The sequence below is a fragment of the Diceros bicornis genome, chromosome 25 (genome assembly GCF_020826845.1).
Source record: "Diceros bicornis minor isolate mBicDic1 chromosome 25, mDicBic1.mat.cur, whole genome shotgun sequence".
Taxonomy (NCBI): Eukaryota; Metazoa; Chordata; class Mammalia; order Perissodactyla; family Rhinocerotidae; genus Diceros; species Diceros bicornis.
This window is the reverse complement of record NC_080764.1, coordinates 20,939,255-21,083,433: the sequence shown is the minus strand read 5'-3', so window position 1 is coordinate 21,083,433 and position 144,179 is coordinate 20,939,255. Positions and strand designations below refer to the sequence as shown.

Genomic DNA, 144,179 nt, shown 5'->3' with positions numbered 1-144,179 from the left:
GCAATCAATTCAATGGTTTGGTATTGAATACCTTTTTGTATGATTTTCTTTAGTTAGTATTGATTGAGTGACTTTTCTGTATAAAGCACTGTCGTATAAATAAGCATTGTGGTAAGTAACGTTTAAACTTGAATTCTGGGCCCAAAGCAAACTTTTTAAAACAGTCTCCAGTTTAGAGAAGGCCCTTATTCTCATAACTCGCACTGTGTTATGTCTGGTCTGGCGACAGTCTAAGCTAAAACACCCATGCATGCTATCTATATATGTATACCTACATCATCATCTACATCTATATTTATTTCTATTTCTGTATATGTATGTATGACTTGCAAAAAAAAATCCAACTTGCATTCACATTCAACTTGTCTTTGGTCAGACATAACAATTGGGAAGACTGTTGTGAACTCAGAGGTAAACTAAATGATAATATGAATGTACATGTCCCAAAGCCCATGCACTTTACTCCACAGTAAAAACACAGATCTTCCCTCAGGCCTTGATCTAGACAATTATTTATAAAGCAAGATAGATTATAAGCAGGAAGGCCACACTGACAGCATGTGGAATAACAGTTTACAATGGTGAGAGGAGAGAGAGATAAAATACAGATCCAAAAACTACAATGCACAGAAGTCTGGATTTATTTTGTATAGCTACAGCCTTATAAGCATGAATTCTCCAGAGGATGTTGAGTCATCAAAAAGTTTATAATAATTTATTTCAGCAATGGTTGGAATAAATTAGAAGTTCTTAAAGGGAATAAAGTTTTGAGGAGCATATAATTAAATCCTTGATGATATAAAAGAATTTATATTATGATATGATCTGAGGCTATAAAAAGTATAAGACGTGCAAAGGAATGGAGTCAGAGAGCTGAATGGAGTTAAGGTAGAGAGTGTATCTTAAAAATGCTTCTGCTTTAAATATTCCAAGTACAGAAGAGAAAAAGACAGTTAATTGTAGGTGAGAAAGAAATAGCTATTGAATGGATTTCTGTATGGTGACAGTAATTGAAAAGAGATATTCCCAAGCAACCGATTCTTAACCCTCATGATATTAAAATTTTTGTCTAATATTTGAAAAAATTGATCTAGACATTTAAGAACAGAGAGGACTTTCTTCATTGTTTCTTATGTCCTCTGTTTGAGCTCATTAGTGCTTAGGAGCATGAACTTTAGGAACAGCCTGCTCTCGGTTGAGTGCTAGCATTATCAATGGGTTGGTTTCCACAAACCCCAGGATTCTCATCTGCAAAATGGAGCTAGAAATCCCCACCTCATGGGGTTAGTGGTGAAGATTACAGGAAATGCAGGTAAAGGGCTTTATAGTTCAGTGCCTCGCCCAAGGCTTCAGCCACTCAATAAACATTAAATGTTACAATTAGCATTATTGTTTCTTCTAGGCGAAAATCTGCAAGTGAAGAAACATTGGAAAATTCAAGCAAAGAACATTAGGTCACAGTATCCCGTAATTTGGGATTGAGGATTGAAATCAGCTTTTATTTTCATCTGTTTTTGTTTTTCTGATTTTAATAAAAAACTCGAGGAAGCTCTCAGAAATGACTGACAGCTTTTGAGGGTGTCTCTCGATGCTTTGTGTGCTCCGTCTGGGTTGCAGCCATTATTCTACCGACTTGACAGATGAGGAGGTCACTGAGGTTAAGTGTTCTTTACAACGACACCCAGGTCGCCAGCAGAGGTAAAATATGCCTCAGGTCACATAACTCATTCTCTGTTCAAGAATCTTCCCTAATCCCTGGTGCCATTTGGGAATGGTTTCAAAGGCATTCCAACTGCAGAATCATGCCAGTGCACTGGTTATCAATTATTTTGTTGATCCTTTAGCAAATCCTCAAACTGATTTTTCTGCCCTCCTGGGATGCAAATCACAAAAGCTGACCTTAACCGCTTTGGCATCCCCCCCCACTCCCAAGGCGCACAAAAGAGCAGTGCGGGGCTGGTGATTTATTGTCTTCCCATGCAGGTCATGCTCGAGCCCAGACAGATAGAGAAGATCTGTCTTTAATGAGAGAAATGTACCATTACTTGGTCATAAATTCAACTTAATGGTAATTTTAGTAGGGCAGCTTGCCCAGCGTTTGTAGAAACACAAATCAAAAATCCCAAATTCCAGGCATATCCTCCTAGAAACTCTTTTGGCAACTCCATTCCCTTTGCTTTTTAAGGAAATCAATTTCCCTGGTTATAGTCCCTAGTTGCTTAGGGTAGATTTGCACAAAGTCTAGAATCGCTGTGGCAGCAGAGAGGGGAGTGGGTGGCATGCTGCTCAAATTATTTTTGCCAAACATGAGGCCTTGACTTCAGTCGTCAAGGAGGCACGAATGAACTGACACACAGATTCGGTACACAGCCCAGCGAAAGTAGTTTGCAGTAAGAATATTGAGATGACTCTGTCTACGGAAAAGTTTTATTTTTTCAAATCCTTATGTCCTTGGCCAATTCTAAACTGAGTAGTACTGGTCATTACCATTCTCAGATCGCAGAATAAGTTTTTAATCCCTGCAGAGTTGACTTAGTTGAAGTTTGAGTTGCTGGGTTAGAAGTATATACAGAGGATATTCAGGCACAACACTACCAGACACGCTGCCACACTCCTAAAAGTAGACTTGAATATCTTCTTGTCTCGTGTCATATCCTGTGCTCAATTTCATCATAGCTACTAGCATCTCCTTTTGTACTTAATTATTCACATGTGTTGCCTCTACTAAACTGTGTACTCCCAGGTGTAGGGTGATGTCATGCCTGAGTGTGTTTCTCTAGTTTCTAGCCCAGTGCCTGACATGTGACAGATGCAGTTATTTGTTGAATGAACAGAAGTATGAATGAATGAAGTTCATGCCTTTCCAATAAGTTCTGACCTTTAAGTCAGAGAGCCTGGAAAATGGCCATTTCTTCCTATTTTGGGGATGATATATATGGTGAGACAGTGGTCTGGAAGACAGTGGAGAGAAAACAGAACTGAAGATGACTGCCTCCCTTAGGAAAGGTAACTGGAGTCTGTTAAAAATATTCCTTCATTCATTTGAACAAATATGTGTAGATTGCCAATACAGCCAAAGCATTAGTGCCAGGTACTGAAGAACGTTCAAGGTGACTAGAAATCAAAGAGCTTACAATCTATTACTCTTTAGTTCTAAGATCCAATGTATAGTATTATCGTAAATTATTTTTTTCCTAATCACATAGCTCTACTCAGAGAAAGACATGAAATTCTAGTTCTCCTTCCCTGATTTGGTTTTTTAAGTGGGTCTGCCTACACTCCTCTCCTCAGGTGTGGAGGGGAGTTCAGCCCGTGGTTTATCTGTATTGCTGTTCACACATCTAGCATATAGGAAAGTAAAGAGTAGAGCAGGAAGGGAGGCCTGGAACAGCCAGGGGACAGCAGGTTTGGCTCCTTATAGTTCTCCAGCAACAGTGATAGAGAGCCAGTACATTGTACACCTTCAACTTACACAATGTTATATGTCAATTATATCTCAATAAAGCTGGAAAAACAAAAGAATTCAACAACAATAACAACAAAAAGGCAGTGGCTCTCAAGCAGGCATCAGGATCACCTGGAGGTCTTATTAAAAGACAGATTGGTGGGCCCTACCTCCAGAGTTCCTGAGTGAGTAGGTCTAGATTAGGATTCCAGAAGTTGCATTTCCAAGTTCCTGGGCAATGCAGATGCTACTGGTCCAGGACCAGCTGATCCAAGGTAAGCCCAATACTTACCTTCTACCAAGGCTTATTCTCCCATTCTCTTGCAGAACCCCACAGAGTGATTATATTTGTATGGTTTTGTCAGCGTAGGCTTGGACTGGGGTAAAACAAAAATCAGTTTGAATTATTTCATAGCCATTTCTCAGTGACCTGGAGCAAGTTTTTTTTATGTTGGATATCTTCCTTTTGCCATTTAGCCCATGTACTTATGGGCTGCTCTCCTGCCATTGGTTGGGAATAAAAATAATAATATCAATGAAAGCAACACATAAACCTATTGCTAACAAAGGGATGCTTACATGGATTTTACTCATGCCATTGGCCTTGTGTGAATAACTATGTGAAATGATGAATGTAACGTTAGCCCTTGGATTCTTTCTTCTTTCCCTCATCTGCTCTAAGAAAATAATTGTAGCTTTGGTCTAAATGGGGAAATATCAGCCAGGTCCTTCTGTCTTCTAGATAGCTCCTGTAGTCCAGCCAAACTCTCTGGCTCTCTGATTAGACAGCTTTTATAAAGAGAAAAAATATTTCCCCAAGAATCACTTTTAATTATTTTCTGCTCTCATGAGAAAAGGCTTATCTAAAAGTGCAAACTTCATTCAGGATTCTTCTCTACTCTTCATCATCACTCGTCCTTCCCTGACCCCACTCACCCCTCAGACAGCCAGGGATTTAAAAATATGTTGGAAGATTTTAATGGTGTCTGCAGAGTAGAATTATATTCTTCTATGTAACATTTGGACACCAAGCAGAAAGATAGCATAGTCTATCTAGGTCTTTGTAATTAGTTTCGTGATATTGTTTTAATTGTGGCACAGCTTAATCACTGGCTGTGCCCAGATAATGTCACATAGTTAAAATAATTATGGGGATTTGATAAGATAATGCTTTGAATTCATATGATGCTTCTTTTCCAACGGGCTCCACACTTTAAAAGGAGAGAGAGCAAAGAAGGACAGGCAATCGATGCTAGCATTGGTCATTTTCTCTACCTTGTCAGGGCTGGACAGGGTAATATATACATATATTCCTTTATTTCAAGTCATCTTCCACCTGCCCAAGGAAGCAGTATAAAAATAAAAATCCAGTTCTCAAAGATTCTGAAGATAGTGTGAAATGATACATATCCTGTTTGCCAGTTAATAGTTAATACAGGCTACTCAGCTAGTAACCTAAGAAGCCTGTGTGGATGCATTAGTTCTAAATCCAATGGTTTGTTTACATACCTGATGGCTGCTGTCTCCATTAGCGGTTCTTTACCTTCAGAAGAGTGCAATGTGATCATAAATCCTTCTTAGAACTACCATAAAATTTGTATGGTTTATTGAATATTCATTCATTCATTCATTCACAGTAGTATGCCTACTACGTGCCAAGTGCTGTTCTAAGCTCTAACAGTAAACAAGTTAAGCAAAATTCCTACCCTCATGGCACTGACATTCCAGATGTAGAGGAACTGACAATAAACAAACAATAAAATAATGATTTCAGATATGAGTGGTCCTATGAATAAAATAAAGCAGGGTTGAGGAATAGAGAGTGACGAGAAGGGGAAATTTTAGATAGATCAGGACATATCTTTTAAGAAGATCACATTTGAACAGAGTCCTGACGATGAGAAGGATTAGATGTGTGAAGATTTAGTGGGAGGGAATTCTGGGCAGAAGGAAGAGAAGGTGTAAGGGGCTGAGTCTGTGATGAGCTCAGTGGTTCTGGGAACAGCAGGCAGGGCCTAGAGGCTGGAGCAGAGAGTAATGACAGAGCTGAGGTGAGGCAGAGGCCAGATCAGAGCACTGCCCCCTGGTAATAAGATTGGATTTTAAGGTGACAGTGGGTCTTAGAGGGTTTACATTGCATGATTCACATTTTGAAAGATCACTCTGGTTGAAGAGATTAGATTTATGGGTGAAAATTGAGATGGGAGAGACTAAGGGATGCAAGCCTTTTTTTTTTTTTTTTGACATGTTGAGTTTGAGAGAGGTATTACACATCCAAGTGAGGATTCTAATAGACAGTTGAGAATACAAATCTAGAGCTCAGGGGATAGGTTCAAGTTGGAGATATATATGTGGGAGTGCTTACTGCATACACATAGTATTTATTGCCCAAGCTGGATCTAGGGTGAGTGGGGAGATGAGGTGATGCAAAGGAAGTATACCTTATTGCCCTACCCTAAAAGAGATTTAAAAATTGTTATCTTTTTTGCAGTGAGTTTAATGAATAATAGAAGGGTAACAGAGTGTGACTTGAATACAATTTTTTTGTTCATTTGTTTAATAGCAGCCAGACCAAAATTTAGATATTCAAATAAGTCTTATCTTTCAAAGGAGCCATTCAGCAGAGCTAATCAATTGGCCCAACAGTACTGCCATTGCTTAGAATTTTCTTGGGATGATTGGGACTCCCTTTTAGATTTGCTAATGCCACACAAGATAGTCAGCCTAACTTTTTCATAAAATTATATCTCATTTTTGATTAAAAAATAGAACTGGCTTGAAAATTCATCTGCTATTAGACTTGTAACAATTTTTTTTTTTAAATAAAACCAAATACTTCACCAGAGGGAGATGACTTGATACCACTGATGATTTCAAATGACTTTGTCATTTGCTTTGGCACTTCTCAGAACAGTGTCTGGATATGTTTTGAGCAGTAAGAGGATGATTGGAATGAGTACACAGCCTCTCATGTGATAACTTCGAAGGAAATGCTGTTTATTTGGATTTGAAGTTCTAGTTTTATTGATTCATTCACTTATTCATTCATGAAAAAAATATTTATTATCTGCCATGTGCCAGGTGGTTTTCTAGGCAGTGAAAAGGCAGTTACAAGCAATAAAAAGAATAAGACAAGGCGAGTTTTTAGAACTTCATCTTTGGCCTAAAAGATGAGTATATCTTAGCTTCCAAAAACCCCATTTTTGCAAATGCTCAATTAATCAATTTATTGAAACAAAAACATTCAAATGAAGAAATAAAATTTAACTTTAACTTTGCCTTCCCCATCTGTTTTCCTCTTCCCATGATATTTCCAGAAACCTAACTCTGAACCTCTGATTTTTAAGTCTAAAGGAGTCTGTTCCTGTATGCTATAAAATCCCCCTCAGACAGGCATCACCCTTTTATTTTTCTTTCTCCCCCATTTGGTTACTAGGAAGTGTTGACACATCTCTGGGATAGCATTTTAATATATTAATTAATTCATAGTAAGGTGTAAATGATTTGATGCTCATTTACTATGGCCTGAATTTTTATTTTAACAACAGAACGAGACTTAGATCAAAGAAACACATCTGTAATGATGGAAATTAAAGCATTTGCAAGTAGTAAAATGATATATTTCTTGGCTGGGAGCCTTCTCCATGTCTCAGAAATCACAGCCTATACAGCTTACTTAAATCGCCAATCATAATCTCTAGAACAAGAAACTTTCAGTTTCCCCCTAATGCCACTATTTCTTTTTCTTTTTAAGACATATTCTACAGCCCTCCTGTACCATGTAACATATTAGCAAGTGATCCTCATCGTTTTGCTAGAGCAATGCGCCAAATTTTGCCTTGGCTTTTGTTTAGCTAGAAGGTGCCTCCCCACTGAACTGGGGCTCTCCACTGCTGTAGTTCCTTCAGCCTTGTGCAACATATTATTACAATCAGCTTCACTTGTTTCCAGTTCTTTCAGCATCTGTAGTGGCAGCTGGCGCATCTCCCACTTCATCAGGAAGTGCATTCAAGGGTATCCGGCTAGAAAGTTCCCCCAGCAAGCATTTCTTCATATTGCAAAATTAAGAAGCAAGGTTTCAGTTGGAGGTATTCATATCTGGGGTCAAGTAAGGTAGAGTAAAGTTGGGGAGATCTTCCATCATCATGGGTGAGACCACTAAAAAAAATACACTCTCTTTTCTAGTAGACTGGCATTCCTTTGGCCCTGGTTTTAATCAGAAAAGAGATGAGCAGAATTATGCGATTGGCACTGCCCTTGTTTGTTTTCTAAATTCTCAAAGAGAATTGCTCTCATACCATGGGTTTCCCTCAAGATCTACAATTCTGATTACCATGGTTCACTTTTGGGTGGAGTTTTCTGCATTTTGCCTTTGGACACCAATATCTATCTTTCCAGCAGTTAATAGGAAAATTCCATTGTGCCAATTGTGGTTTTGCTCTTATTTCCTGAGAAAACAACATCCATTATCCTCCACCTGCCTTTATGTCCAGTATTCGGTGCTACTGTGTAATTGCATGTCAAAGAGGGTGGTGATGATGATTAGCACGTGTCAGAAATGTTTGAAAACTGTTCTGGGTAATTAGAAAGAGCTAAGGTTTAGGAGATTTAGCTCATGTGAAAATAACTGAGAGAACTAACTTCCTTTAACATTTTCTCCCTGGGGAAGAGCTTTGAGACAACATCTCTCAAGGTCATTCATTTGTGTCTTTTGAATTTTTTATTATGCTGTGTGTCTGGTAATCAGCATTAGAGCCAGAAGTGTTGCTAGCCTTCAACAGTCTTTGGCAGATATTGAGATAGATGTGTCTCTTAAAGAAAGATTAATTGGAGCCTGTTATGTTTAAGGAAGCTAACAATTACTGAGTGCCCACTTTGTGCCAGGCAATATGTTAGGAATTTCTGCATGTATTGTCTCATGTCATAAAGTTTCATTTCTTCTGTTTATTAGTTGGAATATAGATTTTATTTAGTTTTATTCAAATCTTATTTTTATTAATTTGGTCTAAAATATTACCTATGTAGTTTTGTACTCGAGGGAAAGTATATTCAGTGTTCTAAAAGAGCAACAGTGGGGGCCAGCCCCAGTGGCCTAGTGGTTGAGTTCAGTGCACTCTGCTTCAGCAGCCTGGGTTTGGTTCCCCGGTGCTGACCTGTACCACTCATTTGTTGGTGGCCTTGGCTCACATACAAAAAGAGGAAGATTGACAACGGATGTTAGCTTAGGGCAAATCTTCCTCAGCAAAAAATAAAAAAATAAAAAAATAAATAAAAGAGCAACAGTGGGAGTAAATAATTTGGAATTAGACTTGTTCACAAAGTATACAAATAAATTTGAATTTTAAATTCAAAGTACTCAAACAAATTTAAATTACAGAACCAGAGTGAAGTGAACTCACAGGGCAGTGTCATGAATTTGGTACTGTGGTAGTCATTGGGACTATTCATCAACATTTTTAGGCTTCCACCTTTGGCAACACTCTTGTGCCATATAACATATTAGCAAGCACTACTCATAGTTAGACTGTATTTCCCCAAATCCTTGAAATTAGGTGTGGCCGTATAACTTGCTTTGGCCAATGAAATGTGCACACAATTGATGAGTATCACCTTTAGGTAGAAGCCTTAGGGCCAGTGTGCAAGTTGCCATCTTACCATCTTCCAGCTGTAGTCACAAACAACATTCCAGAGGGGGAGGTTCTGCCAGACTGAGTCCTGAGTGAGGATAATGTGAAGCCAAATTCACTACTGACCCAATATAGCATGAGTGAGAAATAAACTTTTGTTGTTATAACACATTGAGATTTGGGGGTTGTTTGTTACTGTAGCACAACCTGGATTATTCTAACTAATGTAGGCACCATCCATCTAGAAAGCAGAAACCCAAAAAGTCCTTTCTAAATGTATCTGCTTTCATTATCTGAGTAGTTTTACCAGAGGTTTGAATTGACCAAACCCTTGTAATGGTTAGATAGCATAGAGGTTAAGAGATCTATGCAGTCAAGCTGCCTCCATTCGAGTACTGGCCCTGCTGCTTTCTACCTGTAAAAACTTGAATGAGTTACTCATGTCTCTGAGTCTCAATTTCCTCATTTGGAATATGATAGTGATAGTAGCACCTACCTTACAGGGCTATTGTGTTGTGAAATAAAATAATGTATGAAAAACACTTAGCGTGGAGGATATCATTTTGTAAGGTTTTGGGGAGAGAGGAAAATGGAGAGTTACTAATCAATGGCCATAGAGTTTCAGTCAAGCAAGAAGAATAAGCTCTAGAATCTGCTGTTCTCCATTGTACCTATAGTCAACAATAATATATTGCAGACTTAAACATTTGTTAAGAGGGTGGATCTCAAGTTAAGTGTTCTTTTTACAGTAATAATTTAAAAATAAACATTAGCTATCATTCTATTATCTAGTACCACTTGAGACTCACTTTATGGAGCCTATCCTTTTAAGGTCTGATGGTTTGGATTACTGATCATTAAAGTTCCTTCTAGCTCTAAAACTCTATGCTTCCATGAGATATCTTGCTTTCTGGTCCCTAACTTTCCTCAGAGTAGCTTTCATTGTGGTTTGAGTTTGTGGTGCATGTAGGAACTGATGCTAGCAGAGTTTGTCTGACATAGCAAGAAATCCATCTACAAAAAAACAATTTATCCTGCCTCAACTTTCTCCTGCTTGTCCTTCTCCATCATTCCTTGAAGTTGTTCCAGAATTCTATTTGACTTTGTAGTTGCTTGCTTCTTTCTCATTCTGAAATATATTTTTCTTTTTGGCTTTTAACACAGGACAACATAAATTTTCCTTTTAATAGACTTGCCCATGTCTATATTAAATAAGATCTGGAATATGTCAGGGAAATTTCCCCAAGAGATTATGGAGGTTTTTGATGGTAAATGTGTTAAGATCTTCTAGAGACAATGAAGAGGGGAGAGGAGAAAACCTTTTTGTTAGACACATATTGACTTTAACATTATACCAAAACATTTCATATACACATATTTGCAGGAGTATTTCTGATTTGCTGTGTATATTTGCCGGTGCTTTCTCTAGGAAAGAATGCATTGTCCCCTGAAAAAGTAGTCGTCATTGGCTAAAAATTTTTTGTTAAGTGCAGTCTTAAGTATTTTATTAGTGTGGTTGGGATCAATGACTATTGCTTTGAAATGCAGATGTGGATTGTGAAGCCATGGACAGGATTGTGCAAGGAAAATGGCATTGTCTAGGATGGAGGAAAAGGCCAGGACCTGTGTCAGATGTGAGCAGGTAATGCCAAGGTTATTTGTAGAAAAAGTGATGATGGGGGAGGATGGTTGAGTTCCTGGGACAATAGCCTGAGAGATCAGGGAACTGGAAAGAGTAGGGGGCAGGAAAAGCCAGCCTGGGGGTGGTGGAGGGGAGAAAAACTGAGGCAGGAAGAGGGAGGCGATCAGAGAGGATACAGAATAAAGGCGGGGCTGCAGACAAAGCCCTCAGGACCAAAAGCCAGAGAGAATCCCAGTTTGTTTAGTCCAGAGACAGGAAAAAGGACATCCTCTAAAAGGACCTAGGTTATGGGCTGGAGGGAGAAGATAGATAACAGGAAAGAGCCCGGCTTCTCTAGGGACCCAGAGAGCGAGGCCTGCCCCTCCTTCCCCCTCCCTTTATCCCTGCCTTAAACCTTCTCATAAGACAATAGCTTATCTTGGGGCTGGAAGGTGGAAATGGGACACACTGTCTGAAAGGAGAGAGAATCTGAGTGCGTAAGCCGGGAGACTGCCACGGAAGGCCTGGCAGGAAGGCCAGCATATTAATGGGGCCTGCTTGTCAGGAAGGGTTTGTCTCATACTTTAAAAGCATTCTTTTATCGAATAAGTGAGTGTGTAGAGTGGAAAGCATTGAACTTAAGCTGAGCTTAGCAGCAGTGTGTCATTCAACTTCAACTCTAGAAGATAAGACCCTAAAATTCCCTCGCAGGTGGTCAAGTGCCTTGACCGGAGTTGGTGCCCAATGGATACTGTGTGAGGGAGACGACTCTGGAAGCTGAGTCTGATGTGAGTGGGGGTGGAGAGAAGGGGCGGGAGAGGTATGCTGAGCTGGAAAACAAGAGCAAATGGGGGCAGTTTCTTCTTTTCTTTCCCCTAACCCTCAGATTAGGTGAGTAAGGGGAACTCTGATTGATAAATCCATCCCACTAAGTATGTTGCTTTCACATGTTGCGTAATTCTCTGTACCGTTTCCATTGTTTGGGCTACACTAGGGGGTCACTGATAATCCAAAGCAGTTACAGGAAGAGTTTGGAAAACAACCAATGCTGGAGAAGGCTCCAGAATCCTCTGTCAATTCAGTGTCATGAATCCCTACCTATTTATCCCTTGCAATCTGTGTGAATCCCAGTTGAATCAGATCTGATTTAGTCTGAAGGGACTTGGATCTCCCAGTTTGGGTAACTAGACCCCAAGAATCCCTTGACTTGCCTCTTTTCTTCTGAGGAGGGCTTCTCACACGTTTGCTGGGATGATGGCCGTGGGTGCTATTACCTCAAACTCTGGTTCTCCACTCATTAGTTACACGTCCAGAGGAAACGGCCTTACTTATCTGAGCTTCAGTTTCCTTGTCTGTAAAACAGAGTGCCACCACTAGCTCTTAGGGGGTCGTATGAGCTGAGGACCTGGTTCATTTGAAAAGTGCCAAGGCTGGGTCTGGGATACAGAAGTCCTCCAATAATCGTTACCCTTCTTCTCTCAGAATGCCCGGTATCTAGTATGTCTTCTTTGCCCCAGTAATCTTGGGGGGTCTTGCCCCAGAAAAAAGCACGCCAGCTTTGCATGAAAATCTTGAAGACTGCTCCAGAGAGACGAGCTTTCCCCTAAACAGCCAAACGAGCAGGAGCGATGGACATGCCACTGTCGCTTTCATCCCCCAGCCACAGACCTTTTCTTGGAGCTCTGGCTGCCTGAAGGGTTAAACCACTAACCCTTCCATGAGTCCAAGAGAGGACCGGGTATGAGAATTGGTGAAGATGGGTACCAGTACACATACTTTTTTATGTGAATTGTATTTTACTGAGGTCAACTTAAAGAAAACAGGTCTCAGCAAAGGCTAGGAATGATATCAAATGGGACATTTGCTGAGTGTGGCTTCCCAGGAACCCACAAATCCTAATAGGCGACACATTTAGGTGCCTCTCTGACCCTCAACCAGATCACCCCAGAACCCAGAGTGGGGTCACTTCATGGTTGCACCAGCATTGCATTACTCTTTTAGCCACAGGTTATTAAATAATCACCAGGCATCACACAAATGTGACTGTAATGATGACTCATCTTCCAGCCATAAAGCCTGGGAGAGACTGAGCACCTCGAGTCTGTCTGTGACCTCTCCAGGCCTGCAGTGTTGGTGCTGAAGGCTCCTTGATTCAGAGGGTCGAGCTCAACAGTTTGCTCTGTGTGGACTTCCGTACTTTCCGGCAGACTCCTTGAAGAGCTCATGTTATTTGCAGTGCAGAGAACTACATTTCCCAGGTTCCCTTGCCAACTGGTTTTTCAAGTAGGTTTGGCCAGTGGGAGGTCCTGGTGGAAGAGTGGAGGGCAAGATGAACCAGAGTATTTCTCCTTTTTGTTTCATATAAGACCTTCAGCACTAGCTGCTTTGTTTGTTTGCTTATGCAAGTTCAGCTCCTGTTGGTCAGCCCCATCCTCTGCGTTCTCAGCTCCTGTGCAGTGGCCTCTGCCGCAGTTCTAACTCTCACTAAATGGCTTCAGTTTCTGCCTCTGGTGATGCCACATCCTCCCCATGTCCCTTCAGACCTAGGGGTGGTGGTGGCTTTCTGTTCTTGCGAATGTCTGAGTTGCCTCACCATCTTTTGTTTGTCTTTTTAGCTCTTTCATCGCCTGTGTAACCAATTCCCTGTATTAACTTGTTTCTGTTTGAAATGCTTCAGGTGGCTTCTGTTTTCCTCGCTAGACTCTCGCTGCTCTACCTCCCTCAGTCACTGCTATTTTACCTTCATGTTGGACCTAAGTCTCCTCTGTGAGGTTTGCAGTCTCCCAGGCTATGCACTGGGAAACTAGGCAATGCTTCCTTCAGCTAGCTCTTAGGTTTCCCTGAACATATGCTGGGTTTCACTTATCTATTTGGGCTTTTGACCTTATGAAGGAGAAAGGGTGCTTGTCATTTCTTAGTGACCTGCTTTATATAAACACCGGTCAAGCTTCTTGAGATCGTCCTTGTCCTCCCACCTGTTGGTTAAACTAATTTCTTTTGGAGTCAAAAAACTGCTCTCAGTTCCTCGTCTCTTTTCTGCTTTTCTTTGGTTTATATTATAAACTCTGTGTTATTCCTCTAGACTTTGCTGCTAAAGATAAGCCTTTAAATAAAACAAATAAACACAAACCCGAAAACAAGCTAGGGATGCAGAGCATCAAGGACCACACAGATCCATTAAAGGATCATAAGCTACATCTGATTTCTAGGGACAGCAATGGCTGCAGGGCTGTCAGCAATGTCTGGTGATGGGGGTGTGGGTCATCCAGTGTTAGTCTTGGTGGCAGTGGTGTCTTTGCCAACCAAGTTCTGTAGAATGATTTTGAATGTGATCCTTGAATGTGTAGCATATGAGTCTGGTTCACTGGCTTTCCTAGAGATTTTGTGAGCTACCCAATACCATTTTTTGGGTAAGTTATTAAAAATTTGCTTTTGATGCTTATAACTAAATAATATACATAGAAATTGGAACCATGAACAGTGTCTTCTGATCCACAAAACCATACATTTAGGTGTGCCTAGGTACACTGTATTCTGATGTACTCTCAGAATGGGTCCACAATATCTGAGTTCTATGTAAATATTCACCAAAAGGGCCTGCAATAATCAGATGATCAGTCTGATTTGCCCTTTGGATGACAGTAGGTCTTTGTCCTCAGCTGTGCCAATGGTGCTCAGAGGGCTATTAGTTAAGTGGCCATGGTGTAGAAACCGACATACTGGCTCAATTATGTGAACTTCCTTCACCAAGGCTTTCCTAACATCACCAACTTGCCAACTCTAGTGACCAACCCTGATCTTTCCAATTGATACCACTCCAAGGGGAACAGTCATTCAAGCGGCAGGTTCATTACATTTGTCTCCTTCCTTTGTGGAGGGAGAAGCAATATGTCCTTGCTAAAATAGACACTATTTGGATCTGGATTTACTTCTCCTCTCTCTATGCTTCTGCCAAGGCCATCATCTGTAGATATTCTGAATGCCTTGTTCACTATCACAGTGTCCCACTCAATGTTGCTTCTCACCAAGAAACTCACATTTTAGAAGAGGAAGCTAATGGGCTGATGCCCATGGAAATTCATGGTCTTATCATAATCTCTTTGTCCTGGAAGGAGCTGGCTTTATAAAACAGTGGAATGACTAAAGTAAGCATCAGTTATGGTGCCAAATTGAAGTCAACATCTTGAAAGGTTGGAGTGCCATCTTAGAGGTGAGACTTACATATACGTCTGTTTGATATATGGTGCAGGCCCTTGCAGAAAGCGTGGACCCAGGGGCCAAGGTGAGGAAATGAGAGTGCCATTTCTCAAAATTACATTTAGTATTATACCCATGACTCTGGGCAATACTTGTATAGGAGCTTTAGTACTTAGAGGAGAAATACTTCCACCAGAGGAAACAACAGAGACTGTTGCTCTGCCATTCCAGGCTCCTTTTATCACTGGGCCAGAAAAATATAGGCCACAGTATTGGCTGGGGTGACTGATCCTGGTTATCAAAGATTTCAGATACACATTCTAATATACAGTGGGGTCAGAGAGGAATATGAATGAAATCCAGAGGAACCTCCTAGCACTTCCCTGTTCAGTCATAAGTTAAGGGAAGGCTATAGCAATTCTCTGCAAGCAAGAAGCAGTGAAAGCCGAGAGTCCTCAGGAATAAAGTTTTGGGTCACTCCACAGTAGGAATACTGGCCATTTGAAGAGAAAGTAAAGGGAACACAGAATGAGTACTGGATGATGGAAATAACAAATATTCGCTATGGTCTCCTTACCAGGGAAGTCATGGTTTGAGAGTAGACATGAAAAGAGCAGGGAATATCTGTATTTACAAGAACATAAAGGAAACCCTCCAAAGATTTTCTTCTGCAACCAGAATAAAATCCAAAGTTTATTCTGGTTTACAAAAACCTGTGTGAGTTGGCCACTGCCTACCTTTCTCACCTCATTTCATTCCACTCACCCCATTGCCCGCCATGTTTAAGCCTACAGGTGAAGTTCCTTCTAGCCTCAAGGATTTATGCTAGCTGGTCCCCCAACCTCGAATGCTTTCCCCCTAGATGTCCATGTGGTTTCATCCTTCACTTCCTTTGGATCTCCACTCAAACATCCCTTATCAGTGAAACTTTCCTTGCCCACCCTATATAAACAGTACTACCCCATTCTCTCTCTCCCCCACCTTAACCATGCTTTAGTTTCCATCATAGAACTAATAACTATATTGCGTATTAGATTTTAGACATATATGTGTTTATTGTCTGTCCTTCTCCAATGGAATATAATCTCCATGAGGACAGAGACTTTTTGTTTGTTTACTACTGTATCCATAGAACCTAGAATAGCAGAGGTGCTTGAATATTTGTTGAATAAGTAATTCAATTAATGAATTAATGACAGAGATAATATTTATTAACAGATCATGGAAAGCCTTGGAAATGAGATGAGATGTTTGGACCTCTCAAAGTTCAGATGGCTTAATAAGGCATAAAATAGAAGATGTTTTAAAGAGTTTTTGAAATTTCTCAGGGACCTTTGCTATCTTCCAAGTTTTTTAACAGTTCAGAGCTGGACCAGTGGCTTATTCTGCTCTGAGAATGCTTTATGTTGATCCCTGTTCTTCAGTAACTACTTCCAAACCTCCCGTCTGAGTATCCTCATTTCCTTTTTCAGCAAACTACTGACTTCTGTTTGTTTTTTTTTTTTTTTAATATTTTCTTCTCCAAGTGGTATATCTTGATTATCTAGTAGCTACTCCATAAAGATGGCGGGAAAGGACCTTATATCTTTGTGATCACCTGACATCCTGAGTAATGTGCCATTTGCTTCTGTGTATCAGTTTTTGAAGCTCTTCTGAAGCTTTTGCTTGGTACTTTCACCATCAGAATATATATACCGCTACTCAGATAGCGGGCTCTAGTGAAACAGATACAGTATCGGGTTAACTCTTTACTGTCTGTTAGGCAGTTGCATTGGCCTTCGCTCTTCCCAGCCTTACTGGTTTTCCCTTTGAGCTCATTTAACATATATAGTTTCTACCTCACAGTTAAGCCTTTAATTATAGACTGTTAGACATTCTATTCTAGCAGGGTTTAAAATTCTTTTCTGCCTCCACAGGGTTATCACTTCAAACATTCCCATCACCAACATACTTCTCCTGTCAATGATCATCAGTATTGGAGAATTTGACGTGCTCCCCTGCAGTCTATTTGAAAACCTCTGCCTATTTCATTTGTCTGGGTTATCTTCCTCAACTAGCTTGTAACTTCTGGGAACGTTGATTGTATCGGTCTTCTAAAATATTCCCCTAAATGGTGGGTTAACATTTCAGATAGTACCGGGCACATAGTAAGTACTCTTTTCAACAGAAAGCAATTGACTGATAGATTTTTTGATTGATTCCTATTGGAGGGTTTTACTGAAATTTAGGCGAGGCATGATGCCTATGTATTTGAATATCTTTACCTCTATTCCAAACGTTCAGTAAATCTGTACTAGTTCTAATCTGTTCTTGGATTGATCCTATGACTATGCAATGTGGGTGAGGGTCCTACAGCTCCACGGAAAATCCAGTTTTGATTCTGCAAGCATTAACTCCATTTCAAGTATAGCAAAGACCAGGCATCCTATCACCCTCAGGCCTCTCCCAGCCCAACGTCTGGGGAAGGGGAAGTGCCACTGGAGACTGAGTTCAATAATGTGGACAATCAATCAATCAATCAATCATACCTATGTAATGAAGCCCCAGTAAAAACTCTGGACACTGAATCTGAGTTTCTCAAGTTGGCAATGCTCTGTTCATATTGTCACACAGTGATGCTGGGATGGTAATGCATCCTGAGGGCAACAGAAGCTTTGCATTTAGATCCATCCTGAACTCTGTCCTATGAGAGTTTTCCTTTTGTTGGTTCTAATCCCTTCCCTATAATAAATTATGACCGTGTATATAACAGATTTCAACGAGTTCTATAAATCTTTCTAATGAATGATCAAACCTATGTTGGTTTTGGAATCCCCCGAACTTGCAGTTAGTGTCAGAAGTGAGAGTAGTCTGGGAGACTGTGTCCTGAAACTTTGCAGTTGGCTAACTCCGATGATGACACCCCCACATTCCCCTCCTTTCCCAGAATTTGAAACATGAAACATTGTTGTAGTTTGGGAGAGACAGGGCTGACCTTTGCTTGTGTTCTGATTTATTTTTCCACCCACTCTGTCAGTGCTAGCGTAATTTCTACAGCCTTTCTCAGCTTCTGGTTCCTCTCTCCACAATGTTGGTCACCTTATACTCAGCCTTGCCCAGCTTCAGGTTTCATGGAGGTAGGATAGATAGAAAGAGCTGCCTCTCAGCTGGTGCAGCTCACTATTCGGGTTCTCTAAAAGTCAGACCTGGCCTCCTGGGACCCAGAGATGACCCTTGGTCACTGTTTCCCAGACTTCAAACTTCCCTCACTCCCTATCAGATATGGACTTAGTGCCACCAGGGAAGGTCATTAGGCGCCTGGGGATGCTGGCTTTCCTTTGCATAGACAATTTTTTCTACGCATTCTCAACACTTCCTGAAGCTGCTTAGCCAGGTATGTCATAAACCTGGGGCTCTAGTTAAGCTTTCAGATTCTCAGCATGTCTTTTGAAGATTTTGATTGTAAGTCTAGGCTTTGGTTTGGGAGTCCCTCTTATTTTCTATTTATTTATTTGTGAGGAAGATCAGCCCTGAGCTAACATCCATTGCCAATCCTCCCCTTTTTGCTGGGGAAGATTGGCCCTGGGCTAACATCCGTGCCCATCTTCCTCTACTTTATATGGGACGCCGCCACAGTGCAGCTTGATAAGCGGTGCATCAGTCTGTGCCCAGGACCCAAAACTACAAACCCTGGGCCACCGAAGCAGAGGTTCCAAACTTAACAGCTATGCCACCGGGCCAGCCCTGAGTCCCTGTTATTTTAATTTAAATAATAAATGCACCAGTTATTCTTATGATCACCAACCATATCCATGAGCCTGGACTTCTGCTTCATATCTATTTCTAGCTTTCAATTACCATCCTATGTATTTTCCTTGTCCCTGCTGGTGTCAGGAAACAAACCTGAACTGTTTTGTATGCCCTCTGTGTTGGAGGAGTCATGCCCCAGCCCTAGTCCTGGGGCTGGCAGTTCTCCTACTTCACTTTGTTATGGCTAACCTTCCTCTCTGGCACTAGGATCTTTCCTGTGCCCTACCCCAGTGTCTGTAGTCTTGCCACACACAGATGGATGGATATCGAATGTGATAACCAACTCCACAAACAACTTCGTTTAATTCAATACACATTTACTGACTTATGTCCCAGGCACTGTGCTAGGTGCTGGCAAGATGAAAACAGGAAAATACTCATAGTTTAAAGGGTGTGACAGACACATAAAGTAATAACCATAATACCGAGTGATAAATGGTATAGTAGAGCATGTACAAAGTGCTATGGAAACTCAGTTGGGGGAGTGATTAATCCTCTTGGGAAGGGTCAGGAAAAGTCACAGAGAAAAGTTTATGTTTGGAAGGTGACTGAAAGTTCTCTCAGAGGTCAGGGGGAGGGGAGGGTATTCCAGGCAGAGAGCAAAGCCAAATCAAAGCCAAGGAGAGTGAGAGTGCTTGCTGCACTCCGGCAACTTGGACTGAGCAATCTGGTGAACTAAGAGCAGTGTTTTTTTCAGCTGTGGTCCTCAGGCCACCTGCACCATAATTCCCTCGGGAGATTATTGAAAATACACATCTCAAGGCCCCCACCTCATACTTACTGATTTAGAATCTCAGGGGTGGGACCTAAGCAATCTTTATTCTTAACAGTCTCCTAGGTGATTCTTAAACCAATTAGAGTAGTGGTTCTCTACCTTGGTACACTATAATCACAGGGGGCTTTACAAAATATTGATGCCTAAGTCTCACTCTCAGAGATTCTCGTTTGATGGGTCTGGGTTGTGGTCTGGGCATCTGGATTTTTAAAGCTCCCCCGGTGATTCTAATGTGAAGAACCACTGCACCGAACTTGAGAACCACAGAACCGGAGCATCAGATTCAAGAAGGTGAAGCAGACACATGGAGAGCTGCCACAAATTAGGATGGAGCTGGAAGAAGTTCATGAAGCGTTTTCCGTACCAGGCTGGGGAGTTTGGCTTTGATTTTATAGGTGATGGAGAGAGAATGGAGGAGGTGGCTCCTACAAGCTCACATTTCTGTTTAGGTCTCATTAAATGGTGGTGTTAGGAAACAAGACCTAATCTGGTTTGTACATCCTTTGTGTTGGGGGAGTAGATGCTTTCCTGGGAGCTTGTCTGGATGAAGTGGCTCAGCTGTGCCCTCAGAATTACTGTTCTTTCCTGGTAACTGGGCACTGAGTATTCCTGTTACTTTCTTCAGAGATGCTTTGGGTACTTGTCCTATGCCCACTGTTGAAAAATCCCCATCTGTACCCCAGGTGAATTCTAAGCCATGCTAAACTTCAAGGAGGCAAGATGGCAGGGAGATTGATGGTGGGGGTTACACATTGACATAGTCTCCGTTAGGCTCAGGGGTTAGCAGTATAAACTTCAGCCAAGTCCCTGAGGTTCATGAATAGGAGGAAATGTGTTGTGTGGATTACAGTGCCTTTGGAGCATAGAGGAGAAGTTTGGGATGGACCACAACGGCATAGAAGAGGGAGAGGTGAAAGGTGAAGGGAAAGTACAGGAAAACAGTGAGCCACCTCCTCCCTCACCCCCCACAGGCTGAGGTCCTGGGACCTTATTGGGCCAACTTGGTCAAAATAGAACCAGATATTTTGTGGGTACAGGCATGAAAGGAAAGGAAAAGTCAGAAGTCCAGTGCAGGAGGCCCTACCTAGCACCTAGGTATGCAGACCTCAGTGAAGTTTCTCCCTCTTACAGTCTCCTCAATTTTCTCCCCTTTCCCTTTCTCCATCCTTTTTCCTCTTCTTTAACCCTCTGCATCCTCGCTACCCATAATGCTCCCAGGAACAACCAGCAAACCCCACCAGACTCAGAAGTTCTTTAATGAGCCCACGAGTCACAGCCTTTGTTGAATCTTAGAGCTGAGAAACTGTGGGTGATTCTTTGGTTAAACCCCTTCAATTTGAAAATGAAGAAATAGAGGCTCAGAGAGGAGAAGTGACTGCCCAGAGAGGAAAGGGTCACAGCGTTAGTGGTCAAATTAAGACAGACCCATGTCTTCTGACTTTCTGAACCTGTGTCTACTGTCCTAAGCTTGTGAATTCTTACATTTTGTGTGCGTAAATTTTACATTCATCATGCTTGGTTCCTACAAACACTTTGTAAGAAGTCTATAGCAATTTGTTCCTCACGTTTGCTAAGTCAACTGAAGAAGAAAAGTACTTTGCTTAAAAATACAAGCTTCACCAGAAAGGAAGTACAAATTTACAAAACAAGGAATTTCAGGTTCATGTAATTTTAGGCCATATGATCAGAATTTTCATATGGTAGATTCTAGAATTATAGCTTGCCATTCTCATGATTTAGAGTCTCAGAACCACTACCCTGAGGCAGGGAGAGACTTTGATGGTTCTGTGGTTGAGTGCAGGAATGGACATTCTGTGGTTACATTACTTTGGGGCTTTGACTTTGTCTTGCTTTCTTTTTAAGTCTTCTGACCTTGTCTGCTGGTGCTCTCACACTAGGATGTGGGAAATGAGCTCATCACTTCTCTCACAAAGCAACACGATGGTGCCTTTGGCCGTGGTTTATGAAACCTGGGAACTCAACGTAGTGTCTGACTCAGTGCCTGGCACATAGCAGGCACTCAAGGGTTATTCGTTGAAGTGAGTTGAGATGAAGTCTGCAGAGCTACACCGAATTACTATTGAGGCAACCTTGGGCTAGTCATTTCCATTCTCCAAGCTCACTCTTTTTTCCTGCAAAATAACAGACAAGAACCAGACAACCTCTGATGTTCCTTCCCACTCAGAGATTACATATATTTTGGCATCTCTTTTTCAAAAAATCCCAGAAATTTGGACCTAGGATTGACTTTGAAGGTCAATCAGCCCAACCCACAGCTTGTTCAAGGAAGAGCCAGACTATTCAAAGAAGTAGAGATTTGGCAACTTTGTGGTTTGTGTAATAGTGAAAGTCAGCCAAAGAATAATTCAGATTAAAAATCATTTGAGGGCCAGAATTATTCTCTTTTGCTCAATATCCATCAGGTTAATAAGAAATACTTAAGTCTCTGTTTTAGTTGTCTTTATTTTCTACTGATGTATAACATTCAGAAAAAGGCACAAATCTTAAATGTATAGCTTGATGAATTTTTACATATGTATCCATTCAGGCAAATATCTCCCATATCAAGATATAGAACATTTCAACACCAGGAGAAAGCTCCCTCACACCATCTTCTAGTCACTATCCTCTCCCAAGAAATAGTATCTAATTTCTACCACCATAGGTTGGTTTTGCCTAGTTTTGAACTTTATATGAATGGAATCACACAGTATATAACCTATTATGTCTGACTTTTTCATTCAACATTATGTTTGAGATTTATCCGTGATGTTTCATATGTCAGTAGGTTGTTTTTATTTTTACTTGCTATATGTGAATTGTATGGCTATATCACATTGTCTGACTACCACAACTTAAGAATTCACCAGTGCAGAATATTAGCTATGTCCTAGGAGAAAAAGTCAGAAGACTTGGGTTCTAATCTTAATTTTACCACGAAGTAGTTATGTGAATTTCTCTCTGGGCCTGTTTTCTCCATTTGTGAATGAAGAGATTGGGCTAAAGAATCACTAGCAATTTTTCTAACTCTAAAGTTCAACAAATAGTATATGAATCACAGACTCAATAAGCAATTAGAAGATAGTCACAATCATATATCCAACAAAGAACTCATATCAAAAATGGATACAGAAGCCAAAATATAATGATGTACACCTGAAATTTACACAAAGTTATAAACCAACGTGACCTCAATTAAAAAAACAAGTATGGGGGGCTGCCTGGTGGCGCAAGCGGTTAAGTGCGCGTGCTCCAGTGCTGTGGCCCAGGGTTCGCTGGTTCGGACCCCGGGCGCACGCCGACACACCGCTTGTCAAGCCATGCTGTGGCGGCGTCCCATATAAAGCAGAGGAAGATGGGCGTGGATGTTAGCCCAGGGGCAGTCTTCCTCAGCAAAAAGAGGAGGATTGGCAGATGTTAGCACAGGGCTGATCTTCCTCTCTCTCACACACACACACACACACACACACACACACACACACAAAGTATAAGCCAGCCCTCACCGTCTAGTGGTTAAGATTCAGCTCTCTCACTGTCGCGGCCCAGGTTCATTTCCTGGTCAGGGAACCACACCACCCATCTGTCAGTTGTCATGGTGTGGCGGCGGCTGCATGTTGCTGTGATGCTGAAAGCAATGACACCAGCATTTCAAATACCAGCAAGGTCACCCATGGTGGAAAGGTTTCATTGGAGCTTCCAGACTAAGACTAGGATGAAGCACCTGGCCACCCACTTCTGAAAAATTGGCCATGAAGACCCTATGAATAGCAGCAGAGCATTGTCTGATGTAGCCCCAGAAGGTGAGAGGATGGTGCAAAAAGACAGGGCAGGGTTCTGCTCTGCTGTCCACAGGGTCATTAGGAGTTGGAATCCACTCTATGGCACTAACAACAGAGCTAAAACAAGCTATGAACTGTCCAAGCTTTCCTTATTCCTGTGCTGCACTCCCTAGTTGAGACTATCTGTCAGCCCCACCCCTTCTCCAAGTTAAAAAAAAAAAAAAAGAAAGAAATGTATCAGGGACTCCTATAAAGCAATAACAAAAAAGATAGACAATCCAACTAAAAACAGAAAATATGCTTTGTGTGTGTGTGTGTTTGTTACTGTTGTTATAATGGAGAAGAAATTTGTTGAGTGGGAAATCTTGGGGTGCTATGACCATGTAATGAATATATTTAAACACTCAGAAACGTTTGGTCGTCTACATGCTGCAGAAGCTGATTTTTAAAAAAGTATCCTTTTGTATTGTTTTCTGTAAGGGAGTCACCATGTTTAATTTTAACGAATGCATGGAATGCACATAAAAGGGCTTCAAAAACTGTAAAGGTCTCTGCAAATGAAAGGCATTATTATTATTCCAGATACTATATGAATGCAGCTGACATCAACCACCATTCATCCCAGTTGCAGGTGTAACAACCAACACGGGTATTTTCCTCTGTTCCCTTGCCATGGCCGTGGGAGAGTGTCTGAATCCAACACACAAATAACAGCTGTGATTTTAATTGAGAGTTTTTAGTGGATAAGCAAGGTGTACACTGAACGCATAGCAACAGATAGATTTTCACTTGGGCAGCCACATTATTATTTCCTCAGACTTTGAAAAGGGAAAGTTTTAACAGACCTCTTGGAAGTGACCCTTGTTTTCCCCCCACCTGTTCGCAGTTACTGTCACAGAATGCGTCATGTCTCTCCCCTGCGCACAGTGGGAAAACAACTTTGCCATCCAGAGCAGAGAGTGTTTTGCTGTGTCAGGGCTACAAGAGTCTGCATATGGTTCATCGTCCATTTCCCAACTAGGCTCCCTCCCTAGGCACTGGAGTTTCCTGTCCAGACAGCCTGCCTGGGATCCTTATCATTTCAGCAGAAATAAGTCAGCAGGAGAGGCCACTGCAAATCAGAATTTTGCCAGAATGCTTGTGGTCTCTGCCTTGCCCTTTTTAAAGATTTTGCAACTCTGGTCTCGCCTTAGTAGGGTGAGAAATTGTTGCAACAATGTAATCAACCCAGATTGGTCAACCAAAGGGAATTTGCTTGTTCACTCACATTTGCTGCCCGTATCTTCTTGGACTAGGATACCCCATGGCTCTGCCCCTTGACTGGGGTGACTAACTATTGGATATTTCTTTTCAAGTATTGTGCATGGACATGTTTCAGACTTGGTATTTACCCATTAATGTTTCCCCTATGATAGCAGCTCTGTAGTAATACACATACACACACACAACTCATCTCAACACTAAAGGTGTAGAGTGACAAGGGTTTCAGAATCCAAAAAACCTAGGTTTGAACGCTGGATTTATTACTACACCTGGATGACAAGCCTCAGCTGCCTTATCTGTAAAATGGGGATAAAAATATCTTCCTTGCTGTCAGGATTCTCGTGAGGTCAAGAGAGGCAATGCATGTACACCTTCCCGGGGAGGTCTAGCCCACAATAATTGCCTCATAAACAGTGAGTGAAATGATTGTTCCATAGATTGTGCAACTGGGATAGATCACCCAGTTCAGGGAAGCAACCAACCCAAGTTTTGCAGTAAGTTAATGGCAGACTTAGAACCAAAGCTAAGGCCCAGAGCTCTTTTCCACTCTGGAGCAAAGGGGGCCATGTCCAAGAATCGCTTCCACAGGTTTGGGGAGGAGGCAAAACAAAACAAAACAAAACAAAATGCAACAAAACACTTTAATGAGGTGTATTATTAAGGTTTGCTGATTTCTGCAACTGAGTGGGCTGTCGTGGACTGGCATGAAAGGGAGGTTTAGGTTTTTGTTTTTGGAATATTAATCTCTCTTTATCTTTCAGCATTTCTTCCCTGTTCAGCCAGAGGCATCTATGTTGCTTTGAGGAGTGTTAGGATTGTTAGATCAAGAAAGCAAAAAGGGGGGCCGGCCCGGTGGCGCAAGCGGTTAAGTGCGCGCGCTCCGCTGCGGCGGCCCGGGGTTCGCTGGTTCGGATCCCGGGCGCGCACCGACGCACTGCTTGGTAAGCCATGCTGTGGCGGCGTCCCATATAAAGGGGAGGAAGATAGGCACCGATGTTAGCCCAGGGCCGTCTTCCTCAGCAAAAAAAAGAGGAGGATTGGTGGATGTTAGCTCAGGGCTGATCTCCTCACAAAAAAAAAAAATAAAAAATAAAAATAAGAAAGCAAAAAGGAAGAAACTAATAAAATAGCTTCTTGCAGCCCACAACTGAAGCATGGATTCAAATGCCAAAGCTTTTTGATTTGTAAGGGCTGGGTTTTGTTGAGAGAGAAAAGAGCCCTTGAGAATCCAAACGGAAGGCCCTTAAGGAAGCATGCTGTGGAATCTGTGACATAGAATTAGGTGAAAAGGAGAATAGGGAAAGAACGAGGTTACTGCACCCCCTCTCTAGGCAAGCAGGTGGTGCTCGCCTGATTAGAAGAAGGAGAGGAGAAATAGTGGGATGAGGGTTGGGATGAGGAGGCCAGACCTGAGGGGACCACAGGGAGGGGAGCTGGTGAGCAGAGAGGGACCGTGTACCCTACAGACTATGCATTGCCATTCAGAGGAGGGACGTGTTAGCTGTTTCTCTCAGCCTTTTCTGTTGAGGACCTTCTGTAAACAGCTGCCTGCATGTCACCCATGGATTGTCAGCAGAAGTAATACCCCACAATGTCCCAAGATTTTATTGAGCTTCATAGAAGCTACCTGTTTGGATATTTCTCTTTTTAACGGCCAAGGACACTAATGAATGCCATGAAATACAGGCGCAGTCCCCAGAATGTAGATGGAGATGTGGAGGAGAAGCCCCCAGCACTCATACTGACCACACCAACCATCTTCATTACTTAGGTTTAATTTCAATTTTAGGAGTTAATAGAGCATAGTGATTAAGAGTGTGGTCTCTGGAGCCAGGCTGACTGCCTTACACTCTGGTTCTCTGCCCTTATTAGCTGGGAAGTTTTGAGGAAGTTTATGAAACTCTTGGCTTCCTTGTCTGTCAGATAATGTATCACAATATCTGCCGCATAGGTTTGCAGTGATTAAATGAATTAATACACATGAAGGACTTAGAACAATGCCTGGTACCTAGTATAGCTCAACTAACTGTAACTGGGTAGTTACAGTTGTTCTTACTGTTCGTGTTCAGCGACACTAGGGCAAATTAGTGTGTGTGTGCGCGCGCTCGTGTGTGTGGTACGGAGCTGACAAACTCTGACAGTTTTTTTACACTGACCAAGAGAAGTTACGTTTTTGCTTTCTCAAATTTCTGGGGTTGTTCATTTGATTTTCTATTCATTGATTTGTACATGCTTTCAAGAAATATTTATTGAGCTCCTTCTATGTGCCTGCCAGGCACTGTGCAAAGTGCTGAGGATAAAGTGACATATAAGACAGACATATCCCTGCCCTCATGTGGTTTGCAACCCCAACTAGTCTCTTCCAATAATGTCTTTCCCTTTATCTGATCTGGAGACCTGTGCCAATCTTCTGAGCATATTTCCTAGTCCTGGCAATCTGGGGTCTTGCAGCAGGCCATAAAATGCATGGTCTATGGGTTTAATAATGTCAGGGGAAATTTTCAGTTAATCCCTTGGACTGTGGGTACAATCAGAATTCAAAGGCCAGACCAAAATGGCACGAAGAGAAACAGAGAACTGGTAATTATCTGGTGAATTTGGGTCATGTGGAAAGCCAAACCAAATTATTTTAGCCAAGGAAAAAATGATTTTTTTTTCTCTTCACATGAATTAGTAGTTTTTATAAGATTTTGCTGGGGTCTCCCTTCTCTTTTTGCTTTGTTCCACCAGGTATTTCCTAGAAACCAGTACATTGTGGGAAGGATACAAAGACAAGGACTTTGAGGAAAACGACCATGGTCCATTCAAGGGATATTGTGTGGGGAGCCCTCGTCTTATTTCTAATGCGTATATGGAAGATCAAAGCAGGGTTCTGAGTCATACTAAATTGGCAGTGCTGTCATAAATCCAATCAACTCTTAGGTGCTCTAATTTTGAAATAAACCTGACAGCTTCTCTTCATTTGTGAAATAAATATTTTGAGTTACATGCTTTCTTATGTCTTTTTTAGTTCTAAATTATGTTACAAATTTGTATTTCTAAGGCAAAAGCAAATGAAGGGAACATGCTTTCATTTTTATATTTTGAGTCATTTATTATCCTTTTAATAGAAGATTTCAATGTATTCCCCATCCAGGAAATGGTAATGGAAATTGCCTACTTCAACATGTAATCTCTAAAATCTCGTTAAATAGTGTAAAGAGAATTTCTCACTTTGTCACCTAGCTGACATTTTACAACCCTGAGACCCAAAGTGAAGTGACACCTTCCCCAACGTGGATGAAATGTCCACATATTTTACTGTTCTCACCAAGAAAACCCTTCAGCCAAAATTTTAGCTGGTCCAAGTCAATTTTTAAGCAAAGTGCATAACCAGAAATTGGCACAAACATTTGTGTATCATCCTTTCCATATTCAAAAGCTGTCTGAGACTCATTTGATTAAGCATAAAAATAACTCTGTGAATGTCATTAGAAAGGCTGATGAACATTCCATGTCTGGTCCTTTGAATTTGTATTCTGGAGATGCATTATTAAGTCACTGCTAAATAGTTTCTCTTGTAAGAACCTGATCATGCTCTCTAGAGTCTGAAGGAATTATTTTCATACTGAGTTTAGAAGGTTTAATTTTTCTATTTCCATTCAACAGAAAGGAAACAGCTGGTAAATTAGGGAAGGCCGATACAGTTTATTTGGCTACGTAATCCTCACTGGCTTCTTTGGTGAATAGAACATCTTTATTTCAACTAGGTCCCCCTCCCTGCCAAATCTCCTCATTAAACTGAGTTGTGATTAGAAAAGAATAAATGACATTTTATTTCATATGTAGCTCCTTCTAAGCTTCCATACTCCTCTTTAAGTTTTCCTCTTACACAACTTTTCCTTAGCCTTATGCATTCCTTCTCTCTGGCGGCTTGTCAACACAGGATGTGCAAAGTTCTTGTCCAGTTTTATAGACTACTACTGAATGCAGTGTCCCCTCACCTCCTCCTTGGGCCCAACTGTTAATCTATTCATTCCACACACATTAATTCTTACACACAAAATGGCTTTTTGTACCTTAGACTCAAGCAATCATCTCTGAGGATAATGTATTGGTTCAGAAATGGAAATCTTACTTCACTTCCTCAGATTTGTTTCTCTGTTGAGTGGGGTGGGGGTGGGGGTGGAGGGCTGCTTCTTTCCAAGGTCAGGAAAGACCAAAATACACCTTGCACATGGTAGAGTGTGTTCCAAATGTGGACTGATGTTGACTGAAAAAGTATCACTTGAGGAACTTGTTAAAAATGGAGAATTTAGGGTCCCAATTTCCAGAAGTTCTCAACCAGTTTGGGTAGAACTCTTAGGATTCTTATGTGCAGCTAGCTTTGGCCCCACTGATGTGCAGGACTAGAGTGATAGAGGTGGTTATAGAACAAAAGGACACATTGAAGAAGGATCTAGAAGGCAGAATGGGAGGGCTTGATGGCTATAGTGGCTACAGGAATGAAAGAGAGAGAAGAGGCAAAGATAATCCATTTATACATATTGTTTCTCAGTTCAATTATAAAAACAAAAAGAATACTGCTCATTTAAGTGATGAAGCTTTAATTGATGGGGAAGCTTCCAGAACAGTTTTAATGAAGCAACATCAAATAATATTCCTCAAATAATTTTTTGATCTTAAAAAGTAAATGCCAGATAGAATGCACACCTTTTCATTGACTGTAAAGAGTTTACTGAAGGTTAAAAGTAAAAATGCTGTTTTTAGCAAAGACCTTTCTCTCTAGTACATTCAACCTACAGCCACAGAGACAAATGGTCATGTTGGCATCACTATATATTTCTAATCCTCAACCTCAAATAGACATTCTCTGTTAATACATTTCTCTACTAAGATTGTGCTTCTACCCATGACAATGAATATATTTTATACCTTTTACTCCTACCTCGAACTTCTACCTCCCCTATCCCCCACATTGCCCTCATTTTTAATGATGGCCTTGAATCCTACTTCATAGAGAATGTAGACATCATCAGATATGCACACCCTCATTTTTTTGTTATCAAGTTTATAAACCTACCTGCAGCTGCACCTCTCTTTTTCTTCTTCCCTCCTGTTATCATTAAGAAAGTACTCTTTCTCCTATCAAAGACCAATTTTTCTGCAAGGGTCTGGATCTTATCCCTTCTCATTTTCTCAAGGACTTTGTTCTTCAAGTTTTCCCCTTTCTCTCTTTTTCATCTTTAGTCTTTACCTTTTTACTGGATCATTTCTATTAGCATACATACCCAGTATCTTCCATTAAAAATAACTCTTGGGCTCACATCCCCCTGTGTCTCTGACCACTTTTTGGTCCAAAGTTTTTTACATCTTTTTCTTCATTTCCTCACCTCTTATTCATTATTCACTTCAGCTTCAGTGTGGTGTTTGCTCTCTCTAATCCACCAAAACCATTCAAGAAGAGCCACCAATGTCTGCTGTGTTGCAAAAGTAACTTACTAAACATTTTATCACCTTTCAATGTAGTAGAATATTGACCATCTCCTTGTAACACTTTGTCGTCCTGACTCAGTGGCATTGCAATGTTCTGGTTCTCTTCTTACCTTTATGACTACAACTTCTCAGAACCCCCTTCCTTTCCCCAAACTCTGAGTAATGGAGTTCCTCTGAGTTTAGTCCTGGGCCTTCCACTCTTCTCTCTCTACACTCTCTCCTTAGGTGTTCTCATCCATTCCCTTGCTCTAAATTATCTTCTTTTCTTCCTCCCTCTCTCCTCCCTCCTTCCCTTTCTTCTATCATCTATCTATCTATCTATCTATCTATCTATCTATCTATCATCTATCTATCTATCTATCTATCTATCTATCTATCTATCTATCTAGCTGTGGCCTGAATGTTTGTGTCTGCCCAAAATTCATATGTTGAAATCCTAATGCCCAATGAGATGGTGTTAAAAGGTGGGGCCTTTGGGAGGTGCTTAGGTCATGAAGAAGGAACCCTTATGGATGGGATTTGTGTTCTTATAAAAAGAGACTCCACAGAGCTCCCTACTCCCTTCTGCCATGTGGGAATACAACAAGAAGTCTGCAACCTGGAAGAGACCCCTCACCTGACCATGCTGGCACACTGATCTCAAACTTCTAGCCTCCAGAACTGTGAGAAATAAATTTCAGTTGTTTATAAGCCACCTGGTCTGTGGTATTTTGTTATAGCAGCTTAATAGACTAAGATTATCTATCTATCTATCTATCTATCTATCTATCTATCTATCAATTCCATAGAAAATGTATTGTTTGGTTTGCTATTGCATGCATCATATGTTACTATAGATATCATTCTAAATATTGCTTTTTTCATTTAACAATATGCCTTGGGAATCTAATCATACAGTTCATAGAGTTCTACCTCATTCTTTTTAGCTGCTTCATAGTGTTCATTACCGTGAATGCATTCACAGTTATTTAACCATTCCCCCTACTCTGGACATTGATGTTATTTACAGGATTTTGCTCTAACAAACAATACTGCAATGAATATCCTTGTTCTTTCCTCCATGTACACACCTGTGAGAGCTTCTCTGGGGTAGAAGTAGAACTGATGGATCATAGGATATGGGCATTTTAAATTTTAATAATTACTGCCCACTTGCCCTCCAATGAACCAGAGTATTCATCCCCAAACAAGATATGAGAATATCTGTTTTTCCACACTCTAGCCAATACTTGATATTACCAAACTTTAAAATTTTGCCAATATTCTGAGTAAAAAAATTCTATTTCGTTGTGGCTTAACTTTTAATTTTTCTGATTACAAATGGGAGTGAGCCCTTTTTACCATATTACTATCAGCTATTTGTATGTTTACTTCCACAATTTCTGTCTTCATATCTTTGCCCATTTTTCTACTGAGTTATTTGTATTTTTATATTGATTTATATGAATTATGTATGGATTCTGGATACTTTTTTCTATTATGTATATTAAAGCTACTTTACCTTTCTAAGCTCGGTTTACTCAATAGTTAATTATGACTACCTAATAGAGTCTTTTTGAAGAGTAATTGAGATAAAATGTTTAAAGCCCTTCATGCGATGCCTGGTACATAGAAATCCCTCAAGAAATGGTTGCTGATGCTATTGTTTATATTTTTATTATCTTGTTTTATAATCTTTGACCCATCACACTATCCTACCAAATTTTCCTCAGGCTCCAACTCAAGTGTTCATTCGTTTATTCATGCATTCTGTGAATCTTTATTGACGGTCTATTATGTATCATAGACTGTTGTAGGTGCTGAGGACGCATCAGTGAGGTCGACTGACAGTAAGGAAACCAGTACATAAGTACATGTATAATACAGAGCCAGTGGGAAGTGCTATAGGGAAAAGCGAGGGGATTGAAAGGCCAGGACAAGGTATTCTATTTTAGGTAGGGTGGCCGGAGTGACCTCTCTTCCTTTTCAGCAGAAACCTGTATGAAGTGAAGAAGATCCACGGGAATGGCTGGGGGAAAAGCCTTCCGGGCAGAAAATAGCAAGTGCGTAGGTTATGAGGCGGGAGTGTACTTTTGCCTTTAAGGAACAGTGAGAGGCCAGAGAGATTGCAGCAAAGTGAGTAGGCTTAAGAGGGGTAGGTCTGACAGTAGCTAGAGACAAGTTCACATCCAGCCTGGAAGGCCCTGGGCAGGACTTCAGATATTATTTGGAGTGTGACGAGAAACCACGGGAGGGAAGATTGTGAGCACAGAGTGCCTTGATCTGATTTTCAGTCAAATGAACAACTCTGGTTGCTATATTAAGAATAGACTATGGAAGACGAAAGGGCAATTTATTAGTATATTAGGGCTGCCGTAGAAAATTACCACAGATTAGGTGGCTTTAAACAACAGAAATTTTATTCTCTCAGAGTTCTGGAGGCCAGAAGTCCAAAATCAAGGTTCTGGCAGGGCCTTGCTCCCTCTGATGACTCTAGGGAAGAATCTTTCCTTGATTCATCCAGCTCTAGTGTCTCCTGGCATTCCCTGGTTTGTGGCAGCAAAACTCCAATCTCTGCCTCCATCTTCTCAGGGCCTTCTCTCATCTGTATCTGTGTCTCTGTGTCCAAATCTCCCTCTCCTTTCTCTTATAAAGACACCAGTCATTGAATTTAGGGCCCACCCTAGATCCAGAATGATATCATTGTGAATTGTTAACTAATCACATCTGCAAAGACTCTATTTCCAAATAAGGTTACATTCATAGGTACTAGGGGGTTGGGAATTGAACACATCTTTTTGAGAGACACAGTTCAACCCACTATAGTAGTAAGGAACCAAGTCAGAATTTTAAGTGAGCAATGACAGGGTTTATGATGAGGATGTGTGTATGAAGAGAGTGGGAAGTTGGACTTGGGATATATTTGTAAAAGAGAGCTGATGGATTCAGTTTGGAGTGTGAGAGAAAGAGAGACATCAAGAATGACTCAGGATTTTATCTGAGCCACTGGGTGAATAGTGATGCCATTTACTGATCTATGAGAGATTAGCAAGTTTTGGGGGATAGGATTATGAAGACTGTCTCCATTCACTTTGATAATATAGGATAGGAATTAAGAGCAATCTGGGGTCAGATAGACCTGGGTTCACAGCTAGTGTTGTGCCTTGGGGCATGTTACTTAATCTCCCTGGACCTTGGGCTCACCATCGGCAAAATGAGCATACTAACAATATCTCCCTCTTAAGATTGTTGGGATGATTAAATGTGATTATACACGTGAGGTGCTTAATAGTCAGTGGCAAACAGGCAGTACTTCCTCTTTAAATTTTATCTATTCATCTCATGATGTTGAAAGAATCCTACAAGTATACCCAATGTCCCTTCGATTGTATCATTCTTTGATTCTGGTATCAGTGTGGTGGATTTGGAAGACTGATATAGCAGCAGCATATATGTTAGACTGGAATGGGGAGAGATGGAGGTAGAGATCTTTCTAAATTGTCCTTTGAGAGATGTCAATGACAGTAGTATGAGAATAGAAGGGAGGGAAAAAATAGAGGCGGTGCTACAGAGGAAACTGCACAAGACTTGGCAAAAGATGAACCATGAAAAAAGATAAAGATGTCTGACTTCCTAACTCTGGAAAGTAGGGACAGAGTCATTGACAGAAGTAGGAAAGCGGTAATATAGAGTAGGCTTGAGAAGAAAAGGGATACACTCAGTTTAGATTCACCAAGTTCAAGTACTGGCAGTACTAGAAGTTAGGCATCAAGTAGAATCATACCAGGTATGCAGTAAGTGCTCAATATCTGTTGAATGGTTGGTAGGTCTTCCAGGTCAGCACTGTCCAATAGAAATATAATGAGAACCACAAAAGTAAGCCATGTGTAATTAAAAATTTTTTTTAGTAATCACGTTAAAAAAGTGAAAAGAAATGGATTAAATTTTTAATAATATATTTTACTTAATTCCAAAATATTATCATTCCAACATGTAGTCAATATAAAAATATTAATTGTTATATTCTTTTTTTTTATGCTAAGTCTTTGAAATTCAGTCTTTGAATCTAAAAGATAGATTAGTAGAGAATTCGGTTCCTAATGAATGGTTGCTAAAGTGGGGTCCAGGAGTTCAAAAGAGAGAAAGATCCATAGGGTATGAAGTAGCCTCAAAAGACAGAATCAGAACCCGAGCTATATCTTAAATGGTGGGTAGCCTTTGGATATTTGGAAAGGAAGGGCTTATGTAGAGGTAGAGATGCATATGAGTAGTTTAGTTGTAGTAGATATTGGGAACATGTAAGACAGTAGATTGGAGTAATAGACACTGAGTAGCCACTGAAGTTTTTGAAAAGGTGTGTTAAGCAGAATTTTAGCAATGGTATATAAAATGGATTGGAGGGGGGAAAGCTGGTAGGCAGTTATTGTAACAGTCCAGAAGATGATGAGGTTTGGACTGTGGTGATGCTTTTGGGCATAGGCAGGAGGAGAGATATGAGAGATGCTTGAATAAAGGCCTCAATGGACTTTGTTTTGGACTAAATATGCATTGGATGGTCAAATGTGTTGCTAAGGACAAGTTCAAGTTTCTGAACTTGGTTGACTGAGTGATGGTGCCATAGACTGAAAGTTCCAAATGGTAAATTCCTTTCGGGGGTGGGGGCTGAGAGAGGAAAATGGGTTGAAGTCAAAGTGATGGAAGATATCCAAGTGGAAATTTCCAGTAAGTCTTCGAATGACTAAGGGATTCAGAGAATGTAGGCTCCTTCCAAATCTTCTGTTCTTTTTGCCTATATAGAAAGTGTTTACTTTATGTGTTTCCCTGCGGCTCTGTTGATTACATTCTTATGTGTGGTTTGAAGCTCCTCTGGCTTCAAACCTGTATTTGTTTTGGGCATGGTTGGAGTAGAGTGCTAACGAGCCCAAGGTCATGGGTTTGATCCCCAGAAGGGCCAGTTAGTTTCATGGAAAAGAAAATTGTGTTCCGTGGTTCACAGACTTCACCCTTAATCCTGTCTACTTGTCTCCAAACTACGTAACGTTGGTCCCAAGGGGTCCCAGTGAGAAAGTGTGAGTGGTTGTGTGCAATCCATTAAAACTACTGGAAGAGTGGCTCCGAGTAGGTTTATCTGGGTTGCTTCTTCAAGAAGCTTTGTCTACCTTCCTCCCTCAGCTTGTAAGACAGAGATCAGATTTTCAGAGACAATATCCTGATCAAAAGCACGTGGAACCATCATGTTTATGACCACTCACATCTGTTTTCCCACATTCATTTACTTCTCGAGTAGAAAGCAGTATGATGATCCAGGAGTGTGTGTTTCTTTCGTGCAAGTGTCTACTTGTAAATGTTGGCGTATTATCAGTTTGACTTTGAGAATTGGCTTACTAATATTATACAACTAAACCCTGGAGAGCATGAATGTGTCCCAAAGACTCTCTAAGCAAGCCTTTCACTGACAGATTTTCCTTATCTTATCAGGCTGCTTTAGCTTGCTGCATACTTTTACTGGGAAATACAAGTCTATACTCAGAATTCTTGCGAAATGGTCATACAAGGATTCAACATAGAATGTGCTAGTTTCAAAGAGTGACGGTGTCCATAGACCAGCCCTTAGACAAACCCTCAGAAGGCATTTTCCACACAAGTACAGGGTAGCCAGCATTTGCTGGGATAGCATCTGAAGTCTGTTTCTGTGGATCCTGCATTTTCAAAATCAGCCCTAGAGGTTCTCAAATTGCTTTTCCAGTTGACTGATACACTCCTGGTTCCTTCAGGAGCAACCCCAAAGAGGATTTGGAATAATGTTACACACATATTGAAAGATTCAAAGTAAATCCTCGCGGCTTAAGAAGGACTTGAAAATAGGTTCACTTTTCTTTCAGGGCCTTGGTGTTTGCCACATTATGGATATTTCTATTATTTGACATTGTGGAAAATTTAAAAGGCCGAGGAGTAAGAGACCATATCATCAAATATCATTTAATAGATTGCTATTAAACAATAGATTGCTATTAACAGCGAGGACTTAGAAGAATATGGTGTGGAACAAATATGACAAAAAGTAAGAGGCAGAATAAGTAAAGTGATGTGCTGATGAATCCAGCAAAACTGGTTGAAAAACTATTGGTGTTTAGGTTGTGCATAATGACAAACAACTGACCTATTTGCATTGTTTCCTTGAATTGATTATATTGACAAGAGTAATTATTTTGGTATTATAAGAGGATAGCCTGAAGATATCATATAAGTAGTTAAAAATCATTATGTATATGGAAAATTTGTAGCTTTGCTGGCTGAACTGGGCTGGGGTAAAGATAGAGAAAAGATCATAGTGACACAGCAAGAAAATGCTAGACTTGAAATTTTACATTTGCCTCTGTGGTGCAAGGATTTTTAGATTCTAACAGTAATTTTCACCTGATTTTGCTAAGTCAGAGTCAAATTAGGGGAAAAGGTGGTCACTTGGTCAGTGTCAGAAAAGTTTAGGCCGTGAATCAGAGTGTACCTAGAAAAGGGTGTGACAAAACCAACGGAGATATCTACCTTGGATATCTTAGAATCCTTAATTAATACTATCATTCCTAATAATAACAAGGGAAATAGTGATAATAAAAGTAATCATACAAATGTCAGGAACCACACAAAACAAGAGCTGATGAGCAGACCAGTGCCAGTGTTTTCATCTAGCCATAGAGAAATTGAAAAGATGAAAAGAACAAATTAAGACAATGTGATGAGTTTTCCATAAAGCTTGATTTATTAAATTTAAGAAACTGCCCTTTATTCTGATATTATATCCATGTTTTTAAAGTGAATTCCTTTATAATGACATAATGATGATGGTTGAAGTTTTTTCTTAAATATCATTATTTTAGCCAAATAAAGATTTTGTCATCTTATGTCACTTTCTACTTTTATTTTTGGAAATTTTACTATTTTGAGAAATATAGCAGTTTAGGAACTTGCATGATAATGTTTAATTCTCAAATACTGATAGGAGGCAGATATTATTATTATTAGTATTTTCTAAAAGAGGAAACTGAGCCTTGCAGTAGTTATTTAATTAATTTATTTATTTTGATTTTTTTGTGTGTGTGAGGAAGATCAGCCCTGAGCTAACATCTGTGCCCATCTTCCTCCACTTCATGTGGGATGCCGCCACAGCATGGCCTGACAAGTGGTGCGTTGGTGCGCGCCCGGGATCCACATCCGGGTCACCAGCAGTGGAACACGCACACTTAACCACTATGCCACAGGGCCGGCCCCCAGAAGCTATTTTAATTTGTCCAAAGCACCCAGCTAAAGGTGTCAGGGCCACAACACAATGCCACATCTGCCTGATTTCAGTGTTCGTGCTTCTTACCACTACGTTATTCCTATGGGTATTAGTTAGAGTCCAGTGAGGGAAGCGGAAACCATTTTATGTATTTTAAACAGAGGGGGTTTAATACTGGTAATGGAAGGGATGAATAGCCAAGTAAGAGAGGGGAGTCAACCCAGAGATTCACAGCATCAGAAAGTCACTACCATCCCTAGGACCAGAGAGACACAGAGAGGGGGTGGTGTTCCCATTTGGGAAAAACCATCTGGATGGATCTAGGTCCACTGAGGGGACAGGATACTACTCAGGGTTGGGGGGCAGGAACCACAGCAATTACTGCTGAAGATGCTACTTGAAGCAAAGAGAGAAAAAGGGGAAAATATCCTGGCTTCTTCTTTTCTCCTGCCCTCCATCTTTTGTTAGTGCCTCCTACTAGCCAAATCTACCCAGAAAGCAGAGAACATAAGTCCTGGGAAATGTAGTTCCTTGTGAAACAGAGCAGATGAAGGGAATGTTGGGTAATGAATATGAGAGCAAACAGGTAAACAACCAGCACATTCTAGTATAAATATGTATTAAATTATTTCACTGTACTTTTTGCTATGGTGGTGAGGTCTAGAGATACTGGAAGGGACTTTTCAATATTAAGAGTCTGAGAATGTATTGGGCTCGAGGAGGAGGATGGAAATATCTCCATTTCCAAATGACCTTTAAAGAAGAGAGAGGCAGAAAAAACAAGGAGAGAATTTTCGTCTTGGCTTAAACCTATCTTTGAGTATTTTAGGTTCTATAAGGGTGGCTGAATTACAAACTCTAGGCCATATAAGATGAGGGAGAAGAATCCTGGGTATAGTTTCTGCCTCTCTTACTATTGTCTCCTTCCCTCTCTAGAGGAGCAATCACTTTCTCTCTCTCTCTCTCTCTTTCTCTCTCTCTCTCTCTCTCTCTCCTCTTTTAGAGATTTGAGATTGGGAAGAAGAGTTCTATGTTTGTGGGGTGGAATAATGGATTCAGCCACAGCACTTGTAAAGGGAAGTTGCCATGAATAAAGATTATGATGCCCACCCAAATTTCCATTTGGAGAGACAGACTCTCCCCACTGTTCCCTCTGGAGGGATATCTCTGTTTCCTCCAGAGGAGGTTGGGGGCTAAGCAGGAGCCACTAAGTTAAATAAGCAAAGTAGAGTTAGGAAATTATAGGACAGTTACTCAATCTTTAACTTTCCTGATAGTAACCATTATAAAGAGAAACCTCCCTTCTAGGCCTATATTTCCTGCCTTACTTGAAATCCAAGGTCAAATTTTACTTCTAATGTACTGCTGCAATTGTCTCAAATCCAATTTACATCTGTTTCTGTTTCTAGTGATTGCTTTATTCTTTTCAAAATCATCTCATCCCGTCACAGAATGAAGGAAAGAACATTTAGAAACCAGATGTTTTATTAACCATAACCGTTATCTTTTATTGGATCCCGAAGTGGTTTAATCTCCATCCATAAACAGGTGAGGAAGACACCAGATTTCAGCTCAGCTTTACGCTTGAAAGACGCCTCAGTGAGAAGAGGGCAGAGGCTCTGCCATCCATCTGCCATTATGACCCAGAGAGGATCACAATCGGTGTGTATAGCCCAGTGGTTCAGCCCTATTAGACCCAAAGCTCCCCTTTTTATAACAAGTAACTTATGATATACCCTTTAGTGTCCCAAAGTGAAATTCACAGATGATACTTACATATACAATTTTAACAAAAATCAATACGTTGCCTGAGCTGTAATATAAAGGAAAGCTAAAATGAAAACAGTTTATAATAAAATAACATGCATTACAAGATAGAAATGCTCAGGCACAACTCTATTAGAAAGCATCATGAAGTGGTCAGATGTTTACACCTCTGTGGAGAATCATGAATGTGATAGTGGCAAGCAGACTGATACAGGTGGAGAATGGAGAGAGTCTAATCGCACAATTAGCGTTGTCATTGGTGATGTTTTTTCTGAAAGAGTGGACAACACTTGGTAAAGTGCCAGATAAAATACCACCTTCCCCTTGATTTACATGGTGATTGCATTCCTGGAGAATTCAGCTTATATTAAAATCATGCAAAAATACTTTGAGTTTATAAATAAATTGAAGTTATGTTCTAGGCTTAGGTGATTATAATTAGGTTTATCATCTACGTGAAATGTCTGGAGCCTAACCCCCGCCCAATAAATGCCAACAACACCTTCCTCAATCATCTTGAGTGACAACCCCAAAAGTCCCTGCATGTTTCCAAAATGCCATCTAGGGCTACCACTGTACCCATTGGGAATCCCTAGAGTGAGATGACTAAGGCTTTTTTGAAGGGCAGGGATATAGGAACATGGGTCTCATGAAACTCACTCTGTGAGTCCATATTTTTGTCTCTGGAAACCCTGTCTCAACCATGTCCCTTGAGACCACACTGACTTTGATGAACTGTCAAGAGAATAATCGGTATATTGTAGCCAGAGCTCTTGGCAAGATTCTTGACGATCAGCTTCTAGCTTTACTTATGTGGAAATGGTTTATTTCTGGACTGTATAAGGGCCCAAGACACACTCTTCCTCCCTGAGGTGCCCTGCGATTGGTTTACCACTGGACGTTACATACATGATGTGAAGGATCATCAAGAACTGACTTTGCAATGTGAGTAAGGTGGAAAGCCCAGTTAGATACACTGGTTATCGAGCAGAAATGCTTATTTATCTTAATAATATCATATTCAAAAATAGTTTATCACTCAGAGGTACAATTAACTATATTTCTGCCTATAGCATATAAAACCAAATTTGAATAAGAATGTATCAGGCAGTATATGGAATTGTCCTCGTGTCTGGATTGGGGCATGAATGGTGAAGCAGAAAAAACACGGGTTTTGATGTCCTCACCCAGATTGAAGCTGCTCTGCCTATCTGTGACCTTCAATAAGTTAAATAATGTTTTTGAAACTCCATTTCGTTATCTGTAAAATAGGGTTCAAAATAGTGCTTGACTCCTAGGATTTTTATAAGGATTAATGAGATACCATAGGTAAACCACTTGGTGTAGTGACTGACCCATACTAAGTGCTTGGCAAATATTACCCATCATTGTTGTTGGGATGGTGGTTATTATTCATACAGATCTTACAGGAAGGAAAAAAATGTCATTTTCAAAAAGAGGCTGTAATTTGACCTAGATGACCTTGAAGGAAGACAGAATTCCTGTTAGGAACAGGACTGCTCTTTTGTTTAGGAAAAAACACTTTTTGGGCATATTCAGTAATAAAAGGTGAGCGAGACCTGCCCCCAGCCCCACGAGGAGTGAGGCTGTGATGGTAGAAGCTTGCTCTGCCTAAGAATGTAATAGAATTTTCTTGCAAGTTCTTTCCAAGGGAGAGGATGAAGGGTTGGATAGGAAGTAATTCCTGGGAGAATTTGCAGAAGAGAGGAAGGGATCTTACTAAGATGACAGGAGGCACATGAGCAGCGAGAAATTCCTTAATGGATTTTAGTAACAGCAATGTTTGACGTTGGCAGCCATTTTCTGCCCTATGCTTTATTGCCTTCCACTTCATCATCCACAAAACCTTTAGTGAAAGGCTGTATGCAGATTGGCCTGGTGTAACGAAGGGAGAAAAGTATTGTCCAGGGTAGAGGGTGGAGAGAAGCAATGCAGTTAGAAGCTCATGGCCACAGCAGACAAGATGCTGAGCACAAACAGTACAAGGAGGCCTGGCGAATGTTAGTCCTAGGGGGAGTCACCAAAACTTTGAGGGACTGAAGTTGGGAGTAACGTTGAGCTGCACGTGAGAAAATAATAAAGGAAACTTCAGTATTGTTATTAGTTCCTTAAAATCAAGTACAAAACCCATGAGCCTTTCTTACAGTTAGGTAACTTTCCAAAAAGCTCACGGAGGATTTAAGAAAGGGAAAATAGAATGAAATGCTTTTAAACAAGAGGAAAATTACTAATCTTTTTACCTTGTGCTTCTACAAATGCTGCTGTGAGTTTGATATTCACACTATCTATTCAGTAAAGAATTAGAAAGATTTATTGAAACAAAAACCGAATGCTGAGAGGTCACATTCTTATAAAATCTCTTGATATAGGAGTGTATTAAATGCCACTTGTATATTATGCACCCTATATGATAGAAAATCTTTTCCCAACTCTTTGTGTCATGGATTATAACTCACTGTTGGGTTACAGTGAGTGGGGTCAGTTACTTAAACCTGCTTTACTGTTAATGCATATATTGTACAGTTCATGTATCTCTTACATAGTTTGTACAAGTTCTTTGAAACACATTTATTTTTAAATATAATCTGTAAATTCTATATCTCCATTCTGGTGTATGATTAGTTTTATTTTTCTGGGTAAGTTTTCATGTTTATTTGTCGCAATGACCTTAATTAATAAAAATGCTACATAACAATAGAATTCTTAAGGAATGACACATTACACCAACATTGTCCAAAAGAACTAATTAATCAAACATGATTAATTTTAATGTAATTACTAAAGAAAGATATATCATTTTATTATGACGCTCTAGCCATACATTTTCAAAATATGCTTATTAAACAGTAAATGTAAGATAATGATTCAGTTAGTTACATTTTTAGAAGTCATTAAGATTGATATTCTTCTGCCATAAATGAATTGAATAATAATTTCAAATACAATCAGAGTTAATTTAATAAAAAGTATGCTTTTGAACTAAGACAGATATAACGAATGACAAAATCATTATTTTCTGGTTTCAAAGTAGCAGGGAAAATTAATTCAGTGTCTGTAAGTTTATTTATCACACTTGGCCTACAAGTGTAATAAAAGCATATGAAGCAAAACACATGATGTAATCCCAGTTCTCATAGCTCATTAACTCTCTCAGCAAAAAGAGATCCGACACGGTATTTGGGGCCTTTATGTAAACTGAATACAAGCTGCATGATGTTTGAAAGTTTTTGATATTTTGAATAGATATTTTAATGATACACAGACACAGATAAGAGATGTGAGTAGACGGCTTGAGGTTTCAGAGTCCCTCCTGCAGTGTGTTTAGCAGCAGGTACAAGATAAATATCCAAACAAAATCAGATTAAGGGATTAATAGAAGTGACTTTGCTATGGATGGGTGAGTGGGGCCAATGGGTGGCTTGGAAGGGATTTTGAGTTCTGTTTTCATTTTTCCTACTTTTACATCAGCGCATTTTGGGCAAAAGAAAATGAGTAATGTTTACTTTTAAGATACAGCAGGCCTGGGCAATTAAAAAACCGGCAGACTCTAAGGATTTTGAAAGGTCATTTTGAAGGTGACAGGTGATTCAGCAGGGGTTAAGTAGGAGAAATTGTCTCCATCTTAGCTCATATTTCAATTGAGCTGTAACATTTGGACTTTTGTGTTGTCTTTTATTAAATTAAAAAAAATGTTTTTTAAATTTTTCTTAAAAGATCTTTTTAATGACATCTGAAGAATGGGAAGAAAAAGGGACCATGTTTAAGATCAATAATGTGTAATCATAAATTAAGACAGAACATGTGAATTGTTTTTAAAAAAGTCCCTTTAATTCGAGGGTTTCAGCTTGATCAGCCATCTATAAGATTTTGAGGCAGATAATGAATGAATAAGGACTGAGAGGAATAAAGACAGTTTCAAAAATTCCCTGGGCCTCTGTATCATCTATGTAAGGTTTCCTAAAAAATATATCATTCCAGATAGAACTTGGTTATTTAAATTGATATCTTTATCCTGTACCATACGCACTTAAAGCTTCAGTCTTCTCATCTCCTTTTTTTTTTTTTTAAATAGAAATCACACAAAAAAGATATCTGTGTATCAGGTTCTAATACCTAACAGGAAAGTCTTAGAATATTAAAATAGCGATAAGCAAATATGTACTATAGGATTAAACTCTAGCATTGAAAACAAACAAACCAAAAATGAAGATTCAACAAAATTTTCCTCTTGTTTTTGCCCCCTCAGATTCTGGACTTTATGATTATTGCAGGAGAGGGACATAAAGAATCACGAGTCTTCTATTTTAAAATAAATGATGCCATAATGACGCATCGATCAGATTTATCTTTTGAAAACATTGATGGGAAAGCCCAGGTGATTTGAGTGGGAATGCTCTTTCTTATGAAAAGAGTCAAACAGGATCTGTCTCTAATAAATTAGTACAATCTTTTAAGATTAAAAATAGCAAAAACATTTTAAATAGTCTGATTATAGCTTCAACAAGTCAAACATACATTTCTATCTAGCCTATAGTTTTAAAGAGTCTATGTGGGTTTAACTTATCATCCCTCATTCCAATATAAAAAAAAGAAGAAAGAACCAAGTCATTTTTGAACATTACGATATTCATAAAGACTGTATAAAGTAAAAAACAAAAAAAAAAACAAAGACAAAAACAAAAAAAATCTTCACAGATTGTTAGCCATCTCTTTCAACGATTTCTCATAAATTCTTCTCTTTCCTTCTCAGTAGATAACCCCCATCTCATAAGGAAATACCTTCCAACACTTCCCAATGAGATCAGTGATTGCTTTTTATGAGAGCTGCTGCTCTTTGAGATGTTTAGATGAAGGGAGAATATCTTCTATATATCAGTAAATGCCAAAGAATTACTCAACGGGGATGTGGCAGAAGCTATTTTTAGCAGGTGAGTCTATGCATTTTTTCTCTGTTTTTATTTTCTCCACTTGCTGAATATGTGTTTTAGAGCAGAGAGCACAAAAAATCAATAAGTAACAATCATCTTTTTAGTTCTGCCGTTTGCCTATAAGGTCTTTTTTTTTTTCCATTTATATGTCATATTCTTGATCAAAGTGTTCAGATAGGATAATATATTGCTAATTTTGCTGAGTTTGAGAGCCAACAAAATAATGGAGCCTCCTAACATACAAAAACTTTTCATCTTCTGCCCCTGCACCCCCAAACTCACAATTTGGTGAACAGTACACTAGTTGTGAGTGATAAAATGTTGAAAGGTGGTGGTGTCTAGACCTAATGCTATTTTATTAAGCCATCTATTGATAGAATTGTTGTTTTCACTTTAAAAAAATATGTCTATGCTTTCTTTTTTTTTCTTTTTTTCTTTTTTTTAGTCAAGTACTTTCTTAAAGAAACAATAGCACCACATTGGCATAGCTGGCCAAACAATAAATGGGAAAGCAAAATGTGCGACATCTTCCATTTTAAGCTTTTTCCCAAGTGCATAAACTAGTAACAGAAACTCTGGAGCCACAGTGCATGAGATGGTTTCATCTACACAAACATTGACATTCCAAGGAGGGGAAGGATTCTCAAGGGAGGCCAGGCTTCTTTTTTTTTTAAATAAAATTTTCCAAGGAAGTGATTTCTTCTCAGTGTTCCATTGGACTTTTAGGATGAGTGTGTGTGTGTGCGTGTGTGTGTATGTGTGTGTAGTGTGGGTGGCGGGAGAGATTTCTTTATCTCTAGATGAGTAGCTTCTGATGTAAAGATGCATTAACTTTTTTAGTGGAGCCTCCTCGTCTTAAAATTGTCAAATAATATTATTACACTATTTGGGGAAATGGGAACAGAAATTTGACCTAGGTGTTCAGTACTGTCAATTAAATTGGAAATACACCTATAAGTTGAAAGCTCATTCTTACCAATATTTATAGCTATTTCATAAACATCTTGAAATTGTCTCATTTTAAAATTCTAAAGCAAAGCTTATAAAGTTTTGAGTTGTGAAGTTTTAGGTGCTCCCTGCGACCAATCCTGGGCCATTCTGCTGTAGTATATAGTGATCAACTGACTTTTGGAATTTATATCAATTTGTCTTCTAGTTTTAATTCATTTGAAAATAAGACAGTGGGTTAGTATAATTAGTTAATTTTTAATTAGTTGATTTATGATCCAGTTGGAGAGGATTATGTGTTGTAAAAAGTTAAGAAAGATAATGTGGCTTTGCATATTGAAGCTTTCCTCACTGGGGCATTTTTGGCTGTGAATAGAATTATTAAGTGAATCAAATAAGTCATAGACACTTAGAATTGACTTACCCATCTATGTCTGGAAACCCACATGTCTGCAGAAGATTGCATGTAAAGTGTTGCTGGGAGTCAGTAATTTAAAAATGTACACACTAGGAACAAGAAATAAAAATGAAAAGTGCCATTTTGGGAAGCGGGGTCCAGCATCTCATTCCATAGAACCCATTTGTCTGGAAAACAGATGAAGGACAAAAATGACTTGTAATTTCTTTTACATCCGTCCATAGTGATCAGAACATTGGTCAGAATGCCAGAGGTGCTCACTTTAAATAACGCTGTGGGCTGAGGATTCAAATACTTGTTGGCTGTGCAGGGGCGCTTGCTAAATAGGCCTTCTTTTTGCATGAGTTCGGAGATCCAGGAAGTCTTTTCTTTTTCTGGCCTCTGAACCTTGAGGTGAACCAGTGGGATGAAAACTCAAGATGTTATTTTTGTTTTCCATATACATATTCCAAGAATAAAAGGGATACAATTTGCATGAAATAATCAAACCTGGATACTTTTCACCAAAAGTGCTAAGGCTGACAAAAGATTTGAATGATGGATGATTCACTGTTCTAATAAGAAAATCTTGATACATAGACAGGAAACATTTTCCAGGCCACCATGGGCCTGTCCTCAGCATTGGATTTTCTTGACACGAGTTTTCAGTTGAATGGACAAGACACCTCCACAGAGGGCTAGGGGCTACTCTTCTAAGCAGACACGAGGGAAAATTTCTAGTTGTGAAGGAAATTTTTGCCTCTCAACTAGCAACTAAGCATATTTTAACAAAAACATTTATATATGTACGTACAGCCAAGGATAACAGCAAGATTTAGTAAAGCAAGTAACTTTGTGACATTTTATTAGTTATTATTTCAATATTTGAAATCTTGGGCCATTTTTTCAGATTGCCTAAAGAGAAGGAATAACTGTGTTTTACAAAATAAATAGGGTATCATTTATAATATTAGAAGTATTACTATATTACTAGTAACTGCCTAGGAGAGTCAGTGAGTGCTAACACAGAGAATAATCATCCTTTCACTGGTAGAAATATTTTTTGTTTTTCTCCATTTTTTTCCCTTTCTCTCTTTTCACTTTGTGTTCATAAATCCAAATGCGGAATTCAAAATCAAATTGTAAATCAAATGTTTCTAACTTATTTTGAAAAGTGTTTTAAAAGAGATGGCGCTGTTAGCTTTTAACAATGAGTTAGTTGGATTGTTTCATTGACAAGAATTGGCATGTCAGGAGCATTGGGCTAATCAATTTTCTAGCTATTCTGTGAATGTGTTGTTTATAGAATTCCTTGCATCTCAGCAACTCAAGGGCTCTGACCTTAAGCCCTCATAGCAACCCAGGATAAAAATCTGGAGCTTATCTTTTTAATCCTCATACCACCCCTGTGAGGTAGGTAGATGGTGTATTGCCCTCATTTTGCAGATGAGGAAACTGAGGCACAGAGAGGTGAAGTGACTTGCCCAAGGTCACACAGTGGTGAGTCCGTGGCAGAGTCGGCAGATGTTTGTTTCTTCAGCGAGAAGAAGCTCGCTGCTTTTTCCACTCCTCTCTGGACTCGCCAATCAAATTGACATCAGTGGACTTTGTGTCTTAAGTTGCTCTTGGAAGGCGTAATTTGGGGAACTTTGCCTTCTTTCCCAAATGGATGGATTTTTCGTACCCTTTCCCTCTGCGTCATCTTTGGCTCCAGGCGTCCTCCTTTGTTTTGCTTTCACACTTTACCGTTTTGGCCAGACTCTTTCATATAACAAACTACAAAATAGCACCATTGTACTAAAAAACAGAGTTTTACATACTATTTGATATATCCTGCATTATTGATATGCTGAATTTACATAGTGCTCTATATGGAAAAAATAAAAAGAGAAAAGTTGCTAATCAGGTTGCACACTAACTCATCATTTGAAGGAACCGTTCAGAGTTTGAGACTTTCTATGCTTGAAACATATGCCTAAAAATGATTGGCCTCAAAGTTGCAACTACTTGCATTTTTTTTTTAGCAAGATGTGGAAATATAAAGCTTTGTGTCTAAAATAAATGCATCCAACTTATATTTGGTACAAATGCCACAGATGGAATCTTGTGGGTTAAAAATTGGTGTGCTACTTGTCTGCTTGCTGCTGCTATTGAGGAGGCCAAATTCGGCAAATATAAAGATGATGAAGGGGGGGCGAGGATAGACAAACAAGGTTATCAGACACTGGAAAACAAACCGCCTGTGTTGTGTAGAAAGAAGTGCAAATAAAAAAATTAATAAACCACTTAGACAAGGCTGCTGAATGAATGGCTCCAGCAGCCAAGATTCAGAGACAAATTTAGTGCAACTGGATCTATACAACACCCATGCATGTGTGGCTCTTGAGAGGCAGGGACTAAGATATATATATAGATATATATATATTTTCTCTATAGAACATTACCGATAGAGGATCAACAGCAATCTACCAACTCCAGGACCATTTTTGCAAGGTGCAAAGCTTTTAACAATCACTCCTAAAGACAATGTTGGAATGTTTACTTGCGTATTTCATTGGGGGGAATGCCCATCTTTTGAAATGTTATCAAACTTATTTTTTTGGTAGGTCTTCTGGTGTTTAACAGGTAACTCGTGCAGAGCAAAGGATCCTGCCAGCGGCATGTCATTCTTCACTCTTGAGGAAAGTCTTCCTACATTCTGTAGTTCTTGTTTCCTGCACTTCCCCTACTTGCGTTCTTCAAATGTACTTCCTAAAAATAAGGGAGAAAAAGTGACATTAACTTGATGAAGTTTTAGGTACCCTACCCATCTATTTCTAGCATTGGTCTTCAACCTTTTTCATCTAATGTCTCACCAGTCAATCTACTAGAGAGCTTGGGGCTGGTTTTTCTGAGAAAGACATATATAAGTGGACCATGACCACTTTGGTTTTTAGTTTAGCCAAACCTCACTCAGGCTACTTCTATGTGGCACAGGGACCACAGATTGCTTTATAACCACACAAAAATGAGTTTCTATTCGTCTGCCCCTATCGCAGATTGGTTGACAGGAAGGAGACATTGAAAAATCCAGTCTTCTGGCCTGTAGTATCTTTTCCTAGTGAGAAAAAACAATCACATTCTGGGATCATCCTCTGTTATTTTATTGCATTTTGTTCTGTTTTAATTTTTGTATAAAGGAGATATTTACTTTTTAATTTTTTTTCTTTTTCTCCTTTGGAGAGAGGCAGAATTTTAGAAGTAGAAGATTGGGAAGTTTTGTAATTGATTTATAATCTATAAAATCACAGACATACTGAGCTGGGCTCAAATTCTAGCTCTTCTATTTTCTAGCGATGTGAACTTGTGCAAGCAACAATCTCTTGTGTCTCAATTTCATCCATTAACCAGGATAATAATAGTTTCTACCTTGTAGGATTAAGGATGAAAGAATTAGTACATAAAAGCACTTATAATAGTTCTGGCACATGGTAAGCACTACATAGTATTAGCTATTGTCATTATTATTTACTCACTCTTCCTCTTCTTCTTCTTCTTATTTCCTCTTTATTGGAAAGTAACCATCTGTAGACTAAAAATCCTGAGTTCCTTGCTTTGGTGCTACCATTAACTCATCAACAAGCAATGCTGTGTTCCAAAGAATATTGAGTTTTGCTTGGAATAGAAGCCCTATGACAGCAGAGACTTGTCTGTCTGTTCAGTGGTATAGCTCATGTCTAGAACAGTGCCCAGGGTATTGCAGGTGCTCAACAAATAGCTGTAGAATGAATTGAATGAATGAATGAATGAGTATAATAGACCCTCTGATGATGTGCAGAATCCAGTCATTATACTTTTCCTAGAGTTATTATTTTATCCTTGAATATGTTTAAATAGCAAAGTTTATTTAGACAAACAAGAAGATGTGAAATGAAATCCAGGAGGAAGTGGCATTTGCATGTATAAACATAAGCTGCTGCTTCTCATGGTTTCACCTCCAGCCAGGAGGCCCTTATAGGAGGTTGTAATGGATAATTATTGGTACAGAATGAGGTTCAATGATCCACAGTGTCCCTTTTCCCCAGAACATGTTTCCATCAACACCAAAAACAAGAGTTGTCACCGTGGTGGCTAGAATCTCTGAATTCTTTCTTCTGACAAAGATAATGACCATTCACCCAATCATTGTTAAGAGCTTAGAGATCATTGTAAGGGACCTTGGAGATCACTCAGACCTGACCTCTGGAGAGAGTGAGAAGCTAGGGCAGAATCATCTACCAATCCCTGGAAATAATAGCCATTGGGTAAGGCCAATAAGGATTTGGTAATTTTTCTTACACATGTTTTTCAGCTCTACCTGGAACATTAGAGTTTGTCACCACGTTCTTCATAAAAGCTAGTTAGGACTTTGTAAATTGATGGTCAATATCCTGTACTAATTGAATAGAAGGAAGATGGCACCATTGTATAAAAATGTTTATTGAAATATCTAGCTCCATGGCCACTGAAAAAAAGCTTGTGGGAAGAAATTGGGCATTTGTATAGGAGAGCTTGAAATGCCCTCTGTTTAAAATCCTGGCCCTTTTTTCCCCCATATATCATACAACTTTTACCAAGTCCACTTAACGTGCATTTGCTGCTGTAAAGGCATCTACTATTAAGCTACCAGTAAATTTGTATTCCTAATATTACATTTTATTCTGCTTTTTTAAAAAAAATTTATTATTTTATTGAGGTCACATTGGTTTATAACATTGTGTAAATTTCAGGTGCATATCATTATATTTCGGCTTCTGTATAGACTGCATTGTGTTCACCACAAGAAGTCTAGCTTCCATCTGTCTCCATACACATGTGCCCCTTTACTCCTTTCACCCTCCCTCCACCCACTTCCCCTCTGGTAACCACCAATCTGTTCTCTCTATCTATGTGTTTGTTTGTTTGTTTATCTTCCACATATGAGCGAAATCATATGGTTTTTATCTTTCTGTCTGACTTTATTTCGCTTGGCATAATACCCTCAAGGTCTATCCATTCTGCTTTCTTAAAGGAGTTCTCCAGAAAAAGGGAAGAAAGACATATGAGGCTACAGAGTAGGATCACTATTGTCTCAAATGCTCCTTGAAACATTTCTGTTCACTTCTCAGTAGACCCTGCTGATGGCATGTGGCTCATCAAAACCCCAAAATAGCTATTATTAAGGATACCACCTCTCTACCAAACTACTAACCAAATTAATAACAGGTGTAAAAATATGCTAATTTGAGTTTTACCTTGTTTTCTGTTTGAGGCCTATCAGCTTAGAAGAAGATTTTTAAGAATCTGGATAATGCCCAAACTTGGAAAATGCTCAAGAATGAAATGGTAACAAATTAAAAGAAAGTCACATGAAGGGTTTAATCTCCAGTCTTCCTCTCAAACCATATTAATCCCAGATTTCCAGAAGAAAAAATTCAGGTATATTCTATGCTTTACTCTTCAAATTCATGTAGCAAAAAGGACTGAGGTTAGAAGGGCCAATCATATAGATCTTATCCTTTGTTCCCAACAGAGAGATTCTTTTTCTTTTCTCTCAGAGCAGAAGAGTAAAGTGAGAAGTCTGAGCAGAGGAGGTCCTCTGGCCTATTTCTTCTGGGTCTGTCTCGGCATTGCAGCAAAGCCATGGGCAGAAACTCACTTGAGTAAAGCCGACACTGCTCCAAGTAGCATGGTTCCCATGAACACACGCTTACCGTGGAGGCCATTCAAAACCAGCTGGGATGTTGTCTGGTTTGCATTTGGCTCTCTTCCCAGGCTCGCACATGTGACTTCTTTGTTGCAGACAACGACAGTGACAAAACAAAAGCACTCAGGGATTTGGTCTCAGTTGCATCTGTTGCTTTGCTCATTGTCTTAATTTAATTACGCTGGCCACCCTTGACAATGGGCAGCAAGTGGAGGCATGTCAGAAGCAGTTGTTGGAGCTGGCACTCACCTTCAATGCACTTCTCGAAGCTTATGAAACTGTCCCACATTCAGCCAAGCAGAAACTTTTCACTTCAACAGCTCATCCAAGACAAACAAACCAGCTGAAACTGTTTCTAGTATGCAACTAGTTGGATTTTTGAAAGGAAAACAGTAGTGAGTAAATACTGTTTCCTATTGACACCAGGGAAGGTAAGATTATTTAAAAAAAAAATGTTGGTTCTCCCCTGGCTCACTGGGGTTGGTGAGGAAATTTTTTCTCTCTGAAGGAAGGGTCAACCAACTCATCAGGGAATAGGTTTGAGAAGGGTTTAATTTGTGATATACATTATTACACATTGTGTACCATACAAAGACATTTACTGTTGTTGTTAATACCATCAAGTTGATTCCAACTCTTAGTGACCCTGTGTCCAGCAGAGCGGAACCCTGACAGGTATTTTTGCTCTGTCCTCTCACCTTCTGGCGCTATATCGGACATACTTTGCTGCTACTCATGGGGTTTTCATGGCCAATTTTTTCAGAAGTGGGTGGCTATGTCCTTCTTCCTAGTCTGTCTTAGTCTGAAACCCATCTACCATGAGTGACCCTGCTGGTATTTGAAATACTGGTGGCCTAGTTTTCAGCATCACAGCAACATGCAGCCACCACAATATGACAAGTGACAGATGGGTGGTCTGTCCAGAAACGAACCCCAGGCCATGGTGGTGAGAACACTGAATCTTAACCACTAGACCACCAGTGCAGTCTATACAGATATTTGGGAAGCTGGAAAATGCCCTGAAAGGGTCATCCACATTCTCGCATTATCTCTTGCCTCTTGTCCTAGCTCCTAGATTGCCAAAGGAAAGCTATCCACAAACTTTTTGACTAAAAAGATCACTGAGTGCTAATAACAATGGCAATAATAATAATCTTGATTGACAGTTGCAGACACTTTACAGTTTACACAGTAATTTCAAGTGAGGTGATGTTACTTGCATGTCTCATTTATAATCTGCAGCTCGCTAAGATTTAGTGACTTGCTTGAGGCCACGTAGGAACAAATTGATAGACCTAGGACTAACAATAAAACAATTTATTATTTTGATAAAATAACAATTCCATCACTTGGACATTTATTATGTGCTGGGCACTGTATTATGTATGTTAATTGCACATTGTTTCTTATTTGTTTCTCATAGTTCTCTGGGGGATGGATACTAGCGTGTTGCCCATTTTACCTTTAAGGAATCGGAAGCTTCGAAAAGCTAAACAACTTGCCTAATTTCTTATGGTGAAGATGTGACTGTGGTTGGGATTTGTACCAGTTCCTTCCGATCCTGGAGTTTGTCAGTTAGCCATTCTGCCATACTGCCTCTCCAAGAGGTAGAACAATATCTGGTGCCTCAAGGTCCAAATGTCTTTCCAATAACAACAGTTGATAATGTCATGAGCTGCCCGTGATCCCACATGGTGGTAGATGCTGTTTAGAGGGTAAGGCAAGACTCTAGACTAGGAGAGTGGATGTCCTCCCTTACCACAAGTGTGAGCTGGGCCACAATTGTACAGTTATTGACAGGGGTCTAGTAGTGCAGTATTCAGTTAGCAAAAGCTAACCCTGTGGATATTATAAGCCCTTCTTTTCTCCCTGCCTATCTTTATGAGATTTTTCCCTGAGAGAAAGAATCTAAAAGAAGGATGGTAATAGGCTCTTTAAATTTCAGAGAGGAAGCAGTGATGTTTTCAATAGACTATGTTTCCATCTCCACCCACTCCAAACAAGTTAAGTATTGTATGACATAAAGTCTAAGAAAAGCCTGGCACCCTATAAAAAATGCTGGGAAAATACTGTCCAGCATGGAATATTAGCAGCCTATTGTACAGCATAAAGTTCTAACTCAGCATTGACCTTCTCCTAAAAAGGGCAAAATGGGGGGAAAAAAAGAGCAGCAGATGATTGGAAAGATGGCCCAGACATCAGCTCTTTACCTGTTGAAGAGGACATGCTCTAGCTATTTTGCTGGCTTGGCCTAGAGATGTGAAATCGTGAAGGACAATTTAGATGTCTCAGTATCAGCTTTGATATTTCTTTACTTTGGGGAACCACAAGTTCAAATTCCAGGGGAGTTAGGTCAGCCTTTCATCTCTGGGACCCAAGCAGAGTGAGTGTCATGTGATCTACTCAACGCTTTGGGACGTGACATTTAAAACCAAAGGACAATGTGCACATTTCAAGAGACTTGTTCTCCTGGTGGAGTGGCTGCCTCTTAAATAGAAAGTGAGAGACATGTAGACTGGACACAATGTTGGTCTGCCCAGCCTCTTGTTGTTTTTTTCTTCTGGAAACTACCTCATCCCATCTTTTATGTAGTTATGGTAGAAAGGCCATTTTTTCCAGTGTGACCCCCGCCTCTGGCCATAGTGGGTTGGACCAGGGCAGGCCCCTCCCCCAAGACCAAGACTAAGTGTGGTGGGGATGCCAAGGCAGACTAACTCCTAGGAAATGTAAGACTTCTTTATTGGCCAGCTTTGGCTCAAGGACTCCTTGGAGGCTTTACTGAACTTTCCTTGGACTGCACGGCAGTCCAAGATGCTTCCACCCAACCTTCTCTCCTTCTCCCCTTCACTTGGGGTCAGACTTGCATTGCGTTCTGATGGTGTGTCCAGGCTTCCCTGATCCTCTCCTATTTCCTTTCACACAGGTATTTCCCCTAATAAAATCCTTGCTCATTTAACCTGGGCTCATCTCTATTTCTTGGAGGATCTGGGTTTACAAGCCTGGCTTGGCTCTCAGCTCCCCACACAGGAACTGTGACCTTTGACAATCACTACATTGTTCTCTCCTTCTTAGTTTCCTCTTCTGTAAAATTAAAGGCTGGGATAAAGCACCCACCTCATGATGTTGTTATGATTGCATTGGACCACCCTCATACATTTACCTGGCCTAGTTGTGTCCAAGAGAGCCTACTGTTTCAAGGGCCCTTGGTTTAGATCCATTTTGTGAATTTGATTGTTAGTGATGTCATTCTGTTCCGGCTTCTTTGCTGTCAGAGTCCACTATGGGTCTACCTTTGTTAGAGCATTGATGTGCTGTAGTGTAAATTATGTACGTGTTTGTTTCCCCACCCTAAGGGAAACTCCTTGAGGGCAGGTAGCGTGCTTCCTTTCCCTCTCTATCCTTCCCAGATGTATGGTGCTTTGAGCAAAGTAGCAAACCAGGAAATGCTTGTTAAATTGATTAAATTTCCTGCAGGTGTGGTGGAATAGAATTCAAGTCAACAGCAAGCCTTGCATGGCTACCTAACTCCTCCTGTGCTCTGTACAAGGGCAAATAGCACAGAGCCCTCTCCTGTCACAGAACTTACAGTTGGTGGGTTGTGGTACAGTAAATATCAATGAAGAAATGCGGGCGAGAGAGAGCCATTGTGTGGTTAGCACACTGGAGTCCATCTTGAGTTTGGATTCTGGCATGGCCACTTGTTGAAGCAAGACCTTGGCAAGATATTTAGCCTTACTTAGCCCAAGTTTTCTAATCTGTACAATGGGGATAGTTATAATATTTAACCTACAGGCCAATGGTGAAGATTAAATGAGCTGATTCACTATAGCCCTTAGCACAGGGTATGTGCCTAATAAATATTGGCTATTATTATGGCCGTTTTTTTTTGTAGTTACTGTTGTTAAAGCACATCCTATGCTAGGGTGCTGCTTTTTCTGGCTGGAGACAGAGTAGCTCCCTGCTGGGTACCCAGTGTTCCCTTGACTGCTGGGATAGCAGATGTATAGCTCTTTCCAGTGATTGGTCCAGTGCTAGGAATCCCAGGAACCAGGAAATTTGTATTTGTCTCATCACTATTCCACGATTATCCTGACTTAGCAACTTTCTTACTCTTCAAAGGACACCACCTGACTCTATTTCAAATATTTCTGCCTGTGATGTAAGAAATCACTACCAAAATGGTTTAAAAACCTGAAAAAAAAGAAAAGAAAAGAAAAAATGCTGAAGGATATTTTCCCTCACTGGCAAGAGGTATTTATGTTGCCTTTAATAGTCTTGAAGGATGTTGTAAAACACTTCATGGTTCAGGGCTGCTTAGACTGTTGATTTTATAGGCAGCTTGTTTAGTTAGCTGTTTGTGTTTGTGTTACATTTTTAAATAAAAAAAAGTTTAAGCACATTATCTTTCCCAGAAGGAGTTTATTTTGGAATTGCTGAAAAGTTCAAATGTTGTGGCATTGAAAAAAGTGAAACACCAGATTCTGGCAATTTCACTGATGTGCGCTAAAGATTCAACACATTTTTACCTAAAAACTGGATTTATTTTTTCTGTTAAGCCTCCAAAATGCCATTGCTTGGCCTAGAGTCCTTAAACTAATGTGTGCAGCCATTTATATTACAATGTTCTGGGGTGGTGTGTGGTCCAGGGTTTTTACCTTTTGGTATCATTTCAGCGCAATAGTAATGAGTTCATAGGATTGGTAGGAAAGGGTGTTGCCCTCCTTCACTCATTCTTTGTGTGTGTGACAAATCTGGGCAGAACATTCAAATGCTGTGTTCTAAATTTTCCTCCTCACTGAATTGAGAGAAATTTTGGAAGTTTGGAAGGCTCTTCTGAACTTTTGGGATGAACAAAATAACACTATGACAAGTTGAAGTGATTTGCATCTGTTTGAGGCTGATGGGAGCCTTCAGCATGTAAAAGTAAACATACAGGGTGCCAGCCAGTGCTTTTCCAAGGCAGAAAATGGTGCAAGAACAATTCATGCATGTATATAGTTTTAAAAAATCAGAATTGTTGCGTTGTGCCCAAAGCACTTCTACCTCCATCTTAGTGTTCTTTTGAAGAAGGAAACAAATATCATTATTTACAGAGACAAACCAGAGCATCCAATGGCCTAAGTCAACCAATACTGACAATGTAAAAATAATAATGCTATGTATTTATTGATTCACTTATACTTTTCATATTTTCTAGTCCTGCAATGCCTCATAAACTATTCAAGCATGCCACACTCACACCATGACATAAATATTGCATGTTTCCAAGTCTACGAGTGTCAACTGATTAGGAATCCTTACCCAATCCTCAACCTGCCATGGTCTTGCTCCTAATCATTTGGAATTTTGTCTTGCCATAATTGTTATCTACAGCTGTGAAAATAGCACATCATATTTTCACAGATGGCAGGGCTGCTTGGTCTTTGATTACTTGACCTCTTGGAGTTGGCCAGACAGAAAGCCCCATGCGAATGTTTATATATTTTAGACAGAATTTTATAAAAACTTTTGGCTTATGAATCCCAGCTTGGAAGCCTACGCCATTTGGCCAGTTTGGGTTTGATGTAAAATTTCTTGATCTCTCATTGGGAACTTTTGGGCTATTTTACCAGCTATTTTGCCATCATGCTCAGCCTTTCACAGGTCTTGCTGTTAAAATCCCACCTTTCTATGGAAATTATGGCCAGGTAGAGGAGCCAAGGAGGACAGTATAAACCATTGCCACCTTTCTTCCAGAGTGACAATGACCTGTGCCTGCTCAAATAAATGTGTGTTCCTTTATCTGATCCATTGGGAAGAAAAGGGTATGTCAGAATGAGTAGAGGAAGTTAGAGGTTTATGGTTAAGGAAGGGGGAAGTGGTAGAAAAGGCATTTGATAGTTTTTGCCAATAACCCCTCTCTAATAGAAGTAGGAACAAGGGACAAACACTGGAAGGAAGACTGGCTAAATGCACTGACCATTGATCGTGCTGGATCAAGAATTAGACCTGGAAGTTTCTGAAGTTGCAAATTGATTCTATGTGAAAAGTTACTGGGTTCTTTTGGACCCCAATTGAGTTTGGAAGATTTGAAGTGGTTGAAGTCCCAAGATCCTTAGAAGATAAGATAGAAAGAAAACCAACTTCTTTCTGCCCCTTCAGTAATGTCCCTTTTATTTCTTGAATAATATTTAATTTAGGACTAGAATCTAGGCCTTTGAGAAGACAAAGGAATCATGCAGTTTCTCCTGAATGGTGATTAGTTTTTACAGAAGTATTTCCCTTCACTAAAAAAAAGCCAGGAAACTGTTTACCTATAATCTTGGAAAATGATCCACTCCAAATCCCTAGTGGGTGCAACAATGCTAGAACACAAAACTACACAAACACATGCATACACACACCCGCACACACGCAGCAAAAGTAAAGAAGAGCAAATAATCCCCTTACCCCCAAAACTATTTGCTGTAATTAATTACAGATTGTAAATTACCACCAAGGGCATTTAGAATTAAAATTAATTGGATGCAATTTTACCATTCTTATATCTATAAAACTTCTACTTTTTCAAAAGAGTTAGTTTCCTGACCAATGGGTCTTAAAACTATAACCACATCAGTTAATAAAATAAAGATGGGAATTTCCCAAAATGTTTTCTAGTTCTTGTTATTTATCTGGCAATAGCCCATGGGAGCTATAATTGAGTTCCTAGTATGGTGAGAATGTTTTTAGCTGCTCTCTAGAAATAGCAGACATGGATTCATAGACCCCATTCCATGTCTCTCATAATTTCCCTGCTGTTCTCAATTTCCATTTCCCGGTTCTTGAGTTTAAATATAAGTCTACATTTCTAAATCATCTCTTTTGGTTGCTGGATAAAAATGAGGGAGGACTAAAGGCATTAAAGGAGTCCCATTAAAGAAGAATTCCAAATATGTGGGCATTAGGGAAAGGTGCTCAAACTTCACTTAGGCCCTTGACGATGGAGAAGATGATTTTGACCTTGTAGGTCTGGAAGTTTAGTGGCCACTGAAGAACTTTTGCTAACTGTACCTGCTCCTTCTTTAAAAGTGAACTTTCCTTCTTGGGTCAATAAATATTGTCACTCATTTTCAAAGGAATCAGTAGCTGGGCTTTTATTCATTGAAGTAAGCATACAACCTGAGGAATTCTATAGTAGATATTCCAAACCTCGTAAAAGGGAATTCTGCTTCATCTAAAACTATTTATGTTTTCATTGCTACCAAAGGCTTCCATTTTAACTTCAGACTATCAATTTTGCCCTTGGATTAAAAGTGAGCATCTTGTTATCTAATAAATATTGCAAAAAGAGCTATTCCTTTCACATAGGAATTAAAGAGAAGAGACCTCATCTTCCCAATGGACTTGGGAAATTGCAAAATTTATTACTGAAGAAAACCGTTGGTGGTTGGGAGGTGGGAGGTGGTCATGGAATGGAGGGGAGAGAACGGGAGAGGCTCTTGGGGATCTCATTTCTTTGCCTCCTTTCCCACCCTTACATCCTAACAGTATGCACATTAGAAGCTGTATGAGGTTTTGTTTGTTTTCAAGAGATGTTTGAAAGAAGATCAAATGCTTGTGAAAGGCACTAGATAGGCAGCCCTAGAAACTGAAATATCCCGGAAGCTGTGTGAGCCCGGAAATATCCCACATTTTTATTTATTTTGGCAATTTTACTTAAAACTAGTAAGAGCTGGAGTTTATGCTATAATTAAATTTTCCTCAGCCACCATGAAATGAAAACACATATTACATTTGATTTTAACTGGTTGAAAAAAAATGGTGGTTTTCTGAAAGTTCATTCTGTGACTTTGAAATAAAAGTTAATGGTTCCTCTCATGGGAAAGCTGAACATCCATATAAGTTGGAATTATTCATAGAACTGGGGTTCTCTGGATTGGAAGAGGTCTTAGGTCATCAAGTTCTCTTCTTTCATCATATGCTTGAAACCCACTGCTACCTCACTGAAAAGTGTTGATGATTGGGCTTGAAGTTTTTGGTGATACAAGACCCACTTCCACTTAAGGAGAACTATTTTTTTCAGATGGCTCTAATTTTCAGAACTAAGCAAAATAATAGTAACTAAAGCTTTAATAGTGTTATGTTCCAGGCACCATTTTAAGCACTATAATATATATTTGTGCACACACATGCTGACACACACACACACACACACACACACACATGTAATCTCAATAAATCCTCACAACTGTATGAGGTAGATTCAATTATTACCCCCATTTGACAGATGAGGAAACTGATGCACAGGTAAGTTACATGATTTGCCCAAGGCCACATAGCTAGTAAGTGAGAGAGCCAGGATTTGAACCCAGGCAGTCTGATTTAGATTCTGTATTCTTAACTGCTATGTTTTATTGCATCTCCAATCTTTATGATTCTCCTTCATGCCTAGTATGGAGGTTTGCACATTGTAGATGCCCAATAAAAAATATTTTTCAACAATTTTATTTTAGGATCATGGTTTCTTACATATTCCCATTAGTTTCATACCCAATCATCAATTTTCCCTAAGAAAAACAGGTGAAACAGATTTTTAAATGATGATTAATACTCTGCCTACTTCAAGAAAGCATTGAGGGGACTAATAGGTACATAACTTTCACTATAAAGTACTCAGCCAGTTGCCACTTTTAGCAGTAGGTCTTTGAATGATTTCAATTTAGGTCAGAGAAGGAAATTCCAAACATGCAAGACTTGCATAAGCACAATTCCTTTTTTTGCTCTGTTCCTGCCTCATTATCCTATGCAAGAATGAGAGGAATCATTTCATCTCAGTAGTGCTACTTATTTTTATTTTCTGTCTGTCTACCACTATTCATCTTCCTATATCACTCATTTGTCCATCCATCCATCCATCCATCCATCCAACATATGCCATGTATCACTAGGTGCTTAGTATTGACACCAGAAAGGAGATGGAAAGATGATAATAGAATCTTGCTGTTTACTTAGCTCAATTATTCTGAAATCACATGTAGACATTCAAGGTGATTGCTTTAGAGTTGATAAAAGACACTTCTCTTTGGAATGTGTTTTAATCCATAGACTGGGAGTTAAACATTCTTTAACTAGAAAGTTCTATTGCTTTTTTTTTTTTTTTTTTTTAGTCTTTGCCTTACTTCTTTTTGAATGAAATTCATCACTGGGTATAATTATAGTTTATCCAAAGCCTTGAGTTATTATTGACATTTACTCAGTCATCAATGAAAGAGGGAAGAGATAATCCTCCAAGGAACCTTTCCATAGGACATGAACTGTTAATTCTTCTGCTGAACTGTGGTCCCTTGAAGAGCCATCTTTGTTTGTGGGCTACCCTCAGGTGGTGGTTGCAGAGGCTTTTGGCCTGTGCCTGAGGATGGTCCCAAAGCATGGATGCTTAGGAGGAGAACTCAGCATCCCCTGAATAAGGTGACTGGCCAGATGGGCTCAGGCCCCAGCCTGGCTTTTGTCTGTTCTGATAAGCCAGGATCCACTTTGCACCCATAGCAGCAGTGGCTTGGCTTCCATCTGGGGCTTTAACATGCTTCTGCTTGGGCTTTTTCTCCTGGATTGAGCCTTGGGAATATCCGTATATTATATATCCTGGGTTTTCAGTGAACCATGGAAAAAGGATGATCCTGAAGTAGAAAGCAAGACAGAGGCACGAAGGACCAGGCAGAAAGGAGGTTCCTTTATACCATGATGCTTTCAAAGTAGGCAACTGGATGAAATGCTTCACTTCTTGGTTTAGTCATCTTTTTACCCCAAGTGTCATCATTTGCTTGGCTGAGCACTTCTGTCTTGCACTCTTTCTCAGCTCTTATAATTCACACTGTGAATGATCTTGAGACTCTTTGCTTTATTATCTATGAAGACCCTAACCCTACTGTTTAAATCAAGGCAGCTGAAGGAAAAGATCTCTAAGATCTAAATTCTGTGATTCTACTTAGCTTTTCTTTACCCTCAAGGAAATCCAGTGCCCTTGTTCTCATTCACTCCCTTCCTTCTGGTGGAAAAATATTAAATTAGTAGGAGACTTCATGTGGCCATTTCTGCCCCATCTTTTCCATTTGGAATTCTTATTAGTCCATGTTGATTATGTGCTGTGCTGGCCAGAAGGAGGGCAGCTTAGAACTCAAGCACAAATTTACCCATTTCTAGATCTTGGTATCCTTATCTTTAAAATGAAGGGATTGAACTAAATGATTTCTGAGGTCTTTTACAGCTCTAACATAACACAGTCCTAATATTTCCGTGGAGCAAAAACTCATAGGATTTCAGATCTAAAAATCTAGATTTATGTGTGTATGTATGTATGAAAGAGAGAGACAGAGAAAGACAGAGAGACAGAGAAAGAAAGAGTTTTATAGGAGATGGAATCAGAAGGCAGTAGTCAGACATCAGATGTCTTCTGTTATGGGCTGAATTGTGTATCCCCCCAAATTCATATGTTGAAGTCCTGACCCCCACTACCTCAAAATGTGACTGTATTTGGAGACAGGGTCTTTACACAGGTAATTAAATGAGGTCATTATGGCGGGTCTTAATCCAATAACCAGTGTCCTTATAAGAAGAGGAAATCCGGGTACAGAAATATGTACAGAGTGAAGACTGTGTGAAGACACAGGGAAAGAAGGCCAATTACAAGTCAAGGAGAGAGGCCTGGAACAGATCCTTCCCTCACAATTCTCAGAATGAATTGACCCTAACAGCACCTTGATCTTGGACTTCCAGCCTCCAGAAGTATGTGAAAATAAATTTCTGTTGTTTAAGCCACCTAGTCTGTGGTACTTTGTATTGGCAGCCCGAGCAAACTAATACATCTTTTATATCTGATTCCAAAGAGCAAAAAAAAAAAAAAGTTCAATGACCTCCTCTCATAGGTTACCTCCCAGGCCTTTAGGCAAATACTGGATGGCCTTTGGCCTGAACCCGGACTTGACTAAGAAATGCAGCCTCCAGTGACACTGCAGGAAAGGAAATCTGGGAACTTCTATGACACAATTCAGTCTTGCTGAGAATTTTGGGCTAATATTTAACTCTGGACATATATTGACATGGGCAATTCTTCTATAATAGACGCATACAAAATTTTAAAATGCATATAAAAGCCTTGATTTTTATCTTAATTCTTTTACTTTAATTGTTTTTTGGGGGAGGGGAATGTTGTGTCTTGTTTGCCTCTTTCATAATTTTTATTCTTTTTTCATTCTTGTCATTGTCTTTCTTTGGACTTTCTTGGCCATTACATTTTTCTTTTCCACTTTCTCCATGCTTATTAGCCACATCCTACAACAAGATTACTGCTCCTCCTCCTTCCGTCACATGCATTATCTAGCTCCATCCAGCCTACTGTTCTTCATTTCCTCTATAGCATTTCCCACTTCCCTTTACGGCTGTCTGCTTCTCTCTCATCGTCCATGCCTCTGTCTGATTAGTCCTTCTCTCCTCCATTTTCCTTTGTTTTTGCCTCTGTGTTCAGTTTCTAGCTCCACTCTCCCTTCTCTGCTCTTTCTTCTTTTCTTTCATCCGCTGACTTGCTTCTGTCCCCTCCTTCTGTTTCCCTCCTGGGTGTTTCTTTGGCCCACCTTTCCTTCTCCTCTGAGACTTCGTTTTCTTGTTGGTAGATGGGGGCTGATACTGTAAACATCACAAAAACAATTGCATTGAGAACAGGTGGTTCCCTTGGTGTCCCGGAAGACAGAGCCTTTGAGTTGCCCAGAATGCCTGGACTCCATACGATGCAGGAGACAGCATTGGTGCTGGAGAGGTGTCTAGACCTCGGTTACAAGACCCAACATTCCAGAACTTTGGGACTCATCTCTGATCCCCCAACATTCCAGAACTTTGGGACTCATCTCTGACCCCCGCCCCAACTAGAAATCGAGAGGCACTGGGTCACCTGGGAAGAGAAAGAATTAACCTACCCTCGCCCCCTCAAGCACACTTTCCAGCCACCTTCACCTAAAAGTTACCTCTGTTGTGCTTACTCCCTGACTCACTCACTGGCTACCTGTCCTCTGTGCACCAGGTTGTGCTCAGTCCCTTTTCATCTCTCAGGGTGGCTCCCTGGGGTCACATCTCTGCCAAGCCCCCTGGTCCTCCTCCAGTCTCAGCTGCAGTCTAGGACCAGGAAGCAGCAAGGATGTCATTGTGGACTTCTTGGTCTTTGTCTTGTGCTGTCTGCACAATGCTAGTTTTGGCTCCAAAGATTAAAACCACAGGTTGGTTTTTCTTTGTCAACAGAGTCCCCAAGGAGACCTAAATGAGAGCTTTTCCTTTCCTCACTCATCCTTCCTCGCTTTCCTTTTCCTCCTTCACCTACTCTTTAGTTCTCATTCTTTCTAATTAATGACTAAAATTTTGGTTAATTACTTGTATTCATTTCTTCACTCATTCATTCACTCATTCAACAAAAGTTTATCAAGTGACTAATATGCATGAGATGGTTTGCATACTTTTGATAGTGTAGATAGTACCTGTAACGTTTGTTTAGTCTAGCTCTTAGTAAAAGACACCCGCAGATTTTGATCATTAGAAACTTAGGTGTTCTTAGAGCCAAACAGAAATTTCTATTTTTAATGTTTTCTTTAATTATGTTTGCCACTGAATGTGAATTTCAAAAAGTTCTCATTTTAGAATACTTTTTCTTTGCATCTTTGCAGAATACTAGGACTTGAAAGGTTACATGCTTTGTTATTAATTACAGTTATGACAGACATTAACACTTGTCCAACAGTTACTTTGTGCAGGCACGTGAAAAGCATTGTATGTGCATTAACTTACATAATTCTTATAACAACCTGATGAGGAGATATTCTCGTTATCCCAATTTTACTGATGAAACTAAGGCTTTGATAGATTACGTTATTTGGCCAAGAGCTCTCAGCTGCTGGTTGGAGAGGGTATAACTTCAGTTTTGTCTGATACCAAAGCCCATGTTTAGTGACTGTTCTCCACCATCTTCTGGTTATCAGATCGTCCAGAGCAGTGGAAAGGAGAATTTGCAATGTGGCGTGACCAAGAGGGTGGACATCGAAGTTGAGAATGGAGCTGTTTTGATTTATAAGGCAGGAGACTACGGGGCATAATTTCTGTTTGGCCCATCCACACATAAGATACAGATCACTTGAGGATGGCCAGATCCCATTGGGGCTGGCTTACCTTCTGAGCCTTGGGCATGTCAGTGTGGCGCTGGGCACGGACGGAGCGGGCCGACTTGGCAGGCTTGAGGGGTGCGCAGTACATCTCCAGCCTCCTCAGATCACAGCTCCGGAAGCAGCACTCGTCCACGATGCCTGTCTGAGGTGCCCTCCGACTGCTGGAGCCGTACCCTGTGGGCTTGTCTGTACAAATCAAAAGCAGAGTGGCCTGGCTTTAGAGTGGAATCTGTTATCTTTGCAGTTCCACCCAGACTCTGAAGGCTCTCCTCTCCCCACACCTAGTCAATCTGCACATTTCAACCTCTTCTTGAAGCTTCTCCAACAATTCATGACCCCACAGATCCTTCTGGATTCCAGTATGTCTCCTGGAGTCTGTACCACACTCATTAGGACTAACTCATACACCATGCACTTTATTTGTGTTAATTCTCCTCAAGTTCTCAGCAACCTGTAGTCAAGGATCTTGTATACGCCCAATCCTAGCTTTTCCTCATATTGACTTAGTTGGGAAGTCAACTTAGCTGCTAGGAATATTAATTAAAAGATCATGTTTTAAGTTGTCTTAATCTTGTTAGCAAATCGGCGTAGTTTTTATGCACAGGACAGCTCAAATGTTTGCTCTTTTTGCTTAGCTGCTTCCATTATAACTTCTTATAATTCCATTATAATTTCTCAGAAAGATCCTTAATCCTGTGAACTCCCCTTTGTAAGAGGGAAAGGGCCAACCTGTCCAGGTAAAACTGTGTTCAGTCTACTGCTATGTGAGGGGGTCACAGCTGAAACCAGCTGTGATTTCGAATCTTAGGAAGGGGCTTTTCAGACTTAGTGTTCACTTTCTCCTGAGATAGGGAATGTGTCACTCTGCCAGAGTACGGCTTTTTACAGATTATTACATAAAGTTGTATATGTCTCATTGTTAAAAAAAAAATTGAGCATCAAAGAGGTTTTAGTCTGGAAAGGGATTCTCATTTTACTGATGTGAAAATTGAGACTCAGTGGTGAGAATGACTTGCTCAAGGTCATTTATACAGTAAGTAGAGAGCCAGGATTCAAACTCAGATCTACACCCTGCAAAGCTCAAGTGACTCATAGAGCTCAGGAGACCAGTTGTAAGACTCTGGACACATCATGTAAGCTTCCTTGGCCTCAGTTTACCCATTTGTAAGCTGGGCTTAAAAATATCTTCCTTGTAAGGATTGCTTGAGGAATACATGAGATACTGTATGAAAAGTGCTTAGCACATTACTGACATGTAGTAGGTCTTGAGTAAATATGGGTTTGCTTCTTCTGAGCACCCCTTTCCAGGATCTGATACAGTTTGCGAAGAAACAGCGGTCCACTACTGTCTGCACCCAGAAACCTTGGAACTTGGAATTGATGACAAAACCAGTGTGATAGGGCTCCCTCTCCTATCACCGTAGAGAGACCAGAGCAACCTTCTGTTTTCTTATAGAATAACTACTAGACTGAGACCAAATGAACTAAATGTCCATCTCTCATGTGATTCTGATTGCCCAGAGGGAACACCATAAATCAAATTTCTTTTGATATTTACAAATCAATTAGACCTCTTTCCTTTGCAAGTAAGTTTTGGTATGGTTTTATTTTGTTTTGTTTTGATTTGGACACAATTTTCTTGGCTCTAGAATTAAAAAAAGAGGGCAAAACAAGCTTACATGAACTTGTTAGAAGAACTTAAAATGTATCTGAATTCTTTGTAAACTTTTTGTTCCAGTAGAGCTTTTGTTAAATCTTGCTTATACACCAATATGTAAAACAGACAAAGCCAAACTGCTGTGGCTCAGGCAAAGGCAGGGGGACTGGATCTCGGCTTTCTCTCCTCTCCCTTACTTCCCTTGTGAGGTGGGGGGCTGAGTCTTCTGTACTGATGTCCAGCCTTCATGGAAGAAAATTTGTGAACCATTCATCCAGAAGAATCTAATTAATCTGACATATATTCAATCTTAATTCCTGACACAGAAGACAGCATTATATTTTAAATAAAAAGTCTTATGTTCACATGATAATGACACCATATTTCAGGATAGAGTTTTGAAAATCAAAATCCCCAAGTATATTTTGAACTCTTTAGTCAGGGAAGATTAGACCCACGGTCATGGACCTGCTACCAAACTAGTTTGGCCACCTCGCTTTTCATAGGGCCAACCATTCATGGCACCCTCTAAGAACCCAACGTTTTCCTGATGCTTGGCACAAGAGCCTGGGGAAGCTTCCTCCCCAGAAGGCAGGTTTATTGTTCTTAGGGCCACTGAGGGTAGTAACTCAGTGAGGATTCATTTGTGGTCTCTCTGGGCAGGGTCTGCTACTTTTGGTTGGGGGCAAACCCTGTGGGCTCCTCATGGTTGAGGGGTTTGGGAAAGACCAACAACCAACCCCAATGGAGCCTCAGCAGTGCTTTCACTTGCCATTGGAGGATCGACTAACGCAGGGGCCTGGCAAGCAGAGACTCGGCTGGTCCCTTGGGCAATGTAAACAATTTTTTTTGATTTTTTCTTTTCATAATCTTTTCCTGGGACTATAAATTAGAGGAAAGACACAAATCGGATTACATGGTTCTTTGTAATCCACAAAGGACTTCTACATACTTTTTGCTAAGTGGCTATTTCAAGAGGCTGAAGGGGTCAGCCAGTGGAGAGTAGCTGAGACACTTTGGTTTTTCTCCTGGTGTGAGGAGGAAGGAGAAAGTGACTCGGCCTACTTTGAGGTGACTTACCCTGTCGTCCACCACAGGTAACGAATGCTCTTTGTTGAGACTATACATTTCTTAATGGGACATAATTGGGATATGTTTGTTGACTATTGAATAGTACTTTGATATTTGGAGGTAGAGTGGTTGGAGTAGTTCCAGAGACCTTCAAACTTGGCTAACTCAGTTTCAAAATTCATGCTTATGGGTTGGAGATGGAGAAGGAAAGGCTTTGTGATTCCGGGACCTATTTAGTGTTTCCATTTCAAGCATCTCTAAAATAATCTTCCTTCTGATTCTGACCAATAGGTGTTGGAACAACTTGCCTGCTATGGAAAGAAGACACCAACTTTTATCTTGGGATGGCAGAAAATGTTGTATGTATTGCGTAGTCCCTTCTTGGCGACTATCAACAGCCATGAAACTCACCACAGGTCTATTTCCTCTTGTGAGAAAGAAAGTAATCATCAGCACAGCAACAAATAATAGCACACACCAGGCATCTGGTTTGTCACCATTCTTAGATGAAATCAGAGTTTGATAGGCTCAGGCTATAAAATAGCTGTGCTTTTTTAGTCCATAGATCAACGAATTTAGGAACAGAGAAATTTAGGACTTTTCTGTAATGTTCCATAAAGAAAGTTTACCTTGTGTCTAATCTTTTTTTTTTAATGCTGTGACATAGTGGTATACAGACTTGGAATTTCCCCTAAATGTAACTACTAGTTATCTCTGGCTACCACAATCCTATAGAGATGCTTTTCTTTGTCTGTTTGTAATATCTCCAATGAAATAATTGTACTTCATTGGGAATATATGAATATAACAAGTGTCTACCTATTGCCTTTTTTTTTTTTCTGTGAGGAAGATCAGCCCCGAGCTAACATCCATGCCAATCCTCCTCTTTTTGCTGAGGAAGACTGGCCCTGAGCTAACATCCGTGCCCATCTTCCTCCACTTTATATGGGATGCCGCCACAGCATGGCCTGACAAGTGGTGTGTCAGTGCGTGCCCGGGATCCGAACCTGGGCTGCCAGCAGCGGAGTGCGCACACTTAACCACTAGGCCGTAGGGCCCGCCCCTTCCTATTGCCTTTTAAAGTTTAGTTCTTCCTTTGTAGTGTCCTATAGGCTTAATTTCTGGTTCTACATCAAGATATTTAACAAAAAAATCATTTCTCACCAATCGAGATGCCACAGTGGAGGGTCAAAGTTTTGCCCTTTTTCTTCAAATACCTCACATTATTTCTTTTTCCAGAGCTAAAATAAAGACACTTGTTGCTACACACTAAAACTAGAAGCCTGACACAATGTGGCTTACTAGAAAGGCAGTAAAATAATTTGCTCCAGTATCAACTGTGAGAAAAATAGGGATTTTTTAATGACATTTAAATTGCAGCTAATGTCATTATGACTAATTTTTAAATGAGATAGAATGAATTGTTCCATCTACACCTTTAAAAACTTCTTATTAGGCATTATGTAATTCTGCTCCAGCAGGTAGAATCCGAATTGGTAGGCAAAAAGGAAACAAATATTGGCTTAATGTAAGAAAAAAATTTCTAACAATTTGAACTCAAAAGTGTTAAAAATGGGACAGACTTCTTTTAAAGATAATGAACTTCTCTTTGTGGGAAGCAGTTAAGTAAAGATTGTATGAACATCTGTCAGAGATCCTAGGATTATATTCCTATATTGAACACAGTATATGACCGCTATGGTCCTTTCTATTCTAAAGATTCTGTAACAAGTGAAGAAATGGAGGAGAAAACCCATCTAGGCCAAATATTCAGTATGATGGGAAGACACTTAACATTGTCTCCAAGGAAGAGGTTCAAATTGTTTCTAACTTAGAAGGTGAAAATTTGTTTTTGATCTATCATTTGAGTTCTCCCAGATGCTCAGAAATTTTTCCTTACTTAATACTACAACAAAATACGGGTGACTAGGATAGTCCCTTCTACAACTAGGTACAGTCCCAAAGTTCTACTGTACTGGCATTATGAAGTGTCCATGTACTCACTCAACTGTTAGAGTGGGCAGGCATGTATAAAATTTCACAAATTTTCCTTGCTGATAAAGTCTTGACATTGAAAATTTATATATTTATTTTATCAGTAATTTTCTCCAGAGCATGCAGACCGAAGATTGCTTAGCAGATAAGTTGGCCACCAACTAACCAGGACCTTGACTCCTCTATGAGTAGATATAATGTGTACTCACAGCACACTGCTGTATCTTGAAAGTTGGCCAACAGACAGAATTCCAATGGTTAAACAACTGGCTTCTATAATAATAGCACTTCCCTTTAAATAATGCATGGTCAGTGGAGTAATTCAATAATCTTCAGGGCAAACTTGCTAGTTACAAGGGTTTTGGGCAGAATTGTGGCATCATCAAAACCACACCAATTAGCTGAGTCTCACATTTTGTCATGGATGCAAGTGACTCGCTTCCCTCCATCTCTGAAGGAGTAGGTGTAATGCTGAGATTTAACTAGGGTCATTACCTCTCAAGCAAAGAGCTCTGGTTGTTCATCACTGGTAAAATGGTACTACCTCTACTGGTGGTGCATAAGCTTGAGTTTCTTACAGGTTTCTGGGAACACAGTTGGGACACTGGACTCAACTTTAATTTCCTTTGAAACTTCCCCTCTTGCTTATTGAGAAAGCTTTACTTTAAATTATTTTAACTCTATCATTGGAAAGAAGAGACATTGATTTGAAGAATCAGTACTTAAATAATAAAAAATGCAAACATTTTTCAAGTAGGGAAATATCCAGTTCTGAAGACATACACTTGTTACTCTTTGGGTTCTGAGGAATAAAACTATTTTCTAGAAATTGCTAACAGGAGGAGGTTCTAAAGTCCACCATGTTTTGAAAGCAGGAAAAAGGAAGTAAGACAATTCAAGTTGGATTTTGAGGGCTGTTTCTAGAAAATTTACAATTATGTGTCTGACAGAAAACACAAATGGGATTATTAACTAATAAAAACTAATTTGCATTTAAGTTTGATTAACTGATAATTGATTATACAATCAAATATTACAGTTAAAATCTATAGAAACCAGAAAATTAGGTTTTTACACCAATTATTTATCCAAAACCTCCAGACATGTTGACAATTTAGAATAACTCAGGGTGGTTAATTTCTTAGGGCAACATTGCTCCATGGGCCACTGTATCTAATAAAAATTTATTCAGTTGACATAATTTTGCATGGGACACTAGTAGGAAAGTTGTGTAAAATATGAGTAATCTTCAAGTTGTCTCCATTTTAGCATTTTAATTGCTATTTTCATTTGTGGAATAGTGAGAATCACTTCTCAGCCTTTCCTACACATTTTATGGCTTTATATGGAAAACTGGACTCCTTTTGTGAATTCATAATATAAGGAAAATTGTGATAAGACATTATCCAGACCCAAAATGTAATACATTGATACTATTGAATGGTTATTTCCTGAATTTGTAGGATTTGCATTTAACTTAAAGCCTTTTAATGAGTCAAGAAAAACACACCTTTAAAAAAATTCCATGAAAATCACACTTGAATTAAAACAATTATTGAGATATATATAGTCATGTACTTAGTAAAGATATGAAAAGAAGCTTTCACTACTGTAAAGTAGCCACATCATTATATACTTAGAATAACATGGGTATGTACACACACATACTCAAACATATAATGGAGAATTGAGTGATTTACCATAAGTATCAAAGCTATTGTCAAACATTTTGAAATTAGGATTGTTTTTGAAGGTTTTCTAAAATATTTACCATTGCCTGCCTTATATGTTGCTAGTGGACTCAGTATATTTCTGCTTTTTGTAGAAGGATCTTTCCAAGTAGGATTGACCTCTGGCATCTGTAAAAGTGGACCCTGAGAAAATGTCCTCTTTTCTATGAACTGCATGTCCTAAACTTTTCCTGAAAACCTATCAAATTTAGGCATTGATTTCACTTTGGCCTGTGTTAATTTTTAATTGCCAGTGTTTGCTGGTCCCACTACTTCTCAATTGGACGAGGTCATCTTTTCTAGGAATCATAGCCCAATTTGACCGGCCACCACCCCCACTACTCAGCAACTCTTTCTCAGCTACTAAATCTCCACAACCCCAAAGACCAAAGTCTTCCCGTTACCCAATCAAGTCAATGTTTGTGTATCTTTGGTTCTAAAAGGAATGAAGCAGAGCTCTATGGAGCTGCCCCTTTCTTCAAATCCTCCTTTCTTTTGGAAGCCTCAACTCAAGGGCAGGTGTGAAAATAGTGCTATTCAGCCTGCCTCTGTCTCCAAGGCCAGGGAGTGAGGGCACAAGGCCTAGGGCAAGAAAACTAGAGATTCAGAGCAGAAACATTACTGTTTTAGGACTCTTTGGAGATATGGGCAGACAGTGGGAAGCAACGTGATGTATTACTTTAGCCTGATACAATGCCCTGGAGGACGAGCGTCTTGCCAGGACAGCACAATTTACTAGCTTAGGTCTGATTCCAGGGCTTGGGGGAGATAGATGTAGCCAAAAAAATTATACTTTGGCAACAGAAATGCTTTGCTGGACAGAAATGTTGTCCTAAGGAAATGGTTTGGTTTATCAACGTCTAAGGTAAAAGATAATCAAATGCCAAAAGGTCATTTTTATGTTTGAATTATTTCAGTTGGGCCTGCTATATAAGTTAGCTACCATTTTCTGGTTATATAGTTTCAATTATTTAGAACATATTACAGGATTTGAGTATGATCTGCCTGTGACATCTGTCATACCAATGAAGGAGGCAATATATAGAGTGGTTAAAAGCACAGGTTTTAGAGTCAGACAGACCTGCAATCACTGTTCACCTTGGGCAAGGCACCAAATCTTCTAAGACTCAGATCCTCTCATGTAAAATGGACATATATAAAAGAGTACCTCCCAGGACTGTTATGAAGATTAAGTGAGAATGTACATAAAGTGTTTAGCACAATGTCTGGTGTGCAATAAACTCTAAATAAAAGTTAGCTATTATAATTATTATTATTTGGAGTTGAGTTGGCTAACATAGCTGGGCAGGTATCCTCTTCCTCTCTTCCTCTTAAAAATGCATCCTTTCCAACATTTGATTAAAAAAGATGGCCTTTCTAGATAAAGGAGGACTGTTCTCTATTAAAATAAATGAAGAACTGTTCCTTTGAAAGGATATCCAAACTTTATGTTTTATAGACTGTCCAGAATAGTTTTAATCTAGAATAGACTCTCTATGAAAATGGATCCTCCAATCAAGTAAAACAAGGCAAAGTCATTTGGGCTTATCTTGACCTCTTTTTACCTTTGATTTCTCACACATAACTCACTAGCTAAAATAATTGGTTTTTCAGAGTTAGTATCCATCCACTTATTTCACAACAATAATGCAAGGCATGGGATGGGTATGGGCAAAATACATGGTCAGAAGTGGTTTCCCAATCACTTTCAACCAGCATATGTATTTCCTCTCTCTCCACTTCATGCCTCGCTTCTTTCTTTTCTCTTCTTCCTCTACATCTTCCCCTCTCCTGCTAGTGACAGCCATTGACAATCTTTTTACTCACTGATGAACTCTAGGGCAAAGCTCAGGCTATACAGAGTTCATGGTAGCCTAGGAATTAGAGTTTAGTTCCTTCCCTGAAATGACTGAAAGCTAGGGTTCGCTCTCCTGCCAACCACACTTTGGGAATAAGCAGCCATCAAGTATACAGTGTCACCAGGCCTGCTTAATCACTACTCCATCTTGGACCCAAGCCTGAGTGAGATGAAAACAGACAACGAGAGAAAAAATAAGAAGGGTGTTGATGTTGAGGAATAGTGTATGTGGACCTTAGTTATCTCATTTTTTTGAGAAAGACTGTGATGGAAATTGTAAGGTGAGTCTGGCTCCAACCTGGAGATTGTAGCCATGCCACCAGCATTATCTCCTATACTTACACTGTTATTGTTAGTTTACTCTTTCAGATGTGGGAAGAGAGGCCTTGTAGGCAAAACATAAGGCTCTCATGAATAGAGAGTAACGCCCCTTTTTCTGGTGACACAAGAAGATGGATCAGCTAAGGGGTATTAAAACACATCCTCTTTATTTTTAATTTCACTCTAAAGTCTATGATTTCTCTTTTCTTTGCAACTTGGCACCTGCCCTGCCTTCTCAGGGGCCCTGCTCCCTGTCAGTCTCCTCACTCGGGCCTCTGTGTTTTGCTCAGGGCACATCTGGAGATTTTCCCAGGGATGGGTGTGACATGGTCAGGATGGCAGGTGAAAGGGTGATGGCTGCCAGGGCAGTGTGCCATGTCTGAAGGGAGAGTGTCGGGAGGTGGAGGCCCCATAAGGAGAGGCATCTGGGCCTGCATCAGGGAGTGAACAGCAGCAGAGACAGCCCTTGGCACTGTCGCAGAGAAGGAACGGCTAGAGACAGTGACAGATTGAACACAGGGAGAGAAGGAGGGAGGGAGAAGGTGGTTAGGACGTTACATGATATAAATAACTGCACGGTGTGCACTTCACTGTCAGTTGGATTGTGTGTGATGTCCCTTTCACGTCGGTGTATCAACAGTGTTGTTCTTGAATTGAAAGTTCCCGAGAAGTGTTTCTATGGCACCTAGCACAGTGCCATATGCAGAGAGGGAATAAAAAGAAGGCAATATGAAATAATAAGAAAACAACATTGGATTCCAGCCCCAGATCCTTTGTGTGAACTCACAAGTCACCAGAATTCTCTGAGGCTACATGAGAACATGTAGACAACCAAAGTACTAGACAGTATCAAGCACTGCTTCTAACAATATGACTCTAAGGATTAACAGGATGGTTATGCTACCCACCTTTTAATAACAATGTATATATGACATATCAGTGCTTCTCTCTAATAATAGGGAAATATAGCAGTGAAGAGAAGCTTGATGAGAGAACCAGGAGTTTCCTCTTTGTCAGGTTTAATTTTAGATGAAAACAACATTTATAGGCTGAGTTTAAGGAAAGCAGGGATCAGTGTTGAGGAGGAACATGGGGAAAATGGAGAAAAATTTTGGAGGGAAAATGTCCAATATGGAGGTGTGTTTCAGTACGGGGCGGGGACAAGACCATCTATGGGGACTGCAGAAGCCAGCTCAAGGCAGAATACAGGTGTGAATTAAACGGATTAGAATACAGGTGTGAATTGATAACCAGGGTCCTGAAGGCTTTGAGGAATGAGGAAGAGGGATGACCCTCTAACTTGTGTGGGTAGTTAGAAATGAGAATAGTGTGAGAAGAGTCTTTCTAGGAATCCCTGGGCATGGCCTTTAACCATTACTCCTCGCAAAGCTGCATCTTCAAAGAGCGCATAAGTGACAAGCCCTAGGACGGTTGTTAATATGGTTGACCAGAGTGCTGAACTTCCTAGCGCTCAATGTGGTCAATATTTTATTTCACTAGTTTCGTTGGTGTCTGTCAATGGTATATGAATCCTCTATGCAATATTCAGTTCCTCCCACGAAGGACAGATGCATAGTTTCCCTGGAAAATTCCAGCTACAACTACATGTTATTTCATCTCTAATGAGACAAATGGGCTTCCAGACAGGTCATCACCTGTGACATCTGCTCAGAAGACAAAATTAGAAGATGACCATTATAAACATGGTCCAATGCCACCCCCTTTTGTGGTAAAATAAACTAATGTTAAGATTATTAAAAGTTTAAAATCTGTAGAAGGAGTTCTCAAGCAAGTTGTAGTATTATTCATCAAAATATCAAGCAGGTATGCAAAGTGGGGCTGAATATCTCATTTAGAGAGTGATTTTATTATTTCAGGAACTTTCAGCTAAAATCTGAACTCGTCAGACCATCCTTTATTTCTTTTCTTTCTACGGAATTTTGCTGCTATAATTTTTCTCCCTTTTCCCTTAATATTTGATTGCATACACATGACCAAGAGACTTTAAGTGCTTTCCTCAAATTATTGTATTTTAGAATTTCCTATATCTTTGGACATTATAGAAAACTCAAGGTCAACTGAAGAAGTTTCTTAGTAATCTTCTGGCAATCACTGATCCTACTAGCTTTTAGCCACTCCACTCCTCCTAACCTCCCTCCCCACCTCCCTCATCCCGGCCAAATATTATTTTTCTGAATTAAAGAAGTGAACTATGAATAAGGGGAGAAAGAAGTGTGGTTAAGTTGTAGCTTGTCTCCAAGTTAAATCCTGTTTTCATCTTTGTTTCATCTGGGACTGATATGTCTACATCTCCAAACCTCATTAAATGCTTTTTAGCAAATATTATTATCAATTGAGAAAAGTCTTTGATTCTCTTATTTATTTTACTAAATTCAGCAAAGAAAAATATTTTCAGCCTGTGATATTGGCTGAAGAAATTGAACTCTTATTTTTTTCTCACATACTCAAACATGCTGTGAATGACCACATCACTCTGCTCTGGCACCCCACTCTGAGGCAATGACCTCTTGGCCTTCAAGCCAGTCACTCACTTCCATGAATTTCCTTTCTGAGAACTAGAGACAGTTGCCCCAGAAGTCATTTTCCAGTTTATCACAAAAGCTAACCATGGTTGCAGGATTAGTTGGCCTCATTAGGTGCAAGCAGTGTGAGGCCTAATGTGTCCTACAGCTGGGGACACTGGGCTGGGACAACTGCTTGTGGGACATTTTATTTCCCTCAACACTTGCCTTCTGTCTGTTCTCTTTGGCTCAGATCTGGGTTTGGGAAGGCTGCATGGAAGCATTGCTTCTGCTAATACTTAGGCGCAATTAGCTCTGTCCTAACTAGCAGGAAGTGAGGGCCCAAGTTCAAGGGCTAAATGCTCTCTTCTGATGCATAGTCTTTTTGCAGGGCAGTCTCCATTTTCTCTTCCCAGCCTTCCAGCAAGTACCTACTTCCTTGTAACCTCACATCAAGACTCTCACACCTGTGAGAAAGGAGAATATCAAATCCATTGATCTCTTGATGGGTATGGTCTTCACTTTGTCAGTTAGATGCATATTTGTGTAAAAACTGCATACCTAAACCTTTAGGTTGATGAGAAGAAACGACCCTCAAGATCTTGTAGCAGCTTCCATATAACAGGGATGGGAGGAGAGAAGTGAAGCTTTTTGACTCTGAGTAGTAGGCGTTCTGGTAAGAGAATGTGGAGAGAGCTACACACATCCTCATTTCTGAACTGTGAGTTCAAGTCATTGCTGACGACTTTCAGAGAAAAGAATGATAGGAAAAAGGGGCTGTTGGTTTAAGAACATTTTAATCTACTTCTATAGACTTTCTAATTTATTTATTTTGCTTCTTAAGCAACTTCTTGTACTCTACTTCCTTCTCCTCCTTTGCTTTTGGTTCAAGACAATACGCTGGTAAAGGTCATTTGTGAAGTCCTAGTCTTCTCATATCTTCTCATGATCCAACGCTCCCACAGTGCACTGAGATCTGCCCTCGGCAGGCATTTCCCGCAGTCGGATTATGAACCGTCATAAATTCCTTGCATTCTTCAGAACATCTGTGCCTTCTTTTGCCACATTTTTTTTCCTGGTACTCAACAGGCCACAAATAACCCTGGACTTCTCCTTCCAGGCTGTTGATGTCCTAACACTCTTCTTTCAAACCAAATTCCTCTTTTGTCCTTGGCTGTGGCTTTTGGCTTCCCAGCCTTCTCATCTCCTCCATCTGAGTTAGTCATCTGTGGCATCACCAACAGTATCTCTCTATCCTAGCCTTCTATCTGGCCTGAAATAATGCATTTCTTCAAATGTCAGAGTTACTATGCAGAACATGCTTAGTTAATATCCCAAACACAATTTAAACACAGTAGTGCAGACAATACCTCCATGCAGCAAGAACACTTGAGTATCTAGAGGATATGATTAGCTAGTGAGAGAGAAGGAGCTGTAGTAAGACCCAAAGATATAATCAAATGAGGTTGGAAAGTTTTCCATTAAACACAAGTTTTCCTGAGATTGAAAGGGGGCATTTCATTCTTCTGTTCATTTTATATTTAGACTTATTTCTTTGACATTTGGAACAATGTGGACTTTTGCAGTAATATACTACCAATAGATTCCCTTTGGTGAGTGCTTTTATTAAGCTACTATAGTAAATATTACTTTTCATGTCTTATCTCATTTACATCCTACAGCAACTACATGGAGTAGGCATTATTACTATATCCATTCTACATATGAGGAAACTGAGGTTTAGCAAGGTTAAGTAACTTGACCCAAACTATACAGTTAGTAAGTTGCAAAGCCAGTTCACCTCAACAGGGGACACCTTGAAAGTGGAAGAATTCCCAGGTGAGGAAAAACTCGGAAGTTGACACTGTTGCTTGGATTCCTAAAGGCATGTAGTGTTAAAATCCGTGAAGAATATGGGGGAGGTCATCTAAGTCATCCCACTAACCCCAGGGTTTGAGCAGATGCAGGAGACAGAGCGTTAAACTAGGTATTTCAGAGAGTGCCAGAATGAACGGCATGCGTAGCTTTTGCCCTTGGGAGAGAAGTCTGTGCAATCCTGCCATTTCGGGCATGTCTGGGTATTGGATGCTCACATCTCACCCAGTACACTGTGATTCTTTCTAGTTTCAGAAGGGGTAGTCAGATCTGTCATGCAGCCAGACCATCTTGTTTCCAAACCCCTTGGAATTGCACGAAGTTGTAACAACTTTAGTAGAAATCGAAATAAAGGAATTATACCCATAATCTTGGTATCACAGCAAATCATATTATCTTCATTTTTCTCATTTTTTCTAGTTCTCATCCAGATGCACACATCATTTTGACATAGCTATGGTCACAGCCTAAATTTAATGTAGTATTATGTTTTTTTCTACTTAACATTATACTGCAAGCATTTTCCATATTGCTACAATATCCTCATAATGATAATTTTAAAGCTGCAGAATATCTTATTGAGTAGTTTTTCCATCATTTTTTTTCCTGTTACTACACATATAGGCTATTTCCAGTTTTATCATTATTTTAACTAATGCAGCAGTAAGTGTCTTTGTGCACATAACTTTCTACTCCTTTGAGATCATTTATAAGAACAAATTCCAACGAATGGAATTACTGAGTCAAAGAAGATTATCAGACAAACCTATTTTGATGGAAGTCCACAATTTTGCATAAGGACCAGAAGAGAAGACCAAAAGACTGAAGCAGAGAATTATATCCAGATTTTCTCCCGGGATTAGAAAAGAGACAGCCAAGGTAGAGCACAAACAGGAATTTTACCTGCATCCCATGAATTAGAATAAAAGAACTGATTTCTGTTTTCAATTACTAGTGCAGTTTCCTCTGAAGGAAACATGGGGTGTAACCAAGACTTGGGCTTGGCATCCGAAGGTTTGCTAAAGAGAAGAAAAAGCAGGGGAAATGAAATTGATGACAAGAGACCCTGGTTCTCAACTTTCAAAATCACCAAGTAGCTATGAGATTTCTTTTTGAGGGGGCTGGGGGGGGGGGGTGGCATGGGGGGAGGGGCTCAAGGGGCCAAGACTTCCCCACACCCCACTGTATGGAGTGGGAGAATTTGTGTTCTAAATGACAAAGGCTCTGCTCCCATGCTTCTTCTGAACCCAGGTCCTCTCTGGATACCAGGCTCCTGCCCAATCTGCTGTCTCTCAGCCTTCTTCCAGGGAGGATATCCCTGACAATCTGCCTCTCCATCCAAGCCCAAATTTGGCCAACTACATCTGTTGTCCTTCCACCACATTATTCTTCCCCTGCTTATAATCATTCCATCGCAAATGTTTATTGAGCACCTACCACGTTCAGGACACTGCTCTTAGTACTGAGGATAAGAAGAGAACAAAATAGACAAAAATGCAATAACAGGTCACTATCTCCTTTATAACCCTGATTACCATGACAACCTTCAGGGAAACTGTAATGCCGGGAAGCTGAACTCAACAGTTCAATGACAATTTTCCAGAACAATTGGAGTCTGAGTCTAGCAAGAGATGTTTCCTTCAGGCCCCCATGAGACTTCTTGTCTGAGGATTTCATTCCCACTAACCTTTCTGAAGGTGTGAAACGATTACTTTGTGCATCATAAACTAGACTTAACTACATATTAGCCTTTATTTTCTGTCTTATGACGATTGGCCCATTTCCCCAACTTGATTTGAAGCATCTTAAGGGCAGAAAGTGTGTCTCATATTTCTGTGTTTAGAAGCACAGCACTGGACACTTATCAGGCACTTCATAAATGCCCATTGATTAGTGAATTGATAAGTTGGGTGCACAAACAGTACACAGAGAGGCGCAATATGAAGAATTTTTTTTACATTGGAAAGAAGAAACCCAACACCAGGGCATATCTGTGTCTCTATTTCCTCTCTTGTTAAAGGGGGATGACAATAGTATTTACCTCTATCAGGTTGTGGTGAGTTAAGGAACATGGAGAGCTTGGAACAGTGAGGGGCACAGAGCAAGCACTCATGAAATGTCACCTCACATCACCATCCTCAGCATCACCATTAATGAATTAATTGTGAGGCCGTGCGGTGAAGTGGTTAGAGCACAGTCTCCAGAGCCAGTTTGCCTGAGTTCAGATGCTGACTCCACCATTTCTAACTATGTGGCTGTGGGTAAGTTACTTAACCTCTCAGTTTTCATCCATAAAGGGAAATGCAAATACCACTTCACAGGGTACTTGTGATGAAGGAATGAGCAAACACTTACCAAATGTGAGTTACAGTTATTCAGCAAAGAGTCAGTGACTGGCCATTATGTGCCTGGACTCAGGGTTCAGGATACAGATGAGGACAAAGGAGACACCGTCCCTGCCCCACTGTCTGCCCCCACCCCCCAGGGTTCTGCAGTTCATAATGCACTTCGGCATGATTGATTCATACAGCTAACTCCAGAGCTAACTGCAGGGAGCGCCTGGCAGTTCACAAATCACTTTCACACACATTCTGTCCTTCACCTTCAGCCATTTCAACAACCCTATGAGGCAGATGGAATCAGTCCCATTTTATAGATGAGAAAACAGAGTTTAAGTGACTTATGAATCTGGAAGTTTCTTTGATTTCAAGTGGTAAAACTTCACCACTTACATACCTGTCCCCCTGATCCCCATGAAAGGATGGATTTCAGGTTCATAATCTGTGGGGCTTCCAGAAGCAGCCAGCGCCCAACATGATGAACACGCCATGGAGTGGGTGGTTACACAATGATACATATCACCTAGAGGACTGGTTAAAACAACATTGCTGGGCCCCACCTCAGAGTCTCTGTTTCAATAGGTCTGAGGTGGTGCTTGGGAATTTGCATTTCCAACTAGTTCTCAGATGATGCCCATGCCTCTGTGTGCTATATAGACTTCCAACGTGTGTACATAATATACGGCGAAGTAGAGAGTGCTAGCGAGGAGGAAAGGGCCGGTGAAGACTGAAGTCCTGGGAAAGACCTTTTCCACTTGAAAAACTCCAGAAAGTCTTCAAATCTCTTTTGATAATTGCCTCATAAAGGTATCCATATGTTAGTCTAGTAGCAGAACCCGTTTTATTGTAAAAAGGGGAAAAAAAAATCATAACCCTTCAAAGTAAGAAACTAAACTGAAACGAAAAACACATGTTGACCTTTTTCCCTTCCCTGCGTTTTTTATTTGCAAGATCTGTGTCATTCTGACGTCCAGCTAGCACCTGAAGACAACAAGCCAGGTCGCAGGGAAGGAAATTAGAGCCTTAACAAGTTCCCCAGCCAAAAGAAAAGCTAGAAACACAGGGACATCCTCTGATACTGAGAGGTGCCTTTTCTAAGTACCAGGTTCAATTTATTTTTAGGCTTTCAAAATGGTCAGGTGGGTATTCAAGCCAATCTGCTCAATTGTAAAACTCAGTTCAGAAGACAGACTTTCCAAGGACCCAAATCTACCTTTTCTATGCCTTCACCCTTTATGACCTCCCAGGGCAATGCAGAGAAGCCAAATGGGTGGGGTAGGTTTTTGGCACACCTTCGGGACTACATCATCAAAACATCCTTTCACAGATCATTCAAAACTCATGACAAAGGAGAGCAAAAGGGAAATACACTGCTGATGATTGCCTATAGAACTGAGGTGGTTATATAAACCAGAGGACATTCACTTCTGCAAAAAGAAAAATCATAATTTATTTGTCAGTCAGGCTACATATAATCATCAAAATTTCTCAAGCAAGTGTCGGGATCAATCCTGTTGAGGAAACAGGGTTAATTAATCTAACTGCTTCCACCCAGAAGTGGCAAGAAGAAGGCAAACGTTGCTCTATTTCTTTTCCGAGCCCTTCTCATGAGACTGCGTGAGGCTCCCATAGCTTTAAATCAAATGGTGCCCTGCAGGCAGGAAATCCATATTGGGAGCACAGAGAGGAAAGCAGGGACCACTGCTGGCTTGGCAATTATAACCTTCCTCCAGGTCCCTGTTTCCCTTTCCCTTTAAAGAAGAAGTTGGGTTTTTAATGATTCCCTTTCTAGTCACTTCCTTCCCGTTGCCTCGCTAGGTCATTTCAGCTCACGCCTTCTTCACAGATCTATTTCTGGAAAAGATCAGAGGGAAAATGACCTCACTCACTAATTGGGAAGCCAACTGGGTATACCCAGGGTTGGCTGGTACTTCTGTGTTGAGGGGTCTCCCCACCCTCCCTAGCTGTTTCTCAGGCAGCAGCCACCACAGGACCCTGTGGGGAGCCTGCAGCAGGCACAGGGATTTGTATCAGCACTCCTTGTGTACTGGGCACTTCACCAAGGCTGAAGGAAGCTTGGGAGGAGGTAGAACACTTGGTCTGGTCACAAGAAACCCATAGGCTAATCAAAAACATGGACCCAGAGGTCATCATGACCTGACAGCAGAAACTTATTAGAGCTTTAGCACAGGACAGGTCCTCAGAAATCCTCCAGTCCATGGATGAATTTTGGTAGGAACCCTGTGAACCCTCTGTACAATGTGCAATTATGTATGTTTGTGGATTTTCCTGGAAAGAGGAAATTCAGACACTCAAAAGATTCTCAAAAGGCTCCATGATCTGAGGAAACCAGAAAAGTACAGGTCTAGGCTCGCAGACAAGCTCGTCTTTTTTCTATTACACCTTTCAGAAACATCCAGGGATGGCCTGCACATTGGCTGCTTGTGACTTGGAATCATATCCCAAATCCAATGTCAAAAGACATCAAAAGGCCCAAAATATCTCTTCAGCCCAGCACTCATCATCGAGTGTTCTTCAAGAGGATCCATTCAAAAAGCTTGGGAATCAGCTGTAAACATTGTCCCATTGTGGAGAGTCTTAAAGTTCACCAGCCTATTCAAGGTTGTGAGAAATCTATTTTATGGTACTGAAGTTCACTCTCCCCACACTTAATTGACCACTGGACCTCTGTCTTCTAGGAATGTCTATTAACTTCCTGAGGAACTAAGGCTCTTGTATCCTGAAATTCCTTCCATTTATCACTTCTTTTGATTAAAGAACATGAAAGAGTCCTTTGGAAATGTAAATAATTAACTAAGGAAAAGTGCAATATCAGTCATTAACATCCCAGCAAAAGTTAGTTCTAGATCTGGGAGAAGAAACCATGAGGAAGGTTTGGTTTCCTAACGGAGATTGGTTCAGAATAGCAGAGCCCTGCTGAGCTGTAAGATCTTCAGAGCCCCCTCCTTGGGGAAGTCTCTCCTGTCTGCCTCACCTAAGATTGCCATCACCCTGCCATCTATCATTCCATTGTTTCTTTCAAAACATTTATCAAGATTGGACATGGTCCTGTTTATTTATTGGTTGACTTGTACTTTGTCTCCCTCTTTTCCCACCCCTGTTGGAATGTAAGATCCAGGAAGGCAAGAGCCTTATACTGTATGACCTGTTCATTGCTGTAGCCCCAACACCCACCATAGGTCTGCAAAGAGTAAGTGCTTAATGAATACATTTTTTAGTATACATTGTATGGACACGTTACTGAATGGATAGAGAAATTGTGATTTGTTCGCTGTATCTCCAGTCTCTATCATTGCTGCTCAAAAAGATGTTTCTTGAATAAATGAACGGAGAGGGATGGTCTGCATTGTTTTTCACGCTCAAACTATGCTTGTGGGTATTGGGAGAAATAAGCAATATTCAGACCCTTCTAGGACTGATATAAATTGAGATTCCTTTCTCAATGACTGAAATAATAGACTAGAATGTTTTTTTGGATTGCACTAAGGCATGAAAAGATCTTCAAACATTAGGAGGTATGATTAGAATTTAAAGTGACCTTTAACAATTTAGAAAGGGGGAGAGTCACTAAAAACAGAAAGATGTTTAAAATGGACAAAAATGGGCTCCAACTTGCATAGACAAGTACTATAGCAAAATAGCTGTGGGCCAAGTGAGCAAGAAAGTAGTACAACAAAATTGTAATATGAGGCAGGCGTATGTCGAGAATTATGAAATGAAAGCCTAGAGAGTAATCTTTCCACAAAACTTGGCATTGTTGAGGTTTTAATTAGAGTGGGAACTCAGATTTCATCCTCCTATTTTAAGACTCATTTGGAGAAGCTGGAAAGGATCCAGATAGGAGTGAAAAAAAAAAAAAGATTAACTGGGTAGAAAATGGAGTTAAGATTTAGCCCCAAAAACAAAAGGCTAAGAGGTGACTTAATCCCCACCACCAGGTATAAGAAGGGTTATTATTACACAGGGTATTCATTCTCATCTCCACTGAGGACTAGATAAGGATAAACAGACTCGTGCTACATTGACAGTGTTTCCACTTAAACATCGGGAAGAATTTCTTGATTGTAAGGGGAAAACACGCCGAACCCAGGGCGCTGTGGGAAGCTGCCCTGGAGATCTTTAAATGTGGGCTGACAACCATCTGCCTTGGAAGGCTTAGATAGAGGCAGGGGACTGGACCTCAGGACCTCTTGGCTTTCCTTCCATCTTTGATTTTGTGTTCAGAATCACGGCCACTAAGCACCCCCATTCTACGGTAATCCTCCATTCCCGTCATAAGACAGACCCCACACTGTCGAAATCCAAATGGCTTCCCCTGGGAGGAGCTCGATTGTTCTCTTCTGAAGGGGAAGGAAACTGATAGTGTTGCTTCAGCTGCTTCCCTTCTCCAGCCCCCACAGAGAGGCCAGCTCTTGTCCTGATAGGCCTCCCCAAATACCAGGATGGGGCTGCTCTCCATCTTGTGTGGGATTGGAAGATGTGGATCCAGAGACAGTTGGTACCTCCAAGAATCAAAATCCAGGCCTCTGGCTCCGTATTCCATACTCTCTCCTCACTACCTGCATTTGTATTTCAGTTAGAAAGAACATTTTTAATGCAGCTAGAATGTTTAAAAATGTATCTTTGGTAGCTGAACTGCAGGTGAAAAAAATTAGCAAGGAAGAACAGAAATTTTACTAGTGTGTTATAGATTATCTGGCAGTGTTATTCAGCTTTAATGAGCAAAGATAGGTCACCTGTATTCTCTAGCAGGTCAATTTCCCCATGTGTAAGTGAGGCATTTGGAGCAGGAACATTTTAAGGCTTATTGCAACTGCAATATGATATGATTCTGTGATTCTAAATTTTAGTTACAAAAATAATAATGAATAGAAACTCAGTTGATGGGCTAAAGGAATGAGTTGTTTGGGAGATCATTGTGATGTAATTGGATAACAGTCCTTTTGAGACTCCAAAATCGCAATTTTCTTTCTTTTTATTTTAAAAAATGACTAAAATTTTAATATTGGGGTGGGGAAAGGCCATGCTTCAGTTACCACCTGTACAAGGAAACTTCCAAACCTATTTCCCTGGGCTTCCCTCTCCCTGGGTGGTCCAAGCTTCGGGCCAGCACCATTGAAGAGCCATAGGAATTGTCTTCGAATGCCCCATTATGATTCAGTATCTCTAAAACCAATGTCAACGTCATTGCCAATGACTAAAATCAACCAAAGTCAAATTCTCCTTTGGACTTGCTCATGTCTGCACCATCGTCCTCTTGCTTATCCAGACCCAAAATCTTACAAACATCTTTGACTACTTTCTACTCCTTTTTCCCTTTATCCAGGCAGGCAACATATTGCATTCCACCTTCCTTTATCATAGCTCTCAGATCTCCCTCTTCTTGCCCATTCCCACTGCTCCTGCAAAATTCCAGGTATCATGACTTTCTCGCCTCCAGCTTTTTCCTACTCTTGATTCATCTTTTAGATGAGCTAAAGCCAAGGGAGCAGGCGACAGAGGATGGCAGTTTCAGGAGTCAAGAGTGACAACTGGGAGTGGGAAATAGTTGGGAGGCAAACGGTGAAGTGGACTAACTTGGGAGAAGGGTGGTGTGCCAAATCTTCAGAGCTTTTGGGCAGTGCATAGACTTCCCATGGAATGTGGAAAGGTGTCATAAGCCATTGAATGTAGACATTGGATAAAAATGTGACCCAAGGAGACTGGAAAACCTGGGGACATCTGGTTTATACATACACTATCTCATCTAATTCTTACAACAATCTTATGAGATAGACACCATTGTTATCCCCATCTTACAGTTGAAAATACTGAGTCTTAGAAAAGTTTATTAATTTGTCTCAAGATCGCCCACCTATTAAATGGCCAAGCCAGGATTCAAACTCAGGTCTGCCTGAACACTAAATCATTCTACTACAGTGCTTCTCAATTTGAGTAGAAACTCCTGCCAAGGCAGAAGTCAATAAAAAGAGCTCAGTGCCTCTTAGAGCATCATCTAAGAGGAACTTAGTAGGAAACAATGGAAAATAAAGCCCAGTACACCTCTTAACCCATCTACTTGATATGGCACAGTGGAAGGCACCAAAAGAGGTATATTTTTCTTTACCCTTTTTCAGAGTGACTTCCAACATTAGTTTGCTTGGCTTGATAAACAGAGTGAAGTGAAAATGAATGATCTTTGCATTCTAAAAAGTCCACTACCCCATTCCATCATTTTAGGCTTCTTTTTGAGCTCTGCTGATCCTGATTGTAATCTCTTACAGTGCTGAGAAGTATATTAACTGCTTTTGTCTTGTTTGACACAATCCAACAAAGGAAAGGTGCTAAGTATAAAGACATTCTCTTGAGCAGCCATTCATTTGCCTTAATGCAGCTGGCTAATAGATACGGTGTGAAGTTGCTCAAGAAACACAGCCACCAGGAGCTTTGTTAATGTTTTCATACCTAAGTCGGTCTAAATCCTGGAGCAGAGCCAGTCTTATCTGCAGGCAGAATGATGATGATGATGATAATAATAATAATATTAATAATAATATAATAATAAATATTGGCTGAGCATCTACTATGTGCCAGGCACTGTGCAGGGCATCACCAGTCATCTCACATCATCCTACAGAAACCTAAGAGGGAGGTATTATTGCTGTTTATGATAGCATGGGAAATAGTTCAAAGATCACACAGCTCACCAGGTGATGCTCTCAGGATTGGCATCTAGATCTGGCTGACACTAGATCAACCTTTGATTTTGCAGGGCATAGGTGAACACCTAAGTGATATGACTTAAAGAGCTCTGGGATGGTCCTTCTGGCAGGAATTCCTACTCATTGCCCAATATCCATTCTTCTTCTTTCCATAACAATGGAAGCACTAATTTTCAGCTAATTATATTTCCCAGCCTCCCTTGCAGCTATGTGTGGCCATTTGCTCAAATTCTAGACAACGGAAAATAAGTGAAAGTGTCACATGACAGCTTCTGGGATCCTTCCTTAAAAGACAATCAGCATGCATACTTGCTTTTAAAAAATCTTCCTCCTGGCTAGAATATTGCTACAAGATGCCCCAGCAGCTATCTGGCCATATAGATGAGGGCCACAATATAAGGATGGTGAAGTAGAAAGCTAGAAGGAGCCTGAATCCCTGAGGATTTTGTGGAACAGAGCTGCTGTTCAGCAGACAGTTCAGCAGCCCTGAACTATGTATCTTGGGACTTCTACATGAGAGAGAAATAAAATTCCATGTTGCTTAAGCCAATGTAATCCTGGAACTCTGTTACTTGTGGAGTATCTTAATGATAACCACTTCTTGAATGAACAAAGTTTGTTGAAGGTCACTGGCTGGTTACTGGTGCCTCAGATGACCCCATTACAGCTTTATTCCACTGGCTTAGGATGTATTTATATAGAGCTTCTGGGAAGGAAGGTAACAGATCACCCAGGGTGCATGAATGGACCAGGAGGAGGCATAAAATAGGCAAGCTTGGGGTGCCTATAATCCTGTTGTAGGCCTTGGTAGGTGTGCTATGGGGGATGAGAGGCCAAGATTGAAGGGGCATAGCAGAGTTAGGGCCTCCCTCACTCTTGACGATATGGAAGAGGCCTAACTTATATTTTGTCTACTTAACAGTTTAGTTCAGGGACTGTTCTCTTCTAGGAAATTCACCGAGATCTGCGATTATGTAGAGCAAAAGTTCGGGTTACATCAGTATTAGATTAACGGTGATGATGACACCTTTGTATCAGCAATACTAGACTGAAACAGGAGAGTTAGGGTCAAACGAATAAAGCAGAATAAGGTTAAATGCCTCAGCAGATACAAGGTACAAGGAAGGTTCAGAGAAGGAACGTTGCTGAGTCACAGAGGGGTGAACTCTACTCATGAGAGAGATGACCGTCTCATGGATTGGTATAGCACCCCATTGCTATGGTTTTCTGTTTGCAGAATGCGGGAGGGAGTAGAGTTGTTCTACCACTGTTGTCCCTATCACTTGGGGGATTTCAGCAGAGGCCTTCTGTCAGGATGTTGAAGAAGGGACTGCTTTCTCAGCAGAGGGATTTTATGAGATTGAAGGTCTTATCCAACTCTATAATTCTATGGTTCTTCTACCTCTATTCTTGACAGAAACTCTCACCCTCTGGTCTATCTAGGGTTTCTGTCTTGTCATATTATATCCACTTGGAAAAAGCGAAGCACAAACATGAGTAGGCACAGAGACCTCCAAGGGACCCCACCTCATGGAATCTCCTCTTCATCTCTTCCAGTAGAGTAGAGAGAGCAGTGTGTCCAAATGGAAGTGCTCAACCATGTTGAATGTGAAGTCACGAGATGAAGACTTAAAAGTGTTTTAGTAAAATGATGGATTCCTCTGAACTGAGAAAATCCATTCAGAGTATATCTGTTTTACAGGTATGGGTTTTCACATAGTAGAAAGGGAAGCATTCTTTTCCAGGGCTTTCATATTATTCCCTTATCACTCTGTCTTCCCCTCACTAAATTTCATGCTTTTCTTGCCCAGTTCACTCATTTGCTGCTCAAAGCTGAAAATTTCCTTACTTTTACACAACTCTCATAGAAATTGCTCCATTACAAAGAGTAAGAGAGTAGCACAAAGAGCTAAGTGAACTATTTTGGCTGTGATGGGAACCGTATTTGCCTTTTGGCACTGCTTTCTGACTTTGTGAAGCCTCTCTTGCTCTGACGGCCCCAGCAGCTTTCTGCCATGAACGGAAACACAGCCACCCAGGCAGTGTTCCACTTGGAGACAAATGGACTCGTGATAGCTCTAGGACTAAAATAGACCTGATAAAACACTGCTTCACTGGACCCTTTTCACCCCCTATTTGAAGGCCAAGACCATTCACCATCTAATTTGGAGATTATGATTACTATTCTATATTGGTAAATACTGATAAAGGACACATTTACTTTTCTTTCTTTCAAACTCATTTGGTGCACTTAGACAAGTTCTCTTGCTATTTTAAATTTCATTTTCTCAAGATCTACATACTATTTATCAATATTCTATCCTTCTACCAATGTATCTAATTTTGATTCATTCTTTCCAATTCTAATAAGACTCCAATAATACCTTGTGTAGATTTTCAGAAGAAGGGTCTTGGGTCATTTCTCCTAAACCTCTGCTAATTGCAGGATTTGGGATCTAGGGATACAGAAGTTCAGCCTCGAAAGAGGCTTCATATGATCTTGTTATAGAAGGTTAGTCTGATAGTGTCAGAAGAGAGCAAGGAAAAAGATTTTGGAAAATCAGAAAGGTTACTGGTGAGAAAATAAGCAAATGTCAAAATATACATTCTAATGCCATATCAGGTGAGTCACAGTTTCATATCTGAAATTTGATCAATGGTTCCCCACAACTAGTCTAGCTTGTTTATTCCCAGAACTTGTCTAGGTAGACCAGTTGGCTCCAAGATCAGGTTTGAGTTCATCAATGAAGTTGTATCAAACCCTGTGACTTCTTTGTGGACTTGATATTCAAGGATAAGAGACCATTATTCTCCCTTCCACAGAGCACTTGAGTATTTCTCAAATAAGTAATTTGAGAACTACCTAATGTTTTTTACCATTCTCTATTTTGTTTGTTTACACAGAGTGGGTAATAAATTTCCATGAAGCCAGTGCTTCCAGAAGCTTGAGCTCAAGATGCCAAGATATAGGCCCATGGACATTTTATGGTTTCCTTTTCTTAACACCTCAGAAACTGTGGGCCTTCCCAGGACGAGACTCCAGTGTACCTGGAATGTCCCCATATGTGTAGGAAAACAGAGAAGACAATGAGTCTGACCCCAGATGGAAGCCAACAAGTCACACCATTTAAGTTGCCTCCCTTGGTTGGCTGGGATAAGAAGAGGAAAGACCAAGAACCCAAACTGAACCTAACACTGAGGCTTCCTTGCCACAAGAAATCTAAAACAAGTGGCTATAACAGTGGGTGTGCAACAGTGCATGCTGTAGAGGGCAGTAAGAAGAAGAAAAGGTGAAAAGAAGAAGATGGGAGATTGGTTAGATATTGCAACAGATGGGAAAGAAAGAAAACTTGGGGAATGTACTCCTCCTAGATGATTCCAGGGCACCAGCGTCTCACCATTCCTTTTTCTCCATTAGCACTGGCTGTCTGTATCTTTCTGGCTAAACTCTAAGCACTTAAGGCGGAAACTCTGTCAGTCTGGTTCAGCACTCTATCTCCAGCACTTTCTACAGAGTGTGGCATATAATAGATGCTCAGTAAATATCTGTGCACTTACCAATCACATTTTAGAACTCAACTTTGCAGGTCTATTATGCTCAATCTGTGTAATGTTGGTCTTGCCAATTAGATAATTTGCCAATTAGATAATTGTAGGCCATTCCACATGCTTGTTTGACATTTTTCCAGAAGGCATAGTGCTATGCTTACTGTTGTTATTGACTCTCTGAGCTTGGAGGTAACTAATGATAAACATTAAAAGTATACTTTCTAAAAAAGATAAGACATTCTCTTCCTGTTGGCTAATCTCACCTGTGGGAGAAAGAAATCTTCCGGGTCAGGAAAGAGCTGGGTGAAAGAGGGAGAGCTTGGGCTGGAATCTGCCAGAGTAATTTGGCCCTCAGAGATACCTAAGCAGAAAGCAATTTAAGGACATGGGCCCTGAAAAGAAAACAGCACCTGCCTTGCTGTGCAGTCTAGTCTGGAAATTGCTGGGTTAGCAACACATTGCACCCTGTGAAAACTTGTGACTTCAATGTGTAAAAAAGAGGTTTTAATTAAATTGGGTGTTTTTGAGTCTCCCGCAGGGAGTTGGGATTTGGGGGTCGAGAAGCTGAGAACTTTATTAGGATAAAGGGAGCCTTCTCAGAAATCCTGGAACCCCACAGCCCTTGGTGAGACACTTCATCTACATGTGGCCACGTTTTTGCCTTTAGAAGCACTGTTACCATTAGCATTCTTTTGCAGCCAAGCAGGGCTAAACCTGGAATGGTGTTCTTGGTCTGTGGCCTGGAATTGTCCACACTGTGCTTCCCCAAACATTTTTTTTTATGGGTTGTAGGTTTTCATGAGTGAGAGAGTTCCCTGTGGGGCTCAAGATGTCTTAGTTTTTTGTTTTGCATTTGGAAAGATGGTCTTAAAGAGAGTGGTAGGATTAGGGGGCATTTCTTCAGATGTCCACCAGTGGACTGTGATATTCAATTCAGTTCAGGTAATGTAAATTGAACATTCAATACATGCAAAGCACTGTCCCAGGTTCAGAAGATATAAAGGGGAATATGATGTCAATTCTGGCCTGAAGACATTCACAAATGAACATATACTTAACTCTAATATAAGTAAGATTTGAAAAATTACTATAGGTATAGAGGAGCCTGGAGTAGAGAAAGATAAAGTCTTGCTGATGGAGTTGGAAGAGGTCTCACTAAGGAAGGAATATATGAGCTTGGTCTTAGACACTATCCAGTATTTCCATAGCTAGGGAAGAGGAGATGGAAGAAAAAGCAAAGAATAAAGGCGTGTTATGGGCAGTATGCTATAAAGGCTACCAGGTACCATGGGTGCTGAGATTGGCTACCTGAGTTAAATTTTGGTTTTGTCCCACTAGAAGCTATGTGCCTTTAGGCACGTTATGTACTTCTCTGTGCCTCAGTGGTCTCACTTGTAAAGTGAAGATAATGATACTACCTATGTCACAGGTTTGTTGTGAAGATTAAAAGAGTCAATACATAACAGTGCTTAGAACAGTATCATGCATATAATGAACACTCAGAAAGTGCTGGCTATTATTATTCTTTAATACAAATGTTGCTCTAACCTATCTTTTTGGGCTTATCTTGTACTACTCTCCACTAGCATATTACCCAAACAACTGGCTGCATGGCTCATGAACCCGCAAACATGTCCCATACTCTGCTGGTTATGTGCTTTTCCATTAAGTTGGTTTCTCAGCCCAGAATTTCTCCAGAATTTCTATCAAAATCCTGTCTATTCAAGGCCTATCTTAAACACCATATGTGACTTCCAGACAAATGTAAGTACCCTCATTCCACTTCACAGGCATCGTGGCAAGTTTTCAGTAGCTCTCTTTCTGAAACTTGGCACGAATCAAGGCTACTACAAACCCACTGGTGTGATTCTTGAGGTCTGAGGTTTCTCTTCCTTCTCACTAGAGAGGAGTGCATGTACCAGGGGGAAGGGCAGATTCATCTTTATCCTAGTCCCAGATTACCCTGAAAGATGACAGCAACACAGAAGGAACAAGATAAAGCTGGTCACCTGCATGTGCCAATGTTTCACTTAACCAATCTGAAGGCCACCTTTGTGAACAAGTCAAGACTCAGCTCTCTTCATGAAGCTCTCAAGAACATTCTGGGCCTTCCTATTTAAGAATGGAAATGGGTCTCATCTCCTCAATTTTGAAAATTGTTTCATAGATTGAACCAGAGGAATGATCCAACTGGATGGAAGATTTTCCATCAAAGGGTCAACTGAGTCAGAGGCCAACATTGGATTATAGAGTCTGGCTGTTGGACAGAACCCCAGATATTTGACTGGAAGTGCAAGGATGAGTGGGAAGAAGCCTTTCCTATTTTCTGTTTAGCTATCAGTCTGGGAACAGATTGATGATCTCAGGCTCATGTTTGCACATCCCACCGTGTCAGAGTCCACCATAATGCAGTGCTTGGCAGAGAGGTTAAGGACTGAATGCGCAAGGCCCAGAGCTCCTTTCCCATTCAGCTCTCTGAAGCCTGGAGAATCTTGGCTGGATGTTGGGGGGAAGGGAATGAAAGGAAGGGAGGACATGGCCCCAGCCACCCACCGTGCCATTCCTTGGTTTTGATTAAAGAGAAAAATACTGGCTCTGACATTCTCGATTTGCAAGATCCAAATGTATTTTGACTTTTTAGAAGAACCAAGGGCTCAGGTTTCACGGGAATGATCATGCTCAGAACTTCTGACTCAAAACCTAAAGCCGCTCGGCTTCTCAGTAGTTGAATGCACAGCAAGCGTAGTTAGCAAAGTGACATTGCAATGGCTGTGAGTTGCACAACAGCATGATGTCAGCCTTCTGATGGGAGCTGGGCTGTTGAGCAATGCCATTTGGAAGAGAGAGGTCACACACAGAAACCTGTCCAACGGTTCTAAGAATTTTATATCTTTAAAAATATTCAATATATTTCTTTATGTGTTGGGACCCAGGCTTTCCAAATCCCTGATTAGTGTTTTTCCAGAAATCTCCCCTGAATCTTGGGTCAGGCAGTGAATTTCCAGTTGACAAGCTAAGTTCATTTTAAAATATCCTACAGTGAAACCAGAGTAGGGCATTTAAAGTGGGGGAGGAATTTCCCAGAAGGGTCTCTGTTCATTGCATCTGCTCTCTCCTCGCAATTACCTCTACTTACAGCCTCTTTCTTAGCGCTGAATCTGGGGTAGCTGAAATCAAGAGCCTCCATGAGGCAAGGTGAGTAGACTCAGGCAGGATTTTCCATCCCCTCATCCTTGCAGGTGGGAGACATGCATTCCAATGCATTCCATTGTGCCTGGTACATGATGGCGGAACCCTGCTGCTCCATCCGCAAACCTCGTCCCAGGATGAACCTAGCAGACAGCTTGGATGGGAAGCTGCCATTTCTCCCCCTGGCCCTGGGAAGAGATGAGTCATGAATGCGAGCAGCGAACAAGGAGTTGGCTAACCAGACACAAAGAGTTGGGAACCCTCTCAATAATGCCTCCTCCAGAATGAAAGGAAAATGGCTGCATATCTGACAAGTGCTCAGTAGCAACAGCCTGTGGGATGTGGCCATTTCTCTACTGACCTTTAACTTAATCCTTTTGGTCATTACGCTGGCAGATAAGTTTTTGCTAAGGATCCACATGTATATAGTATTTTGGTAAAGAATCTCCGTGAAAAGGAGAACTTTTGTAAGAGGGCATGGTGACCATTTTGAGACAATCTGAGGAGAAAGTTTTGCCCCTTTTGAATTCCTAACACTGATATCCAATTTATTCAATCTTTCCATTTAAAGAAAGAAGTGTGTGTGTCTTCTAATCTAGAAGGTAAAGAGAGATCCTAAGGAGCTGATGAAGCATGAACAAATGTACTTTAAAGGCTAAAAACTGAATTGTAAACTCAAATGAGAAGAATGTCTTCATTTAGGGAAAATCAGAGAAAATACTTCAGGAAGGAAAAGGTATCAAATATAACTGTTAGCATGTACTAATATTTTGTCAAGAGTTTTTCCCTCATTTTTGTTCAACTGCAGGCTTTCAGCTAGCGTGAATCTTCTAATCAAAAGGGAACAAATCTATTTATAATTGACATAAATGATGGTCCTATTTATAGTTCTCTTTGGTGTTCCATGTTTCTCTGTGGGAGATTTTCCCTGAAACAAAAGCCTACTTTTTGAAGCAACTGTGTTCCAGGGACAGCCTCGATCATTTCTGTTGCCCGAGAGATGTATTTAATTAACCTCTTATCCCTACTCACAGGATGGTGGAATGTGAGAAGCACTGACCAATAATACAGCTACTCTTACTTTTGCCCTTGTAATCCCAGTCCACAGAAAGCATACTCGATCCAAAAAGGAGTGGCAGTCTCCAATCTCTAGAGGAAGATGCATGAATGCCATCTTGGCTAACCCACTTGCAACTTCAGAATGTACCCTGGCCTGGCACTCCTTCAATTTGAACAATGCCTCATTCAAATTATTTCTAGAAACCTGTAGCTGGCTTTGAATCCCTGAGAATTTTGTCACGACTCCGCAGGTATTATCTCACCTGATACTCACAAAAACCCCTTTTGAGAGGCAGGGCAGGGCTGACTGTATCCACTTTACAAGCAAGAGAATTGCCCAAAGGCACCCAGCTTATAACCAGCAAAGCCAAGTCTCCTTAGGGGGTTCAGGTCTCCTCACCTCATATTCAGAGCTCCTTCTGGTACCTAATGTTGTCTCTTTGGTTACAAATCAATATTAATCAAATATACCCAGACACTTACAGTTGGATTTCTGTTTAATTTGGAAAAATCACTGTTTTGAGGAATTCTTGTGCTAAAAGAAAAGGAACCAATGATGCCCATGTTGTTTGCATCAGATCCTATCTGGGTTGAGGATACAGAGGATCAGATGGGAAGGGAATCTCATGACTCCAGATAGGATTAGGGTGCATAATTGAACTTGAGTTGGAAAGATTGGCCCAGCAACTTCACAAAAGGAGGGATTCTTTCATGAGCTTTCCATCAAGTCAAAGTCAAAGCAGCCTGTTCACACACAGTGTTTCTGGCCTCTCTCAGGTGAGAGAGCACATCCATACCTCTACCTAGTCAAGGACCCAGGCAGACAGAAAATGCATGAAGGTGACAAATTCCATCTTACTTCTAAACATCAATGGAAAACCTCACAAGACTGGATATAGGGAGAGGAGAATGAAAATTCTTGGTAGTCATTTGGAAATTCAGTAAACATGTTTTGAGATCTGCCATGTCCAGGAGGAATAGAAAAAAGGAATGGCATTTTTCTATATTATGATTTATTTGAATGCTGTCAGTTTACTTTGATGATAATTCCTACACAGGGGTAAGGGTTGCATTCTTAACCAGATTGAAGGTAACCTTAAGGCAGGCTTTTATGTCACACTTTGAGAACATGATAGGTGTTTATTAATATTAATTGTCTCCACCGGCTTTATTATTTTAGCTTTCTCTTGATTTCTAGCACTATCCTGGGTACACAGGAGTCCATAAAACATTGCTATATTGAATTACATTTTAGAAGAGTGACTTGCTTCTTTGTAGCCCATATTTTACAACTGGTCATTTTGGTCAAAATCCACTAAGTTGGATCCATTTCTGGAGCCGCTGAGTTGTGACTTTATAACCTTGTAACTTGTTGACAGCCCTTCTGCCAGGGCAAACAGGAATGAGAGCTCCTTTCCGGGCATTCAGTACCTTTAGAAATGGACACTTCTGAATGCAGTGTGCAGAGCTCTTTCTGTTTCATTTTTTGCAGGGTGTTTGTGCTCTACCTAGTGCTGGCTGGGCCCCCAGGAATGGATTGACTCCTGTGATTCTGACACAAGTTGAGCGCACTAAAGGCTTTGCTGAAACTGCTTGTGAGACATGCAATAGAGATTTACTCTGAAGACCACAGCCAGCTTCCAACGAAAAGGATCATGTTCTGTTTACCTAGATTCCCTCAGTAGTTTCCTTTAGATACAGCATTTCTCACTCCCTACTTGAAAATGCCTAAAACTCCACGGGGGCCTTCCGACTCAGCCATGTCTGCATTTCAGATGAGTTACTGCCTTCTTACGAGCACACACAACTAATCTAGGCCCGGAAGGCCGAAGAAAAATGGATGACTTAATTAATTCCATGTAGACATTGACTACTCAGGGAGTATGTGGGATCTTACAGAGATAATAAAACAGCCCTCGCCTTTGAGGAGCTTATAGTCAACCAGATGGTATAAAGCATGAACACTTGCCAAAAAAACCACAATACAGACTAGATGATGTGTTGTAAGAGTAATGTTATTACTATTCAGAGGAAAGAGAGCTGACATCTAGATTTTACAGAGGAGGTGACATTTGAGAGACAAACAGAAAGAAAGTCTAGGAAAATAAAAAATGTGGTAGTAAGTTGTCTAGGTTGGATGTTGGAATATGTAGGGGGCATTTGTAACTCAGATGGACATCAGAAGCAACCAAGTCATATAAAAGAGTGAAGTGGGCCAGAGTAAGGTAATAGAGAGTGGTGGGGAGTTGAGTAAAGCAGAAAGCACGTGCCCATCTAGAGGGAAGAATTATTTAGTAAATATTGACAGATAATTCAGTTTTGTAAAAACACTGTATTCACCAAACAAGATGCTGCTGAAGATTGGATGTGACTTACAGACTGCCAGTTTGTGAGCTTCGCTGTAGGGAAACATCAGGAAATACAAGTGGAAAGTTAGTTAGAGGCCTTATATAAAATGCCTTCCTGTCAAATTGGGGAGTTTGGATTCAATTTACTCAGCCACGGATGGTCAATGGAAGTTGTTTAGAAAAGGGATCAAGTGATTAGAACTCTGCTCTAGAAAGATTAATCTCATGGGTGGGATGGCCGGTGTCAAGCAGTGTTGGACACAGAGTGATCATTGAGGACGCTGTTGCAATAGTTTTGGTGAGTGAAGAGGAGGACCTAAATAGTGATGGGAATGGAAGAAGGGACACATGTGTAATCTTCCAGTGAATTGGTAACAGCTGTTCTGGATCTTGGTGCAAAACAAACTACAATGCTACAACTCACTTTGTCTGAAGAGTTGGGTTTGATGGTCTCCACTGTCCTAAACACTAGGAGTGATTGCGTAACTTGTCCATTGCATTGGCTGGGAATCTGGCCTTTCCTGTTTTAAAGGTCACTGGCCAAAAACTCCACTTGCTCTTGAAGAAATACTCCTTTGATAATCTCTAAATTATTGAATGTTCAGTTTTTCAGATTTGGGTTCTTCCTTCACTAAGAGGACTTGATTGTCTTTTACATTCTACCTGAGCTGCAGCCTTGCTCTGTTTGAGGAGAGCTACAGAGTTCCCTAAAGATAAGGTTTGTGTCTTATTCATCTGAATCAGCAGTGGCTAGTCTAGAGCCTGGGTGATAGTTCAAAGACAATAAATGAGTGTTGAATTGAATAAAAGAGAAAGGTATATGGTTAATATCCAAAGAGATCTTGCATATCTGGGGCAGGGGTGGCATGGGTCAATGTATGCTAAGGCCAGATGGGTATATAAATGAGTAAAGCAAGCCTGTAAGGACTATGGTAACCTGGAGGGGCACATACCCCACCTAAATGGCTCCAGCCAATGGCTGCCACTCAGGAATGCCAGTCAGCGATGCTAGATTTTTCACCCCCCGCCTTTTTTTTTTTTTGGTGAGGAAGATTGGCCCTGAACTAACATCTGTTGTCAATCTTCCTCTTTTTGCTAACATCTGTGCCAATCTTCCTCTATTTTGTATGTGGGATGCCACCACAGCATGGCTTGATGAGCGGTGTGTAGGTCCACACCTGGGATCTAAACCCACGAATCCTGGGCTGCAGAAGCAGAGCACACAAAATTAACCACTATGCCACCGGAATGGCCCAACACCCATTTTTTGAAGAGAAACTGTTCATCTTTGTTTTTGTTTAAACTTTCTTGATTTTTATAATTCCAAAATTAAAAAAATATATTGAGTGGACTAAACAAAACATGTCTGTGGGCTAGATTCAGGTGGGGTGGGAGTAGGGTCTGGTGCCGTTTTGTGACATCTGCTCCAGAGCATTAACTCCATGAGAGTAGGGGCTCTGTTTGACTCATTCCTTTCATCATTTGTGTTTTGCTAACAAGAAGGCACTCAATGAATGGTGTGGACTGGAATAACGTAGGGGAGAAATATTCCTATATTCTCAAGCTTGGGATTGTGTGATTGATATTTAACGGGTCCTCACACACTATTGGAAAACCTCTTTGAAGGCATGGCTTCATCCTCCCTCGGGTATTGCTTAGTACAGAGCAGGTGCTCAGCTGATGATGCTATAACTAAACTGGGTAGTGCTATAATTTTACTTCTATACATTTTACTAAAGCACTGAGCAAAAGTCATGAAAGAAGAGTGCTAATAAAAAAGCATACAATAAGCTTCATATCCAGTGAGATTTCTTAAAGGATTTTAGAGATTTCCAAGAAACAACAGTAAATGTTAGTTTTGGAAAAGGTCTTAGAAATTATCTTGTCAACATTCTTTCAGTGGTGCCAAGGAGTCAGGAATATCGTTGTGTTCAAATGCTGTGGATTAATTCTAAACAAATTAAACATATACTTGTGAGATAAATTCAATACCACCTTATCCTAGGGTTGAATACAATCAAGAGGTGGCAGGTACTTAAAAAAAAGTATGTGAAAACTGTATCTAAGACTTATTTTTTTCCCATGGAGAACTGTGAAAAGAGATCACAATGATCCTGCTTCAGAATGAAATGTCTTGGTACATTTTAATATCAGTGTTCTAGTGGAAACAGGTTTTGAGACCCATGGGACTAATCACCAAATTTGCCAAGTTATTTAGTGGTAGAACTCGGAGTAAATCCCAGACTTCCTAATGCCCCAATTCAGAGTCCTCCCTTTTTTCTAGTGTCATTCAAGGAATAGAAGTTACAAACTGGCCCTCTTGCACCTTTTCCTGCCTGCTGTGGGATATGGTCTTTCTGAAGAGGCCATGTCCTTTAGATATCTAGACCGTCATTAATGGGCTGAGGCTGGGGAATCTGCCGAGTTCCAGAATGGGTATAGTGAAGGCTTTCAACTGGGTAGCCAGCTGTCTCTTTGAAAAGCAGTTTTAAAGTTTACCCTGCACCTTTCAATAGGTGACAGAAACCCACTTTTCCCTTAAATCCCTGTAAGAATCCTAATGGAACTAATCAACTCAGAGTCATGAGAATATTATTAGAACCTGGCTGAGCGTGACAAAGAAAGCAATTTGATATGAGTAAAACACACATTTGTCCACTCAATGCAATTAGAAATATTTTTTTTAAGGACTCTTGCTTGGCTGTTCTTGAAAAATGTAACTATTGAAAAAGAAACTGGCAAGATCTTAAGGACTGGATCTCAGTTCCTGGCCCCAGTGATGGCTTTGGAAATTGCAGCCACAGCAATTAGGAGTTCCAATTTCCAGTTCACAGAAGGTCAGGCCATGGGGTTATCCTTAGAGCAGTTCTATACTTCCTCTGAGGAAAGGCTCCACCGGCTTGAGAGAATCGAGACTTGATACAATTGAATCAGCATATATATTGTTAACGACAACAAGCAGGTTTGGCCCCAACAATATTTTTCAAATCTTCAGTGAAAGTTCAGCTCTGACTGTTTTGTGTTCTCTCTCTTAACACATGAGAGTCACCAATCAACATGTTATTTCCTGGGATTTCCTGGACCAGGGCACCTCAAACCCTAATGTACATACAAATCCCCTGGCTATCTAGATAAAATGCAGATTTTGTTTTAATTATTCTGGAGTAGGGTCCTTGATCCTGCATTTCTAACAAGCTTTCAGGTTGCTTTGAGTAGCAAGGTTCTAGATCTGCCTTCACATACTAAACTATATTTTTACTATGTGACATTGATGTGTGTGTCCCTTAGAACATTTATTAATCAAACGAAATTTTCACAATATAAATAAGAGGTTGTTTCTTGCCACAAAATACTTTCCCTGGCCTTCAATAGAGTCTGGTTTCTTCTAAGAGATAGACTTTTCTGTTCTTTGTTATTTCTGTTTTTAATTGGGCAGGGCATTGAAATCATTTACATTGATCAAAACCAATCATCTGCTGAATGACTTTAAGACACTAAGAGATCAGTGCCTACTTCAGAACCAGCCAGAATTAAGTCCTACTGTGTCTTTAGCTTACACATCACGGTGTTTTTGTTGCAATATTGCTGAACTCTTGTCTGGCTTCTCTGGTAAGGGAGATTTCCATAATTGCACACAAAGCACTAGTAATCTACAGAAATGCCAGCCAGATTTGTGGCACTAATACCTTTTACAAGTCTTATGATTCATATGACTCAGGGCCCACAGACTGTCTATCTTAAGGTAAGCCTGAAATGATTCCTGTTGCATGGTATGTCATTGGTCTTCTCAGAATCTATCCTCAAATATCTGTTCCATAGAGGGAGGCAAGAATCAGCAGAAAAGAAGGAATCTTTGGAGAGCGAAAAACATCTCTACACCAAATTGAGAGAGTGGAATTGTAAGGTGAATGCAATTAACTGGCAGTTGCGTCTATGCCAAAAACATAATCACCCCTTTAATAGGGAACATTTGCTGTGCTTGACAAACTCACAGTGAAATGGTTGGATCCATAGAAAGGAACATGCTGAAAATGGTTTCAATATGATCCTGTTTTTTCACTCAATAGCCATTGATTGAGGGTGCCCAGCCAAAAGCAATGAGAAAATGAGCCAACAATAGTCTTACCCTTTGACCATATTAGATATAGCTGCAGCTGAAATTTGTTATATGTTTCAGGAATCACAAAGCATCCATATGGAACAAATATTTGGCAGTATGGCACATGATGAAACCAGGAAAAATTAGACAAATTATCAATCACTCACTCCCAAATTACCCAAAAAAGAAATTAGATCCATTTTCAGTAGCTTTGCTTTCAAATTTCTTCATTCCATGAGTCACCACTACCTTCTGCCAAACTAAATATGTCTATGAACGGCTGGAAACTTTAATGGAAAGAAACATAAAACTCAAAATACGTAGGAAAATTTAAGCTTCTTCATGGAAGACCTTCATGGAAGACTAGCAAGTCAGGAATGTGTGAAGACAGAAATAATGCATCGACAATACCTTTTGTTTTGGGTAGCTTCTGAGTTGACAAGCAATACGAAATGCATACATTAGTCAATCACCTGACAAGACTTCAAATTAAAATGATCTCCAAAAAGGAATTAGCTCTTTGCTTTTTTTTTTTGTCTCCAACCCATCAAACAACTAGAGTCTATGAAGAGCCACAGACCTAGAGTCAAGTTGCTCAGATTTGAGACAGAGATTTGACGTTATTCAATGGGTGGAAGAAATTGGAAGAAAGTTTTTATGAATGATTAAGGGTTTGAATTTTCAAAGACTATTCCTATGAATTACACTGGAAGAATATGACATAGCAGTTCACTCTGAGTTTAAGGACTATGGTTGCCAGTGTTACCTTCACGTGAGTTTATCAAAGTTAAGTTTAAAGTGTCCAGCTGTTCAGAGAGCGCTAGACTGAGAGTGAGGTGACTGAACTACAGGCCTGGCTTTTCCACTAGCACGCTTTGTGACCTCATGCACATCATGTTTTTCTAGATCTCGCTTCCCTCATCTGGGAAGTGAGAGCACTAGACTATATTGCTCTCTATGGTTCTTTCTAGCTCTCCAACTCTTCAACTGGCAATTAGAAACTACTTGTAGTGTTCTTTGAGGGCTGGTGCTCCAGCTGTTGTACCTACCTTGGGGCTTATTTGCTAGGGATGTACCATTTGTTACCTACCTTCCCTTGACTACCACTGCTCCTTTTAGTGTGAATATCTCATATGAAATAAGAGAGAAAACTTGAGTGGGGGTTCTGTTCTCAAAACTATTTCCGTAGGTGGAATCTATTTGTAAGGGCTCTTATGGTAGTCCTGGAAAACTCCTTCTTGACTATAATTGGCTTACTCTTGATCTAGGAGAAGTCTTCCCTTGGGCAACAGTGAAGGAGTCCCAAGATGTGATGCCTCAAGTAGAATTTTTTCTTCTACACCTTCAATCTCAGATCCATAATGGTGGCAGTAACAAACGGAAAGTCATGGGGTATATTCTGGGGACTAGTAGAAGGAAATAGCTTTTGGAAAGACGTTTCAACATCAAGTCAAGGAGTTTTATTAAGAGCCCAATGCTGATGCTGTGGAGGACAGAAAAAAACTTTTAAAACTTAGTCTCTGTTTTTCTGAAAGAGCTCAATATAGAGAGGATGAAAATCCATAGCAGCAGCAACCGGTATTTGACTGTGTGGTTCAAAAGTGTCCTTGCTATGTCAAATGTTGTGTCATTGGGAGCTGCTGGATGTGAAACCTCTGGGATAGAAGAATCTAATAGTCACTGGTCCATATGGTGATAAAACTCACAATTTTGATTTCATTAAAGCCATGCTCAAAAAAATTCAATTCCCCTAAGTCAGGCTATGATAAGGAAGTGGTTTAGATGGGCAACTTGAGAGCGCAGAGATACTTTTCTGATTAGTGAGGACATTCCCTCTGCTGAACACTGCTTTTTGGGGCTAAGCAGAAATCACCAATAGCTGACTTGGGAGAATGGAAATCTTTTGCCTACGTGTGATATCTCAGTGACTACATAACCACCTTGTGGAGACAAACTCTTTAGGCAAGCTCAGTGTGGTAAAGTGATAGGCTCCATCTTTTTTCTGCTTCCTCCAATGAGGACATAAACAGTAATACTGAGTGAGCAATTTGAAGATTCATTAATTAACTCTTGGGTGGTCCGAATGCAAAGTGACATGTGAATAGGAGATACCAACATGCTTTTCTTTTTAATTAATAAGGTTGAGAAGATACACTGCCAAATTACCTTCTCTAGATTATAATTATTACAGAACCATTGAACTAATGGTTCAATATCATTAATGGTTGAAATCGAACCATTGAACAAATTTGTGGGTGGTGATTAGAGGGACAAGGCAGAGTATTTAATTCAATCCATTAATAGTGACATATATGGATGGCTCATTCAGTTTCCAAAACCCTTCTATAGTTGAGCCTCAAAAGAACTCTGAGGTATAATATTTTCATTCCCATTTTACTAATGAAGAATGTAAAACCCAAGGAAATTAAGTGATTTCTCCAAGGTCATAGAACTATTAAGTAAGGGAGCTGGGTGGGGCCCAAACGTGGAACTTCTTATTTCCAAGTAATGCTTCATTGATCTCTTTCTCCTCTCTGGTGGGGCTGTTTATGGACAATAAAACAACTGTGATGATACTCAGATAGGAAAGACACAAGAAGGGAGGAGAAAAATTGTGGCTACTACCTCTGAACCAGGCTTTTTCACTTGTGAGGACTTAAGAGCTTCTTTATTACATGACCAAGAAGGGAATGGACACAAATATCAAGGTCAAGGGTAACCAGCTTCTTTTTCACTTGCTCCAGGTGGTCATAATCAAACTAAGTGCACAGTTTTGCTCTACACAATTTCTGCCTTCCCTTCTTGCTGTTACTAAAATAAATGAGTTCCATAGCTATAAGACGAAAGGGAAGGCCTGCAAATACCTTTTATATAGCCTAAAGGAAGAGCTTTGTATTTTTAGAAAAGAGCTTTCAAAACCACAATGACTCTTCTCATTGCTTACTCCTGGCAATGGACCATAGACTCCTGATTAACCAATGACTGATAATTAGTTTGTGTGTTACTTTCACTCATGGACTTCCTATATCTCTAGTTGCTTTTCTTCTGGACACTTCTCTAGTCCAGTAGTTTTCAACTAGGGGTGATTTTACGCCCTCCCAAGGGGACATTTGGCAATGCCTGGAGACACTTTTGATTGTCATGACTAGGAGGATGGGACTACTGGAATGTAGAAGGTAGAAGCCAAGTATTGTGCTAAACATTCTACAATGCACAGGACAGCCCCTCTCCCCCAACAAAACATTATCTGGTTTAAAATGTCAATAGTGCTGAGGTTGAGAAATCCTGTTGTCAATGGTGCTGCTGGGGGAGGTGAGGGAGACTGAAGTTGGATTTAAAAGCATGCCACTTGGTCTCACAAAGGGTCTGGGGTTGGCGGCAAGGAGGAAGGAGGAGTGAGGAGGCTGAAATCTATAGTGTCCTCAAGTCAGTTTCATCCAGAATTGCAACTCTTGGTGCTCCTTTCCCCGGTTTCATAGATAACCAGGAGTTGGCTGTATGTGAGTTGGCACAGCACAGACTTTCTTAATCACTTGCTTCTGATGAAAGACCCATTTCATCAGGGTAAAAGGCATAGAAGTAGTACCATCTTCCCAGCAATATTCACAGAATTGACACTATGACTAACAAATTTTCAAAGTTTAAAAAGACCCCTCTGACAGCCTTCCTAGTACCTCATAAAGACCACAGATGAAAGAAGAAAGTCTGAAGAGACTCACAGAGTGTTTGCTTGGAAATCTGCAAAAAAATCAGGTGTAAATTTCTTTTGGCTTGGGGCCGTCAGAGAAATCTCCAGAAAAAAAGCTGATCCAACAACTCGTCAGACTGTTTCAGTTTTTCCAGGAGCACAGCTTTGCTAAGTCATTCCAAAGCAGTTCTACCCAAGTTGACATTGGAGAGATTGACCAAAGAGTCAGAATAGTATAATATACAATAATAGTCTAAATTATGACCTTAAGTGGACTTGGAATGCCCGAAGTGCATCTGAAGGCTTTGTGTACTGGATAGGAAACAGCAGAGAATCACTTCAGTCTGTGCAAATGTCTACAGCAAGGGAAGAAAAGCGTTAACTTAAGTCTCAAGCAAGTTTAATGGAATAAAAGAGCCACGAAGATCCATGTTCATTTGGATGAGTTTGATTGGAGGCCTCTCCTGGCCATTTTAATTTACCAGGTAACTTTGACAAAGGCATGGTTCATTTCTGCTAAAGGCAGAACACTGCATTGGAATCAGAAAAGAGAATCAACAGTATCTTCTTCTGCCTCTGCCACTAACTAGCAGGGTGACCTTAGACATGTCACTTCTTTCTGAGTTTCATTCTTATTGTTTGCCCAGATTATTTTTCAAGGGCTTCCAAGCTTATAACAATCTTCAATTTTACTTCTTTGAACAATTAGGTAGTTTTAAGAGGGAGATATTAGAGAGATGTATATTTAATCAATAATCAGGTTCTTGGGTGTCTTCCCAGGGTCTTTAGCATGTCTTTTTTTTGGCATGGAAATCCTTATCCCTACAGAACGCCTGAACATTTAAGGCAAAAGGTTTTAATTTAAAAGACTGTGTGGTCTCTGCTGGTTGCACAATTTCTCTTTGTGTCCCTGCTGCTGCTGATCAAATATTGCAAAGCCATTAATTACCTTAGAACAAATGCAGAGGGCCACGTGCAAAAGTTCTGGCCAATTGCATAAAGCAATATGCCAGATGTAAAGTAAGTGAAGGGTTTTTCTTGGTATTTAAGGTTCAGTGAAAAAGTAAGAGGGGCAGCTATGCCAAGAATGAGAACCAGAGCTTGCCAAGTGCTTCTTTAAGCGGCTTTAGCCAATGTGAGACTAAACAGTGCATTAAATAGGCATACAACTTACTGCAGTTAAGGAATTGCATGTCAAATAACAGCTCTTTGCTATGTTTTAAACATGATCTCGCATATAGACAGAGACAAACAGAATGCTGTGTTGTCATCTCCTTAGTCTAACAGCTAATAAGGCCTAGGGATTTGAACTTTCCAGGCAACCCAAAGTAATTCTTTGTGATGTAAGAGTTTGCTGATGTTTCACGGAGAGGTGTAGGATGGAACGCTGCCAGGGCAGCAGCTCAGTGCAAAAACAATTTTTTGCCACCATGGTTGTCAGAGATGTCTGGCTGCATAAAAGAGCAAAGGCTTTGTAGCCTGTTATTGAGAACAATGAGAAATCTCCTTGGAAAAGATCTTGTGCCTGTTTTCAGTATGTCTGATTTTTGGTATGGGCTGTGGGATCAGAGGGAAGGCTGCTAGAGGGATGAGGTCGGCTCTTAATAGAGGCCCTGAGGAATGCTGGCATGGTACGTGATGTCTGGACAGTGTATATGGAGGCCCAGAGAATTTGAAGAATGCCAAAACTCTTGGATCCAAAATGTCAAACCTACCAGCCACTGAAGATAGGAGACATTCCAATACCTGTGGTCTTCAAACAGCTGGTTGAGTAATACCTGCACAGGTGGAGCCTTGCATCCAAACACCTGGCTGCTCCCACTGCTCCTTTCATGGTCAAGTTGAGAAACTCTCTTCCTGCCTGGTTCACTGTCTGGATTATGATGCCTTGTGACCACCTCTCCTTTACCACTTCTCTCACAGCACCCAGAGAAAGATCCTTGGTCCAAATAAACAGCCCTTCTTCAGTAGGTCTTTGAGAAAACCTAACAGAACTAATAGCTACAAGAAATGAAATACTTGAGGTTTGCTGGCAGAAGAAGAAAACTTGAAGTTGACCAGAGGAGGGCCTCCCTCAGATCATACTGCATATCCTAGTGCTCACAGGTGAGCTGCAGTGTTCTGTCCGAGTGGGGTGCAAGAATTCAGTCTGAACGCTCTTGATTAGCAGCTCTAATCAAAGAAGACTTTTCTTGTTCACTCCGAGGAAATTCTATTAGTATTTCCTAAATTTTTCCAGAAGGTAAAATGTAGGGTCATCACTTGGATATCTCTCTCAAGCCTCATTTCAAAGGAATATTCAGAATCAGCAAGGTCACCTAGGGATTCCTGCTCCTTCTCTCTCAGAAGAGAACAGGGATTTTGGAAGCATCTCCCTCTGCTACAACACTTTGTGCCTCTAAACAATATGAATGGCCAGAGGAACATGTTTCTTGGAGATAAGAGACCTTGATTTTGGTTCTGGATCCATCCAGTGAGGTAAGTCACAAAATCTCAGTGTCTCATATTTCCCATTTGTCCAATGAAGCAATAATTATTGCCTTCCAAGACTGGGGTAAAGACAAAGTGAGACAGCTAATATAACTGGATTTTGAAAAGCAAATATACTAGTCGAACATTAGACATTCTTCTTGTTATTAATACTATTATGTAACTATTACTACTAATAACAGGTTTTATCAGCTACCCCTAAGGAGACAAAATGAGTGTGTAATTAATTAAGTGTGTTAAGATATCACAACTTATGCAGTAGACTCTGCAACTGATCCCACAAGAGAATAAATAAGTATAGTAGCTAACATGTGTATGGTGCTTACTATGTGCCAGGCAGTATTCTAAGGTATTATGTTCTAATATATTAACCCATTTAATTCTAACACCAGTTCTATGGGGCAGAACTGAGGCAGTTTCTTAATGAAACTCTGTCTCATTTTACAGACGAGGAAATTGAGGAACAAAGAGGTTAAGTAACTTGCTCAAGGTCAACCTCCAAGTAAGTTGCAGAGTTGGGATTCAAACCCTGGATTCCTGATAATAGAGACCATGCTCTTGGTCTTGAACTCTTCACTCTCCTGCGTCTTATAATTCTCCATCAGAGAGGAGATGGTCTTGAAGAGCATTACAATGTCCAAAAAAAAAAAAAAAATGCAAATTATTTTCTAATTTTGCGTAGAAACTATCACTTTTTTAGTGGTCCCTTGGCCCTCCTGGGCATATTTAAAGGTAGTAGCAAGCACTTAGGGTCAATATAAAAACTCACTGTTTTTCTTTAAGAATACCTGTGGCCTATTAGCTTAGTAGGGCTAATGAAGTCAGGGCCATAAGGTCAAACCCACATATGCCAATTAGTTTCAAAGAGAAAAGCTTTTCCACAGCCAGTGACTATATCCCTAACTTTGACCAGCTGTCATAGAAACGCATGGCTGCCAGTCTACAAGGTACCAAGCCAAGGAATGCAAATGGTGTGCCACTCAAAGCAATGCTAATGGTGAGTGAGTGTATCTTTGAGTGCCCCAAATTGTGTACTCTCTTCTTTAATTGGAAAGGCAGTATCAATAGACTGGGAAAAAGCTTTTGGTCAAGTTTAGAAGCTTATTGATTCTTATTTATCCCCTCTAATTTAGTAAAGGACGGCCCAAAACTGACCTACTCGTCCTCATGTTCAAGAGAGTGAGAAAATGCAAACATGGGAACTGTTAGCTGGTCTTTCCTAGCAAAGAAAAGTGGCCATCTGTTTTCATGAGGCATGTGCTCGTTTGGCCAGATGACCTGAGTGTATTTGGTCTTGTTTGAGCTATTCCATCCCTGAGGGGTTGAAATCCAGCTTAAAACAAAAAAGAAGCTGGCTCCTCTTTCTTTAAGTAGGTGTAATCTCCTATCTTTGGGGATGAACAGAAACTATGTATAGAAGATAAAGAAGATTAAATGTTCTTTGGTCACTACTTAAATCCAAGGTTCTCCTTTCTTGAATAGCACCAAATCCTTGTTAATTACAGCCTAGACTAAGAGTCTGTTAAAGTTAGAAGAGGTCATTTACTTTAACAAAATCTCCTTGTTTTATAGACAAGGACATTTCGGCCCAGGAAGTTTAAATGCCTGCCAAAGTCATATAGCTAATGAATGACAGGTCTGGGAGCAGTTTTCTGAGCACTATATTTCAGATGAAAGAAGCTTGAGTTAATAATAATAACCTAGATCTAGAAAGGTTGTTGCAATCAATAATAATGAAATTCATTGCAAAGTTTCGCTTAAACTCTACAAAACAGTATGTTTTAACCCATGAAGAATGCCATTCATTTATTCAGACCTGTTCTTAATAACTATGCATTGGAAGTATATTTTACAAAAGCTATAAATCTGAAATAGCCAAAAGGGTATCCAACTTTCATTTCTAATTGATTTACTTCTCCTTTTTTCCCAGACTGCCGAGGTAAAGCATATACAGTTTATTTAAGGGACTGTTTATAGACTCTTAAAACGAAAAAGGACCCCAGAAACTTGTTTTCTTTTGGTTGCTCTTAATTGAAACCATCCAAGATGTTGGTTGTCTGTCAATTTTTTAAGTATCTCCAAGGAGAGAAATTCCACAAGCCCCTAAAGCGCGTGTTAAAATGGTGAATCGCCAAGGCTGTCAAAAATTTTATCTATGGCAAGCTTAACTTCTCCTATTTCACTTGAAGTTCTTTTCCTCTTGCTGTTTCATGCAAAACAAGGTTATCACCAGTCACCCTCTATGAGGGCTCCATCAATCTGGTAAGATAATAGCTAGCTCTTTCCCATTATGCGCCCTCCATTATGCCACAATTTTTCTCATAGGACTATGAGCGCACAAGACTGGTTGATATGCCCTCTCACTATGATGCATAGGGAAGAAGCGGTAATTAGCTCTTCATTGGAACTTTCATTTCATAAAATGTCTGGGGAAGCTGCATTAATTATAGAGGAACTGTTCCACTTATGCTGGGAAGATGTTCACAAAACAGGTAATCTAGAAGGTTGCTTCCACTGTGCTCTCGTGGAACTCGGGCTTGTAGAGAAATATGAGCTCATCCACAACATTGAGTCGATCTATCCAAAATAAGCATTGCAAAAAAATTTTATTCAGAACCCTTTTGTCTCTAACAGGGTTAAAAAACCTCTCCTTGTTAAACATTATGGCTCAACAAAAAAGATAGATATGGAGGCAATTTGCTTTTAGATGTTTGAATTTCAAACTGAGATCAGAAACTGCCTTTTACTATTAAAAAAAATCCGTAATTTGAAGCAGCCTGAAATAAAAGGCACGGCCTCAAGAAAACTTTGAAAATAAGGGTAAAAACAATAATAAGAGTCAACTGACAAGGGATGCAAGTGGGGATGACTGCTTTCCTGTAAAAAATATTTCAAAGACTGTAAATGCTTCAAGCTGACTTCTCCACACACAGTAAATCTCAGGGGACAAAAAGGAAACTCAATAAAATTTGTTGACAACAGTTAATGCCTGTAAGAATAATTGGCTCAGACACAAAACAGACCATCAACGTAGCTTAGGGACGACCAAAATGCAGCTTTTAAGTCATTGTTAGTATACATTGTATTCAGCTGAAAAAGGAAAAACAGTTTTGTCAAATAGCTGGATAAATATGCAGCAAGAAGAATTGTCCAAAGTACCTGACAAACCTAATTCTTGATGGTTCTAAAGACTGAGATCCCAAACGAGTAATTCCATTCCACTCAATTGGATTCAATTCAATTCAGTCATGTCAGTTCAACAATCAAATATGAGCCTTTCCTATACTGGCCAGGCATTGAGCTAGATACTGGGATTCAATGGTAAATAAATATGGCCTTTGGCATCAAGGAGCCCATGGAGAGGGTAGATCCTGGTTAGGCTATTTTAAATGTGGGACAAAGTATTCAGGAAAAGCATAAAGGACTATAATCTATTCTCCCATGATTATTTTTCTCTTACTGCACTTGATAATACTTATGTGCATGTTTTTTTTTTTTTTTTACCTCCCAACTAGACTGTGAGTTCCTTGAAGGCAAAGTCAATCCCTCATTCATTTCTAGGCATCTCATTCATGCCTAGTACAGTGTCTTACACATAGCAAATGCTCCATCAATGCTTTGAATTAAAGACTTTAAAGGGGCTAACTTTTCTTGGACAAAAAGGATTGTCCAGTTGACTAGAAAGTTAATGAGAATACTTTTGTGCACTAGGATCTATGTCAGACAAAGAATTTACGAGTCACGAAATTCTATGAGACAGAACTTATGGAACATAGACTCCCAATGACAATACTGACAATAATAACACACAAATTATAAAACCATTTTCTATTCAAAGTTGTCCTTTAAACATCGAGAGTTGCCATATATAACATTCCCCTCTCAAGTTATTAAAATAGAATAAAAAAAATCTTTGCTAAAATTTGATCATTGGAGTAATAGAATGAAAGAAGCTTTTCAGTGTTTTGAAATTGATTTCCATCATTGTTGTCCAATACTCTTAACTATCTGTGTGAACATGTATAAGTATCATATGGTTACTTGGAACCAAATCATTTCTTTCCATTCTCATTTTTCATCATCTAATGCAAACATCACAGGCATAGAAGGATCCAGTTTCCACGCACTGTGCACGGAAATCCTGGAGCACGTCATGTTGAACATCACAATTCAACCTGGCATATAACAGAAGACACTTGTGGGCTTGGCAATCACCTAGGGAAGTGGATCAAAGGAAATTGCACGAATGGATTATCAAGGCAAAAAATAAAATCCTCCTGAGAACCACTTATTCAGTTTTTAAAATGTGGATCAGGAACAGCAGACTAGAGAATAATGACAACCCATCGTTGGGTGACGTTGATGTGACACATTGCCTTCCACAAGATATTTTAAAGATAAAACAAGTCTGCTATTTGAAAAGCACTCACCCGATGAACTCATTCATCTGCACTGCAACAGAGAACTGGATAGACTTGCTTTATTGCCAGAAAAATAAATGAATTCACTCAATTAAGGCATTGGCTGATTACAGAGAGCGAGAATTTGCCCATTCAAATAGTAGAAAGCACATCTTCTCTCTCACTAGTTGTTTAAAGGCTATTTGTTGCCAAATCTACAATAAGTCCAGAACATCAGTCCACCTATAAGCCTCTTCCTTCCCTTTCCCTCTACCCATCTCAGACTGACGTACACAGACTCCTCCCCACAGTGACACACACACATACACACACACGCACACACACACACACACACCACCTTTCCTGGGAAAAAGAAGAGAGAGACCTGAAGTGTGTGAATCATCACAGGAGCTATTCAAAGCTTAGTGGGTAACTGAGGTAAGCTGTCTCCACTTGAGCGATATGAACCTCTAAGAATGATTCATGCTCACAGAGGACCTGACCGTCAGTTTCCTGGAACTCTCTAAAATTCCAAAGAATTATATAGAATGAGCATCTGGCTTTAAATCTTTCACTGTCCCGTAATATGCAATGAGACTGGTGCCTCTGAGGTAGACTCTTTAAGTGATCAGTTCCCTCAGGCAGCATTGACTTTTGTTTGGGTTTACTATTTGCAAGAACTGACTTGGCTGTCTACTTGTTATTGACTGTCAACTTCTTAATCACCTGAGACCTACTTCTGGGAGAAGTGACCCTGCACTTGTCAGAAACCCTTTTCCAGGTGGAGATATCACCAGAGAGCCCCAGAGAAGAGCCACGTCAAAGGAAGGCAATAACAAAAAAAATCAAGGTCAATTTGCACAGAAGGCAAATTAATACAGCATCTCACTTTGCATTTAGAGAGAGCCTGTGTATTTGAAAATGTGCCTTTGAGCGAGGTTCACCTTCTGTCTGTTCCTGGTGATTTCATATTGCATGGAGACAGCTGGGATGTGCTCCCTTCATTCTTTTTCCAAGTCCACCTTACTATTTTAGTCCAAATTACCTAGCACTTAAAAACAGGCCTACACGTTTCCATATGTTTATATGTGCACAGCGAGATCTCGAAAACAAAAACCTCAGTCCTCCAGGGTCATTCGTCCCATCCTTTCACTGAAAGGAATGAATAGTCAAGGTAGAGTATAGTAGTTGCAGGACAACTCAGCAGAAAGTCATTAAAAGACAAACTGCTAAGGAGGAAAATTCCATCCTAAATCTGCAAAACCTGCCACAGCGCCGCTGAAACACTAGGCTTACTTTAAGGTGAGGAATCTCAGAGGCTGAGGATGACTGCCAGCAACGGGCAGTTATTCAGTTATTCACACACTCCCTGCGGTTGTAAATCCACAGAGCAGTGAGAGGGAGGGCTACTTACTGAAATAAAAGCCCCTGTCTCCACACACGAACTGAAGAGCGTCCACCAGCTCAGCCCCGCAGAGCGTCTCCGGTCCAGCCGAGGCAGAGCTGGTGAAGGTGAGCAAGCACAGGGCTAGGTAGAAGAGATGCGAGGAGGACATGATGTGCATCTTGACCTGCCGAAGAAACAGAAGGAAGGTCATGTTTCCTTCTTGGTCCTTGAAGGGGAGTAGGGGTGAGGCCCGGGTGCACTTACCCCAGCATTCCATTACTGTCATTAATCAAAACTACCCTGCAGAGAAGTGCAACAGCGTGCATGAGTGACCGCAGGGTGGCGTGGACTGAGCCTGTCTTGGCATCAAACAACGTGTGTTTAATGTCCTTGCTACTGTGGAACCTTGGGGAAGTCCTCCCTGAACCCCTTCTTTATGGGTTCCTGTTACAACTCAATGAGACAAAATATCTAGAAACATTTACTATGTAAATGAAAGATGCTATTATTGCAGTGGGATTCCACACCCCTCAGAGATCCTGGTAAACCTTTTGAATGATCAAAGGTTAAATTGTGCTCGGTCCAGATTTGGGGTCAAATGTGTTTTATTAATTTAAATTCTCCCAAGATTGTCCATCCACAGATGGCATATGCATTCATTATTGACCAGAATATTAAATTAACCAGAACATCATTCCCTAGCTACTGATTAAAGAGAATTTACTGTGGCTAAAAATGGACTTGTGAAAATACTATATAGTGTTATAGTTTTTTTTTTTCGCTTAAAGAGAGAGACAGAGAGCCAGAGAAACAGAGATGGACAGAACGAGATAGAGAGAAAAAAAGAGAGACAGAGAAAGACGGAGAGACACAGAGAGAGATTTCTTACCTGGGGGATGTCAGCAGTTAATATAACCACAAGAGGAAGTAAAAAAACAGAAACAGGAAAAACGTGAAGATTTAAGAATGAAATTGGCTCATGCTAAGTAAACCCTACTCCTTCTGCATTCTAAAGTCCCTTGTGTCAAGCTCAATATCAAATCAACCCATATGTAGAGAGTGCCTTCTATGAACTGGGCACTGGGCTCAAAACCTGAAAAAGTCTTCTTTTTTAGTCATAGGAATTCTGACTTCATCTCTTGGAGGGACTTATGTGTCACTGTATCCATTTTATAGCAAAATATATTGAGGGACCCCTGGTTGGCTTGACTTAGCCAATGGTAGACAGCCAAATGGCAGCCCTGCCAGAAACAGGATTCCTGTGGCTCAAGTCCCCATCCTCACTCTACGTAGTAGAAACAACGCTAAGGTGATCATTAAATTTTTCCATATTGCTACTTGTGGCACAAAGATGTGATTCTTCCAGGAAGCTTCCCAAGGTGAGTAGCTGCAACTCTCTCAGGTGCATTTACTTTCAGTGGCACTGAAAGAGTCACCAACAGGAGTTAATTGAGGGACCCTATCAAAAGGCTCATGGAGTTACGCTGGAAGCTATCATTATCAAAAGAGCCCTTTGTGAACCTCACAGTAGTAGTGGGTCCATTCAACCCCATCACTTCTGGAGAGAAAGACTCAATCCTTTATTTTCTGACCACCCTCTTTGCCCTCCATGAACTCTCAACTTAATGGCTCTACATCAGTAGCCAAGTTTGCTCCATCATTTTAATTAAGATTTCCATTTTTGTGGCCAGACCTTCAGCTCAGCAATTGGGAAAAAAAAGTAAACCCCTGACTCTCATTAACACAATGTACCAATTTAGTTAATGCTTGTAAAACAGTTGAAGATGAAAAGCGCCCTCTATTTGCAAATCATCATAAACAATGGCCATAAAATAGAAGAAAAGGTGAAAACTCAACTGAACATTTCTTCCATTTTCTTAATAGGACCTCTGCATAGACGGCTACTCCCTTCCATGGCCATCCCCCCACAGCCAAAGCCAGTGGGACTGCCAGAAACAAGTTATCATCCAATCCTCATTTTTCTTAGTTATAAGATAATTGGTGGGGATTTTCCCCTTCAATATTTCCAGTGGAAACCTCAACAAATATAACCCAACTGGATTTCATTGCCTGAAAAGGGCAAACTCATAATTGATCTTACAGAACATACCCCACTCTCTGGCAATGGGTCAGTTCTAGAATGTACGTTATTCTACCCAGCTTATGTCTCTACCCCTCCCTTCCTTGTTGAGTTTATAGTAAGATTGAAGGTCAAGCACCTGCAATGGTAGATGCCTTAGAGTTCTTCAGTTCTTGTGAAATCCAGGGGAAAATGTACTCAACTTACAGTCTTAGTGAATTGAGAACTTCATTAGATGTGAAACCTGTATTTTTAATAGTTATGTCTGGTATAACACATTTAAGCCCAGCAATACATATAAATCTCTAGCATTTCAGAACTTAAGATTTATTTTTTACAGATTTTTCTTTTTCTTTTTTTGCTGAGTTATGTTGTCAGATAAATATCAGCACTTATAGTTCTAGGACAAGATAGAACCTCTAGTGCATTTTCCTTTAGTTCAGGGAACAGTCCGGTACACCCACAGAGAACCAGAGAATTTATCACATTATGTTCCCAAAAAGAAAACAATAACGAACTTGCTTAGGAGTTAAAAGTTTGAAACAAGTGGCCCCATATGTTCATCATTTCCTTGGCCTTTTATTTTGCCAAACACAAAAGGAATGAAGAGAGAGAAAGGAAAGATATGCTAGAGAGAAAGGAAGGAAAGAACCAGAGAAGAAGAGAAAAAAGAAAAAAAAAAAAATGTAGAGCGCTCTTTCCAAAAAATCATTCCCGAATTCAAAATTTAAAAGACCTTTCTTTTTATCTTAAATAAATGGAATATCAATTGATTCCAGATGTCTGGGCTACAATGAAAATGCCCAGCAAAATTTGAGGGCAATAGTCATAAGAAAATACTCACTGTAGGTGTAACCATTTTTGTTTGTTCCAGATCTTTTACAGCAGGTCAGGGTGGGTATTATGAGGCTGATGTGAATTGAAAACTGAGGACTTAAAAACATGTGCTGCTTTGTGGGTGGGGTTTGTGAAAGCATCTAGTTACATTTGGACACCCAGGCAGGTATACTATGAGCCTGGATAAACTGCCTTTTGTCCCTTCAAACAATGAACAAATTGCACAGCTGGGATTTGAGTCAATCTTTTCCCCCCAGTCAAGCCACCAATTTCCATTGTGTGCCTATTGTGGCCGCCCCGAACAGTGACCCAAGCTCCAGCCCCTCTCCCGTACCCTCTTCCCTCTGACTCAAGCACTTGGAAATATCTTGAGACTCAGAGTACAAATCAGCTTGTGAGTTCTGCTTCCAGGCAGGACACCTTTACTCACTGAATTACGTCTGAAAGACCAGCAGCTCCCTCAAACCACTTCCTGCTCCAAGTCCAGGAAAAGGTAACTTATTGCTAGTTCTACTTCTGAAAAGTTCAGCACACACAGCATGACAAGTTCATTTGGAGACAGTTTTTCAAACTTGTAACGAATGCAGAGATAACACTCCACAGCAGTCTTTTATGATCATCTAAGTAGGAAGACAAAACCCCTGGCTGTCAGACCACATAGTACATATGTATATTGACTTCATTTCTTTCAAAAGCAAGGTAGCTAGCATGCGTCTTAGCATCTCAAGGGCAGCAGAATCAGGTGCCTGACAAGGATGTATCCTTAACTCCTAAGCCACTTACTAGACTAAGAAAAGTCCTGGTGGTGAGTATCTGAAAGCAGCGAATGAATTGAGCCCTCAGGCAATTGCAACGGGGAGCCAGTGACAGCGGCTTGAAAGTGCTTGCAAATTGGAAAAACACAAGTCTTGAAGGATATAATTTTGCTGAGAATGGAAACTTGAACTAGAGCCAGTGATTGGAAACGAGAAGTCGGTGCATTGACAACGGCAGCCAAATTTACCTAAAGGGACTTTACAACACTGAGTACAAAATCAGAGTTTTACAACACAAAACCCCAAGTCCAAACTTCGCCCATGAAAGCCCTCTTCAAAAGATAAAACTTGGACAAGCAGTTGCTAGAAAGTTTCCGCTTTCCATATCCAGTATGCATTTGTTTAAATTATATGAATATGCCAGGTCAGCAAGAGTTGTCAAGGACTTCTTTTTCAGAAGAACAAATTAAACTTCACTCTAACTTTGACTCTCTGGGCATAAGTGCAGAGAGTTCCGGGACCTTAGCTCCAAAGATCACATTTAAAAGCTTTAATATCATCTAAAATGAAACTCTTCATATGTGGCATGCCTTGTAACAAAGTCCTGACAAGTTACACACACACACACACACACGCAGATACACAGACACTCATACACACATGAACATGGTCTTTAAAAAAAATCTGCACCTGCAAAAAAAAAAATCCAAAAGTTCATATGCATACTCTATAGCCCTTAACCATATACTAGAGAGGATTTAAAGGAATCTTCTATAATGAGACCACTGAAGCCCTGCAGGAGTGGAGGATTTAGCATAAGTACCTTTGCAATAGTTTCTACTCATACAGATATCTGTGCAAAGGCATCCATCTCCCGGAGCTATTTTTTCAGATCCCACAGAATTGCATATTCAGCAATTTATAAATAACTCCCAGCTCCGAAACAATGAAAATTCTAAAGTGAATCACATTCCTAGGCAGAAGCAAACAGTACACAATTTAAAGAAAATTCCCCAATGACTTCAAAGAGTAAGAAATATTTACCTTCAAGAAATCACAAAAGCAGCACTTAAATAATTGGGTTGGAAGACTGCTGATTTTTCCCATTGCTTCTGAAGTGAAAAGTCTGGAAATGAATTGGTTAGCAGGAATAATGAGGCAAAAAGAAATCCAGAGAGATGGGAGATGTTGAGAGCAATGTCACATTTCAATTTTGAGGACTTTATTCCATTGCGCAGGCTCTATCTGCTCTGAATTTAGCAGTGACAGTGAGATTTAGCAAACAGAAGAGGGATTTAGAGAAAATCCTCACATTTATCTACAAAACACAGACACTGTAGACAGGAAACAGCTGGGGGAACATTTGCCTTCTCTCTCTCTCCCTCTTCTGGCAAAGTTATCGAGTAAGGACTTTTTTGGGCATGGTGACAAATAACATCATACCTTTGCATTTTAAAACTAGAGCACAGAAGCATTTTTTTCCCTTAAAAGAATGTGTGTTAGTGACAGGGTTAGCAGACATTAAAATACGGATGCTGCCATAGAAAATAAGGATCCGTTCTCTGATTAACTTTCTACTGGCCATGAAGACACACACATCTGCTAATACACCTTACCAGTACTAAAGGAATATACGTGGAGGATGGGCGAGGAATTTTATATTTTAGAGCATATACAAAATTAAAAAAAAAGAAAAAAGGCCATTTCAAGCAAACCCTACAATTTTAACCCTGAAATGACTGGGGTAAACTAGATTGGAAGATAGCCCTGGGGTGACCCCTTGTCCTACTTGCCAAGTGAGGGGAATGATCTCATTTCCTAGAATCTAGAAAAGGGGCAGGCAGCATTGTAATTGGCCCCCTTTCGGACACTGTCTCATGCTTTTTGCCCGAGACAGGGTAAAAACTTTGCTGAGCTGTAAAGCCAACTAAAAAAATAAAATAAAATCTTTTTCTTCCTTCCTCTACTAGGCTGCCTATCACCCCCCAAGGGAAGGGCACTTGAGGGGCAAATTATTTTCCTGTTGTTCATATTTCTCTGCATAACTTGAACCTGTGTGCGTGTGTGTGTGTGTGTGTGTGTGTATGTGTGTGAGTGTGTTTTCTTTCTCTAATTTTTGTGTATTCTAAACAACACCAGCTGGCTAGCAATACCCTCTCAAGGGTTATGATGTCATTCAAATCCCTCAACTTCATAAGTGGCCAGCGACATGGTCCAAGCCAGCTGTTTTGCTATTTATAATGTATACTTGCCTTTGCCATTGAGAATCAACTTCTGATCTTTTGTCGATACAGTTTGTACCAATTTCTCTTTGGTTTTGAGAGGTAGTAGATAGGAAAGTGGATTATGAAATAAGGTTGCAAAAGTCCAGATCAGACATACCACATTCCCTAGATGTCTATCCAGGTATGGTTTCCTGGGGATGGTGGGAATTACCTGGACCTTGCACTTATTTCTCTCTTGGGACTCTCAGGGGATTCGATGATACTGACATCAACCAAAAGCAAAGGTCTACTGGAATCCCTCATCTAGATCTTTATGTTGTCATGTGGCCAGAAAGTTGTTTGCAGAGGTGAATGTCCTCAAAGGAAACCCTGGTTGGTTTTGAAAGGGGGTTGGGTTTGGTCAAGTCTTCCGTGTGGTTAATAACTTGTGGCAATGTTTACCTTCCAGAAATAAAGGGTAGCAATCTGGAGTTATGTCATTTCAATGGTGCACATACTCAGCACCATTTGGTGAGTGCCTACTATGTGCCCCACTACAGGTATCATGGTCAAGGCCCCACAAGGGCCTTCAGCTGAGTGGCAGAGACAGGGGAAAATGTCACTGTCATGTGGGGAGTATGTGCTCTTTTAAAAATATGACCAGTGCACACTGGACGGGAGTGACAAATTCTCCAGAAAGACAGGGAAGTGAAATCCTTTTGAAAACCCAGAATGAAGGAGGAGGGATGCGTCATGAGAGGCTTTGGGGTACACGGTTGGGGAGTTCCAGAGGGTACGTTTTGACCTGAAGACCATGCAAATATGCATCAAGAAGTGGCCCAGTAGGCACCTGCAGGTGTGGGAGCAATCCCTGTACTTAAGGAATAATCCAAGGCTTCCTTTAACAAGCTCCCCTTCCTGCCCCTATGACTTGGTTTACAAAGATCTTGTTTTTCTGCAGCTTTGTGGATCATGCCTCCTGTGGAAAACAAAGTCCATCCTCCTCTCATGGACTTTGACAATGTCGATTGTCTTGAACCAAAGAGCTACACATATCTCCCAGGTAGAAAGAATTGTAATTTCCAAGCGCACAGAGTCAGCTACCGGCTAGAGTCTTGATGCTAAGTGCCTTGCTCCACCACTGGGAACATTTGCAGGTGAAAGCCAGGACTTTCCCACTGGAGTTTCAGCATATTTTAATCTTTCCAGGGTGTCCTAGAAGCTCCCTGCATTTCTCCAAGGCTGTAACCCAGTCTGACGTCCTCTCTTGGCACCACTGTGCACAGATCACCTTATCCTCAACCATTTCATGTGAAAGGCTGGTGTGGGAGAGAGAGCACATACCCTTCCATCAGACACTGTGCCCCTGCGATATCGACACACTGACTCACAGTCTCTTGGTTTTATAACCCCAATTACCCTTAAAGGATAATTGGGTTTTAATTTATGTCCCAGTTTTTATGTCACAATCAAAGAAAACTGAAATTTCAGTGAGTCGTAATTATCATCAGCTGTGCTGTGGAAACATTCTGATGTGAGCTCTCAGTTTCCAATAGGGAAAGCAATTTCCTGAAGTGATTATTGTATATTTCAACGTGGAGAATGGTCGATATTTCTGGGTAGGGTGAGCCATCAACAGAGCAGGGTAATAATTCCTAGAGAAATGGCCATTTTCTTTGCTAATTCCAGGAGTCAATCTGAAAGCAAAGGGCAATAAATGTGCCACATGATTACCTTTAACGACTGAGTGCTGTACCTGTTTAGGAGAAAAAGAAATGAATGCACCTATTACTAGAGAGTTCGAGGGGGTAGTAAATCTAATCCCCAAGTCATGAAGTCCCATTGGAGAGAAACATATGGGGTCATTCTAAAATTACTGAATGATGATGTTGTCTCCTGCCTGGAACAAACTGATAGTTAGATATGGGAATTGTGTGCCACCAAAATAGCTAACTGCAAGGATGTGCTCATCATGAGAACATCCACTCCTGGCAATTCAGAGATTCACAGTTTCACCTTTTGCATGTGTAATGCCTGTGGGATATAAATAACTCTCCCCACAGCCTTCTTCTTGAGTGGCATATTTGCATAAAGCTGCAGCTTCAGAAGACTTCTGACACCTTTCTTTACAAAAAACAAGTTGTTCATCTCCTTCAAGAGCAGACTGATTGAGAGTCACAGAAGGGGTGGGCAAGGCCCAGTCCCCACTCCTTTTGCTCAATCCATGTTCCCAGTCTTCCCCATGTCAACTGCAGAGGAACTCATCCAAAAGGTCATTTAATATCCACGCGCAATAGGGCATATTTACAATTTATTTTATTAATGTTTTGCCGACTCCCAAGAAAAGCTCAGAATGGATATTAGGAGGGAAGGGGACTTTGGAACCAAACAAAATGTGAGGTCTAAGGTTCCAGGGCCACCCACCAGGCAAAGAACTTGAGGAAAGTAGTGGACATGTCTCTTGGATGATGGTGTGTGGGGAGGGTTGGTCTGGGAGTGTATTCTCTGATGTTTGAGATCAACACCTTGTCAATTCAAAATGTAAAACTCAGAGCAAAAGGCCAGACCTCAAAAATACAACATGCTGTTGAACAAGAGGACTAACGTCAGCTCCAAAAGATCTGCTCAGAAGGAGATCTGTTATTCCTCAGAAAGATCTTCTTGAGCTCAGAGGAGTTGCTCCAAATCCTTAGAGGAGCATTTTCCCCACAGCTAAGGAAAACAGTAAAAGGGAGAAGAAATCCTCTCACTAAAGAAATCAGTGCTTTCTTTTCAACATCAAACTTGGATCTTATTTCTTCTAAAACGTCAAAAGGGCAAATACTGAGAACAGTCAGAAGCAAAACTGTTGTGGTTTTGGGAGCAAAAGAATTCATCGTAATGGCAGATGAGGAGTCACTGCATGGGGCGAGGGTGGCTTGGTGGAGCGGCAGAACCTGAAAGCTCACCACAATTGCCCCAACTTGGAGAGAAAGTGGGGAAACGAGACACCAATTCCAAACTTCAAGGGTAGTACCCACAGACGCGCTTTCTTCTGGAATCGAAAAATGTGCGCGCCCTCTAGTGGGCTACGGGGAAACTGCCACCGCAATCAATCGTTGACGTGTGTGGGGAGTTGGAAGGCGTGGGACCTTTTGGAAAAGCTCCGGATTCAAATATACTTTAAGCTGCGCTTATCTTTGGTTTTATGAACCCCTTTAAAATACATAAGCTATATATTTGATTCACTGTAGTTTCAAAAAGGGGAAGATTGCTAAGAAGAGAAAGAAAGATCATAAACTTCATGAGGGCACGGGTGTCTTCTTCACGGCTGTATTCCCCATGCTTAACTCCTGGTGTGGGCTCAGAACATTTTGTTGATTGAATGAAAGTCTGGAAAATAAATGACGATCAAGGTAAACTGTTTCACACAAAAAAGATAATAAACTTTGAGAGTGAAATGACCAACTTCCTCATTTTATAAATAAGAAAAATAAGGGGGGCAGGTGGATAGAAAAGTGACTTAAGAAACCAATTTAGGTGCTGGTAAAGGAAGCTCCAATCCACTCTCCCTGTCTGTTCTGCACTCTTTATACCACATCATTGTTCAAAATGTGGCCCATAACACTGATGGTCAAAGACACGGCATTTAAAAATCACGTAAGCGTGGACATGGTTCACTTGTCAATTCTCTTTCTATCCTGAATTTACCGAGGGGAAAGCCTCAGTTGGGGACTACTCTGTCCTCAACGCCTCTCTGCTACTTGCTAATCTCCGCTTTCAGCAAAGAGAAACTGGACCTCAAGCCCAAAGTCTTTGCTGGCAGCGGTTTTACCCAGAATTTAATAATACTGTTGTGTTTGCATGGTATTTGTTTCTAAGAATGCTTTCTATTTTGGGCAAGGGATGCTGTTTTTGAAATGGATATTTTAAAATATATGTATCTAAGTCTTAAAAAATCAATTTAAGAAAAAAATATTTTTTTTTTTTTTTTTTTTTTTTTTTTTTGTGAGGAGATCAGCCCTGAGCTAACATCCGCCAATCCTCCTCTTTTTTTGCTGAGGAAGACGGCCCTGGGCTAACATCGGTGCCTATCTTCCTCCACTTTATATGGGACGCCACCACAGCATGGCTTACCAAGCAGTACTTCGGTGCGCGCCCGGGATCCGAACCAGCGAACCCCGGGCCGCCGCAGCGGAGCGCGCGCACCTAACCGCTTGCGCCACCGGGCCGGCCCCCAAGAAAAAAATATTTTTAAAGTAAATAAATAGTATTACAAGTGGCTGACAGTTATGACAAAAAATGTGTGATTGATGATTGAGTGTCTGCTGTTTGGGAATCACTGCAGTATAGCTAATATCACGTGTTCGGGAAAAAAAATACATATGCACTACGAAAAAGCAGAGAACAAAGACCCTGTGTATAAAAAATGCCATCATATAATTGTATTAATGTTGTTTCTTGATAATTTGGAGGCACTTTTTGCTCACACTCATTTTTTGTTCCAGCCTTTCATAGAGTTTGGAGATATTGAAAAAGGCTTGGTAGAGTGAATAACAGTTGAGGTAAGTCTTGAGGCATGAGTTCACCTTCAAGATGGAAAAAAACAGTGAAGGCTATTCAAGGCAGAGGGAACAGCATGGAGAAAGTTGTAGAGGAATGAGTAGGTTCCCAGTGTTGGGGTGTTGTGGGAGATGAGGCTGTAGCTGTGCTTTTAGACGCTGGCGCTGTGGAGGCCTTTCTTCTCCTCTTCTCCCCATCAGTAGCCTTCACATAGCTGCGAGACTGGAAAAAGTCTTAATTCCCTCGTGATTCCCCTGTATGCAAAGATTTGTATGTAACTGAATCTGTGATTAACTCTGGGAATGGCATAGTGCCTCAAGGTAAATATGGAACAATGGTCCTGGGTTACATTATAACCAGGGTCCGTCTGAGCAGGCTGGCTAAGAAGAACTGAGATATAGATTGATCACCCAACGCTCTTGCCAGAGATTCCATTTTTAAAGATTTAATTGTAGTATTTATACTCTGGTAAGTAGATTTTAATGGAAAAACGAAGTGATTACACTTGATAAAGATTTTCCACAATAAGAGTTGAGGCAAGGGGGCCGGCCTGGTGGCGTAGTGGTTAAGTGTGCGCGTTCCGCTTCGGTGGCCCGGGGTTCGCCGCGGGTTCAGATCCTGGGTGTGGACCAATGCACTGCTTGTCAAGCCATGCTGTGGCGGCGCCCCATATAAAATAGAGGAGGATGGGCATGGGTGTTAGCCCAGGGCCAATCTTCCTCAGCAAAAAGAGGAGGATTGGCAAAAGATGTTAGCTCAGGGCTAGTCTTCCTCACCAAAAATAAAAAATAAAAAAAAAAGAGTTGAGGCAAAAATGTCTTGTTTCTGGTGAGCCCTGAACTTTCTAGAAAAACTGGTTCATCAGAGGATCCCACTCTTATGTGGGTCAAGTAAGCGAGTTTTTATTGTGCTCTTTGAGAGCAGGGCACACAGCCTCCAGCCTTAATCTTTTACTTAAAGATGGCTGCAGGGGAACATTTCGGACCACTTCCTGTTAGGGTTCCCCGGGTAAACAGAAGTTTGAGTAACCAACGGAAGAGCAGACACAGACTCTAGAGTAATGATCCTTCTGGTCCTTGGAGACTGTGCCTCATCCTCTGCCCAGCACAGACCCTTGGGCATGGAGTGAAGGTGTGCCACGGACACCTTGCAGACACCCAGATGTACCTACAACACACTTTGCTCCTTTTCACAACATATTGGTGAAGTCCGCAATTTCTTTCAGAGCTCAAAATAAATATTTAAACCCAGTCTTATTAGTCAGGGTTCTCTGGAAAACAGAGCCAACAGGATTGATCAATCTATCATCTATCTATCTATCTATCTATCTATCTATCTATCTATCTATCTATCTATCTGACATCTATCCATCCATCCATCCATCCATCCATCCATCCATCCATCCACCTACCTACCTACCTAGAGATTTACTTTAAGGAATTGGCTCATGCAATTGTAGGGGTTTGAGCAAGACCAAAATCTTCAGGGAAGGCTGCAGGCTGGAGACTCAGGGAGGCGTTTCAGTTTGAATCCAAAGGTCACCTGCTAGAAGAATTCGCTCTTCTTCCAGGAAGGCCAATCTTTTTCTATTAAGATCTTTAACTGATTGGATGAGGCCCACCCACCTTATGGAGGATAATCTGCTTTACTCAAAGTCTACTGATTTAAATATTAATCTCATCTAAAAAATACCTTCATAGAGACATCTAGAATAATGTTTGACAGAATATCTGGGTATTGTGGTTTAGTCAAATATAATTTACCACCACACCAGTGGTTCTGAAAAGGTGTACTCACTGGTCCTCCCTCACTAAAACTGAAAGATAATAATAGTCTTCTCCCAGTTGGAGAAAAGAAAACTCAAGTTAATGGATTACATTTCCCAATTCTAAGTTTCCCTCCCATACATTTTTCTTTTTTTTTTTTGTGAGGGAGATCAGCCCTGAGCTAACATCCATGCTAATCCTCCTCTTTTTGCTGAGGAAGACCGGCTCTGAGCTAACATCTATTGCCAATCCTCCTCCTTTTTTTTCCCCAAAGCCCCAATAGATAGTTGTATGTCATAGCTGCACATCCTTCTAGTTGCTGTATGTGGGATGCAGTCTCAGCATGGCCGGAGAAGCGGTGTGTCGGTGCGCACCTGGGATCGAACCCGGGCCGCCAGTAGCAGAGCGTGCGCACTTAACCACTAAGTCACCGGGCCGGCCCCCATACATTTTTCTTACATCTTTAGCTTCTGCACTTGCTGTTCCCTGATCATTGCCAAAAGGAAGTCATAGGCACTTGCCTTGGCTGTGTCATTAGTGTTTTACAAAGATACTGCTCATTGATGACAAGAAAATAAACAGTGTTTTGTTTTGCCCACCACTAAGGTGAACAAGCACACATATTACACATATACACACACACTCATAGCACTCAAACACATGCACACACACACATAAACATATGTGCTTAGTTTCTCTGGATAATAATAAGTGTGTTCATTCCTTTATGTAAATAATTGCTGTTTAGGGGCTGGCCCAGTGGCGCAGTGGTTAAGTTTGGTGCACTCCGCTTTGGTGGCCCGGGGTTTGCAGGTTCGGATCCTGGGCACAGACCTACGTTACTCATCAAGCCATGCTGTGGCGGTGATCCACATACAAAATAGAGGAAGATGGGCACAGATGTTAGCACAGGGCCAACCGTCCTCACTTAAAAAAAAAAAAATTGCTGTTTAGACCAATGGAGAGGTTGCAGGCCTAAGGTGGTGTTTGGGGTGAGATGATGTCCTGCTCTTTGGCAAAGCAGAGAGGGAGGTTTCCCACGTGCTTCTGCCCCCAGAGACTGACTCTATGCCTGGCCTTATAGGGGGCCATGGCCCTTGAATAGCAGCATGACAAGTGTTTTTAACTTTTTTGTTAATACTTTTCTATATTTTCTAATTATTATTAGTTTTTACATTCAGCAGATATTACTTTTATAGTCAGGAATAGTCTCACAAAAAGTCATTAAAAACATCATTGAGGGGCTGGCCCCATGGCCTAGTGGTTAAGTTCAGCATCTTCCGCTTTGGCGACCAGGGTTGGGTTCCCAGGAATGGACCCACACCCCTTGTCAGCAGCCATGCTGTGGTGGTGACCCACATACAAAATAGAGGAAGATTGGCACAGATGTTAGCTCAGGGTGAATCTTCCTCAGCGAAAAAAAAAAAAATCATTGATAGGTGTTATCTGTCCTTAGTATTGACTGAAAATGTAGCATATGTGTGTGTGTTTGTGTGGAGGTGTATTTAGTGACTCAATTTACTTCTTTATTCTTCAAAGCTTTTGAGTCTCTGTGATTATTGTCTTGGTCTTGGCTTGCTTATGTGACATCTATATGTACTCACTCATCAAACCTCACCCTCATCCTTCCAAAGTTCAGCCTCTTCCTCTCAATTTGCCCAGGATTGTTCTAGATTGGATTGATGAGTTCCTGGATTATCGTATGAGCTTCTCACAGTCTTTCTGCATGGCAGTCTAGCTAATTCTGGTTGCTGGGATCATCTTCCTCAAATGCCATGTTCATGTATTTCACACTTCCTCAGAGTCCCTTGGTCATGTCTAAGTCTCCCTCCTGCCTTTCAAAACACTCCCTTCCTCAGTAGTCTCCTCTCTTGCTAATGCCCATCATGAGTCTTCATAACGTGTTATTGTTCACCAGCGTATCCCTAGCCCAGCATAGTGCTTTGTTTTTAATAGATTCTCAATAAATATTTGTTAATTAATAATGATAATAACCACTAGCATTATTGAATATCTATTATTTTCAATTCCTTATTTCATATTATTTTAATTATATCACTTAATTCTCACATACCTCAATGAAATAGATATTCTACTACTACTTTCGTTTCAAAGTGCCTGATGCAGTTCTAGGAACACACCAGGTTCTCAAAAATATTTTTTGGATGAATGAAGAGAAAATTGAGTTAGGAGAAGAAAAATGATTTGCCTAATGTCCCATGGCTAGTAAATTACAGAGCCAGGATTCAAATTCAGGTTGGTCTAATACACAATCGGTCTGATACATGGTTTATACATCTTCAGTAGGTGGATCATCTCTTTCAATATTTTGTTATATAATCCCCACATTCCCCACAGTACAATGTTGTACTTTCACTGGTGCTCAAGAAAGGGGTAACGAATTCTGAACATGAGTTTAGAATAATTGTGTTAGCCATTTTCAATATAACCAGGCTGAAAAGTTCAGAGACGTATACTTAGGATAGAGTCTGATTACAGCCATGTTTGGAGCATTTTAGGGGAAACTAACAGTGAAAGAGTATGTTTACTGGTCTTCATCCGCACTACTTCCAGCTTGAGCTACTGCCTCAGAATACACAGAGAAGGAAACAAGTCCCTACAGATTTTTCACTGTACTATGTCGCCTCTGATAAAATAAAACAAGCAACCAAAGCTGCAGAAATAGATAATTGTTCTCCAGAAGCAAGAGGTACAAGAGTCCAAGCCAGAAGCACAGGCAAAGCCTGCCTCAGACAGGAGGCCACTTACACTTATACTCTTCCAACTACAGGAAGAACAGAGGATAGATTTCCTGGGGCATCATCTTACTGGAGCTTTAGATATGGGAACTGCAATAAAGCAACTCACACTGCCAAACATCTGTCTACCTAAGCCCACTCTGATTTAGATAAATTGTTCTGATGAGACATAAAGACCTTAACATTTTTCACTTAGGGACAGTTTATGCTCTACTTCTTAGAGTCCTAGAGGCCAGGGCAAGATCAGTCTTTGGTGTCTATACTTCCTAAGGTTATTGAAGCATCCACAGGTTGTCATGGGATAGATAACCTAGCAAATCCCTCTCAATCTCCCTTAGAATCTGTGCAGCTTGGGGGTTCTCAGAAAGCAATTGCATTTGCTGTCTGGCAAGTCCCAAATGGAGCTTGTGATGGATTAGGGACAATTTCTAAAGTCTTGCTGACTTTCCTGCAATTCAAGGTAGGATGGTTAGACCAGGTTGTATGTTCACTGACTGGTATTTTGGTCTTTGTTATTCTTTGTGATATTTTATCCCCCTTCTTTCCCAGGCTAGTGAATACTAGCTGAACTAGTTCTCTTTAATCAACTGCTCCCCGGCTTTACAGATCTGATTCTTCCCGAAGAAAGTGGTGACTTCAGATCTGGATCTTACCAGGCCCAGAGCACCACCAATCACCGGCAGGTTCCTTCCCAGCTTGGGTTCCCATCAAGCTAGCAATCCCACATCCCGGACTGGCAGCTTCTCTGCAAGATGCCAAGGTTGTTAAATTCACTCCGTGGCTTTAGAAGGCAAGAGACATCCAGAGGCAATTGCAGCCTTTGCAAAATTTGGAGAGAGGATGGGACTGCTAAGTGAGGGCATCTGTTTTTCCCAAGAGGTTGTCTAGGTTAAATCTTCCAATGTCTGGACTTTGCTGACCCCACTCACTTTTGCGGATTTTGCAGATAAAGCAAGTGTTTTCAAACCACAGACAATTTGCCAGGTATTGAGCTGGTGGACAGCCTCAATGGGGCAAGAGAATCTTGTGATCCAAACCTGACCAACTTTTAGGACCCAAACACGAAACAGACAAAACATAAAACCCAATGCTCCTGGGCAGTGAAGGGAATCTTTTCAGCGGGAGAGAAGAACCAAGAACAGAGGCTAAATGTAGTCAGGAATAACCAGAGAATGGCAATCGTCAGCATTTAGCACCAGTGGTGATAAATTTACATTTTTTGCAGTTTATAAATAACAATTCCACAGGCTCTTCATTGAGCCCTTTTGAGAAATTTCAACGGCCACCATGTCCCAAGCATGGCAAACCCAGGGCTGTGTTACCCTACATAAGAGGGATATTCTTTGTGAAGGGAAAGCCATTTCTCAAACACGTCTGGAAGATGCAACTCATCAGTTGGGGCAGTCCAACCACCCACAATGAAGCTAGGGTCACCTCAAATTAGAGAAAACTTCATTCTCTTGGAACTACTAAAGTATGCCGCCTGGAGAATAAATATACACAGCTCAGTGTCAAGCAATTTGGTTAAGTCCAGAAAATGGGCAGGAAATGCCAGGGCTGGGCTGACATGGGTGCCCTGAGCTATAGCATCACTTTGAATGGGACTATTATTTACTTTCTTAAATAAATATCATGTGGCAAAATCATACCTTATACAAACCAGCTGAAGTGTGTGATGTAACCATGTTAACACATTTTTATAGTCCTGAAAGAACGCAATGGGATTGGGTCTATCAGTAATCATGTAAAGAAGCAGAGTATACATTCCAGATGTTCATTATATCCCAATCATTTGCTGAGAGCAAAGTGGAGGCTTTCTCTTTGCTCAGGAAGTCTGATTTTAGTAATTGAGACAGAGACACACTTGAAATCTGATATGTTTGGAATTACAATGCTAAATCCCATAGTTCCAGTTAAGTAAGTGTGTGTGTGCAAAGCAAAACAAACATGTAAAAAGTAGTGGGAAGAAAGAAAGAGAAAAAGGAAAGAAAGAGCAAGTGAAGGCAATACTATAGGACTTTTCCATCTGAGATCTTTCTTTCCCAATTTGGCCTCATAGCACCATGCTCATTTCTACTGTCAAACAGCCTTCGCTGGAAAGGTCTAGGGGTGTGGAAAGTGAATGCAGATGTAGATCAGCTCAGCTGTATCACTGAGTAACTGACCTTTGTAAAATCAGACCGTTCAACGTCTTGCATGATCAGAAAAAGACGATTTTGTCTGTTGTGTTGCTTAGATTTCAAAATCTCCTCTAAAAGGAATTAGTTCTAAGCAACTTCTAATGAGTCCTCTTAAAAAGTGTTTAGACTTTTTGTCTGTAGATGTCTCCTTCACAATGTTTTTTATTCTGGAGGGTAAGGTATTGAATCACACCAACTTTTTTGTTGAAGTTCTTATGGAATCAACACAACTCCCAAGCCCTTTACAATTCTGTCTGAACTGGTCTTCGCAAACAAATATACCTCATATTACATCACTCCATCTGTCTCCCTGGCCATATTGGATGACTTACTACACTCTAGATTACTACACTCTAGACATGTTTTGTCCCATTTGTACCTTTAGTTCCTGCTAATGTATCTTCATCCCCACCTCAACCCCAGCCCTTTAGGCTGAAAATTCTGGCACAGGTTCCACCTGTCCTTCTTCAGTGCACCTGCCCTCTCTTCCATGCCCCCAGCCCTGCACCGACTAGAAGTGGTGAATCATCCCTCTGAACTCCCATATCACTTTCTTCATGTCTTCTCCTCTTCTATGCATTTATGTATGCATGTAGTCATTCATTCATATATTTGTTCCTTCATTCATAAAATAGTTATTGAGCATAATAGACAACATGCTAAGAACTAAAAATACAATGTATGTTCTTTTGTCTCTATTTTTCTACCCAATACCTGGATTAATTGATTGTGTCATCAACCCGCTTTGAAAAGAGGCCTCCTGGAGACACAAAGGGAAACTCTGCTATGGGCACTGACTGTGGGCTTTCACTAAACAACATGAACCCAGAGTAATTTTTTTTTTAAGTGCAGGTAGAAAATAGGCTGGACTCGAGCGATGGTAGATAATTTAAAGTTGAAATAACATTAGAAATATAAGAGTCTAGAGGTAGTTCTTATAAAAAATTGAACATGTAAAAATTACCTGTTATAGTAATCATGGTTTAAAGAAGTAATAATAAAAATGAAAATCTCAAGTTGCCTCAAACCACTTAGCTGAAAGAATAAGCTTAGTACTATAAGCTGAATCAAATGTTCTCCTCATTCGAAATTGTAGTTTCTATAAATTGAAAGCACAGAGGTAGGAAACAAATATCCAAATGTTCTTGAAAAATGAGCAAGCAAATGGATGAAGAATAAATCTCAGTTAACTCGTCTAAATGCTACAGATAAAGACTTTGCTGTATTTGCCATGGGCCAGATAAGGTTTTGTCATGCCTGCCTGGCGACGTTATAATGAACACAAGTAAGTCTTCCCAAGTGACCTCTGAAGTCTGCACGGAGCTGATGACTCTCCAGTGTGGATATTTGCATCTTAGTTGGTGCCCTCCTAACCATGACCCCCAAGCCAAAATCTCCAAGCCAAAAAGACCAAGGAGCTCAAAATCAACCATCCCGAATCACATTCTCTTTCTGCGTTGGCATCAGGCTTGTGAGCTCTGCCCCATCAGGACAGTTTTTGATTCTAGAGAGGTAGCCGTTATGGTTCTAATTGAATGCAGTGATTATTCATGGAACTTCTGCTATGTGCCCAGCTCCTTTGGAAGGCACGGTAGGGACACAATGAAATACAAGACATGATCTATGACCTTGAGGAGCTTGATATCTTGTTTAAGAGACACTAAACATAAAAAAATTAGAGATGATAGGGGCCGGCCCCGTGGCTTAGTGGTTAAGTGTGCGCGCTCCGCTACTGGTGGCCCAGGTTCGGATCCTGGGCGCGCACCAACGCACCGCTTCTCTGGCCATGCTGAGGCTGCATCCCACGTACAGCAACTAGAAGGATGTGCAACTATGACATACAACTATCTACTGGGGCTTCGGGGGAAAAAAAAAATAAGAGATGATATAACCATGAAGTGTTAAATTGAACATGTGATCAATTGCTAAATTAAGTGATTATTGTTATGTCTTTATTGCTATGGTGGGCAGAGAGGGAAGAATGGGCCCTTGACCTTGCCTGGCAATCACACTCCATTTCCCTTGTCTGTTCACCCACCTCCTCTTGTAGATGGCTGTTTCAGATCTCTTCTCTCCCAAAGTCTCTGCCACCTCCACCACCATCCTCACTTTTAGTTGAAGACTTTACTTCCTGTTTCATCAAAGAGATAGAAGTAGTTATAAGAGACTGTCTGCAAGCTCCTCCCACAATACTCACCTACCCACCCATTTTTTGTCACCATGTATATTGTTTTCTTTCCTATTATTAGACATAAAAGTCCATGCTCCTAGTTGAGGCCAACTGCCACTTGCATCCCCTCTTGCCTCTTCAAGGACTTCACTCCAGAAATCCTTCCCCTCTCTGCTGTGTTCTCAATTAGTTCTCTCTCCTACATCATTCTCATCAGCACATAAATATGCTGGCCCTTCTCCCATCTTGATTCTCCTTCCCCATCTAGCTACCACCTCATTTCTCTCCTTCCTTTTACCACAAGCATTATTTTGTTGAACTTTTGTCCACTTAATTTTTAAAAAATTATTGTTATGGGAAGCAGGAGAAATCACAGTTTATCAGTGCCAAGGATTTCTAAAGATCTGATTCCAACTGGATAGAAACAGTATTTTCTTTAGGAAAAAAAAGAAAACATCTCTTAAAAGTAGGTGAAGTAAAAAGAAAATTGGGATAAATATAAGGACTTATGTATTGTAGTGTGACTTCATAGCCAATAGTCAAGCAAGTGGGTTAATGTCCCCAGGACTCAGTTTCTTCATGAACCTCTGGTTTCTCTGAGTCAATGAACATTTAAAACACAAATTATTTGTGAATTAGGTACTGCTGCTTATATAACTGAATTATAAATATGATAATTTTAGTGTATTGACAGGGAATAATTTAATCTGTCTCATAGAACTGTGCCAAAATTGTGCTAGATGCAGGTGGGTAGCTTTCAGGAGAAAAATCATGGAAAATCAGAAACTGCAATAGACAAAGCTCAACTGGTAAATTGCCAAGACAGTTTGTAAAACAGTCAATTTGTAGACATCTAGATGAAGAACATGAACCACTTGATAAATACATACCTATCCTCAGCCTCAAAGACAAGCCAATCAGCGTCATCTTTTCATCTTACTACTAAGTACTTGGAAACTTGGATGGACATATACAGAAACCCACAACCATCTTCCCACTTCACGATCAAACCTTTTTACTCGACATCATAGAAGAAACTACAGAAATGCAAATCAAACATTGAAAATAATTACTATGCATATTCTTGCTGGGTGATAAGGGGGGCAATAAAAGCATTTATCTGTTGCTAGTTTTAACGTACCATGTTTCAAGACAACAGTCCGAAGTACAGTATTGATAGGCTCATGGAGTTTTAGAATTGGAAGGAACCTTAGAAGCCCTCTCAGGTCCAACTGCCTATTCATTTGATATCTCATTGAAATGGAGAAAGAGATATCTGATGAGGGATAATGTACAGAGCTATGGTGATCTCAACTGGGCAAGAGAACAAGAGGGAAGAAATGTGTATTTTTGCTACATATGTTCACTCGTGTGGCACTTTGTAGAAGAGGCAAATGATAAATAGGACAGCTTCTTGGATGCATTGATGAGCACCTTCCTGGGAAAAGCATTTCTTCTAGATTTGTGTGCCTTAGAAAAGAGAGGCGCCACTAAGAGAAAAACAGTTTAGAAACAGATTTTCGGGTGGATAAGCCAAGCTTCAGGCTGGTTTAGGTGGGGGGACACAAGCATCATGTTGGAAAGAGTAAATAACTCTCCCCCAAAATAGGTGGCACAGAACTTGAGACAAGACCTGGATTTACATCCCAAAATTATCCCGAATAGTTCTATGGCCTTGGGCAAGTTACTCATTCTCTGTGAATTTTCCTATCTATAATCCTGGGTTGAGATGGATTGGGATTTATTTATTTATTTTCGTTTTTTGTGAGGAAGATTGGCCCTGAGCTAACATCTGCCAATCCTCCTCTTTTTTTGCTGAGGAAGAGTGGCCCTGGGCTAACATCCGCCCATCTTCCTCCACTTTATATGGGATGCTGCCACAGCATGGCTTGCCAAGCAGTGCGTCGGTGCGCGCCCGGGATCCGAACAGGTGAACCCCGGGCCACCGCAGCGGAGCGAGCGCAGTTAACCGCTTGCGCCACCGGGCCAGGCCCGCTGGATTAGGATTTAAATCCCAGCAGCATCACCGACTGCTTGTGTGACCTTGGGCAAGTTATTCATTCTCTGGCAAACCTCTTACCTATAAAATTGGGATATCAATACCTGCTTCACAGATTGAGCACACAAAAAGTGCTTAATAGAAGTAGATAATAGTAGTAGATGTTGTTAGTATGAGGATGTTTGTATATATTTAGTATAAATCACTAACCTATAAAGTTCTTCAATTTGGAACATATTTTGTGTTATCTGTATACAGAGTTTCCTGATGGCCTCTCCTTGGTGGAAAAGTTGGGTCAAGGTCAGCGTGACCTGTTTCAAACTGATTTGAGTATTCCCAAATTTATTTAAGCCTTGAGAAATAAGCCAGCCAATGTGAATGACTGCAAAGCCCTTAGAAATTATCACCTACTGTAAAATTTACCATCCTTGTCATTAATCCACAGTGGACACCAAATCTAAATATTCAACCTAAACAACTATTCAAGAGAATTTCAGATTCTGAAATTTTATTCAAACCACAAATAGTCACATTGATCTTTCTGTTATATTTACCAACTGTAATTTTGAGAGACATGACATCAAATATTAGCATTTATCTGATTTTGATGATTTGATGATGGGAGAGTTGCAAATGTAATCTTTGTTCTACCATAATAATTCTCTAGGTGATTAGCTGAGGTGAAGTAGGAGCATACATAAAGGTAGGTCAGAGGAGGCAAGATACAGAGGCTCAAAATCCCTTTCCTCCATCTACTTAAGGAAAAGAGCCTCTTTTAAAAATACAAAGAATTCCTGGAAAGGTTACAGTTTACCCAGAGCTTAATAGGAATTGCTTTGGGGTTCCATGAAAGGCTAACAGAGCTTTTCAGGCTTTTTAGCAAGATCATATTGCCTTCCAACGCTTCCCACCTCATCACTGAAAACTGCTTCAGAGACTAGTCTCAGAAGGGAGGCTACAGTCAGAGCTGGTTACCACCTCCTTCTAAAAGATCACATGTACTAACCTGATCCTGCTTTTGATCTCTCTTTACATTCCAGGTCACCTCTCATCATGGGAACTCTCTATACTGCTCTGCACATTACTTAATCTGACTTAATCTTCTATATCCCTTCTGCAAACTCTTCTACTGTGCCCTCTGGAACTCATGACATGTCATCAGCAAAATCCCCTATTTCTTCATCTTATTTTGCTTCCCCTTTTTGCTCTAGCTGAAATTCATCTCCCTCTTAAGGATAGTGATTTTTTCCAGCCTTCTCTTGGGACTGTATCCTTTTTTCTTGTCATATTTCATGCACAACAAGGTCTGGAGATGATGGATAAGTGTCCTCCTTATTCCCTATAACTGCTTTCTGATTTTTACTCTCTCTTCTCTAAGCTACTCCACGTCTAGCTCCTTTGGAGTACAAACTATCAGAATATGCCACTTCTCTCCCAGCTTGTTGCTGTTATCCATTGTCTTCCTGGTCATTCCCCTTTGTTCATTGAAGATTTGTTGTTTGGATCATTGCCTTTCTTTCCACAATTGTTCTTGTCGCCGTTCTTGAGGACTTCAGCATCCATATGGACAGACCATCTGACAACCTGGCCTTTCAACTCCTTGACCACTTCTCATCCAATCATCTGTTCCTCTAGTCTACCTCAGCTATCACTCGCCGTGCCTATACCATAGATGTTGTTAACTGAGTTACCTCTAGCCTGGATAGCTCAACTGGTAGCACATCAGACCTTTAATCCAAGAGTCCAGGGTTCAAATCCCTATTTGCAGTTGTGGCTTTTTCTCCTTACTTAGATTACCAAATACATATTATCACATGGAAATCCCAATGTGAATGATGAAGCATGAATCAAATTCAATTAGTTTTTCATTGATTTCAGAATATGCTAGATAAACATGTTCTCAGGGAAGAAAACAAACAAACAAACAAAAAGAATTATCTCCAAAATCTTCAAGTATCCCACTCCCTGCATAACATCTTCTGTCTTTCCAGCTCACTTCTTTTACTACTCTTCCTCTATCCATTCTTTGCCGCCAATTGAAGTCTCCAATCCTTTGATTTATCCAATCCGTATTTTCCTGTCTATTATCCCCTCATGCCCTTGCTTCCCTCTTTATCCAACTTAGATTCCATGACTCATCACTTTAACCCATCCGCTTGTGTATATATACATTATCCATCCTTCTTCCCATCGTGCTTGTCGGGCAAAACCCCAACTCTGAATCTCTCTGAACTCCATGCCTGCACCTGAGCAGATGAATGTGGCTGAAGAAAACACATAATCAGGCTGAGTGGCCTCATGTTCGATTTTTGAACACAAACATCAAGTCAACCTTCAGGAAATCCAAGACCATCCCCCAAATAATGTGGAGAATATTGGGGGAGGGGACAAGACTATAAGCAAGAAGACTGGGTAGGATTTGGATGAGATATTCAGAAAAGAGATGATGGTCCATGGACTAGAGAAGTGGTCACAAGAATGTAGGTCAGAGAATACTTTCCAGAAACATTAAGGAGGCAGAATTGGCATGATGTGGTGAGTGAAACTGGGCTTGGGCAATTGGATAATGGGCTTTGCACATATCGTGAATCATCAGATGGAAGCTAGAGACAATGGACAAATTAAGTCCTTCTAAATTTAAGGTTTTACCCAGAGTACTTGGTTGGAGGATTGGAAGGACTTCTTAGGAAGGTCATTTCTTTTCACCTTGACCATCGTTCAACAAGCTTCCTACCTCACACTTCTCAAAAATAGTCCTTGTAGCTTCTCTCTATTCCTATTCTTTGGCTTCCATTCTACTACCCTTGTTAATTATTATCTCCAATATGAGGGGGTGGAAAGAAGATACTGATTCCTATTAGTTTAAAAAAATCACTTATTTAAAAAGAAAAATCAATTCAAAGAAAACTGAGTAGAAAGTGAAAAGTAGGGAATATGCTGATTTCAGTTTGGGACATTTCAATTTCCTTATTAAGTGACAGGGTCGATGGGCAATTTGATATAATTGTTAAAGATGTAGACCTGGGAATTGTATCTTTTGTTTTTACGCACCTAGAATTCATTAATCCTTCTGTTAACAACATCCTGATATTCTCTGGGAAGTCGCCCCTGTCTCCAGTCAGCAGCCTCATTACTCTCTATCCCTTTATCCTCCTGTGTTTATATTATCTTTTTATTTGTTCATTTTATTTGTTTATTGCTCATATCTCCCTCTGGAATACAAGCTCCATGAACTGAGGGACTTTGTTGTTCATTGTTGCATTCCCAGCACCAAGAGCAGTACTTGGCACACAGTAGGTACTTAATGTATGTTAAATAAATGAGTGTCAGTTTGGTTAAGATTGACCTCACTCCTACCTCCAGGGATGGTGATGAGACTCAGGCTTAAGAAAGTCATCTTATTCTACTTTGTTGGTGACAATGATTGCTTTACGCTGGGCCCATAAGCCAGCATGGCCATGAAACTGTGAACATGTACTTTCGGAGTTTCAAGGGACTGCACAGGGGAACCTGGACTAGAAACAAAACCAACTCAGATGGAAGCACAGCTGAGAGACAAAGGGAATGAGGCCAAATCCTGATGACATTATTTAAGATCTTGGATCAAGACAAGCATGTTATGTGAACCAATAAATTCTATCTTTTGTTTAAATTCACTTAAATTGAATTGCATTTTCTGCCATTTATAACCAAGAGTCCTGACTAATAAAGGTTGTAACTAATGTTTTGTAAATAGATGACATCACATGGACAGAAGATAGTGTGAGACTGGAGCACCAGGAATAACCATATTTATGGGTGAAGGGAAGAAGGAGACTAAAAAGAAACAGCTTGAAATGTAAAAGAACCAGCAATATCTAGTTCACAGAAACCAAATGAAGAAAGAATTTCGAAAAGGAAGAGGAGAGGTTAGCAGTGTAGAAGTCAAACTCAGAGTGTACATCAGAGTCACCTAGAGGCCTTGCAAGAACACAGATTGCTGGGTCTCACCCCAGCATTTATAATTCAGTAAGTCTTGGGTGGGACCCAAGAATTTAAGTCTCTAACTAATTCCTGGGTGATGATTTTTTTGCTGGTCTAAGGACAGCCTTTGAGAACCACTGCTATAGAGATTTTGAGTAAGGTGCAATTTGAAAGGAGTTTATTGGACTTGAAAACATGGAAAAGGAGAACAGTGTCTGTGTTGTGGTGGGTGCAAGAAGATACAAGGAGTTAGGAATGCTTGGGAGGAGAAGTGAAGGCAGTGAGGATAGAGGATTCTTTCGAGGCATTAAATCATCAAAGAAATGAGAGAGGGAGCCAGCTAGAGGGAATGACAGGAAAGCCTTTTTATTTAAAGATGGAGAAATTTGCACATGCTTATTTGCTGAAGACAAAGCGCTGTGATGAAGCCTCGAGAAGCTGAAGGTATGGGAGGTGAGCTGTAGAGTAATGAGTTGGAGGGGACCAGAGGAAATAGGTGAGGTCCTCGGGTAGAGAAGCCAGTAACCAAGAGCAGGGGATGGAGGCACTTGTGGAGAGGTTCGTGGATGGAGAAGCCCGTGTTTGGATTGCCCAGTTTTTTCCTTAAAATAGAAAAGAGGTTCATGCGCTTAGAGCAAGAGAAAAACCAGAAGAGCAGGGTGTTTAAAGAGGAAGGAGAAAGTGCGAAAGAGTCACTGAGAAGAATGGGAGCAAGTCGACCATGGACGAGTACAAGTGTTATTCAGAGCATCGAGGGCCCAGCTGTGGTTGGAGTTGGTGATTACAGAATGGAGGGACCTCTTCCCAGCAAAGCTTGGCAGGCCTGGCTTAGGGGCAGAGAAGGCAGACTGTGGCATTCATCCAGGATAGGGGTGACTTTCCTTCTTGCTCTTTTACGAACAATAATATCTCCATTAATTAATGCTCTGGGAATAAAGCTCTTTACTATGAAAACAGGCAGTCTGAAAAACAAAAACATGTCCATAAATCATGAAAGCAGAACATTTGCAGCCTTATGACAAAATTGCTCGGTACACAGCTTCTTTTTGTCCTGGACCAGACCCTTGTCTGGATCAACACATGAATCTCTGAAGATCTGTCTCAGGTCCTCTTGACCTACTTCAGGGATCTGACATCTCTTATTCTCTTTGGCCCCATCCCTCAGCAAGCTTGGGAAGAGTTTGAGAACCAGTCTTGTTGCTGCTGATTACAGATTGCTGGAATCCCTCGCTCGTGTGTTACTTTAGTCAAGATTATGCATTTTAAATGCTTTTGCTCCACTGTGGAATAATATTGGACTTACTGTTCTTAAAAAAATTTAGGTGTTAACTTAATGGAGGAATGAAGGTAATGGGGACAGTATGTCTGATCTCCAGTGCTCTGTATTGTATCCAGGGGTCAGCAAGCTTCCTGACACGCAGAAAATGCTCAACAAATATCTATCGAGTGGATGAACAAATGAATAAATGAATGACTAAAAGATAAAACTGACGGTGAGTTGGGGTGGGAATGGAATTGAGGTGGGGTTGGGGAACAGACATTGCTGGTGGAAGTACAGATTATTACAACCTTTGTGGAGGGTACATTTTGAGTTTCCTCAGAAGTCAACCTTGAGACAAAGATTTGAAGGCAAGTGGTTTATTTGGTGATCCTATGTAGTACTGGTAAGGGAGTGGGAAAACGATAGAGGAAAGGAAAGGAAACCAATAGAAGGCTACTTAATGAGAGGGTGACCATTGTGAACAGCTGAGGCTCAGTTCCACTCGGGACCTCTATAGTTTTGTCCTCTGCCAAAGGGTGAAGAAAGTGGGACATTTATACATCAGCTCCTATTTGTCATTGACTGAGGACTGCTCTTGTGTGTGTTCACTCCTCAGCATTTCTGGCCTACCCTGTGGGTGGACAAAGCACACTCTTACAGCCAGGGAAATGCCTCAGGCAAAGAGGTGCAGGGGCTCGGAAGCCACAAGTGAATGAGGGAGGGGTATGGTGGGGCATCAAGAGCAAAGCTAAAGAGCGATTTGCCAGTATCTTTCAACATTTTAAATGCACGTATCCTTCTGTGCAGTAATTCCAGTTCTATGAATTTATGCACTTGATAAATGCACACGTATGTACAAATACACACGTGGACAGTCACTGCAGAATTATTTGTAGTAGCGAAATTTTGGACACAATCTCAATGTCTATTGAAAGGAGGCTGGTTAAATAAAATATGGCACAACCATATCCTGGAACCCTATGTGGCTGCTAAATAAATAAGAAGATTCTATCTGTACTGATACAGAAAGATCTCCAATGTATATTATTAAGTTAAAAAAAGCAAGATGCCTAATGGTTTGATTAGTATGCTACCATATGTGTAAAAATATATATATATATAAACTTATATATGCATAGAATATCACTGGAAGGATATAGAAGATATCGGAAACAATGATTTCTCTGGCATGGAAATTGAGAACGGCAGAAAAGGCAGACAAGGTGAATGAGAAATTTTTTTTACTATAATCTGTTATGCTATCTAATTTTTTAATATGTTCATGTAAACGTCTTTTAAGAAATTAAAATTTTAAGCGAATTGAAGTAGATGTGTGTATAGATTGTAGTTAATAATATAAAATAGGAACTTCTTCCCCTACCTCCATTACCACCTGCTAATCCCAAGGGAACTGGATCTCAAAGGATTCTAGCAATTTTCTGGAGCTCTTAGATGCCCTAATGTTGGGATTAGTCCATTCCAAGCCAATCATGAAAGTGACGTCCTCCAGGCTTGTTGCATTTTTCACAGGTCTCTGCTTGCCTGTGAACCAAGAAAATGGTGGCTGATGAATGTTTTTAAGACAAACACAAACAACAAATAAGTCCTGGCTCAAGCTGGACTAGATGTTTTTGATAATACATTGCCAGCAGAAACGTTCTCATCCTTGAGAAAAGTCCTTGGAGTGGTCATGACATTCTCGAACAGGGAAGCCACTCCTTAGGGGTACTCAGAATGTCTCAACATTTGGCCAGGCAGTGGCGTGTCACAGAAGTGTCTAACGTATATCTTCATTTTGAGGAACTGGTGCTTTTTCTGGAGTGCCGGGGGATAGAGGAACTAACTTGCCCTTGTGAAACTGGTGAACTGCTGCTGTTTCTTCTGCTTTCTCAGCCTCTCTGTGGAGGAGAGGATTAATCAGCTAATTGCTCAATTTAATCAGTACAGGCAGCCACATTTAGCATAGACTGCCCAGATTAGATGGTTTAATCTTTGGCAGGCAGTTGGGGGAGAGGTACAGATTTTCCATTTCTCTTAGTCGTCACCACTGAATAATAATTAAAAAGATCATAATTTCTCATCTGGATCATTGCAACAGCAAACCATAAATGCTCTCTCTGTCTCCAGTCTTGCCACTTTTTAAATCATCTTCCAAGATGAGGCCATAGTGAGTTTTCTAGAATGTGGATATAACTGATGGTCCATTTCTTGACATGCTTCAGTGAAGATCTAATTTCCTATAAAGGAAAATGCATTCCACTAACCAGGGTACTCAAAGCCTTTCCTGGTCTAGCCCATGCCAACTTTTCTAGCTACATCATTTACCATTTCCCATCCTTTTGTATTTTCGACAGTGCCTATGGATCTCTATACGCTGCTGTGTTCTCCCATATTTCCAAGCTCAGAGACACCTTTCCTGGCCCTCTGGATCCCCGTGGCCCTTTTAAAATCCTTCTCATCAACTACTTATTACACTGTATTGTAATTTTGTTTCATTATCTATATCTTTTATTGGTGATAGACCTTTCTAGATAAAGTCAATCTCTTATCTTTATATTCCCATGCAGTAGGCATTCAATAAAAGTTGTTTACATAGACTTACTTCTCTCTATCCTATTCCTATCAAATGCCTCCAGCTTGCCACCTTTGTAGACATCTCATTCTATGCTTACTATTTTAATGATGCTTAAGAATAGTGTTGCAGTTTGGGTTCCCCAAGAAGAAGATTCTGAAATGGAGATTTGCGTGCAGGAAGTTTTGGGGAAGGTCTCTCAGGATCAGCACATGTGGAGGAAGTGAAAGAAGCGAATTGGGAAAAAGAGAGAAGTCGGACTGTGGTACAGCAACAACAAGGCCTTAGCTGACCCCATAGAGAGTAGCCCTTCAGAGTTGGCCCAAGTAGGGGTAAGGAGGCTGAGATCTATATCCCTGCATCAACCAGACATCGGATGCAGGCTGCCCCTGGAGAGAGTCAGATCTTGGGCAAGGTGGCTCTTTTCAGCCAAGGGCAATTACTGTAGTGGCTGGAGAGCCAAGAGCTCTTGGTGAGCAACACTCCCGTCATTTGAATGAATATGCCTTTCAGTCCTGAAGGGGCTTCTGGGCAGTGCAGCATTCTGCATCAACTGCAAACATGGACTCTGGGATTAGAATGCCTATGTTCAAATGTGAGCTCCACCATTTGCTAAGTGTTCCAGTTATCTATTGCTTTGTGACAAACCACCCCAAAACTTAATGGCTTAAAAACCAACAATCATTGATTTATAGCACAAATCTGCAATTTAGGTGGGGTTCAGTGAGGACAGCTCATCTCTGCTCTATAAAATGTGTCAGCTGGGGTGGCTCATCTAAGGTTGGAAAATCCACTTCTAAGATGGCTCACTTACATGGTCGGCAATTTTAACATGGACTTCTCCACAAGGGAGCTTGGGCTGTCTCACAGCATGGTGGCTGGATTCCAAGGATGAACATTTCAAGATAACTAGGCAGAAGCTATACCACCTTTTATGACTAGGCCTCAGAAATCACAGAGCATCACATATTGATGGGGGTGTCAACGCTACTTTTTAAGAAGAGGATGTGAGGTTGGAGCTATTGTTATGACTATTTTTAGAAAATGCAGTCTTCTATAATCTATCTTCTGGCCACAATAATTCACATTCATCCTTTATGCAAAATATACTCAAACTCCTCTCCCAGATTTCCAAGTCTCATCCCATTATGGCATCAGGTACAACCGTTTGAATACCATTCTGAAGACCTGTGACTAAAGAGGCAAGTTATCTGTTCTACTCACACCCAACATGTAATCTGGGACAGGCATTGAATAACCTCATAGACATTTCCATTCAAAGAGGAAAATAAGAAATGCACAACTCTTTGGGGCCATAATAATTCTGGAATCCAGCCAGGCACATATTGTTAGTTCCTTGATTAGGGGCTCCTGCTCATCTTATTCCTTGGGAATGGTTCTCCACAGATCTTGGTTTTACCCTCGGACTCCTGGTTCTATCTTCTGAATTATCCTTTATCTTCTATAAACTGTAGCCCATGTTTGCAGCTGAGTAATTTTCTTAGTCCACATCTCAGTTCAAAGGTCTCTTTTAATTTTGTACAGTCTCTGTCCCTTTAAGCCCAAATTGGCAGTGTTTCCACCACAAAAATTATCTTAAAAACATTGTGGATTTTCTATGAACCGTATTGATGTTTACCCATTAGACAAAAGTTACACGCATGAAGCTATTTGAGACAGGCTCTTAATCTTTGGGCCCCTGTGAGTCTCCTGAAGGATATCACACTTAAGATTCTTGGAAACCCTGTTATTTAATGGAGGGTATCTGTGATATATACCCCGCATATCCCTAGAATTCCTTTTGTCTGAAAGTATCTCTGAGGCACCACCTTAAATATTTCTGAAGTTTTGACAAAAGGATTTATAGTCACACGCTGTATTTGATCATCTTTGCCTTGAAGCCATTTATGGATTTGACAATTTTGGATAGGTTTGGAATGAGACACAGTTTTATTTTCAAACCCTACAAATCCTGACTCATTTGTATGTAACGTTTTTTTCTTTAGCTCATCTCTGTCCTCTCACATTTTATCATAGGTGGTGAAAGGAAGCAAGGTAGCACTTTCAATATTCCTCATGGAAATCCCCTTAGCTAAATCATCATATTCACTAGGTACGTTTCCTATTGGCTATGCTACTCCAGGTGACTGACTTGTCGATTTTCTGCCACTACACAATATGGAAACTCTTTCCTCCAGCTTCAAAACAACATTTTATTCATTTTTCTTTCTGACACCTCCTTGAGGCTCTTTAGGCTTTCACTAACACTCTCTTCAAGACCCTTTAGGTTTCTGCCCACTGTCCAATTCCAGAGCCACTGTCGTATATTTTACTTTTTTTCCCATTCTCTGTACCAAACTTTCTTTATCTGTTGCTCCATAACATACCATTCCAAACTTACGGCTTAGAGTAAAACCAATCATTTATTTGGTTCATGAATCTTCAACCTGGGCGGTGGTCAGCAGGAATGTTTCATCTCTGCTTCTCCCAGTTGGGATGGTTCATCTAGCATTGGACAATCCACTTCTAAGATGGCTTATTCACGTGACTGCCAATGTGGTGCTGACTGCTAGTTTCCCTCCACTAGGTGACTTGGCTTTCCTCACAGCATAGCGTCTGGTTATAAAGGCAAGTATTCTAA

The 144,179-nt window shown here is 40.5% G+C and overlaps 1 protein-coding gene across 3 annotated transcripts; it reads right to left on the bottom strand.

The window, feature by feature from the left end:
• Window positions 1–47,771: 47,771 nt before the first annotated feature.
• On the bottom strand, window positions 47,772–117,499 carry IGF1 (insulin like growth factor 1). Of its 3 annotated transcripts, none has more exons than XM_058568829.1 (4): window positions 117,167–117,499; window positions 112,478–112,634; window positions 64,156–64,337; window positions 47,772–48,038 (listed from the first exon to the last, which is right to left on the bottom strand). In XM_058568829.1, exons 1-4 carry the CDS (start codon window positions 117,227–117,229, stop codon window positions 47,979–47,981), a joined length of 462 nt encoding a protein of 153 aa, XP_058424812.1. In that variant the 5' UTR covers window positions 117,230–117,499; the 3' UTR covers window positions 47,772–47,978. The 3 variants fall into 3 exon arrangements, with proteins under 3 accessions (XP_058424812.1, XP_058424810.1, XP_058424811.1); XM_058568827.1 differs by lacking the exon at window positions 47,772–48,038 and adding an exon at window positions 62,470–62,631; XM_058568828.1 differs by lacking the exons at window positions 47,772–48,038; window positions 117,167–117,499 and adding exons at window positions 62,470–62,631; window positions 115,375–115,389.
• Between the last annotated feature and the right edge of the window lie 26,680 nt (window positions 117,500–144,179).

Excerpts from the sequence above, each read along its gene's own strand:
- IGF1 (XM_058568827.1), bottom strand. The coding sequence starts at position 117,229 with ATGGGAAAAATCAGCAGTCTTCCAACCCAATTATTTAAGTGCTGCTTT. Across the intron at positions 64,338-112,477 it reads AGACAGGGGCTTTTATTTCA|ACAAGCCCACAGGGTACGGC; the intron begins GTAAGTAGCCCT and ends TGATTTGTACAG. Across the intron at positions 62,632-64,155 it reads ACATGCCCAAGGCTCAGAAG|TATCAGCCCCCATCTACCAA; the intron begins GTAAGCCAGCCC and ends TGATGTTTACAG.